The sequence below is a fragment of the Quercus lobata genome, chromosome 11 (assembly GCF_001633185.2).
Source record: "Quercus lobata isolate SW786 chromosome 11, ValleyOak3.0 Primary Assembly, whole genome shotgun sequence".
In the NCBI taxonomy this organism is placed as follows: domain Eukaryota; kingdom Viridiplantae; phylum Streptophyta; class Magnoliopsida; order Fagales; family Fagaceae; genus Quercus; species Quercus lobata.
In genome coordinates this window covers 48,785,348-48,929,526 of record NC_044914.1, presented here as the reverse complement: position 1 = coordinate 48,929,526, position 144,179 = coordinate 48,785,348, and the positions used below count along the sequence as shown (strand labels likewise).

The window sequence follows — 144,179 nt, the reverse complement described above, 5'->3', positions numbered from 1 at the left end:
GGTCATTTTTAAAACGGGTCAATCGGGTTGCGGGTCAAACGGGTCGCGGGTCAAACGGGTCGCGGGTTGAATCGGGTCGTGAGTCGGGTCGAGTTGACCCGTATTTTTCAAACAAATTTTTTTTTTTTTTTTTGGAAATAGATGCAATCTGTCAATTGTTTATGAGTTCCTTAATTGTGATTAGATTCTCACTAGTGATATTGTTACCAATTACCACTAAACACTTGAATTGATACCCAAATTTGGTGCAACTCTTGTTCCAGCTTTCTAGAAACTAATCTTGGTATAATCTTCAATCTATTTAAAGTAGGAAGATAAAATAAAGGTGGCAAGTAAAAAATGACAAACTATAATGAAGTACATAACATATTAAGTAAAAAAGAATAAGTAAATATTTTATAAAAATTACACCTCAATCTAAATCTACTCAACATTGGTAAACGTGGCAAAACGTGCGGGTCGGATTCGGGTTCGGGTCGGGTCAATCGGGTCGAGGGTCAAAACGGGTCACGGGTCAAAACGGGTCATTTTTAAACGGGTCAATCGGGTTACGGGTCAAACGGGTTGCAGGTCAAACGGGTCGGGTCAAAACGGGTCTGACCCGTTTTGCCATGTCTAGGGCTGTATTATAAATGCAAATGGTAAAGATTGTTGTTTTTTATTACTTACATGCCCTATCAAAGTTAGGGAATCGTGCCTTCGATAAGAACTATTATTCTTCTTGCCACTAACGATCTCCAACAATATGACACCAAAACTAAAGACATCTGATTTTGTTGAAAATTTCCCAAATATTGCATACTCTGGTGACATATAACCACTGTATGTGAACAATATTAAAAATAAAGTAAAAGTTTGCATAGACCTTCATTTTACGTAAGGGTGGCAACTATGCGAGGCTTTGTGCACGCAAGCGTGCATGTGTTTGGGTGATACTTACTATGTTCCGACAACTCTAGTTGTCGTGTCTTGAATTTGGTCCCCATTGAATATACGAGCTATCCCAAAATCCGAAATTTTAGGATTCATCTCACCATCTAAGAGAACATTACTAGTTTTAAGATCCCTATGTATGATTTTTAATCTTGAGTCTTGATGAAGATACAAAATCCCACGAGCAATCCCAATGATGATTTCAAAGCGTTTCCCCCAATTAAGCAATGAACTTCTTGTATGATCTACAATAAAATTTAACTCTAGTATACTCAAAATGTGATTAATTAGTGTAAAAATATTTGGCTGTATGTAGTCCAAATATATTCTTTGAACATAAATAGTAAAAGAAAATAAAACAGATGAATGCAATCGATTTATTGAAAGAAGACATACCAAAAATGAAGAAGTCCAGGCTTTTGTTGGGCATGTACTCATAAATCAACATCTTTTCTTCCCCCTGAATGCAACAGCCAAAAAGCTTGACAAGATTCCTATGCTGAAGTTTTGCAATCAACAAAACTTCATTTTTGAATTCCTCTATTCCTTGTGCTGAACTGTTGGATAGCCTTTTAATAGCTACTTGTTGTCCATTAGATAATTGACCCTGAATCCATTATCCAAAATTAAGCTCAGTCATAACAATTACTTCAAAGCAATTGAGTTCAATGCCACAATCTGATTCTTCAATAACTTATGTCTTAGCTTATGTAAATCATTTTCCTGCATTCACACTCACAGAATAATGGAATTTGAAAAAGAAAGGAAAATATGCAAGATATTTACGTTAAACGATGTCATTATGAGTTGTAACTTGTAACTGTACCTTAAAAACAGAACCAAAGCCACCTTGCCCTAGTTTGTTGATCGGAGAGAAATGGTCAGTGGCAGCAACTATGCAGCCTAGATCAAAGATCAATAAATCTGGATGTCTACTACTCTCCTCTAGCTCATTTCCCTCCAAATAGCCTTTAGTACCGGTAAAATATAATGATTGATTGGGCAATTTTCTTTTCACTGTCCAAAAACATATTGATAAATTGCTCACTATAATTTTGCAATTAAGCATTTATATAGCTCATGTAGGCTACTAAAATGACTCTTGATTTAGTATGTATATATATATTCCTCTGTGCTTGTGTGAACAATACAATGGAAGTGATTTTGTTACCTTTTGTTTTCCTCTTCTTCATTAGGCATATATAGGCTATCAAGCATACCAGAAACAATGTCACCATAACAAAAATTATTGTAATAGCCAGCTTCCTCTTGTGGCCAAGAAAACCGTTGGACTTCCTTGTGTAAGTAGCTGAAGGACAAAAAAATAAATTAAAAAAAAAAAAAACAAATAAGTCCACGATTTGTAAGGTGAAATAGGCAGAAATGCAAGCAAGTGGAGAAGGCCACCTAACTCAGTTGCATCTACACGTACATTTAGATCCCACCTTTCATATGAATTCTCCGAAACGTCAATCAATTCACCATACCATGCCAAACAACTGGTCCCCTTCCTATCAATATCATTCATGCTTACAAAAGCGGTGCAAGAGCAATTTCTCAAGCATGCCTGCTCGCACTCTGAGCTACTCATACTCATGTCCATCCTAACTGCATTAAATGAATCAGGACCCTTCAAAAGCTGCACCTTCACAAACCCTTCTCCATTCCCACACATCGACAACCCCGACTGCTTCCTCACACACCCCTCAGAACCATCTCTGTGATACCAATTCTTCGGAGACTTGGGTTCATACCCTGGCAAACACGTACACTCAAACTTATTAAAACTGTCAGCAGACTCGGGACCACATTTACCGTATGCGCCACAGTGTCTATAGTTGTCACAACGGTATTTAGGTGCTGACCAGAATTCCTTCCATTGAAGATCACCATCATTCCACATAAGGTTCTGGAGCAATCCTGAGTTGTAAACCACTAGTCTAGAAATGATGGAGGGGTCATCGAAAAAGTAGCCGTAAGATACCTCATCTTCGTTGTTTACAGAATAGTACTTATAACCCGATGAGGCTGTTGCTGCTGCTGATGATGTGTGCCACGGCCATGGACATGACCTCCAATATAAAGTCGAACCCTTATACAAGACGACTTGTGGAGAGCCAGTAGGATTCATCTTATAGAAGGAGTCCCCAGTTCCGGGGTCATCTTGTGACTTCCAAGATGTCAAGAACCTGTCTAACCCAGTCATCCGATTCAACCCAAGCCTCATGCCTGGAAGCAGCGTGTCTGTAGGATGATCAAAGCTTTGCCATATAGCCTTTTTGTTATTGCCTTGGACCAATACCAGATTTCCTGAATCTTGAAGCTGTGCAACAGAGGAGGTTGTCCCCTGGACAGACACATTTGTAGACCAAAGAAGACGGTTAGAACTGTCATGGAGGACAAGGTTTCCATACTGGTTGATGGAGAGAACACCTGAGGAATCAATAATAGGATCATTCCTGTTTGCCACCCACACTATAGTTTGTTTTGCCACTTTGACAAACCAAATACCAAGATACCGGAAGCTAGAATTGCCGGGACTGAAGAAGCCTAAGGCGAAATTATTTTTGTTGGAAATCAAAGACTGGCCATCCTTGATGGATTGGTCTGGTGTTAAGGTGTCAACGGAAGTGCAAAATGGGAAGAAAAGCATGATCAGAATCAATGGCATGACCATGGTTTCAGTATCCATGTTTGTGTGCAGTGGTCTTTCACTAAAAATAATATATATTTTTTTTGGAGGGGGTGGTGGGTGGGCATGAAGTATTACTGCAAGTTAGGATGCACGGACACTTTATTTAGGCTATCGTACCCGTGTCGTAACTGTGTTCTATTTGTTGTATCATGTTATAATTTTTTGTACCCATAGCCATGGCCGTGCATCCTAGACTGCAGGAAAGGGGAGAGAGAGAGAGAGAGAGAGAGAGAGAGAGAGAGAGAAAATTATGAAGTCTTCTCTTTCTGATCCCTATCGCTGACTATTTGTTTCTTTTAGGACTACACGCCTCTCTTTTTTCAAACAAAGAGACCGGAGGCATTCAAGCATCAATTTTATAAAACATGTGGATTTTGTAATGGCATTTGTTATTGTGTGCCCTAGCATTTGTTACCGTGTGCCGATTTTGTAATGGCATTTGTTACCGTGTGCCAAGGGCACACAGTTATGCCAACGATAGTGGTGGCTTTTTACATAAGAAATTGAAATAAGTCGTACAATGAGTACTTTTTTGGTCTAACTATCCGTTTGGATCCGCGTTTGCGGATCCATGTTTGCGTTTCTTTCCTTTTTTCTTTTTTTTTTCCCAACCGCATGTTTTGACTTTTCAGCAGTGAATAGTGCACCCGTGCACTGTTTACGGGTCCTACAAACTTCTTTTTTCAGCAACTTTTTCATTAAAAATGGGTCTCACGACACTATTCAGACATTTAAAAATTATTTTGCTACGGTGTTTTCAATTTTCAGTTTTCAATTTCAGCAAAATAAGTTCTATCCAAATGAACCCTAACAAAACAAAATGACAAATATGGCCTCCAATTTTTTTTAACAAGCCCGATCTGTCCAAACAAAATGACCAATGTTGTCCTCCAATTTTTTTAACAAGACAAAAATGCTCTTTTTGCATTTTCCCTCCATTTTCTATTTCATCTCCCATCAATAATTACTTTACCAATATTTACCTTTTCTTCTCCTCCACTTTACCAATATCATAGAAAAAACTAAAAGAAGAGTTCAATGTTCAACAAAAAGACAAGAAACAAAGAAGAGTTCAATGAATGATCGAAGAATGTCTACAAAAATATAGTGTTCAAGAAATTATAAATAAGGTACATATATTTCTTTTGTTCTTAATTTATTTTTCAAATATATTGAAATATGTTGTTAATATTTATTTAGGCGTAAATGCTCTTTTCGTCCCTACATTTTGGGGTCATTTCTATTTTGGTCCCTACATTTCTATTTTACCACTTTTAGTCCTAAATCTAATTAACGCTTGTTATTTAAGTCCTTTCTGTCAGCCAACAGATGGAAATGGCTGACGTGGCTAACAGACTGATTAAAATATTAATAAAAATCCACCGTGGCTCTCATCACCCATGCCACCTGGGTTTCCCGCCCCATTTTTTGCACGTGACCCTCACTACCCCCCAAATCAGTACCAGAAACCCAAAATTGGTCCACCTTCCCCCAAACCAAATCAGTCTACCTTCTCTTTCTGTGAACCCCCAAACCAAATCAGTCCACCTTCTCTCCCGATCAAACCACCACCATCGCAGACAAACAACCCTAGAAATATATATATACCCAAACCCATTTTTCTTCGAATAGCAGAGAAAAGAAGAGCAGTGAGATCTCTATCTCTGTGAGATAGAGACCAAACACACAGGTATTAGCTCTCTCTCTCTCTGTGTATGTCCTTATATATAGCTAGCTTTATATTATGCGTAAGGGCCACAATGTTGCTTTTGTATATTCATTGTTAGGGTTTTGGCTTTATTATGTTTGTTTAGTTACTTTTGATTGTTTGTTGGTCCTTGTCTAGGTATGTGTTTCTTTGTGGCTTCCAATGTGTTTCTGCTGTGGGACAAAATGCTTATGACATTGCTGTTTAATATGTGTTTGTTTGTGCTTTCCAGCGTGGTCCCCCTACTCCCCTGTTGAAGATAATGTGCATTATCATAACATATAATTCAAAACAGCTGAGGTGGATTGTGGAATGATGAGTGCTGAGTTGGAAAATAATTACTATGTGATATATTGTTAACTAATGAGTACTATTTTGGAATGTAGTCAGTATTATTTAACTAATAAGTAATGAGTGTTGTTTTTTAAACCAATGGTTTATATGTGTTTTGCATGCAACATGAGTGAGCTATTTAGTTTGTCTGTGCATCATGGTGGGTATTTTACTGATGACCCTCGAAAATATGTGGGAGGTATAGTGGATATAGTGGACAATTATGACCCTGATAGGTGGTCCAAGACAGAGATTGAGAGTATATGCAAGGATTTTGGGTACACCTCTGTGAGCAGGATTTGGTATAAAATGCCTGGTAGTGATCTAAAGAGAGCTAATTTCCATTTGATAGTTGATGATGATGATGCCATGTTTATGACAGATTTAGTGATTGGTCATGAAAAAATTCATGTGTTTTTAGAGCACCCTGTGGATAATCCTATACTAGTGGATGAAGGTGAGCTTGTTGGGGCAGATGTGCAGCCATTGGCAATGGAGCAAAACCCTTTAGGATGTGGTAGTAATGATGAGGATAATAACAATTATAATGAGGATAATAATGAGGATCACATTGAAGTAGATGCTGAACAAGCCTACTCTAGGAGAGAAAGTAACACACCAATGGTTGAGGAGGTTGATAATGATGATGATGTTGTTGAGGTTGAAGCTGCAGAGGTTTATTCTAGGAGAGCAGGTAAGGAACCTATGACTCAGCACCCATCTGAGGACAAGGATGTAGTTGATAGCAGTGACAGTGGAGGAAGTGATGGAGAAGGAAGTGGCCTAGAGGATGAAGATGTAGTGAATCATGAGGAGAGGGAGTTTGTCGAGGACAGTAGTGATAGTTGGGATGCTTCTGATGAGGATTAGACTGAACCAATACAAATGGGTGCTGGTGTATTAAACTCTGATTATGAGAGTGAAGAGCTACACAGTCTTGAGGAATCATCATCTGATAATGATGTTGGGGATGATACTGATAGCTCTGAGGATGAACTGAAAACACCTGTGAGAAAGGGAAGGGGACAAAAGAGGACCTTCCCAGTGTTCAAGCCAATTGCTAAGGCTGAACGTATCAGATTTGAGAAAGATATGTTGTTCACAACATCTAAGCAATTCAAAGAAGCTATAACTGATTATGCAATTAATGGTGGCTGGGGGATTAGGTTTGTAAAAAATGATTTGCTGATGGTAAGAGCAGTTTGCCAGGAAAGCTGCAAGTTTGTGGCATATCTAGCAAAGGTGCCAAGAGAGAAAAGCTACCAATTGAGAACACTGAACTTGGAACACACATGCACTAGGAGTTTTAAGAATCCAAGGTGCACTTCTTCATACATTGAGAGGAAATTGATGAAGAGGGTGAGAAGACAACCTAACATGAACCTAAAAGACATCCAAGATGCTGTACATGAGAAGTTTACACTAAACATAACTCCGGGAAAAGCTAACAAGGCTAGGGAGAAGGCAAGAGAATATGTTGATAGGGCTCACACACAGCAGTACAATCAACTTTGGGAGTATTGTGAAGAGTTAAGGAGGGCTAGTCCTGGCAGTACCGTACTTATGAAGGTACACACCTTCAATGAAGGTGATTTGGCATTTGGCTGCTGAGATGGACCTGATCTGTGGGGTTCCATATTTTGAGAGGTTGTATATATGCCTAGAGGGTTGTAAGAAAGGGTTTATGGCTGGCTACAGGCCAATAATTGGTTTGGATGCCTGCCACTTAAAGACTAAGTCAGGTGGGCAATTAATCACAGCAGTTGCTAGAGACCCTAATGAAGAGTACTTCCCACTTGTCTATGCTGTAGTGGAGGCTAAAACTAAAGACTCCTGGACATGGTTCATAAATTTGCTACTTGCAGACATAGGTCAGAACACAAGATGGACATTTATATCAGACCAGCAGAAGGTATGTATGTTTATTACCATATCTATTGCACTTGTTATACTTGTTGTGATAAGAGAGTTACTAACACCACAATTGCACTTGTTGTACTCACAGGGGTTGGTGCAGGCCTTCATTGATAATTGGCCACAATATGAGCATAGGATCTGCTGCAGACACCTCTACAATAATCTCAGGAAGAATCATCCTGGTGTTCTGATCAGAGAGTTCTTTTGGAAAGCAGCCAAAGCTACTTAAAAAGCTAAGTTTGATAGGCCGATGGATGAACTGAAGGGAATTGATGAGGATGCACACAGTTGGTTGCAAGATCATTCAACCACCATATGGGCCAGACATATGTTCATTGAGGATGGGTTGAGTGATACAATGCTGAACAACATGTGTGAGAGTTTTAACAGCAGGATTTTGAAGTTTAGATCTAAGCCTATAATTACTATGGTATGACTCTAAGCCTTTGAGTAACAGTTAGTCAAATACATTATTTGATACATTGTTTGATTAACATTTTGTGTGTTATTGCAGCTGGAGTCCATCAGGTTATATCTTATGACCAGGTTTCAAGATAATAGACAAAAGATCATGAGAGTGGAATCAGAGATATGCCCTAAAGTGTTTAAGAGGTTGCATAGGGAAAAGATTGCAAGCAGTAGGTGGTTTGCTTGTTGGACAGGTCATACACAGTTTGAGGTTAAAAGTGGACTGCAAAGCTTCACTGTGGACATGGAAAAAAGAGATTGTAGTTGCAGGAAATGGAATACGACTGGCATACCATGTGCCCATGCAATTTCTTGCATATTCTTCAATAGGTAAGAGGCTGAGCAGTATGTGCATAGGTGTTTTCATGTCTCCACATATAAGGTCTGTTATGAGCCAGTAATTGCACCTATCAATGGGCAGAATATGTGGAGGCCTAGTGGTGTCCAACCTGTTCAGCCTCCTATCAAAAGAAAACCACTTGGCAGGCCCAAGAAGAAGAGGACAAGGGAGCTTGGTGAAGCAGCAGGTAGGAAAGCTGGTATCTCCAAACAATGTAGGACCTTTGGTAAAATATGACACAATAAAAGAAGTTGCAAGAGTGAGGTTGGAGGAAACTCTTCCCTACCAGGCACCATAAACAGATTCAGTACAGCCAAAAAGGTAACATTCTACCATATCTGTCAAGTAAATGTGTGAGATTTTGTATATATTACATGTCAATAAATGTGGATTTCTTGTTTGTAGACCAGCAAATGTAGAAACTATTCCAACATCAATCAGCCAACAGGACAAGCTCAAGCTCAGCCACCCCATTTGCACCACCTCAGCCATCTGTATTATCCTAGTCCACCATGCACACCTTCACTTGTGGTGCACCACCTCAGCCATTGCCATCATTTCAGTCCAGCATGCATATCTTCACTCCTTGTGCACCATTCCAGACCAGCATGCACTTCTCATCCAGCCCAAGTGCACCATTCCAGACCAGCATGCACTTCTCATCCAGTCCAAGTGCACTATACCAGACCAGCATGCACTTCTCATCTAGTCCAAGTGCACCATTCCAGACCAGCATGCACAACACTGCCACACTTTTTCCACCACCCCAGTCCAGCATGTACAGCTCTAGTCTAAGTGCACACCATCCAACTTAGGCAGCAGTCCAATTCCAAGATTGAGGAGGAAAAGGATGGCCACATCAGAGACCCTGAATGCTTCCAAGAATGCATCTAGATACATGGGGGCTATCAAGTTTGCTGGGAGTCAGTCATCAATGCATGATCCAAGAAAAAAATGAATAGCTTGTCGTTTTATATCTTTTGATGAATGGCTTGTGTTTGTATAATTATAGCCAAGCCCTTGTTTTGTATTATTGGTATTACTTAAACAATGCCCTGTTGTTTGGGTTAAGATTGGCAGTTGAACAATGCCCTTTTGTTATTTAAACATACTTTTGCTTTTTTTTAATTATAACTATGTATGGGTTAAGTTTGGCAGTATGTCATTTAAAATGTTTGGATTTCAAGATTGAGTTTGTTGTTTCCTTCTGTCTTATTTTATGTGTGTAGTATAGTACTTTCTTGGAATATGTTATCTGTTACCAGTTTTATTTGTTGCATGCACTTGGAAATCTGCTACTTGGTTCAACAGGGACATTTCTAATCCACACATCCACACATTGAATTGAATGAGAAAGGTATTCATTTATTTCTCAACAGAAGGAGTACAAAATAAGCAGTAAGTGTGTGTCATTGCTAATAACTAATCCTACCAAAATAGAGCACACTGCCACTGCCAACCTCCATACATAAACATACATAAACACTGCAACCCTCCATACATAAACACTGCAACCCTACACGCACTAACAAGCACAGCAACCCACACAAGTTATTCCCACCTCCTACCTAAGCAAACATAGAACTGCAAATATCACCACTAACAATGCTACAACTACAACTAAAAACTTCTCTCTCTTCTTGCAGTTTGCAAGCTCAGCCTCAAGTTTGATGATCCTTTGCCTTTGCTGTGGGATAAGCACCTTACCACGTTCACATATCTCATCATCACGCCATTGGAAGAACTTACACTTCCGCCCCGCCTGAAACACAGATAATGCTCTGAAAAATGAAAAATGGAAATCTGAAACAACATACTAAAATTAACTAAAACCCACTCAAAAAATTTACTGAAATTGACATACCTAGTAGTTTGAACAACCATAGAACCTTTTGCCAGGGTTGCCTTTAGTCCACGCCACAACTAGGACAGGTTTTTTATTACAGTAGCACGTCATTGGTGCTCTCCTCCTCACACTAGAATTTGTTGAACAACTTGCTTCCATTGGGCTTCGAAGATTGTTTGTTTTGATTGTGGTTTTGGGAGATGAGGATTAGCTATGTAGGTAGAGGTCGAAGCTCGAATTTTGGGAGTTTAGGGTTTCTGGTATTGATTTGGGGGATTTTGGGTTTCAGGTACTGATTTGGGGGGTAACTGAGGGTCACATGAGGGTCACATGCAAAAAATGGGGCGGGAAACCCAGGTGGCATGGGAGATGAGAGCAACAGTGGATTTTTATTAATATTTTAATCAGTCTGTTAGCCACGTCAGCCATTTCCGTCTGTTGGCTGACGAAAAGGACTTAAATAACAAGCGTTAATTGGATTTAGGACTAAAAGTGGTAAAATAGAAATATAGGGACCAAAATAGAAATGACCCCAAAATGTAGGGACGAAAAGAGCATTTACGCCATTTATTTATCATTTTTGTTAAATTATTGTAGAATCAATGGATGAGAATTTTGTTGAGAAGAGTTCAATGAATGATCAAAGAATGTCTATAAGAATCTAGTGTTCAAGAAATTATAAATAAGGTACATATATTTCTTTTGTTCTTAATTTATTTTTCAAATATATTGAAATATGATGTTAATATTTATTTATCATTTTTGTTAAATTATTGTAGAATCAATGGATGAGAATTTTGTTGAGAAGAGTTCAATGAATGATCAAAGAATGTCTACAAGAATATAGTGTTCAAGAAATTATAAATAAGGTACATATATTTCTTTTGTTCTTAATTTATTTTTCAAATATATTGAAATATGATGTTAATATTTATTTACCATTTTTGTTAAATTATTGTAGAATCAATGGATGATAATTTTGTTGCAAGTGAGATTCACCAATTAGTTCTAATGAATTGTTTTAACTTAAAGAATTACCTCAAGAAGGCATACTATTTTATTCCATTTTATTTTATTTATAGTTTATATTTCATTTATAATTGAATATGTGTGAGAGACCACGCCCCCGGCCCGTTTTTATAGGATGTTAGGCCAAACCCACGTGAATAGGTGGAGTCGTGTTATTACCTCTCAAAATGGAGGTTCAACTAGTTATATTTTCCCCTTTAGATTAAGGATTTTACAATAGAGTCACCATTTATTTAATTATTGGAATAAATAAGAAAACCAAAATTGAAAAATTCCTCATTTTATTTATTTGAAATTGAATTTACATTGATTATAAGAAATTACATGGCTTTGGTCCTAGATACAATCTAAGATAAAGTACATGGCTTTGTTTCCTAGTTACAATCTAAAAATCGAAAATTACATGGATAAACATTTGATCTACTAACCCTTGATCTAAGTTCAGAGGCTATGTTACAAGGTGGGAAGGTGTTAGGCACCCACCTTACCCGATGGAACCGGTCTTCTAGACTATGGTGGCCAACATTCATATCACATCATCTAGTATGTTATCAATCAATTTTCATGTTGAATTTAAAGTGTGTGCATGTGATAAACCCTAATTCAATTTATTAAGCATGACATTTGAATTGAAAAATAAACTCTAGTGAATGTGTGTGGATGGTGATATTCTAGATTCAAGAATTTAAAAGAATTACTAAACAAACTTCTTTTTCATGTTTTTTTTATATGGATTTAAGATCAAAGCTAGTGTTATGGATGAACATGTGATAAACAACCAAAAACATATGAAGAACACATAAGAACATTTAAGAATATTCAAACATATTCAAGAGAATTTAAATAGTTACTATTATGCCTTAATCCTAAATTCTTATCATGACAACACAAAAAAGAAGTAAGGGAAAGGGATTATACTTTCATGCAAGATCCATATGGTGGAGGAGGAGACTCTTGGTAGAGGTCCTAAGGGTGGAGGAAAAGAAAAGTTAGGAGAGGAAGAGTGAGTTTCACTCAATACCTTGAGTCTCAGGAAGACCAAGATATGACAAGATTACTCAACTTCACTAGAACACAAGAGAAGGGAAGAGAAGGGGTTTTTTGTCTGCTTCGAAATGAAGGAGAGGATGAGTTGATATAGTAGTGGTGGAGGAAATATGAATGGAAGGTCATTTAATAAAGGTTAACAAAGAATCATGAACTTACACCTCATTTTAGCCTTTGGGGAAATTTAATGCATTAAATGTGGATATTGATGAGAGTGAGGAGCAAGCAAAGTTCGGTTTTCCCATAGCTGCTATAACAATCTATAGAGCAAACTTCAAAAAATCATATCTGACTCAATTCTTATCGGAATTGTCTCATTTTTATGCTCAAATTGAAGCTCCAGATGTATAGTTTCTGGAAAAATTAACCTCATTCATAGATTCAAAATATTCTGAGAGATATTGATGAAATAGTGAGCAGAGATCATTTGTTAGAAAATGGTTTCAGCACGATTAACATTAATAGGTCCCAAATTAGCTCTCAATTAACATTAAATGGCTCCAATCACTCCCATTTCAGACTTAATTGGTTCCAAATTTACTCTAATTAAAATATAATTGCACAAATTACTCATTGAATAATTAATGTTTAACTATCTAGTTAATTAGGTGTGTGCAACCTTACCATAAAATGTAATCCTAACCAATAAAATTATGACACATCATTGATCTCAAATTGATTATACTTATAACCAATTGAAATCAATTGTTCATAATCACATATAGTCGGACTCAATTTATGATAGTACATCTCAGCCATTAAAACTTGATTTGATGATAACTTTTAATCTGATGGTCCGATTAAGGCTCATAACCAATCGATTTGATCGTTATAACATCAAGATCATTTTGGTGAAATGAGATTAAGGATCTAATGACCAGAATCAAGATGCATATTTCCAAGGTGAAATTATCCTTTTACCTTCCATGTGAGGTTAAATGCAGGTTGCAAAATAGAGTGTCAACAATATGATGTTGATTTTTTTTATTTTTTATTTTTATCCTTGTTACAACATAGAACAAATGAATGATATTGTAATTGCAAGTGAGATTTATCAAAGTGTTTCAAGGAATTGTGTTGACTTAAATGAGCTTCCAAATGATGGAGAAAATAATGACATTTGTGGGGAGGAATTAGTGGTTTGGAATGAATATCCAATGGAAGAAATAGGAGTTATTGAAGAAAATGAAGATATTAATTCAATAAAAAATGAGTTTGAACCTTTTGTTAGTCAATGTTTTCTTAGTGAAGAAGAGACTTTCATTTTCTATAAAAATTATGCAAATCAATATGGTTTTACGATACAAAAAGGTCGTTTTGTCACAAAAAATGGAGAAAATGTAAGACGTGATTTCTTTTGTCACCGAGAAGGTAGACAACAATTAAAAAGAATGGATTCATCTAAGGAGCAACGAAATTGGATATCTACAAGATGTGGATGCAAAGCTCATCTAAGAATCACATTGCGAAAGTCATTTGACATTTTTCCACAAGAATGGCATGTCACTAAGTTTGTTATAGATCACAATCATGAATTGTTGTCCCCTTTGGAAGTAAGATTTCTTCCGGCCAATTGAGTTATCACTAAAGAAGATAAAGATCGCATTCTCTTGTTAAAAAAGGGTGGACTTTCAGTTAGGCAAATAATACGTGTTATGGAGCTTGAGAAAGGTGTGAGGCATAGAGATCTTCCATTTTTAAAAAGAGATATCCATAACCTTTATGTGAAAATGAGAAGAGTGCATGCAATGAATGATGCTATGGGTCTCTTACAATTGTGCAAAGTTGCTAAGAAAAAGAATTCTAAATTTCAATATGCATATACAACTGATGAAGAGAGTAGGTTGGAGCATATTTTTTGGGCGCCTACTCCTTGTTTTGATTGGTACCAAAAATATGGAGATGTGGTTGTTTTTTATACTACTTACAAAGTAAATGCATATGACATGCCTTTTGTTATTTTTGTTGGTATCAATAATCATGGCACATTACTACTAAATTTAGTGGTTGGTTTATGGCAATTCTTCGTAGTCAATATTCAAATTGGTGCATGGATTTTTACAAGCTATATAAGTTAGACTCATGTGAAGAATTTGAGCATCAATGGTCTCAAGTAATGGCAAAATATGACATGCTTACTAACAAGCATGTAAGTGGCTTATATCAAATCAAGCATTTTTGGGTATCATGTTACCTTGATGGCTATTTTTTTGGGGGAATAACAACAATTGGAAGATCCGAAAGTATAAATGCATTTATCAAACGGTTTGTTAGTTCCTACATAAACTTGACACAATTTATTGAACAAGTCATTATTTATCGTTGTTGTTGTTTTTATTTTTTTTATTTTTTTTTTTTATTGTAGAATTTGATTTATTTTTTTATTTGTTAATATTTGTAGTCTTTATGTGTCTTTAAATTATTTACAATTTGTAATTTTAGGTTGACCCTGCCATTGAAGATATTGAGCAAACACAATCACATGATACAATGTTGGAGAAATATAGAGGTTCTTCTTTAAGAACATTGTCACCGATAGAAGAAAAAGCACATAGTGTGTTGACACCCTATGCTTTCAAAATTTTTCAAGAGGAGTTTGGAAGAGCCACACAATATTCAGTGCTTCAAGAAAACGGTATTGAATTTGTGTTGCAATATTATAAAGAGAAAACTAGACAAAAGCACTTGATCTTATGGGATGGTGAGATGACTAGCTGTAGTTGCTAGAATTTTGAATTTTGGGGTATACTTTGTTGTCACACACTTAGTGTATTCATTCACAAAGATTGTTACCGAATTCCATCTTTGTATCTTCCACCACATTGGTGTCACGAAACATCATTAGGTGGAAAAGAATTGATAGTGTTGAGTGATGAAAATTTAGTGGACAAGGAAAATATGGTTGATGCTAATGCTAATGATGCTACTGATGGAGATTGTTTTGTTCGTTGTCCTCCGCTCTCAAAGATGAAAGATCACCCAAAGCAAAAACGAATGAAAGGTGGAAAAGAATTGGGAAAGCAAAAGAGAACTTATGGGTTTTGTAAGCATGTTGGCCATAACATCTCTACATGTCCGGAGAAGGAGAAGGAAAACTTGACTTCCTCAAATGGTGCAAAGAAAATGAAAAATTGTACTTCAATTGATATGCGATTGAACCCAATATTTTATTTGAAATGTTAGGTCTTTTGCTTAAAAAATCACCAATATGATGTTTGTCAACCTTTTTTTTTTTGTCGGTTTTATATTATCATTTTGACAATATTATGCCAATGAATATCATGCATTCTTGAAAAAATAGAAAATTTTACCATAGAAATAATAGTGTTTCACTAAAATTGAAATCTAATGTCCCATATCATATCATGTATCATGACACTTTTTCAATCCAAAACAAACCGGTATTCTTACGACATTTGAAACACAAAATAGCGAGGTACCATTTTTAAACTTAAAATAATATTAAAAATTACTATTTATGTTTTATTGTCTTAGGACACTAAATCTCTAACACCTATAACCCACTACTAATCAATAAAATATTTTTATTTCTCTCATTTTAGATTTTATTATTTTTACTATTTAAATAAAATAAATGTCAACTCCATGTAAGACCTTAAATCTATAGGGAAATATAACAGGGCACCAACACAACTCCACCAATTCACGCAGGTTTGTCCCAACAAAAATTTGGTGGACTGAGGGTGGGGCCTCTCACATACTTACTATGATAAGGCTAGTGGTACAAGACCAGGAAAAAAATACAATGACTCAAGCTCGTGCCATCACATATACAAATAGAAATTGCGGACTCAAAAGGAATTGGTCATTGTTGCAAGAAACAAGATTTTATTGTCTTGATACTTATTGATCTCATATCATCTTGAAATGTTACAAGCATAAAGGTTATAAGAAGAAAATGTAGTGTGAATGTGTATTTGTCAAAATTCACACTCAATGAAAACTTGAAATTTAAAGATTTTATTGATGTGATCTTTATTTTTCCTAGAGTTTTAAAATTTTGATTTTACCTCTTGAAAATGTATATTGTTTACATTAGTAGCCTCTTCATTTATACTTTTCCACTAAGAGTACATTTGGTATGCTGTAATAGCTCCTATAATGGAATAGTTTTTCATGTGTAATAGCAATTCGGTCATTTAGTTGCATCTTTATTACATGGATTAGTTATTACATTGGAATAACTATTCTTTAAATTGAAGAATAGCTATTCCTCTTTAAAATGGGTGTAATAGCTATTCTTTAGTATATATAACAGGTTTTAAAATTAATATATTTCCAAAAATATAAAGTTTCCTTATACATCATCTTTTACAAGCTTTCCATATGTAACAACCAAACTTATGAATAGTAATAGTTATTCCATTACAATGTCTTCTATTCTCAGTAATAAAGATTACTATTCCTAATGTAATCTACATTTAGTGTACCAAACGTACCCTAAGAGTCACAAAATAATGTTACACATGTTTAGTTTGTCCAATAAAATAATGTCACGTGACAGACTAAAAATGATGTGAATAATAGACACAATTGATACTTATAATAAATTTCACAATAAATTTAGTTTTTCACAAATACTTATAATAAGTTTCATTATAGTTACAATAATTAATTGTGATATAAATACTTAATAATTTCACAAATACTTATAAAAAGTTGCATTGGTAGCATTATTTAATCATTAAACTTAGATAATTGTTTGTAGCAAGTAGCCAAGGTCAAAAAGTTATTCACTGTGTACTGTGTAGGCCTTTACAAAAATAATAATAATTTGTTGTGTGGCTCTTTTTTTACCATGTATCCACATGAGGACAACATTTTTTTTTTTTTTCAGAAATTGTTGTGTAACAAGTAGAACTTGTTTCAGAAATTTTGTCCTCCTTTCAACTGCTACACCACTATAAGGGAGGAAAGTCTTGGTCTTCAATGGTAAATGTTTCTTCTCTTTCAGTTTCACTACATTTTTTTTTTCTTTCTTTCCTTCATTTTCTCTCAGATCCCATCTCTTTCTCTGTATTTTTTCTTTCTTTCTTTCTTTCATTCCCTCAACAAACAGAGACCACTGAAATCAAAGAGAACTCAAGCACGAAATGGGGATGGCTTCAAGGAACACCCGATCATGAACCACGCCTGGCTGATGCACCCATTTCAAGGCCCCTCCTGTCGTCGGCAACAAATAGTTGTTCAGCTCTGAATAGTTCCGGCATCGAGATTCACAAGTATTTAAAACCCATATCGATTTCTTTTTAAAAAATATTTAAGTCATAATTTTTTTTTTTTTTATTGATTATATGTTCTGGTTTTGTTCTAGTAACATCTGAAATTTGTATGAGGTGTAATTTTTGTAAGAGGATTTTTTTTTAATGAGAATTTTTGTAAGAGGTTGTTTGGTGGTAGAGTATTGTTTTCGGTTAACTTGTTTCAGGTGTGTAACTTGTGTTTCAACTTTCAAGGAGGAGGGGGAGGAGAAATGAGTGAAGGGTAGTTTAGTCTTTTTAGAAAAATATAATTTGTCAGATGCTTTTCTCTTGTTCCCATAATGTCATGTGAAAAACCAAAACAAAACTAATAAAGTATTCCCTTATATATATGGTTAATGTGTGCCCCTATGGCACACATTAACCGGACCCTTTTGTAATTTCGTTTATTGACTAGTCAAACTCAAAAGCGTTAACATAATTGACTACATGAGTTGAACTTAGAATCACACCTTCAGTACCTAAAATTCGACAAATTATAAGGTCATCATAAACAGCAGTCCACTATTCTAGTAAAAGACTCTAATCTATTTAAAATTGCTGAGTTAAAAAAAAAAAAAATTTAATAGAAACTAATTACTGACTCAACAATTTTAAATAAGTGGGAGTCTTTTAGTGAACTGATAGACAAATGACGTAGTCCACCAAAAAAGGGTATAATTTCTCCTAAAATTTTGACTTTCATGTGCAATTGTTACTTTTCAAATAATAACAAATCCCCTTTTCTCATTTCTTTTTTTGACCACGATGCTAGATGAGAAAAATATATATATATACACACACACAATTGTAGGAGAAAATGGGCTTTTGCCCTTATTTTTCAAAATATCTAACAATATGTCCCTGTTTGAAACTATATAGGAGCATATCCCTGTTTTGAAACTCGATTTTTTCAAAATCGAGTTTCAATGTAAAACTCGATTTGTAGAAAATCGAGTTATAGGCAATCAAACTTAAAAAAAAAAATTATGGAACATGAGTTCCACTTGAAAATTTTCAAGGAACTCAAGTTCCATGAACTCGAGTTCTACATTGATACTCGATTTTAAGAAAATCAAGTTTTAAAACAGGAACATATCGCTATATAGTTTCAAAACAGAGACATTATGCTAGATATTTTAAAAAATAAGGACAAAAGCCCATTTTCTCCCACAATTGTAAGCCTTTCTTTTTTTGTGGGTACAATACCCAACCAAATCTAAACCATTAATTGGTGTTATTTTAATTATGACCATTGATTTAAGTTTAGTGCGAAACCCGTTACCAGTAGACTTGGTGGGTCTCTCTCAACTTCATATCCTCTCTCTCTCGTGTGCTCCCTTTTTCTCCTTCTTAGATTGCTTCTTCTTCTCCCAAGTCCGTCAATTTCACTTCATCCCATCAGCGTCCTCATTTACTCACCGCTGAGGGTTTTTTAAGGGATCAACTTGTTTTGATTTTGTTTAAGGTAAGAATCAAACAAAACCTTAATTTCTTTGTCATTGTTTTGTGCCCCTTTTTCTTTTTTGATTTTTGAGAAAATTTTGGAATTTCGCTCTTAAATTTCATTTCACTGTAACATTGGCATAGAAAGTGCTTGTTGAAATACTTCTTAGGGATTCAGTTTTTCCAAAACTTGTTCTTGTGGCTTTGTGTTTTGCTCATCAGGGGGTCTGGGGCTTCTTGTTAGTCTAGTGTTGTAATTTTATTTTTTATTTTTTTTAATTTTTCAATTCTTTTTATTTTATTTTATTGGTTAGCAGAGGAAAAAGGCAACACCTATGTATTGTGACCAAACAGATAAGTTTCCACTATTCCAAATCAACTACAAGACACATAACTCACCAACACAAAAACCAATAACCAAATAAACTAGCATTACTATATCAGCAATTAACTATAAGCATCTGATCTGATTAATCAACGGTGGTGAGGGCAGCATGTGACCAAATAGTTGCCACCAGTGCAAGTAGAAATGCTAGTAGGATCATCATAAGCATAAGAGTAAGCCTTAGGACAAGCCGCCTAGAAAATCCTAGAGTATGCTATGGGTTTACAAGCCTGAGGACTTCCAAAGCTCCCAGTACAACAATAGCTCGTCAAGTTAAACACAAAGCAAGCACTCTCACAAGCCACAGCTCTTCTATTATCATGGGACGGAACTAGAAGCCCAACTGGGCACATCATGTTAAGGTCACTAACACACCCAGCGTAGCTGCGTTTGCTTGAGCCTTTGATGGGTGTGATTGAAATGGCCAAGTTGTAGCCATCAACAAGGCTTACATCATAGAAGTCTTGCTCGTTTCAAAGAGTTATTTCTGCTAGAGTGGCTGGTGGGGTGCCACCTAGACCGTTGCAGAGAAGTGAGCCGCCACAATAACCAGTGGCGCAGAGGCCCTGTCCGGACTAGAGAGCAGTGAGGTGGAGAGAGTAGGCCTTGCTTGGTTGGAGCTTGAAGCCACCACAGGCTAAGATGGGCTTACCTGTGTTGGGTTGAATGCTTGGCCAAACTGGATGGGTGCACTTGTTGTAAAGGTTTATAGTTCTTAATTGACCATATGAACTTTCCCAGAGAAACTACTATTAATTTATGTGCATGGATTAATAACAGAGAGATATTTATTAACTTAAAAGAAAACCGCAAAATCCCTGTAAGGTTCAATTTAATCAATCATGTGTTGGCTTTATTTCGTGCCAAATTTTCTTGTAATTCAGAATGTAGAAACCCTGTATTTAGGTGGGAATAATGTAAGGGTTGTGTGTGAGAGAGTGTGAAGAAACTCAAGTTGGGTGCATTTAAGAGGAGTCTCGCGATTGGATCTCACGACTGACTTGCGATTAGCAAGTCGCTAAAGTGCCACATGTGTGAAGCATGCAGGAAGCTGAAGGGTCATGACTGCTAGAGCACTACAAGACAAAAAGTATAGTCTGGCCTGACAGTTAACTCGTGACTCGTTCTAGTCACGAGGCCGAGTCACTAGAATGCCCTATTTTGCTAAAAACTGATTTTTCACATTCCTCTCATACCTTACTATAAATACCCTTATACCCACAAAATGTATTCTGCTGAAAAGGGAGCCTATGGAGAGAAAAACCCTAAGAAATGTTTCTATAATACATCCACCTTATTAGAGAGAGAACTACTCATTCTTAGAGAGAAATCTCTGTAGTCTATTCTCTTTCCCTCTCCCATTGTTATACCCATTGAGAGGGGATTTGTACCCAAACACTACCCACACCCATTCAAAGTGTTGAGAGTGTTTTTGGAGCTTGGGAAGCATTGGAAGATGCCAATGATGGCGGATACAATATCAAGCTTATTGCAGGATCCGGAAAGCTAGAGAAGACAAGGTTAGGCGTAACCCTGTTAGAGCAAGAAGTTTGGAAGGATTAAGCTTGCAGAGTCTATTGCTATTCATGTATTTATTCTTTAGTGGATCATTTCACCGCTTGGGAGGCAGCGGAGAGGTTTTTTGCCGTGTTCTTTGATTTTCTCTTCGATAACACGGCTAGTGTTATCCTCGTATTTGCATTTATCTTCCTTTACTCTTTAACCACTAATTGTTGCTGTGTTTGTGATTAATTATGTGTTAAAGTAGTTTGCCAAATTGGGTATTGCTTATATTTCATATTCCGCACATACATTGTTTGAATATGTTGGTTATTTTGTAATTGGGGGTCTAAACATTCATTAGCGTTTTACACACTAATTGAACATTTAATCCCAAAAGAGAAAAAAAAATGGAAAGATCTATACAAAGCAAAAAAAACCCCAAAAGAGAAAGGAATTACCTTTAGCCAAAGCAAAGACAGAGAGTGGTTTGTGATGGAGACCAGAGAGAACAGAGAACAAAGTAGAGAAAGAAGGGAGTTCAGTTGGTAGAGACTAGAGAAAGTGAGTGAAAACAGAGTTAATGTTAAGGCGTGAAAAGAAAATGACTAATTTGTTTTCCTGCCCAAGTTCTCCCTCTTTAGTCTTTTTCTTCTTAAAAAAAAAAATATATATATATATATATATATATATATAATATTTAAAACAAAAAATAAACAAAAATAAAAACAAAAACAAAAGAGTGAAGAAGAAGAAGAAATTTATTTTCAAACAATCAAAGATAATAACCTAATCATTTCAATCTTTCCTTTGGATTTTTTATTCAATCCTGTATTTATGAGATGTACAAAACTAAATTGAGCTACATTTGTGGAGCTATTAAATTTAATCACGAAGGATGAGACCCTACTCAATTAGACCCTACACAATTATAACTTACTTTTGGATCACTTGGTAAAAAAAGAGAATAATTTTTTATTTTATTTCATCAGATTTAAATGAAAGAAAAGACGTATTATTTTCACTTTACATACGGGAGCTAAACTAGGAGAAAACAAATAGAAAAGTAGTATGCGTCTCAATTACTTCTTTTTTTTTTTTTTTTTTTTTTTTTTTGATAGCCAAACTCAACGAAATTTCATTAATAGGGGCAACAGCCCATTGAAGCTACATCCAAGAGCACTTGGTTTACAATTGCAAGGAGGGTGTCTTCCACCCAAATAACTGCATCTGAAATAGAATTCGCTTTCCTAGCCAACTGATGGGCAGCAACATTGCTATTCCTGCCTACATACTTTGCTTCACAATCCTTAAATCTTCGGAGCATATGAACAGAGCTTTCTACCACTTTTTGGATAGAGCATGGGGGCTGATTTACACCTGATAGAGCAGACATTACTGTCATGGAGTCACCCTCCACAACCACTTCTCCAAGACCCAAATCCCTTGCTAGTATAATCCCTTCCTCGGTTGCCTTGGTTTCCACCTCCAATGCCCCCAAGGGGAGGTGCAATTTCTTTGTCATTGCTCCCATAATTTGCCCTCTATCGTTTCTGATAACTACTCCTATTCTGCAGCAGTGGGGGTATTCAAAAATTGCTCCATCCACATTGATTTTGTACCACCTCGATTTTTGAGGGCGCCAGAGAGGTCTAGCTTATGGAGGTTGATTTTAGGGCTTCGGGTTGGACATATTATTCTACCTAAATTCTTTTACATATCTGCCTGCTTCAACAACAATGCTCTTCGCTTGCTTGCTCCTCCCTTCATGTTTCATCTCATTTCTGTTCTTCCACACACACCAAGCAATAGTTGCAAAGAGCTCCCAGTCAAAATCATTGGGCGTCTCCAACAGATTCCACACCAGGTCAATGAAATCTCCTTGAGGCGATAAGCCATTTGGCAGATTGATACCAGACTCTTTCCAAACCTCTGCCACGGTTCTGCATTCCCATAGAGTATGGCCTGAGGTCTCCCTTTCCCCACACAAAACACAATCCTCCTTCACAACCATTTTCCTATTTTTCAAACAATTTTTCTCAGGGAGAATGTTTTTGCTTGACCTCCACATGAAATGTTTAATTTTGCTTGGGCAATTCAAACTCCAAATCTTCTTCCACAATTTCTTCATTTGCCTACTGTCTGAACACTCTCCACCATCACTCTTTCTTTTCTCCTTTAGGACTTTAATTGCCACTCCGTAAGCGCTCTTGACTGAGAATTCACCATTTTTTGTCCACGCCCTAATTGAGAGTCTTCTGTCATGCCCGGATTGAGTGAGATTCCTAGGATTGTTTTCGCTTTGTGGTGCAGAAACGTGGCTCTCACCTTATCAATATTCCAGCAGCCCTAGTCAAAATCAATCAGTTGCTCAACCTTCTCTAGCCGTACCTCCTGGTTTCTTGGGCTCACTCTCTTGAAAGAATCCGCTGTTGGCAGGCACCTATCATTCCATATGTTCACCTTTTTCCCATTACCCACATTCCACCTTAAGCCTTTATCAATAATGTCTCTAGCCGCGACAACACTCCTCCAAACATAAGAGGGATTCCTCCCCAATTAGGCGTCCATAAAGGATGCTTTGGCAAAATATTTCGCTTTAAAAACACTATGGAGCAATGAGTTTGGGGATTTTAGGATCCGCCACCCTTGTTTGGCTAACAAGGCCAAATTGAAAGCCTTTAGGTCCTTAAAACCCATTCCCCCCTCAGATTTTTTATTACAAAGCTTTTCCCACAACACCCAAGCCAACTTTCTCTCCTTCTCTTTTTGACCCCACCAAAAGTTTCTAACCAAAGAGTTCAACTCTGAGCATAAAGAATCGAGGAGGACGAAACAACTTATCGTGTAGGTGGGGGATGCTTGGGCCATCGCTTTTATGAGGATTTATCTTCCCGCGTTGGAGAGGAGGTTTCCTTTCCAACTTGCAATTCTTCTTCCCACTTGGTCCTTTATCCGACTAAGAGCTTTCTTCTTTCCCTTACCCACTATGGGTGGCAACCCAAGGTATCTTTCATGTTGTTGTATTATTTGTGCTCCAAAAAGATTCTTTACTTCCTTTTGAGTCTCCCTTGAGGTATTTTTGCTAAATAAAAGCGAGGTTTGTTCTTTGTTTAATTTCTGCCCTGAATTAACCTCGTAATCCTTTAGAATCTTCATAACCCGGTTGCCTTCCTCCCTTGTCGCTTTGCAAAAAATTATGCAATCATCTGCAAATAGGAGGTGCGATATTTGTGGTGCCCTTCTGCACACCGAGATCCCTTTAATTTTCCACAAACTGGCCTCCCTCCTCAGCATTGCTGACAAACCTTCCGCACAAAGTAAAAAGAGATATGGTGAAATAGGATCGCCTTGCCATAGGCCCCTTGTTGGTATGATTCTGCCCTTCGATTCCCCATTATTAAGGATTGAGAAGGACACTGATTTGACACACATCATAGATAAGGAGATCCATCTTTCCTAGAAGCCCATTTTCGTCATAACTTCCTCAAGGTATGCCCACTCGACTCTATCGTACGCCTTGCTCATGTCGAGTTTTACTGCCATCATCCCCTCCTTCCCTTTCCTTTTTTGATTTATGCGATGCATGGTCTCGTATGCAATAAACACATTGTCTGTGATCTGCCTCCTTGGCACAAAGGCACTCTAAAATACCTTGGAATTTTCTTTAACCTGTTGGCAAGTACCTTGGAAATAATCTTGTAAATTACATTATATAAGCTTGTGGGTCTAAATTCTGAAATTTTTTGTGGGCATTTAACCTCGGGGATTAAACATATATATGTTTCATTAAGAACCTGAGGCATCCTACTTGAGTTTAAAATATTCAGAACAAAATTGATGACAGTACTACCCACGACATCCTAGTACTTTTGATAAAAAAATTAGGGGCATACCGTCTGGTCCAAGTGCTTTTGTTGGGTGCATTTGGTTTAGGGCCTTTCTGACTTCATCTTCCCGAAACTTCTCCAGCATCTTGCTGTTCATCTCCACCGTGATTCTTGTAGTTACTCCCTCCACTTTGACTTCATGATTACAGGGTTGCTCCGAGCTGTACACCTCCGCAAAATAATCTAGAATCATTTGTTCAATCTCCTCTTGTTCCTCATGCCATCTACCATCCAACCCCCTCAATCCATCAATCCTGTTTTTCCTTTGCCTTTGGGTAGTCGTGGCATGGAAAAACTTAGTATTATGATCCCCATGCTTCAGCCATATAGCCCTTGATCGTTGGTTCCACATCACTTCTTCTTTGGTCAAGCACTCATTTATTTCCTTCCTCAGTTCCTGAATTTCTTTTGTTGTTTCATGGACCAAGTTGAGAGTTTCTAGCTGTTTAAGTCGTTCTTGCTTCTGCTTTAACATTTTATTAACATTGCCAAATACATCTCGGTTCCATCTCTGCAAGTGAGTTTGACAATTCATAATTCTATCCTGAATTTGTGTGTCTGGGCTTACCATGAGCAGATCCCATGCCCTTTCTTTAATTTCTTTGCACCTTTCATCGTGAGTCCACATTTCCTCAAAGATAAACCTCTTAGGCTTTGGCAGACCCCTTTTTTCAATCATCAAGGCAAGAAGACAATGATCCGATGTAGAGGTAGACACATGATGTACCACGGCCTTAGGGAACATAGCTCCACATCCTTCATTAGCTACCACATGATCAAGCCTTAACAGAGTTCTCTGGTTTCCTATTCTTTCATTACACCATGTGAAACTCTGTCCCACAAACCCCAAGTCCGAGACTCCACATTGCCAAAGACACTCCTTAAATGCTCTCATTTGATTCGCATCTCTGTCCAGCCACCCCTGCTTCTCCTCCGGATGGGTGATTTCGTTGAAATCCCCAAATATAACCCACGGCATATCACATTGCGCATTCAAAGTTTCTATTAACTTCCAAGACACATACCTTTTGTTTGTATTGGGTTACCCATAAAATCTCGTTGCTCTCCATGGCGGCTTACCGAATTCACCATGAACCACCACATCTATATGAGAATTAGAGCAACTTTTGAACCTGATATTCAGTCCCTCTTTCCAAATCATTGTGAGTCCTCTGCTACGGCCGTCGCTTGGTACCAAAATGCCTTGCGTGAGCTAAAGCTTTTGTTGAATACCTTTAACTTTGCTCCGGTTTGTTGAATACCTTTAACTTCGCTTAGTTTCTTCTCTGTCGTAGTCTTTGCATCACCAAATCTCAGCAAAGATCACAAATTTTCATCATTACGTAGCTATTGAATAGCTTGTACAGATAATCAAAACTCAACTTTCAAGTGGGACACTAAATCCTCCATATTATACAATGGGAATCCAATTTTGTGAATCAATAAATAATTTGGTATAATTAAAAATTTTGTTTGGCCAAGTGTGAGAGGCATAATACTCAGCTAAAATTAGACATACCCTTTGAAGAGTATGTGCATTAAGCCATTAAAAAGACATTGTCAAACACTTAAGGGCATTGTACAAACCCATGATTCTGTGTTTATCTCTTCGTTTTCTTTGATAGGTTTTGTGCTAGAATAATAAAATTTATTTTTGGGTTTGTACTAAATTAATACAAACAAACAAGCCACCTCAAAACCAATTTATGAATTCCTTCTCTCTCATTTCTCATGACCCCACCCCAGTTTCAGACCTTTTGGACTCTTCCCTATGAATCCGTACTCTCCCTTCTCTCACGATCTGCATCTGTGATCACAATTAGACCCTCTAAACGACTCCAAGGACCACCATAAAAATTTGTTCTGTACTGTAACGTATTGAGATAATAGACTTTGTGACTTTAGCTCTTGATCACCAAAATACCAACTCCATTGTTGAATAAAGACTTTTGAATCATAGGTTGATCAAAATGAAGTTTAGGCTCTCTCTCTCTAAACCTCTTGTTGAAGTCATGCTATAATAAGCCTTTTATATGATGTCATGTAGGGACTGAAAAACAAGGCAGCAATTGACTTAATTAACATAATTAGATTTTGGTTTCACAATTTTCAATGCATCGAGCCACTGTCAAATTCAACATCCCTCAAAAATCATCTTTCAATCGATTGAATGGATGTCTAAATTACGAATTGCTCATAAACAACAGTCTTCTTTTGAGCTTCATCTTAGGCCTATGAAACCTAGACTTGACATACATTACAAAATCAAAATATCCAAGGGTTTCAGGTGATTAGATTAAATAAGCTATTAATAAGTGAGAATAAACAGCAAACACAGTCCTGTCATTTGATTATGACGAGGATATTTACTTGAAAAATTAAAAGAACATTGTTCCTACAGTACTATCCACCACAGACTGCTTGTTTGCCTTTTAGCTTTCCTAAAAGTTCTTATGCTTGGAGCACAGGAAATTGTCTGTAGGTTACATCATTCTCTAATATGTTTCAATTATTACTTATTAGCATATGAGGCTTGCATTGCAATTATATATATATATATATATATATATTTATAGAGGTAAGGGGAAAGTACAGTCCACTGAAGTAGGCTATATTCTCTAACACTTATATTTTACTTTTGGATCACCTGGTACAAAAGGAAAGAAAGAAGAAAAAAAGAATAAGAATTATATTTGTTCTTATAAATGGAGTAAAATGTTAATTGTTCCCATAAATCCTTATAGAAGCAATTTAGATGCAGCAATCTTTACCTTTTAGCGAGCTTCAAACGTAGTTATTGTCACGTCATTTATAGAATAAAACCCCTTTCTTGTGACTGATCCCAAATCCTTGGTAGGTCTTCTGAAAACAAAAGCAGGTTGATTCGGAGAAGGAAGAGTCGTTTCACAACTTAGCATGAGAAGAATTGCCAACATTTGGTCGATCTGTTGCATCTTCTTGCACACATAAGAGCCCAATTTGAATGCATCTCAAGACTTCATGAGAAACAAATGACTCAATAAACGACGAATCTACTATATCCAAGGCTCTATCTTCTGTCCATAGTTCCCAGACCTATATGGTTTATAGCATTATCCAAAGGGGGTTGTATTATAAATGCAAATGGAAAAGACAGTTGTTTTTTTGTTACTTACATGCCCTATCAAAGTTAGGGAAGGGTGTGTTTGATAAGAACTGTTATTCTTCTTGCCACTAATGATCTCCAACAATATGACACCAAAACTAAAGACATCTGATTTTGTTGAAAATTTCCCAAATATTACATACTCTAATGACATATAACCACTGCATGTGAATAGTATTAAAAATAGAGTTAAAGTTTGCATAGGCCTTCATTTTCTATATGTGTGGAAAGTGTGCAAGGCTTTGTGTGCACATGTGTACTTACTATGTTCCGATAACTCTAGTTGTCTTGTCTTGAATTTAGTCCCCTTTGAATATACGAGCTATCCCGAAATCTGAAATTTTTGGATTCATCTCACCATCTAGGAGAACATTGCTAGTTTTAAGATCCCTATGTATAATTCTTAATCTTGAGTCTCGATGAAGATACAAAATCCCACAAGTGATCCCAATAATGATTTCAAAGCGTTTCCCCCAATTAAGCAATGAACTTCTTGTATGGTCTACAATAAAATTTAACTCTAGAATACTCAAAATGTGATTAAATAGTGTAAAAATATTTGGTTGTATGTAGTCCAAAAATATTCTCTAAATATATATAATAAAAGAAAATAAAACAGATGAATGCAATAGATTTATAGAAAGAAGATGTACCAAAAATGAAGAAATCCAGGCTTTTGTTGGGCATGTACTCATAAATCAACATCTTTTCTTCCCCCTGAATGCAACAACCAAAAAGCTTGACGAGATTCCTATGTTGAAGTTTTGCAATTAACATAACTTCATTTTTGAATTCATCTATTCCTTGTCTTGAACTGTTGGATAGCCTTTTTACAGCTATTTGTTCTCCATTAGATAATTGACCCTGAATCCATGATCCAAAATTAAGCTTAGTCCTAACAATTAGTTCAAAGCAATTGAGTTCAATGCCACAATCTAATTCTTCAATAACTTATGTCTATGTAAATCATTTTCCTGAATTCACACACACAATAATGGAAATTGAAAAAGAAAGGAAAATATGCAAGATATCAACATTCAACGATGCCATTACGAATTGTAACTTTACCTTAAAAACAGAACCAAAGCCACCTTGTCCTAGTTTGTTGATTGGAGAGAAATTGTCAGTGGCAGCAACTATGCAGCTTAGATCAAAGATCAATAAATCTGGATGTCTTCTATTCTCCTCCAGCTCATTTCCCTCGAAATAGCCCATGGTACGAGTAAAAAGTAATGATTGATTGTGCAATTTTCTCTTCACTTTCCTAAAACATATTGACAGACATTGCTGACTATAAATTTGCAATTGAGCATTTATATAGCATTTATATAATTGAGCAATTGAGCATATATATATATATATATATATATTCCTCTGCGTTTGTGTGAACAAAACAATGGAAGTGATTTTGTTACCTTTTGTTTTCCTCTTCTTTGTTTGTTTTTTTTTTTTTTTGAGGGGGATGTTTTCCTCTTCTTCATTAGGCATATATAGGCTATCAAGCATACCAGAAACAATGTCACCATAACAAAAATTATTGTAATAGCCAGCTTCCTCTTGTGGCCAAGAAAACCATTGGACTTCCTTGTGTAAGAAGCTGAAGGAAAAAAAAAAAAAAAAATGAGTCCACAATTTGTAATGTGAAATAGGCAGAAATCAAAATTTTCAAAAAATGCAAGCAAGTGGAGAAGGCCACCTAACTCAGTTGCATCTACACGTACATTTAGATCCCACCTTACATATGAATTCTCCGAAACGTCAACCAATTCACCATACCATGCCAAGCAACGGGTCCCCTTCCCATCAATATTCATGCTGATAAAAGCTGTGCAAGAGCAATTTCTCAAGCATGCCTGCTCGCACTCTAAGCTACTCATACTCATGTCCATTCAAACAGCATTAAATGAATCAGGGCCCTTCAAACGTTCCACCTTCACAAACCCTTCTCCATTCCCACACATCGACAACCCCAACTGCTTCCTCACACACCCCCCAGAACCATCTCTGTGATACCAATTCTTCCGAGACTTGGGTTCATACCCTGGCAAACACGTACACTCAAACTTATTAACATTGTCATCAGACTCAGAACCACATTTACCGTAGGCACCAGTGTCTATAGTTGTCACACCGGTATTTAGGTGATGACCAGAATTCCTTCCATTGAAGGTCACCATCATTCCACATAAGTTTCTGGATTAATCCAGAGTTGCCAACCACTACTTTAGAAATGACAGAGTGGTCATCAAAAAAGTAGTTGTAAGATACCTCATCTTTGTTGTTAACAGAATAATACTTAAAACCCGATGAGGCTGTTGCTGCTAATGATGATGTGTGCCATGGCCATGGTCCTGACCGCCAATATAAAGTCGAACCCTTATACAAGATGACTTGTGGAGAGCCAGTAGGATTCATCTTTTAGAAGTAGTCCCCAGTTCCAGGGTCATCTTGTGACTTCCAAGATGTCAAGAACCTGTCTAACCCAGTTATCCAATTCAACCCAAGCCTCATGCCTGGAAGCAGTGTGTCTGTAGGATGATCAAAGCTTTGCCATATAACCTTTTTGTTATTGCCTTGGACCAATACCAGATTTCCTGAATCTTGAAGCTGTGCAACAGAGGAGGTTGTCCCCTGGACAGACACATTTGTAGACCAACGAAGACGGTTAGAACTGTCTTGGAGGACAAGGTTTCCATACTGGTTGATGGAGAGAACACCAGAGGAATCAATAATGGGATCATTCCTGTTTGCCACCCACACTATAGTTTGATTTGCCACTTTGACAAACCAAATACCAAGATACTGGTAGCTAGAATTTCCGGGACTGCAGAAGCCTAAGGCGAAATTATTTTTGTTGGAAATCAAAGACTGGCCATCCTTGATGGATTGGTCTGGTGTTAAGGTGTCAACGGAAGTGCAAAATGGGAAGAAAAGCACGATCAGAATCAATGGCATGACCATGGTTTGAGCATACATTTTTTTTGGAGGGCTGGTGGGTGGGCATGAAGTCTTCCTACCAAGAGAGAGAGAGAGAGAATTATGAAGTCTTCTCTTTCTGATCCCTATCTCTGACGAACTGTTTCTTTTAGTACCACACGCCTCTCTTTTTTTCAAAAAAAGAAGCAGCCTATCAAAAAGGATTTTGCTTCAAGTCAATAAGCCAACCATCACAAGTCAGCCAGAATTGCATCAAGCATCAATTTTTCAGTGAAGGCTTTTTTTTTCCTACCTAAAAATGCAAATTAATTATCCCAGTACCTAATCTTAAATATCTTACTGTTTAGTTTTAGTGCAATTTCATGGATGGCTTGAACATCGTGTTAAAATATCATTTAACTTTTAGCACATACTTGAGTAACTGATAGTTTGATGAGGATGGTAATGGCATTTATGTTGTCCAGAAAATTGGCTGAGATTGGTGTATTGGGATCTAAAGTGTTATCAAGGCAGAGCTAACTATCCTGATGCCTGAGCTGGTAATTGGTAATTTATCATCATGACTGATCTTTGGCCAAGCTTGATTCCCGGAGCATTCTGCTGTTCTTTGGCTAACCTCATTTCGAAAAATCTTAATGGCTTTCATGAATCAACCTACTACCAGTTGATTATAGCCTTTACAATCTAGTACACACTATGCAATGTACCAAATGCTTTGATTGTATCCAAAAAGAAAAGTAAGAAAATCATGTCTTAAAAGGAAATAAAAATGGGACAAATAGGGAAAAAATAATACAGCTAATTAGAAGCACAATTTTTAAATTTTAAAGACTATATGGATTCCCAACCAAGTATATGAGATCAAAGTATGTTCTATCGCATGTAAGCCTTAAGTACAAGGTAGTGGACAAGGTAAACTGTATTGCATAACTAAAACACATGGATTATCCTACTATATCACCCATCCATTGCAAAATTTGTTATATGAAGAAAGCAGATGTAGAGAACTTCAAACAACAGGCATCTTTACTTTTTTAAAAAAAAAAGGAAAAAAAAATCAAAACATTCTTTCCCTTGTTTTTTTGGTGGATAAGAAGCATGATTTCCATACATTGTAAAAGGACTTGTAAAGTCAGAATAATTCTAAAAATTCTTTCAATCGCACAAACACATAAAGACTAAAAGTAAAATCACAAATATCTTCAGCACTCAAGCAATAAGCAATTTGGCATGTATCTATTATATAACAAATGATTCATCTTTGGGCCCAAAGTGAGTAGAAACACCAATGCTAATCAAACTTAATTTTAAGATATGAATTACATAGATAGCAATAGTCAGAAAAATGAATTAAAAAATGGCGTGATTACTGATTAGGTAGCCATAGAATTCCTTGGCCCTTAAGACCCATGGTGACTTTGACAGCATCACCAAGCTCCTTCACACCCTTTAGCATAAGTGATAAGACTAAAAAGACCGGGCCTAAACCCCGAATTTTAATATCTTCGGCCGCATAGTTTCTTTCTTTCTCCAGCTCAATCTACTACCAATCCAAATCACACACACATACAAAAACACAAACACATAACAAAAACAAATAAATAAATAAATCACATGCACACAAATAAAACACAACACACACAGAAAAGTGTCGGACAACAATAGAGGGAGTACTCTAATAGACTCCCTACTGTGTGCCTGAAGTGAAAGTAATCTTAAAAACATGAGTTGAACTTAGAATCCCACATTGAGTACCTAAAATCCTGACTTTCATGTGAAATCTGTTACTTTTTAAATAAAGGCGAAAACCCTTTTCCCATTTCTTTTTTTGACCACGATACCAGAAGAGAATAGGAAAAAAATCCTACCCTCTTCTTCTTCTTCTTTTTTTTTTTTTTTCTTCTACTTGTCTTCTTCTTCTTCTTCTTCCGGTGGGTTTCGGCCCTGCCAATCTGCCTTCCCTTTTATATTTGTGTGCTGTACAGGTAATGTACATGTCAACCTCCTTGTCCTTAAATGCCATGTCCTCTGTTTTAAATTTTTTGTTTGTTGTGTTTTAAAATTTGAATTATTTCTTTGTTTTGTTTTTGAGAGCCCCACGTTAACTAACAATAAAAATAAAATGTTCTAGCTTTTTAAGTTTTAACCCTCTTAGGTGGATTTTAATTAGTTCAATTGGTAAAAAAATTTATGGTTAAATAGGAGATTTGAAATTCAATCTATGCCTACATTAAAAACAAATTAGTATTTTAGTTTGATGAAAAAAAACTATCTCAAGAATAGACACCATAAATTGAAATTCTCTTTTTATATATATATATATATATATATATATATATATATATATTTATATATATATATTAACCCTCTTCCACTGTTCCACCTACTAACATTAACATCTAGGTTTTTTTTTCTTCATATTATTACTCTTATTATATTTTATAAATGATTGAACTGATACTTATTATTATTATTTGGGCTTAAAGATTACATGTTAGTTGAAATATGTACTTATACCTTTTTTAAAACCCTTAATAATTTATATGGTTTTTTTAATTAATAATATATTTTATTTTATTATAAAATAGTGGTAACTTCGAGAAACCCCGAAATGGTATGACAAAATAGGCTGGTACCAAAACATTTCGTTCCAATGAGTAAAACGAAATGGGTCCAAAATGGTATTCATAACATTGGACCCCATAGATTTTTTTTTTTTTTTTGAATTCTTCTATCTTTTAAATTAAAGAGTTTATCTTTATCACCAAAAAAAAAATTAAAAAAAAAAAAAATCTCACACTTCTAATTTGAAACTTATCATTATCAAAAAAAAAAAAAATCTATAAATTCTACACGTTATTTTTTTAAAAAAAAGTTTTTAAAGAAAAAAAGTAGAAATGGTCTCCCAAATATTTATTTTTTAGTATTTTGAAAATTGTTCTTAAAAATGGGAGCCAAACACAGATAATGTAACAATTATTATCTAAAAACTAGTTTCAATTTCAATTTTTTTGAAAATTGTTTTCATATTGTTTTGAAAATAAAAACAAAGATCCTCTTACCAGACAAGCCTTAAGATTTCATAGACTTTGTTCTATTTTCTTCTTTGCTTAGTTCCGTTTGGATTAAGGAGGAGAGAGGAAGAGTAGAGTAGAGTATGACCAAAATTAGCTTATTTTTAATTAATTCTACTTTACTCCCCTTTTTCCCCCCTCAATCCAAACGGACCCTTAGTTTATTCTCTGTTATAATCTTTGCATCACCAAATCTCAGCAAAGATCACAAAATTTCATCATTAGATTACTATGGAATAGCTTATACAGATAATCAAAACTGAACTTTCAAGTGGGACACTAAGGGGGTGTTTGGATCATCAATTTCCATAATTTATAACTCTGTTTCCATAACTCATAACTCAAAAATGGTGGGACCCATAGCTAGAATTCCGTTTGGCACCACCATAACTCTATTTCCATCACTCAATTCTCTGATTTTTTAGTGATAAGTTATGGAAACTAAAAACACATTTTAGCTGTTTTCATTTTCTATAACTCATAATTCAATGACATTTTTGTAATTAAACACACATGGAGGACCCACTAATCATAACTCAACTGCACCCCTTTTAACCAATCTACCTTATTTATTTATTTTCCTGGGTTCGGTCTCAAGTGTCTTCCTTTTTTTTTTCTTTTTTCTTTTTTTTTTTTTTCCCTTTCTTCTACTAGGTTTAGTCTCGGGTGTCTTTTATTTATTTTTTTTTTTTCACTGGGTTCGGGTGATCTGGGTTTTTTTTTTTTTTTTTTTCCTAGTTGGGGTTTCTGGGTATTGGAAAAAAAAATGCACCGAGTGACAGTTATGGGGCCCACAAACAATGTGAAAAATATTGAGTGATAGCAAGTGAGTGATGGTGCCAAACGGGTATGATATTTTAAAATGATGAGTGATGAATGATGGAAATTGAGTGACGGAAATTGAGTGATGAAAAAAAGTCATCCACACAGCTCCTAAAGTCCTTCATATTATACTAGGGGAATCCAATTTTTTGAATCAATAAATAATTTGGTAAAATTAAAAAATTCTGTTTGGCCAAATGTGAGAAGCATAATACTTCTCTAAAATTAGACATACCTTTTAAAGAGTATGTGCACTAAAGATGACTAGCAAATATCAATTCAACCGCTATACTGTTATATATTTAAAAAGACATTGTCAAACACTTGAGGTTAATTATTTGATCACAAGTGTCCAGATTTCATAATTGATATATAAACCCAAATGACCCTTGGTGACTTTGACAGCATCAGCAAGCTCTTTCACACCCTTTATCACAAGTTATAAGACTAAAAGGACGGGGCCTAAACCCCGAATTTTATATCTTAGGCCGCATAGTTTCTTCTCCAACTGCGAATCCCCTTTTCCCATTTAGGAATGGTGCCGTAGTAAGGTGTTAGACAAGAAGAAGACCAAGACGTTTTGTCAGGTTTCTCAAAAAAATAAATAAATAACAAGAAGACCAAGACAACATCGTTTTAGGCCCAATAGAAGAAACATAATAAATGTACGTAAAAATATAAATATATATATATATATATATATATAAAATAAAAAGGCTAAAATGCTAATTGAACCCAAATTTGGTATTACAATTCTTTAAATTTAGTTTCATTCAATTGAGTCCATTAATTTTTAAATTTATTCAATTCAAGTATTTTGTCCAATTTTATTTTTAAAAAATTGTTATTAAAAAAATATTATTCTCACATGAAAAAAAAAATCTATAAAGTTATTTCTTAATTTTATAAATTTTTTATGTGATTTTTTTTTTAATTTTTTTTCCATTAGTTAAATTTTTTTTTAATGATTTTTTTAATTTTTTTAATTTTTTTATTTTTTACAAAATTGGGCAAAATGTCTACATTGAATAAATTTCAAATTTATAGAATTCGATTAAATGAAAATAAAGTTAGATAACTGAATTTCAGTCATACTTAAAAGACATAATTTGCATTTCAGATTAATAATAGGGTCCTGATTTAAAAATTTTCAATTAACTACCATAGTCCTTAGATTCAACTCAACAATTTTTTTTATCGATTTTTTTGAACTGTCAAATCAAGTAATTTCATTAAAATAATAATTTCATCCATTTGTCTTTCAAATTATTTTGAAAACATTTGACTCCATGTTTTATCTTTCTTTCATTGCACAACTTTTTTTGCCAACTAAAATGGTGAGCTTGCACACAAATACACCATTTATAGTTATATTAATAAGTTAGTGAGATAAGTATAGTAAATACGAAATAGAATTTTAAATCAAAGATAAAAATACGATCAAAATAATTTAAAAATTACTATTCAAATATCATTTGTAAGGACACGATTCGTGACGGACCGTAACAATGTTGGGTTCGCACGTAAAAAGGCCCAAACAACATCATTTGTAGAGCGTGGGTTTGAAAGGCTAGGCCTTGGTCGCCAAACGGTGGGTTTTACGTGACATCCATACATGGTTAAGTCGTCTTCGCCTTAGGAGTCTTTCTCCTGGAGGCGAGCTGGGAGGCTCTGGTTTTTTGGCCATTTTTCCCAGCCCCCTCTATGAATTACTTACCTTTCCTTTTATACTAGCCTGTATTTTTTTATCCTTCGTCCACGTGTAGGATCGACATTCCAAGACTGATACTTGTCCCATCAGCCCATACCCGGAATGGTTGGGGGTGGTTGAAAAAGCTGAAGTGTACGGCTCTATCAGGTGCAAAGTATTGAATGGCAATAAGAGCAGCTTTCCCGGGTCGTTATACTTCCCCGGGTACCCTTTTCTAAATGTCATAGATATTTTAGATTTTTTCCAAAGTTATTTCTATACCACCTTTGCCCTTTCCTCTTGTGAGATCTCGGTTATGCCGAGGACTGAGTCGTCCTCGGCTGTGTCCTAAGACTACTTCGTTTTTGTATTGCCGAGTCTGGGACATCACCTTCCTCGGCTTAGGCCTTTGGACCCTAACAAGTAAATGGGCTTGGCCCACGGATTATTGGGCCCCACAATAGCCCCTCAAAACCCTGCTGTCCAATCTCTTGGTTGGAGAGGAGGGTTTTAATAGTACCAAGCCTTTTATTATAGCTCGTTCAACTCAGTCCTTCATTAATGTTGACGTTTCTTCGTCTGCCCAAGAAATGTACCGGTCTACGAGACGTTCTTTAGAATTTAGTTACGACGCACTCATGCCGTTTGGTTATCCCAAACGTGCTTTTAATAGTTTCCCTTTTACGAGATCATTCAAATTTAACGGTTATTGATGGTGTGGGGAAGTGGAGCGGGCATATTCTTGTTTACAGATTTCTTTGGAGATCTGAACACATTAATTACCTCCCGCTTCGCCCTTCATATAAAAAGAAAAATCAAGAGATTATCTTCTCTCATACACGAACCCTTTTAACCCTCCCAAAATCTGAAACCCTTAGACTCCCTCCAGAGTTTACTTTTACCCGCTGGTTACACCCTAAATCGTGACACGCTCGAGATAGGAATAAGTAATGGAGAATTGTACATCTCCCAAAATCACCATATTCTTATGAGACTCAAAATGGCTCGGTCAGGGCAGGGATGGTGGAGACTCAAGATCCTCCTTTCCTTCTTTTCAGCCAAAATTCGAAGCAGGGGCTCGTCACGTCAAACTTTCGGCGTGACTGAGCTGGGGTCACCTATCATCAGTACCAGCTGCTCTCTCATGAGCATAACTAACATAGCACCAGTGTGTTAGGAGTCAGGACCGAGGCAGGGACTAAGTGCCCCTGCTTCTTCCTCTCTTCGTTCACTGGTGTCTCCTTTTACCTTTCTTTCTTCTTCTTTCCACCACCAGATCCATCCTGGTGCTTTTCCTTCTCCCTCTTTTGCTCCTCTTTCTTTCTTTTCATCTCCTCCCTCCTCTTCTCCTCCTTCTTTTCATTCATCTCCTCTATCTTCTCATTCATCTCCTCCATCTTCTTCTGAAGAAGGTCCTTCTCTCAATATGGGTGCTACTGAGGCAGAGTTTGGAAGGACCTCAGAGACGAATTTAAAAAGGCATTTAACTATTTATTTGTCGGCATTGTTGTCGTTTTTTTTTTTTTTTTTTTTTCTTGTTTTGGTGATCCACCTTTTGTATAGGCTTGTTTAAGCCCCTCTTTGTACGTTGTAATACATCTTTATATTAATAAAAATTGTTACTACTTTACTTCGCATGTTCTATCTCTATATTTTCGAAATGATAACGCGATGAATAGACGTATGATATTGTGAATTCTCTTTATTTTTAAACTTTGACCGACGTCTAGGACCAAAGTTCTAGTTAATAAAAAGATCTTGCTCTGTGTTTATAGAAAAAATCCGGCTTAATGATACTGAATCGAACAAGTGGTACTTAGAGCTGAAACTCCTATTAGGCAGAAAAAGAAAGGACATTATGATGAGCTTACTAAGTCGGCCTGGCATAATACCGCCGACCTTAGAGTACAATACTTGGGGCCGTAATCCCTTATCAAAGAGAAAAGCGCTATTATGGACTTGTAAGTGCTGTTCGGCACAATAATATAGCATTGGATTAATGACACCTGGGGTCAAGATATTTGCTAAGAACAAGATATTATCATGATTTTAATAGAGTTGTTTGGCGCAACAACGCCAACCTGCGAAAACAACACTTACCCCAAAAATAGTCGAGACGACAACCGAATGCTCGATATGGTGTAGGAAGTAACCATCCGAAGACATACCACCCGCAAAATGAACAGCCCCTGTAGGTTGCTGAACCGTGGGGCGTTTTACCATCTTCTTAACACTTTTAATAGCTTTAACCTTTTATAGTATTTGAGCCGAGGACTGAGTAACTTAGAATTTTTACTAAGTAGCCGACTTTACGAAACTCAGATTTTTTTTTTTTTTTTTTTTTTTTTGGAGTGGGATCTTGGCTTTAGGGGAATTATCTCCTCGGCCAAGCCCTAGAACCATCCATGCGATTGACGCTACTAAGCGTAGCCCCTAATTAAGACCCATAGCCCCTAGCGGAACTTTACACTAGAACTCTATAACCAACTGTTAGAAATGACAAAAGAACTCTCTCAACCTACCACCTATGCCAACACACAAGCCTTTCCCACAGACGGCGCCAATTGTAAGGACACGATTCGTGACGGACCGTAACAGTGTTGGGTTCGCACGTAAAAAGGCCCAAACAACATCATTTGTAGAGCGTGGGTTTGAAAGGCTAGGCCTTGGTCGCCAAACGGTGGGTTTTACGTGACATCCATACATGGTTAAGTCGTCTTCGCCTTAGGAGTCTTTCTCCTGGAGGCGGGCTGGGAGGCTCTGGTTTTTTGGCCATTTTTCCCAGCCCCCTCTATGAATTACTTACCTTTCCTTTTATACTAGCCTGTGTTTTTTTATCCTTCGTCCACGTGTAGAATCGACATTCTAAGACTGATACTTGTCCCATCAGCCCATACCCGGAGTGGTTGGGGGTGGTTGAAAAAGCTGGAGTGTACGGCTCTATCAGGTGCAAAGTATTGAATGGCAGTAAGAGCAGCTTTCCCGGGTCGTTATACTTCCCAGGGTACCCTTTTCTAAATGTCATAGATATTTTAGATTTTTTCCAAAGTTATTTCTATACTATCTTTGCCCTTTCCTCTTGTGAGATCTCGGTTATGCCGATGACTGAGTCGTCCTCGGCTGTGTCCTAAGACTACTTCGTATTTGTATTGCCGAGCCTGGGACATCACCTTCTTCGGCTTGGGCCTTTGGACCCCAACAAGTAAATGGGCCTGGCCCACGGATTATTGGGCCCCACATCATTAAATTTTTATTCATAAATTTTTGTATATAAATATTTAAAATTTAGTTATTAAAATACATACAAACTCATATTGTTGTTTTTCTCTAATAAATTATTAAATTACGGTATTTAGTATGTGAGTTTGTGTTTATGCTTATGTTAATGTTTATGTTAATGTTTGCTTGTGAGAAATATATATACACTTTTGCCATATTTTGTTAGAGAGTAAGAGGTTGTGGCCCCCCGGCTCATTAACTTTAAAGTTTAGTAGACTATCTAAATTCTCAACCAAGCATTTAAGGCTTAAGTACAAGGTAGCGGACAAGGTAAAATGTATTGCACAGCCAATAATATTATTAATAAATCAAACGGTGACATTTCTTATTAGGCCTTACGTGCCATCATTAAACGATGACGTTTAAACAAAGCCTTTTAAATGTAAAGCATCAAACGAAACGACGTCATCTTATGTAGCTGTTATAGCAATTCGTTAAAAAAGCTATTACAAGTCAGTTCAGTTTGCTAGAGTTGGTTTCAAGTTAGTTAAGATTTCATAGTCTCTGTTCTATTTTTTTTCTTCGCTTAGTTTCTTCTCTGTCATAATCTTTGCATCACAAAATCTCGGCAAAGATCACAAAATTTCATCACTAGGTAGCTGTGAAATGGCTTATACAGATAATCAAAATTGAACTTTCAAGTGAGACACTAAAATAGTAATATCCTTCATATAATTCTAAGGGGATCCAATTTTGTGAATCAATAAATAATTTGGTACAGTTAAAAATTCTGTTTGACCAAATGTGAGAAACATAATACTAAGCTAAAATTAGACATACCCTTTGATGAGTAGGTGCATTAAGCCATTAAGAAGACATTGTCAAACACTTGAGGGCATTGTACAAACCCATGATTCTGTGTTAATCTCTTCGTTTTCTCTGATAGTTTTTGTGCTAGATTAATACAATTTATTTTTGGGTTTGTGCTAAATTAATACAAACAAACAAGCCACCTCAAAACCCAATTTATGAATTCATTATCGATCATTTCTCATGAACCCACCTCAGTTTCATACCTTTTGGACTCCTAGCTATGAATCCCTTCTCTCATTGTCTACATCTGGGATCATAATTAGACCCTCTAAATGAATCCAAGGACCACCTTAAAAATTTGTTCTCTGCAGCAACGTATTGAGATAATAGACTCTGTGACTACAGCTCTAGATCACCAAAATACCAACTCCATTGTTGAATAAAGATTTTCAAATCATAGGTTGATCAAAATGAAGTTTAAGCTTTCTCTCTTTGGCACATGAAAATATTCTCTAAACCTCTTGTTCAAGTCATGCTATAATAAGCCTTTTATATGATGTCATGTAAGGCCTGAAAAACAAGGTAGCAATCGACCTAATTAACATAATTAGATTTTGATTTCACAATTCTTAATCTAGTAAAACATTGCTAGTTTTAAGATTCCTGTGAATAATTCTTAATCTTGAGTCTTGATGAAGATATAAAATCCCACAAGCAATCCCAATGATAATTTCAAAGCCTTTGCTCCAATTTAGCAATGAACTTCTTGTAGGATTTACAACAAAATTTGTCTCTAGTGTACTAAATATTTGATTTCAATAGTGTTGAAAAAAGTGGTTTTATGTACTTCAAATATATTCCTTGGACATATATAATAAAAGAAAATAGAACAGATGAGGGGAATATTTTTTAAAAAAGAAGAGATACCAAAAATGAAGGTGTCCAAGCTTTTGTTGGGCATGTAGTCATAAGTCAGCATCTTTTCTTCCTCCTCAATGCAACATCAATGCAACAACCAAAATTTTGACAAGATTCCTGTGTTGAAGTTTTGCAATCAAGACAACTTCATTTTTGAATTCCTCTATTCCTTGTCTTGAACTCTTTGATAGCCTTTTTACAACTGTTTGTTGTCCATCAGATAATTGACCCTGAATTCATGATCCAAAATTAAGCATACTCATAACTATTAATTTTAAGAAATTGATTTTAATGCCTCTATCAGCTACTTCAGTAACACGTCTTAGCTTATGAAACTCATTTTCCACCATTCACACCCGCACAATAATGGAATATGAAATAGAAAGAAAAACGTGCAAGATATCAACAATGTCATTATATATGAATTGTAGCTGTACCTTAAAAACAGGGCCAAAACCACCTTGTCCAAGTTTGTTGGTTGGAGAGAAATTGTCAGTTGAAGCAACTATGCTACTTAGATTGAAAATCGATAAATGAGGATTTCTGCTACTGCCCTCAAGCTCGTACACCTCCAAAGAGCCTTTGGTACTGGTAAAGTTTAATGATTGATTGTGCAATTTCCTCTTCACTGTCCTACAGCATATTTGATAGACATTGCTCTATAATTTAACTGAGGATTTATATAGCATGGAGGAGTAATCTAATGACTGTGCATGTGAGCGAGTCAACAATACAAAGCAAGCGTTTATGTTACCATTTGTTTTTTTTTTCTTCTTCATTAGCCACATATAGGCCATCAAGGATACCAGAATTAATGGCACAGCGAAAGACAATATTTTAGTAACCAGCTGCTTCTTTTTGCCAGGAAAACCTTTGGACTTCCTTGTGTAAGTAGCTGGTGGAAAAAACCAAAAACAAAACAAAAATATAAACAAACAAACCAACTGATGTAGGACACAATTTACTATTTAATTATTGTAATTTATTATTTTTGGTATGTAAAAAACGTTATTTTAGGTTTAGGTAATTTATTTCCTTGTTTTTAGGTGCATTTAATACTTTTTAGGTCAAACTTTATTCTTGATATGGTTAGGTATTAATTAGGAGTTATTTTAGAATATATTTTCTTATTTGTCAAGTTTTATGGAGCCCTTAAATAGTCATCTAAGTCTGTAAACGTTTTTTCATATATTATTGAATAAAAATCAGAAAAGGTGAGGCTTTGCTCTTCTTTTGGTTCTTCAAGAACTGTGAACTTATCAGGGATTCTTCCTTGTGGCGTTCAAACTTTATACCTTTGGTTCGTGATTCAATTATAATCATTGGGTCAAGGTGTTACTTATACATTTGGTTCGCGTTTCACTTATAAACGTTGGGTTAGGGTTTTCTATCAAAATCTAAATTTTAGCTTTCTTGGGCAAGTATTCCAATATTTTTGTTGGGTCTCAAAGCGTGTCGATTGAGGTTTGCAACATATTCCAATATTTTTGTTGGGTTTCTAAGCGTGTCTATTGAGGTTCGCATCACCAACTGTGAGTATACATGAAAGAAAAGAAATCCTTATTGGCATAAAGCACCGATGGGACAATTACCCTGAACATTAGTGAAGAGAACCCTTAGCAAGAGGGACAAATACTTTGATTAACAAGGACTCTATTACCTTTTCCTTCTAATTTGAGAGGATAAGTTTTGGTAGGCCCATACCCACCATTTTCCATCCACCCAAATTTAACCTAACCAAATTATAGTAAAGTCCCACAAACCTGCCATTTTCCTTTCATAGTTTTCCATCCAACCAAATAGACCAAAAAAGTGAAATAGGAAGAAATGAAAATTTACAAAAAAATGCAAGCAGGCAGAGAAGGCTACCTAACTCACAGTTGCATCCACACGTATATTTAGATCCTTCCATTCAATTGAATTCTCAAAAATGCCCATCAATTCACCCCACCATGCCAAGCAACGGGTCCTCTTCCCTTCAATATCCATGCTGATAAAAGCTGTGCAAGAACAATTACTCAAGCATGCCTGCTGGCACTCTGAGCTACTCATACTCATCTCCATCCAAGCTGCATTAGATGAATCAGGACTCTTCACACTTTCTAACTTCACATACCCTTCGCAATTCCCACACATCGACAACCCCAAGTTCTTCTTCACACATCCCTCAAAACCATCTCTGTGATACCAACCCTTCGGAGACTGGGGTTCATACCCTGTCAAACACGTACACTCAAACCCATTATATTTGTCAAGATACTCCTGACCACATTTACTATATGCACCAGAGTGTCCATAGTTGTCACACCTGTATTTAGGTGCTGACCAGAGTTCCTTCCATTGAAAATCACGATCATTCCACATAAAGTTCTAAAGCAATCCAGAGTTCTCAACCACTACTCTAAAAATGATGGATAAATCCTCAACAAAGTAGGCAAAAGACACCTCATCTTCCTTGTTGACAAAATCATACTTATAACCTGATGAGACTCTTGCTGATGCTGATAATGTTTGCCATGGCCATGCAGCTGACCGGTGCAGGATCGAACCCTTATACAAGAAGGCTTGTGGAGAGCCATTTGGATTCATCTTATAGATGCAATCCCCAGTTCCGGGGTCATCTTGTGACTTCCAAGATGTCAAGAACCTGTCTAGCCCAGTTATCTGATTCAACCCAAGCCTCATGCTTGGAAGCAAAGTGTTTGTAGGATAGTCAAAGCTTTGCCATAACACCTTTTTGTTATTGCCCTGGATCAATACCAGGTTTCCTGAATCTTGAAGCTGAGCAACAAAGGAGGTTGTCCCTTGTAACGAAACATTTGTAGACCAAAGAAGACGGTTAAAACAGTCATGGAGGACAAGGTTTCCAAACTGGTTGATGGAGAGAACTCCAGAGGAATCATTAATAGGATCATTCCTGTTTGCAACCCACACAACAATTTGTTTTGTCACTTTGACAAACCAAATACCAAGATATTGATAGCTGGAGTTGCCAGGGCTGAAGAAGCCTAAGGCAAAATTATTTCCTTTGGTAACCAAAGATTGGTCATCCTTGATGAATTGGTCTGGTGTTAAGGTGTCAAGTGAAGTACAAAATGGGAAGAAAAGAATGCTCAAAATCAAAGACATGACCCTTTTTTTTTGGGAAAAATATTTTGATATATGGTTTGATTGAGGATTATGAAGTCTCCCTACCAATTGGAAATTATGAAGTCTACCTGAAAATGATGCATTCAATTGGAAATTGCATCATGTTTGTAAGGTTGAATTTAATCAACCATTTTGTTAGCTTTATTCCGTACCAATTTGCTTGTAATTCAGCATTTAGAAACCCTGTATTTAGGTGGGAATCATGTAAAAGTAGTGTGTGAGAGAGTGTGAAGAAAAGCTCTAGAGTGTGCACTTAAGCAGGGCCTCGCAACTGGCTCGCGACTGGCTCGCGACTGGCGAGTTGCCAAAAGAGGCACACGTGTGAAGCATGCAAGGGAGCTGAAGAGTCATGTCAGCTAGAGCACTACAGGACAAAACTTCCAGTTTGGCCAGGCAGCTAGCTCGCAACCCAAACTTCGACTCATTCCAGTCGAGAGCCCGAGTTGCTAGACAGCTCTGTTTGTTACAAACTTGACCTTTCGAATTTCAAACACACACCAGTATAAATACCCTTATACCCATGTATTGTAGAGAGCTTTTAGAGAGAATTTTGAGAGAGAAACCCTAGAGAAAAACAAGATTGACTCATCCACAATCTTTATACTTTGATTCTCCAAATTCCTCTATTCTCACCTCGTCCTTGAGAGGTACATTAGCCAAATCCTTATCTCACCATACCCATATCTGTGAGAAGGTTATTTGGTGCTTGGGAAGCAGTTAGGAAGGGATCAATTGATATTGGTTGATGCAATGGGCTAATTGCGGGATCTGATAAGCTAGAGAAGACAAAGATTCAGCGTAACCTCATTGGAGCAAGAAGCTTGGAGGGCTTAGGTACACTGGGTAGATTAGGCTTGGAGGATCTTCTGTTGTTCACATATCCCAACTTTATTATCAAGTGGATTATTGACCACTTGGAGGGCGGCGGAGAGGTTTTACGCTAAGGACTCCGGTTTCCTCTTCGATAACACATCGCTGTGTTGTCTTTGTGTTTGCATCTCTCTTCCCTTAATCTTTTCCATTTAATTACTGCTATGGTTGTGATTATTTTCGGTTTAGATTGTTTTATCAATTCTGTTTTAGCTTATTTTCATATTCCACACATACATTGTTTGATAATAAGCTTGAATTAGTAATTTGTAATTTGAGGGTCTAAATGTTTATAGGTGTTTTACACACTATTTGAACATTCAATGTCAATAAGTCAGCTTACACAGTCATTAAGCATCACAATTCTACCTGAAAATGAAGGCATTTTTCAGAGAAGGTATTTTCCAGGGAAGCCATTTTTCTACCTGAAAATGACTATCATATTAAATGTCACAATACCTAATCTTAAATATCTTTCTCTTTATTTTAGTGCAAATAAGTAATGGCTAGAGCAACATGTTAAATATCATTGACTTTTAACACATATTCCTTACTTAATTTGAGATATAAAGAGTTATCAAGGCATATGGCCAAATATGTGATAACCTTGAAGTCTTGAATTCCCGAGCTTTGTGCTGTCCTACTGCTAACCTCAGTCTAGAAAAAACTCAGTGGCTTTCATAAATCAACCTATTACAAATTAGTACAGAATACGGCATTTACAAGTCAACTAAAAGCTTTGCTTTTATCCAAACTAGTCGCAAACCCGCGCATTGCGCGAGATAATTTTTTTTAAGGTGATCTTATTAAATATATTTGGGGTAATAAGTAATAACAGTCTCTCATTCTGTTTATATTAATAACAGAATATTTTAAATTTATCTAAGAATCTATTTATAAATGTTTAACCATGGTTAGTAAAGACACTTCTCATAACTTTAGAATTAAAATACAAACTTATAAAATACCAAAACATTTGAAATGACAAATCTCTCCATAACTCATTGGGAAAAGAAAAGGGGGAAAAAAAAAAGCAAAAGACATTACTTAATATTTTGAAATACGCTTTAATTTAAAATTTTAAAATAAAAGAATTTAATTTTAAAATTAAGGATAATTTTGGAACCTACCTTAAGTACAAGTAGGTTAGTGCACAATATTTTAATATTAATTTCACAAAGTTTGGTCAAACAAATGTAAATGATGAAAATATTTTTTTCCTTTCAAGTTTGAGGTAGAGTGTCATTTCCTCAAATCTCAAGGAAGGGGAATATAATTACCCCCATATTATTATTATTATTATTATTCTTGTTGTTGTTGTTGTTGTTAATAATTGATTTTTCATTTTCTTTTAAGTTAATAAAAACCTTACATATACCTTTTATTTATTTATAGAATATACATTTTTTTAACCTTTACATATGTTTCTTTTAATGTGAATCTTTACATATACCTTAAGTAAACTTCATATATATTCCACTTCTTTAGATGTGTAAAATCATAGATTACTACTTCATAATGATAGTAGCTAATTAGTTTTATCACTTTTTTTTTTTTTTCATAATTTCATTTATTAACATTTTTTACTATTAGCATATATTTATTGGCTAATGATTTTTATAACAGAGGTGTTAAATAAGATGTAGCATCGTTTATTAGATTTTTAAATGTAATTGTGTATGAAGATTATATATATATACATATATACATACACACACATATATAAAGTTAAATGAAATGTCAAAAAAGGGATTTTAAAATTTTTTAACATTATTTCTTATGTAATTTCTATTATTACATGAGAACATCCCCTTTTAGTTATGAATTAGAATTTGATTAGTTTTAAGTTTAAATATATTGCTATGATTGTGTTTAGTTATTAATTATTGATTCAATTTTTTAAGTAAATGTAACAATTGATTTTATTGCACTGTAAAGTTTTAATGTTCTTAATATTGGTCATATTTATTTTTTATTTTTAATTCTCCTTACAACCTCTTTGTTTTCCAATTAATAGTTACTAGTTGACATTTGTTTTTTTTTTCTTTACCATCTCTCTCTCTCTCTCTCTCTCTCTCTCTCTCTCTCTCTCTCAGCAACCTACTGTTTTCCAAAATTTGATGATGATTTTATTGCATTAAATATGCATGGTAGTTTTTTTTTTTTTTTTCATTTAATTTTGCTACCCTTAAGTTAATATATCCATAACTATTCTTTATATTATATTTGGTTTGATATCCTTATTATTATTTTTTTTTTAATTTAGTGTTTCCCAATTGGCATTTGTTTTGTATTATATTTTTCCTCTGACGTATTGAGTTTGAGAATGAGTGTGTCCCTAGTATTACTCCACTTTATGAGGACACTTATTTATTGAATTTAACTAAAAATTTAAAATTTTAATTTTTTTAAATAAAAAGGAGAGAAAAATATAAATAATTTAATGATATGGAAGATGTGGGGAGATGAATAGTGATATTAAGGTAGAAGGTAGTGGGGAGATGAAAAGATAAAGGTAAGGAAAAAACTTGGACAAAGTGTAAATGTAAAAAAAAAAAAAAAAAAAAAAAAAGTACAATTTTTTAAGGATAATTTTATTGATTTGAATTTAAATAAAATATTCCATGTTTAATTATTAAAAATAAAAAAAGAGAGAAAATATAAATAATTTAATGATGTGGAAGATGTGATTGAATTTAAATGTTGAATAACATAAGATGAGAAAAAAAAGTAAAAAAAAAAAAAGAAATATATATATATATATATATATAAATATTTATATATATAACAATAAATACCAATAAAGAGAACAATTGCACATAAAAGATTTTTGTTTTTTCTCATAACTCTAATTAAGATTGATGGTTTTTTAATATGTGTTTTTTTAATTTCCCATCAGAAAGCCTTTTCTTTCCCTTTTATAGTTTTGATTGAATTTTGGTTTGGATTAACACTTTGTTGTTTTTGGAAATAGGAATTTGAATATGCCTACCAGTTTTTTTGACTAATAAATTATTATAAAATCTAATTTTTATTTCTTTAGTTTTATTTTAATTTTGGTTAAGTTAACATTGTAATTTTGTGATGATTTTTTATTATTATGATAATTTCCTTATTCCTTAAGAGATGAGTTGTATATTAAGCAAATGTAACACACTAAAACAAAGTTAGAAGAATAAGGTTCACCTTAAAAAATATTAATGAAATACACCAAAAAAAAAAAAAAAATTAAATGATATATTCGTAGAGATAAAAAGATTTTAAAAAATAAGTGTAAAAATCTTTTTTTTTTTGGGTTGAAAACAAGACAATGCTTGGAGTAATTGTTACTTTTTATATATTACACTTCATTGCATAATATTTATATTCCCACACATTGCGCAAGTCTGTCGCTAGTTTCTTATAAAAACTAAATGATTCTACAAGTCTTCTATTGGGAATAAATTCTAATCTTAGGTTGCTAAATGCAAATGCAGTAGAAACATGGTGAGAAAGAATAATGGGTTGTGCTCATGGTTAGTGTAATAAGCATGTGATATGATTGTGGGCTTCCTTTATAATAGGATCTTTTGTTACTCTTAGAGCAAACAAAATGACGCCCTTATCCCCACCCAAAATGTTTTCCTATAATGACGAGCTTTATCTTTTAACCTCTAAGAAATGCAATGCAATGGCCAAATGATATGCCCCTTTAATATATTGTCTCTAATCAAATAAACAAAGGCTTCTATCCCCTTTAGGTACAGGTTTATATGGAATTCAACTGTTTTCAATTTTTTCTTTTCTCTGTAAGAAAGAACCATCAACTTTAACTAACCAAAAAAAAAAACAGAACCATCAACATTAATTAGAGTTATAAGAAAGAACAAAAATAGGATAACATTTAACAATAAAGAGAAAAAAAAACAATTTAAAAAACAAATCTAAATGGCATTAACCAATGTGGAGTTTTAAAGAACTCTTGGTTTACCTAGAATATAATAGAGAAAATAAAAGTGAGACTAATACTAATTCTAGGAAACATATATAGAGAAATAGAAATAAGGATGCTAATTAAAGAACATTGGCAATACCATCAATCCCGTTTGAAGCTTAATCATGGCTCCACTAATTTGCTAACTTTCAACTTTTGGCTGGTATATATTTAGGCGTTCTCCAATGTTGTAAAATTCCTTATTGTCTGGTTTTACTTGAATTCCAGCAAACTACCCGATTAAATAAAGTGTGAAAATGAGCATAATGATTCTAGTGTAGAAAAAAAAAAAAGAATTAGCAAAGATTTGTAATTTGGCATAAATAGAAGAATGTATAAAAAAATTCATATAAAAAATTCATCGAAACATTGAGAGAGAAAGAGAGAGAGAGAACTTTTTTTTGAATTCTAGCAAACTACCCAATTAGATTAAGTGAGAAAATGAGCATAATGATTCTAGTTTAGAAAAGAAAAAAAAAAAGAAAAAAAAAGAAGAAAGGATTCCCAAGGATTAGTAATTTGGCATAAATAGAAGAATGTATAAAAAATTCATCAAAAAAATTGAGAGAGAGAGAGAACCTTTTTTTTTTTTTTTTGTGAGAGAAAACCATGAATAGAATGGAATAGATAGTTACAAATTTATAATAAGAGAATGTGAATAAGAAGAGACAAAATAAAGGAAGATGAAAAGAAAGAAGAATAATAATATTTATGTAGAGGGTAGTGGGGAGATAAAAAGAAGAAGAATAGTATTTATGTAGAGGATAATGGGGAGATAAAAAGGTAAGGGTGGAGAAAGGTTAAGTGTAAATATTAAAATAAAATAAAAAGTAAATGTTAAAAATAATTATAGGAAAATTGGAAAGAAAATGATAATAAGGTGGACGTTGATGTGGCTCAACTGGAGCTGTAAAATTCCTTATCATCTGGTTTTACTTGAATTCCGGCAAACTATCTGATTAAATTAAGTGAGAAAATGAGCATAATGATTCTAGTGTAGAAAAAAAAAAAAAAAAAGAATTCCCAAAGATTTGTAATTTGGTATAAATAGAAGAATGTATAAAAAAATTCATCGAAACATTGAGAGAGAAAGAGAGAGAATTTTTTTTTTTGAATTCTGGCAAACTACCCAATTAAATTAAGTGAGAAAATGAGCATAATGATTCTAGTATAGAAAAGAAAAAATAAAAAATAAAAAAAGAAGAAGAAAGGATTCCCAAGGATTAGTAATTTGGCATAAATAGAAGAATGTATAAAAAATTCATCAAAAAATTTGAGAGAGAGAGAACCTTTTTTTTGTGAGAGAAAACCATGAACAGAATGGAATAGATAGTTACAAATTTATAATAAGAGAGTGTGAATAAGAAGAGACAAAATAAAGGAAGATGAAAAAAAAGAAGAAGAATAATATTTAAGTAGAGGGTAGTGGAGAGATGAGAAGAAGAAGAATAGTATTTATGTAGAGGGTAGTGGGGAGATGAAAAGGTAAAGATAGAGAAAGGTTGGAAAAAGTGTAAATATTAAAATAAAATAAAAAGTAAATGTTAAAAATAATTATAGGAAAATTGGAAAGAAAATGATAATGAGGTGGACGCTGATGTGGCTCAACTAGAGCGTAGCAATAATAAATGCTACACTTCAACTTTTAGGTATATATAGATTAGTACATAATATGTAATCCACTAAATGCTTTGCTTTTATCCAAAAAGAAAAGATTGAAACCCATGTCTTGAATGAATTTAAAATATGACAAATAGGGAAAAGCCACACGGGTCATAAATTTTAAAATTTAGTCAGAAATATGAATTAAAGAATAGTGTGATTAAGTAGCCATAGAATTCCTTAGCCCGTAGGACCCTAAGGAATTCTTTGACAATATCAGCAAGCTCTTTCACACCCTTTAGCACAAGTGATAAGACTAAAAGGACTGGGCCTAAACCCCGAATTTTATATCTTCGGCCGCATATTTTCTTCTCCAACTGTGAATCGCCTTTTCCCATTTAGGAATGGTGTGGCAGTAAGGTGTTAAACAAGAAGACCAAAACGTTTTGTCTGGTTTCTCAAAAAAAAAAAGACAACGTCGTTTTAGGCCCAACAGAAGCAACATAATAAATGTGCATAAAAAATATATATATATATATATATATATATAGTAAAAAGGCTAAAATGCTAATTCAACCCAAAGTTGGTATTGCTATTCTTTAAGTTTACTTTCGTTCAATTGAGTCTATTTTTTAAATTTATTCAATTCAAGTATTTTGTCAAATTTTATTAAAAATTTTGTTATTAAAAAAATATTATTTTCACATGGAAAAAAAATCTATAAAATTATTTATTAATTTTATAAATTTTCTATGTGATATTTTTTTTTCAATTTTTTTCCATTAGTTAATTGTATATTTAATGACATTTTTTCTTACAAAATTGGACAAAATGTCTACATTGAATAAATTTCAAATTTAGAGAACTCAATTAAATGAAAGTAAAGTCAGATGACTAAATTTCAGTCATACTTAAAAAATACAATTTGAATTTTAGTATAATAATAATAATAATAAATCAAATGGTAATACTTTTTATTAGGCCTCACGTGCCGTCAATAAAACAGAAAGACCTGTCTACATGATATTACTACTAGTACAAACAATGACGTTTTAACAAAGCTTTTTGTTTTTTGATGAACACAAAGCTTTTTAAATATAAAGCACCAAACGGTGTCATCTAATGTAGCCGTTATAGTGAGTTCGTTAAAAAAGCTGTTATGAGTCAGTTCAATTTGCTAGAGTTGGTCTCAAAGTTAGTTAAGATTTCATAGTTTCTGTTCAATTTTCTTCTTCGCTTAGTTTCTCCTCTGTCGTAATCTTTGCATCAACAAATCTTAAGCAAAGATCACAAATTTTCATCATTAGGTAGCTATTGAATAGCTTGTGAAGATAATCAAAACTAAACTTTTAAGTAGGACACTAAAATCCTTCATATTATAATGAGGGAATCAAATTTTGTGAATAAATAAATAATTTGGTAAAATTAAAAATTCTGTTTGACCAAATGTGAGAAGCATAATACTTATCTAAAATTAGACATACCCTTTGAAAAGTATGTGCATTAAGCCATTAAAGATGAATAGCAATTGAACCATATACTGTCATATAGTATTTAAAAGTACATTGTCGAACACTTGAGGTTCATTAATTGATCACAAGTGACCAGATTTCATAATTGCATATAAACCCACAGGACCACTAGCAACTTCCCATGGTAGACCTGCCGCCGCCATTGCCTCCTCCACTTCCGAGACTGCAAACATAATTTTGCACCAGACAAACCCATGATTCTGTGTTTCTCTCTTCATCCATTTCATCTTCGTTTTCTTTGACAGTTTTTGTGCTAGATAGCCTAGATTAATACAATTTATTTTTGGGTTTGTGCTAAATAAATTCACAATTTTTGTTGCAATTCTCTTATGTAGTAGACTATGATTAATTGTTTATCACTCTTATATAAATCTGTCACTTTTTATCCATCAATCATTGTTACTTATAAGAAAAGTTGTGATAAAAATTGTTTTGTTTTGTTTTGTTTTTTTTTTTTTTTGGTTACTGAACTTTTTGTTTTAGTAAAGATGACCTGATTGGTTTTCGTACTCAAAAGCATTTTTATTTAAAGGGAAGAACGTGCAATTACTGATGACATAAACTTTTTGACGAGATCTCAATTGACTTTTACTTCTATATGAAAACTTTGATCAATGAAGTACAGTTTGAGTAATGAGTAAGGAAAGGAATAGTTTTCAAGATTTTTTTTTTCCCCTTTTTTCGATGGGTGTTTTCAAACTTTTAAGCCAAGACAAATGGTGAGTTTGGTTTAGTTTTTTGATATTATATTTTTTTAAAAAAATAGAAATTTTAAAAAATATGTTATAAAATTGAGGTTTTTGAAAAAGTTAAGAGTTCAGTAAAAACTGTCAAAAAGTGTTTTTTGAAAAAGTTAAATGTTTGACTAGCACATATAAAAATGGCGGTTTGAGTGGTAAATTACCAAAAAGGACAATGTATATATAAAAGAGTTTATTTCATACTTAAATCAACTACTTCATAATACTTAAATCAATTTTTTTTTTCATTCATTTCTAAAAACTACACTCATAATATTTTTACTACACTTTCACAAAAAAATCATTTATGATAAATTGATATTGATTTTAATTTGAACTATTATTAAAAAATTTTTCTCTTTCTAAAATTTTTTTTTTTTCTCACCAATATTAGTTTTAGACCTTTTGGACTCTTCCCTATTAATCCCTTCTCTCCCTTCCCTCACGATCTACATCTATAATCACAATTAGACCCCCTAAATGACTCCAAGGACCACCATAAAAATTTGTTCTCTGCTGCAATGTATTTAGATAATAGACTCTGTGACTTTAGCTTTTAATCACCAAAATACCAACTCCATTGTTGAATAAAGACTTTTGAATCATAGGTTGATCAAAATGACGTTTAGGATTTCTCTCTCTCTAAACCTCTTGTTGAAGTCATGCTATAATAAGCCTTTTATATGATGTCATGTAGGGACTGAAAAACAAGGCAACAATCGACTTAATTAACATAATTAGATTTTGGTTTCACAATTTTCTATGCATCGAGCCACTATCAAAGTCAACATCCCTCAAACATCATCTTTCAATCGATTGAATGGATGTCAAAATTACGAATTACTCATAAACAACTGCCTTCTTTTGAGATGCATCTTAGGCCTATGAAACCTGGACTTGACATACATTACAAAATCAAAATATCCAAGGGTTTCAGGTGATTAGATTAAATGAGTTATTAATAAGTGAGAATAAACAGCAAACATAGTCCTGTCATTTGATTATGACGAGGATATTTACTTGAAAAATTAAAAGAACATTGTTCCTACAGTACTATCCATCACAGAGTGCATGTTTGCCTTTTAGCTTTCCTAAAAGTTCTTATGCTTGGAGCACAGGAAATTGTCTGTAGGTTACATCATTCTCTAATATGTTTCAATTATTACTTATTAGCATATGAGGCTTGCGCTGCAGTTATATATCTTCAAAGGTTAGGGGAAAGTACAGTCCTATGAAGTAGGTTGTATTCACTAACATTTATATTTTACTTTTGGACCTGCTACAAAAGGAAAGAAAGAAGAAAAAAAAGAAAAGAATTATATTTGTACTTATAAACAGAGTAAAATGTTAACTGTTCCCATAAATCATTATAGAAGCAATTTAGATGCAGCAATCTTTACCTTTTAGCGAGCTTCAAACATAGTTATTGTCACATCATTTATAGAATAAAACCCCTTTCTTGTGACTGATCCCAAATCATTGGTAGGTCTTCTAAAAACGAAAGCAGGTTGTCTAGGAGAAGGAAGAGTTGTTTCACAACTTAGCATGAGAAGAATTGCAAACATTGTTGGTCGATCCGTTGCATCTTCTTGTACACATAAGAGCCCAATTTGAATGCATCTCAATACTTCATGAGAAACAAATGACCTAGTAATCGATAAATCAACTATATCCAAGGCTCTACCTTCTCTCCATAGTTCCCAAACCTGTATGGTTTATAGCATTATCCAAAAGGGGTTGTATTATAAATAAAAATGGAAAAGACTGTTAATTTTTTGTTACTTACATGCCCTATCAAAGTTAGGGAAGGGTGTGTTTGATAAGAACTGTTATTCTTCTTGCCACTAATGATCTCCAACAATATGACACCAAAACTAAAGACATCTGATTTTGTTGAAAATTTTCCAAATATTATATACTCTGGTGACATATAACCACTGCATGTGAATAGTATTAAAAATAAAGTTAAAGTTCACATAAGCCTTCATTTTCTGTATGTGTGGAAAGTGTGCAAGGCTTTGTGTGCACATGTGTACTTACTATGTTCCGATAACTCTAGTTGTCTTGTCTTGAATTTGGTCCCCTTTGAATATACGAGCTATCCCAAAATCTGAAATTTTTGGATTCATCTCACCATCTAGGAGAACATTGCTAGTTTTAAGATCCCTATGTATAATTCTTAATCTTGAGTCTTGATGAAGATACAAAATCCCACGAGCGATCCCAATAATGATTTCAAAGCGTTTCCCCCAATTAAGCAATGAACTTCTTGTATGGTCTACAATAAAATTTAACTCCAAAATACTCAAAATGTGATTAAATAGTGTAAAAATATTTGGTTGTATGTAGTCCAAATAAAACAGATGAATGCAATAGATTTATAGAAAGAAGTTGTACCAAAAATGAAGAAGTCTAGGCTTTTGTTGGACATGTACTCATAAATCAACATCTTTTCTTCCCCCTGAATGCAACAACCAAAAAGCTTGACAAGATTCCTATGTTGAAGTTTTGCAATTAACATAACTTCATTTTTGAATTCCTCTATTCCTTGTCCTGAACTGTTGGATAGCCTTTTTACAGCTACTTGTTGTCCATTAGATAATTGACCCTGAATCCATGATCCAAAATTAAGCTTAGTCATAACTCATAACAATTACTTCAAAGCAATTGAGTTGAATGCCACAATCTGATTCTTCAATAACTTATGTCTTAGCTTATGTAAATCATTTTCCTGCATTCACACTCACACAATAATGGAAATTGAAAAAGAAAGGAAATTATGCAAGATATCAACTTTCAACGATGCCATTATGAATTGTAACTTTACCTTAAAAACAGAACCAAAGCCACCTTGTCCTAGTTTGTTGACTGGAGAGAAATTGTCAGTTGCAGCAACTATGCAGCTTAGATTAAAGATCAATAAATCTGGATGTTTACTATTCTCCTCTAGCTCATTTCCCTCCAAATAGTCCATGGTACCGGTAAAATATAATGATTGATTGTGCAATTTTCTCTTCACTGTCCTAGAACATAGTGATAGACATTGCTGACTATAATTTTGCAATTGAGCATTTATATAGCTCAAGTGGTCTACTAAAATGACTCTTGATTTTATATATATATATACAATGGAAGTGATTTTGTTACCTTTTGTTTTCCTCTTCTTCATTAGGCATATATGGGCTACCAAGCATACCAGAAACAATGTCACCATAACAGAAATTACTGTAATAACCAGCTTCCTCTTGTGGCCAAGAAAACCATTGGACTTCCTTGTGTAAGTAGCTGAAGGACAAAAAAAAAATCAGTCCACGATTTGTAAGGTGAAATAGGCAGAAATGAAAATTTACGAAAATGCAAGTGGAGAAGGCCACCTAACTCAGTTGCATCTACACGTACATTTAGATCCCACCTTTCATATGAATTCTCCCAAACGTCAATCAATTCACCATACCATGCCAAACAACTCATCCCCTTCCCATCAATATTCATGCTTACAAAAGCTGTGCAAGAGCAATTTCTCAAGCATGCCTGCTCGCACTCTGAGCTACTCATACTCTTGTCCATCCAAACTGCATTAAATGAATCAGGAGCCTTCAAAAGCTCCACCTTCACAAACCCTTCTCCATTCCCACACATCGACAACCCCAACTGCTTCCTCACACACCCCCCAGAACCATCTCTGTGGTACCAATTCTTCCAAGACTTGGGTTCATACCCTGGCAAACACGTACACTCAAACTTATTAAAACTGTCAGCAGACTCGGGACCACATTTACCGTATGCACCGCAGTGTCTATAGTCCTCACAACGGTATTTAGGTGCTGACCAGAATTCCTTCCATTGAAGATCACCATCATTCCACATAAGTTTCTGGAGTGATCCAGAGTTGCCAACCACTACTCTAGAAATGATAGAGGGGTCATCAAAAAAGTAGTTGTAAGATACCTCATCTTCGTTGTTAACAGAATAATACTTAAAACCCGATGAGGCTATTGCTGCTGATGATGATGTGTGCCACGGCCATGGACCTGACCGCCAATATAAAGTCGAACCCTTATACAAGACGACCTGTGGAGAGCCAGTAGGATTCATCTTATAGAAGTAGTCCCCAGTTCCGGGGTCATCTTGTGACTTCCAAGATGTCAAGAACCTGTCTAACCCAGTTATCCGATTCAACCCAAGCCTCATGCCTGGAAGCAGTGTGTCTGTAGGATGATCAAAGCTTTGCCATATAACCTTTTTGTTATTGCCTTGGACCAATACCAGATTTCCTGAATCTTGAACTTGAAGCTGTGCAACAGAGGAGGTTGTCCCCTGGACAGACACATTGGTAGACCAAAGAAGACGGTTAGAACTGTCATGGAGGACAAGGTTTCCATAGTGGTTGACGGAGAGAACACCGGAGGAATCAATAATAGGATCATTCCTGTTTGCAACCCACACTACAGTTTGATTTGGCACTTTGACAAACCAAATACCAAGATACCGGTAGCTAGAATTGCCGGGACTAAAGAAGCCTAAGGCGAAATTATTTTTGTTGGAAATCAAAGACTGGCCATCCTTGATGGATTGGTCTGGTGTTAAGGTGTCAACGGAAGTGCAAAATGGGAAGAAAAGCACGATCAGAATCAATGGCATGACCATGGTTTCAGGGACCATGTTTGTGTGCAGTGGTCTTTCACTTGAAATAACCTTTTTTTTTTGGGAGGGGGTGGTTGGTTTGGGGGTTTGGGGCATGAAGTCTTCTTACAAGAAAAGAGAGAGAGAATATTCTGAGGTTCTCTCTTTCTGATACCTATCGCTGACTAATTGTTTCTTTTAGGACTACACGCCTCTCTTTTTTCAAACATAGAAGCAGCCTATCAAAAAGGATTTTGCTCCAACTCAATAAGCCAAGCATCACAAGTCAACCAGAATTGCGTATAGGGACCGGAGGCATTGAAGCATGAATTTTATGTTAGACATGGATTTTGTAATTTCTTATATTGATCAGTCAAACTCAACAGGATAACATAATTGACTACATGAGTTGAACTTAGAATTAGGAGTGTGCACAAACCGACCAGCACCGACCCAACCGATCGGCGCTGACAATACCGCATCGCCGCTGGAGCCGACCGATGGAGCTGAGGCCGGTGAACGGAGGGGAACCCCAGTTCCGACGCCGGTGCGGTACAGAAGTCGGAATGCAAGTCTAAAACCGATTCAAAAAACCGAACCGACTGATAAATCTAATCTATATATATATATCGGAACTGCGTCATTTCACTTAGTTAAAAAAAGAAAAAAAAAAGAAAACGACAACATTTTGTCCACAACCCTAGCCCTAACTCCCAGGTATAAATTCATTATTTTCTCAGTCTTCGTCCTTAACCCTCTTAGTCTCTCTTTCGCCTCTGGGCTTTGCTGGGTGATGACTCTTCTCGAGTCATTGTCTGCCATGTCTCTGTCTCATCGCCTCACCAGTCATCGGTTGACCGCCTCGCTGCCAGCAGCCACTCCACCGATAACTCCATGTCTCCACTCTCCATCTCTCACCATGCCGTTTTAAAGATTCTCTCTCTCACTTCGAGTCCAACTGTCCAAGTCCATCTGTGAACTATGATCTATCTAACGTTTTTTGTTCTTGGCATTTTTTAGCAATTTGATTTTTGGCATTTGTGATATTTCTGGCATTTTTGGCATTTTTCACCGGGTGATATTTCTTTTTCAATTTGACCCTTTCAGGATTTCAGCATTTTTTGTTTTTCTCTCTTACTTTGGCCTTTTACTCATGTTTTCGTTTATTTATTTATTTTATTTAGTTATTAAATTAAATTTGGGGTTTTCTTATTGTATTGGCTTTTTCATTGTTGGTCCTGATTGCCTAATTGAGTAATGTTGAGTAATGAGTAATTGAGTATAATTTGTATAAGTATGAGTTGGAATATGTTTTTTTGTATGGCAGGTTGTTGTGAAAAATTATTTGTGATGTTTTTAGTTTTTACTTTTGTGTTTGTATTTTCTGAAAAAAAAAAAAAAAAAAAAAAAGTTTCAAACCGACCAAACCGATTAAACCTACTGCAAAAAACCGCACCGCAATATGTCGGAAAACCGACTTTAAGCAGTATGCATCGATTCTAATTATAAGAAAACCGACGTCTATCAGTTCGATAATAAATTTGGCAAAACACCGAGCCTACCGAACCGCGCACACCCCTACTTAGAATCACACATTGAGTACCTAAAATCCTGACTTTCATGTGAAATCGTTTACTTTTTAAATAACGGTGAATCCCCTTTTCCCATTTCTTTTTTTGACCACGATAGCAAAAGAGAAAAAAAAATATTTATATATATATATATATATATATATATATATTGGGAATGGTGCGGTAGTAAGGTGTTAAACAAGGAGATAAAAAATCCTACCTCCTCCTCCTTCTTCTTCCTCTTCTTCTTGTGGTTTTCGGACCCTTCTTGTTTTTTTTTTTTTAATCTTCTTCTTCTTTTTCTTCTTTTCTTCTGGTGGGTTTTTGGTCCTGCCAATCTGCCTTTACTTTTTTATTTGTGTGCTGTACAAGTAATGTACTTTTCAGCCTCCCTAATGCTATGTCCTCTATTTAAAATTTTTTTGTTTGTTCTGTTTTAAAATTTGAATTTTTTTTCTTTGTTTTGTTTTTTGAGCCCCAGGTGACTAACAATAAAAATAGAATGTTCCAGCCTTTTAAGTTTTAACCCTCTTCCACTGTTCCACCTATTAAGAACATTTTCATCAAGAGTCTAAAAAAATTTAGTAGATACCACTTATTTTGCTGAAAACTGAAAAAAATAAAAAAAAATATATATTTCGGTTACAGTTCATTAATGAAATAACTGTTCATTTGCCTATTTGCACTGTTCATGGGATGCGCTGGTTAAAAAAAAAAAAAAAGTGCAAAACGCTGAAACGCAAAACATGGCCGCTGAATCCAAACAAACACTTAGGCTGGGTTTGGATCCAGCTTTTTGCGTTTGCGTTGCGTTTCTGTTTTTTTTTTTTTTTTTTTTTTTTTTTCACGCGTTTTCATTTGGAGTATTGCGGTTACTGTTCAATGAACAGTAACCGCAATTGTTGACTTTCTGCAGTGAACAGTGCACATATGCACTGTTCACGGACCCACAAATTACACTTTTTATCAACTTTTTCATTAAAAATGGGTCCCACAGCACTATTCACACATTTAAAAATTATTTTGCTACAGTGTTTTCAGTTTTCAGTTTTAAGTTTCAGCAAAATAAGTTCTATCCAAACAGACCCTTAGTATCTAAAAAATCATCTTTATAGTATTTAATACATCACTTTACCACTTTATTGAAATATTATTTATTTATCATTTTTTATTCTTTTTGAGAGAGAGCAAAGAGTGAGATCGAGGGGAGAGAGAGAAGGGGAATAAAGAATAATAAAAAATGAGTAGCAACTTGCTACAGTAAGGTGTTAGTAATAACATCTTACTATAGCAAGGTGCTAAAAAATTTAAAATTTAGCACTGTGCGTGCCGAAGGTGAGACTGTTGGGCCTGACCTCACTTGGGCTCACAACTTACTTGTAGGGTGGGCTTAGGATTTCCTACTTTGGGTCGTTTTCAGCACAGAGACTCAACGTAGATACTCCTCTCTCTTTTAGAATCATTGTTTCTCTCTACTCTCTATTTTTTGTGAACCTTTCAAAAATCTTTTTTCCTTTCCATCTTCTTATATTTATAGCTCTGGATTAGTGGAGAGACCATGATTACAACCATAGTTAGTGCAATTGAGGGTCCAATATCATTAGTTGTAAATGGGTGGTTAGGTGGGGGTGGAAATTGGATGACAATTTTTCCCCGCCCCGCTTAATCCGCCCCTCCCCGCTTCGCCCCGCGTGGGTTTTCCCCGCCCCACAAAGGCTGTGGGGAGGGGATGGGGCAAGATTTTAGCCCCGCACCACAGGGCGGGGTGGGGATGGGTTTAGGCTTTTTAGACCCACCCTGCCCCTCCCCGTCCCCGCCCCGCCCCGCCCCGCCCCGCATTACTAAAGGTTATAATTGTAAAATTTTCATACCATAAAACCTTACTATTTAAACAAACATATTAATATTAGCATATTTTATTCTACCCAATGTGATACTCTGCCTTTATTTTGTTGTGTTATACTATGAGATTTTTATTTATTTATTTATTTTTTAATGATTGTCTTGTTAAACACTTGGATATATTATTCAATTTTTTTCTAAAAATTGATTTGATTTGATGGAATAAGTTTAGTTGTAATTTCAAGTATATTTTTATTAATGAAATAGGTTTCATTAAAAAAATTGTACTAGTTGTAGGGAAAATTAACAAAAAGTAGAGTTTTACAGGGTGGGACGGGGCTTCGTGGGGCCCCAAGGGGCGGGGATGGGGTGAGAAAGTATTCCCCATCATGCGGGGCGGGGATGGGGCAAGACAAAACCATGTGGGGCGGGGACGAAGACCCCATCCTTGGGCCCCGCCCCGCCCCATTGCCATCCCTAGGTGGAATGTGGCGAATGTGACCTTGGAACTTAGTTCCAACTCAAGTAGGAATGCTCGGTAGTGATGTTTCTTGGGAACTGCCAAGCATGCTATGGTGTGTACGGACGTTAGTCTTTCTTTATTACTCGGGAGCGTTTTGCAGAGCAATGGTCAGGTGATGAAACTTGGGCTTGTAGTTTGTGAGGGTTGAGTAGAAAGAGTTTGGAGATGTGGGCTATGTTGCTGGTTCTAAATCCAAGGCCCAATTGAATCTGGGTACCTCGGTGCCATACATTAGCTCCGCCTTGATTCATGCCCGTCTACCGGGAAGAATCAAGGAACTTAAAAGGCATTCTCGTTTGAGGAGATTTAACAGGTAGAGACTTGGGCGGTTACAACAACCCATTAATGCTCTCAAAAGACGTGCTGTTTCGGGGCGCCAGGTTCAGTTGTCATTATTACCTGACGGCTCGTGAATCGAGGCGACGCGCGTGTTGATTGTCATTGGCATTCGTTGAGTTTTTCGTTAATCATGCCTCTTTATTGCTGATTAAACATCTCTCTCTCCTCTTTTGGCCTCTATAAATAGTTCATTACAAAACGTTCTTTCACTTTTTCACTCCCTATTTCCTGAGCTTACTCTCTGCTGAGCATTCATTTGTGCGCTTACTCACTAGTCTAGAGACCCTTTCTTCCCTAGAGTCCAAAGTAAGTTTTCTACGCCCTCCTCTTACTTCAGCTTCTTTCTTCGAGTTTCTTCCTTCAGTATTAAACTTTAAAATGGGTTTTGCCTTTCTTCTGGATACTGCGGCATCTTTAGCCATATTTAGGCAAAAGTTTGATATCCCCGATGATGTGGAAGTGGTGTACTATCACGAGAGCGAAATTGCTCTCCACAGAGGGCATGGTACTGCTTTTTTCCCCTTAATGGTGATTCTAGAAGGCGGGGTTAGGTTTCCCGTGGATCCTCTCTTAGTTAGCACACTTAGGTATTATGGGCTGTGCCCTGACTAACTCCCCCCCCAATTTTTACCGGGTAGTTAGTTGTGTTAGTAGGTTGAACCATACATTTGATTTACAATTGGACCATCATGATATAAACCACATGTACAGTCTTTGTGTAAATAAGAATACCAATTATTACTTAAAAGTTAGAGATACACGGGTATGGCTGATATAATGCCTACCTGATTCAAATAGGAATTCAGCTGGGGATTTCATCCGAGTGCGCGGCAATTGGTTTGCCGGAGAAATCCCCCCCCCCCCCGCTCTCACAGCGTGAAGTGGGTTCGTACCGATCTCTAACTTAACTGTCTTTCTACTTGTGGTAGTTTTATCTATTTGGACACTAACATTGTATCTCATTTTCTTGTATGAATGTGTATATATATATATATATATATATATTCTTTTTGCAGAGGGTAAAGTGTTTGTCCCGGATATCAAGACAGTCCACATCAGGGACCTGAATTTTGTATATCGGTCCAAGATTTACGTTCATTGGGACAGACAGCTCCGAGCATCACATCTAATTCTCGGAGTTGAACCTGTCTATTCCACCTGGCAGTCCTTCAAACAAGCGCTCTTGGTTGATAGCCCCCTTTTGTCATACATTGACGTTTGGCACACGAACTTCCTTTCGTCGAAATTTACAGTTGGAGAAGCTCGGGAACTGGGTAGGCGATACACTTGCTCAGACGAACTTGCACCGTTGCGGGACGAGTCGGCGAAGCATGTGTCCCGACGTCTCCGAGAGCTTGCCCACGCACCTGTTCAAGAAGAAGCTCCTGTCCAAGAAGATCTTGCACAGCTAGAGGAACTTGCTGAACCCGAGGTTCCCGTAGAGGAAGCCGACCAATTTTTTTTAACATAACCGACCTTTCAGATATTGAACCCTACCTTAGTGAAGATATGGTGACCCAGAGGACTATGACAATAGACCGTTTCGTGCCCAGCGCGAGACAAGCCGTGCAGCAGCCACCCCCTCAAAGCCAAAGTCAAGCGCCTCCCTCCCCACCTCCTCCTCAAACTGGACGGGTCTGGAAGAGGTAAAGAGTTGCCGAGCAAATGTCTACCGGCTCGGGGGATACTGCAGACCAGGCCGAGCGTAGCATCCTCCTCCTAAGTCGCACAGGCATGGAAGCCCAAGTTAAGCTTTTTCTTATCGCAATCTCGACAAATCCTTGACAGCTAGGTGAATCGATCGAGAAAGTTCCTGGATCCTTGATAGCCTTTTGACAGCTGGTGGATTGATCAAGCTTCTGTTCTTGTGTCTTTGCTTTGTTCCTCGACACCTTCTCGACAGCTGCATTTGTCAACGTTGTTTTTCTCGACACCTTCCTTGACAGATGTCTCGACACCTCTCGACACCTCTAGCGGTCGAGATTTACTGAACCTCTATATATAGGTTCTGTGAGATCTGGTTTTCATTTCACTCGATCTCTCTCTCGATAGATTCAAGTTTTCTCTTCCCAAACCTCTCTCACTCACTCCAAACTTCTTCCTCAAGGTTTCTTCAAGCATTTTTTTTTTTCCCACTTGGTAAGCTTCGAATCTCTCGTTTTCATGCATTTTCATGTTTTGAAACCTAGGTTTTGGGGTTTTTGAAAAATTTTGGGATTTTTCAAAATTGATGAAGTTTTGGTGAAATTTTTGGGTTGGGATTTGCTTATGTGATCTTAAAACTTCATGCATTGCATCTTATGTGCATTATAACAGTATTATCGTGCATTTAGTTGTGTGCAAATTGATTGTGTGTTGGTAGGATTGGATTGGGTGAGCCTATGATACAATTTCTTTTGTATGTCACATGTTCATGCATTCCCCATGCATACATGCTCTATTTTCAATATACTTGTTATATTTGAAATGTGTTGGGACTTTTTTGATTGTCTTTCTCTCTCTCTCTCTCTCTCTCTCCCTCTCTTTTTTGTTTACGTTAGTCAGGTTTATAGCACCAAAACGTAAATCCGCTCCGTCCCGGAACCCTCTTCATTCTGGGGCATCATCTTTCTCTAATCTTACTCCTTTTCATATCCGGTTTCATGATAAGGATGCCCGAAAGGACTTCTCGGAGAACTTTTTTTGACGAGGTGTTCATTCGGAACGCCGAGTCATTTTGGCGGATTTCGCTGACACTAACCTTCCCGATGTCATTCACAGTCGGGGTTGGGAGTCACTGTGTGACATCCCGGTCACATGTCCATCCATGCTGATCCAGGAGTTTTACTCTAACATGCATGGACTTGATTCTTTAGTACCTCTCTTTCATACTCGCATTCGAGGTATGTGCATTGTTGTCATACCGTAGCTTGTTGCGGATGTGCTCCATGTTCTGAGGGTAGAGCATCTTGACTACCCCGGATGTGAGCATCTGAGGATTGTGTCCAAAGACGAGATGATCTCTTTTTTCTGCGAGCGCCCTTCAAATTGGGGTAATCGTCAGTTTACACCATGTAAGGCCTTTGCTAAAGGTCCTAGATTCATAAACATGGTGATGACTTTTTTTTTTTGCACCCACTCTCTTACTATAACCCTATCACAGAGCCTCGTGCTCGATTTTTGCTTTCTTTGTTAGAGCACCTCACTATAGATTTTCCTTCACATTTTATTCTTTCTATTATAGATGTGTTTATGGATATGGCTACCCGTGATAAGCTCATTTTCCCTTCGGCTATCATGCGGATTTTATGCCATTTTTTTGTTCCTTTTCCCTCTTCCGCCCACTTTTCTGTCATGTGTGCCATAGACGCTGTTACCATTAAACATAGCAAGGTGCAGTTTAGGTCACGGCAGTCAGATTTAGCAGCTCCTCCCTCCTGTTCGGCTCCATCTCTTCTGCTCCATCCACATCTGCTCCCTCCTCTTTTACGAGTGATGTGTCACTTGGGGACATCATAGCGCAACTGCAGCGCATGGATGCTCGCCTTGATACACTCTCTATAGAGCTGTATCAGGTGAACGTTCGTGTCGGTCGTATTACACGGCGGCAGGCGATCATGGGTGGCTTTGCTCCTAAGGCTTCTCCTCTACCTCCTCCCGTGGATTTTGATTCTGAGGATGAGGATGATGATGATGGTGATGACGATGATGCTTTTGATGATGATGATAGAGATACTAGCTCTACTGATGAGATGTCTACTTGACACTCTTACCCTTTGTCACTTGTGACAAAAAGGGGGAGTAGTTTTGGATATGAGAGTAGTCATTCTTAGGGAGAGAGTTAGTGGAGGACCATTTTGTTAGGGGGAGTGCTGTTATCTGAGGGATGTAATGAGGATTACATGTATCTTTTTCTTTTCTCTATTTTAGATACATTTATTCTTGTACATGGGTCTTGTGACCATTATTGACATACATTGTACTTATTTTCTTTATATGTTGATGTATGTTTCTTTCACCTACTTTTACACGTGTTTTTTTTTCTCTCTCTTTATACACATGGTTCTTATTACTTGTATGCAATCTATTATTTTTGTTTCACACAAAGATGCCTTGATGAGTTTTATTCAAAGTGTTTTAGAAATACAGCTTGTCAAAGTCTACTTGCCATAAACTCTCTTCTTGTAAAATTTTTCAAGAGTTTGTGTTAGGATAGATTTTATTGTATTCAACAAGTGAATATGAGTTGAGTGATTTATGACTTCTCTTATATGTTCATTTGTTTGTTGTGGTTTTGTCACAGATTGCCAAAGGGGGAGATTGTTAGAACATATGTGATTCACTTGTTAGGAACATATGTCATTATTTTATGTAATTGGCTAATCCTTTGACAAAACGCACTTTACTTGTATTTGGGTAGATCTAGAATGTGTTTAATACTTCAAGAAATTTTGTTTCAAGATCAAGTGTTGAAGCCATGTAAGTCTGTCCAAGATTCAAGCTAAAAAGTGTCTGTCATTAAAGCTCGACAGCTAGCCATCTAGCAAGCTTAAAGAGCTGTTCAGCCCCATGGCTCGACAGCAACTCGACAGATAGGGTATCTGTCGAGGTTTATGAAAAACAGATTTTCAGTTCTGTTTTGACTCCAATCTGTGATTATGTGTTTGAGCTTTCTTTTCTCATAACCCTAGACATATAAAAGGATTATTTTAAGGGCCGTCAAAATGTTCACAAGTTGCACAAGTGTTGAGCAAAGTTTGTTCAAGCAAATTGTGATTAGAGACAGAATTTGCCCTAGTTCATCGTTCTTGTGAAGAAGTTGTTGTGTTTGTGCACCGTAGGGTTTTGTGACCAAGCATCTTCTGGATCTTCATCGTTGGGATGAACTGAAGAACTTTGCAGCCAACAACCTTCTCTAGTTGGTGATTGAAGTCGCGTATCGGGATCCGTGCAATTGGTTAGTCATGTACTGGGAGCCGTGCATCAAAAGGAGAAATTATCACTACAGAACAAGTTCAATTGGGTATTGGGGTAAGGGTTCAATTGTAGGTTAGTATAAGGTACTGAGATTCCTTTACTTGTAATCGCTTGTTGTGATAATAGTGGAATTTCGAAAGTGGTGACCTTAAAATCACCCGATAGGGTTTTTGCCGTATTGATTTTTCCCATTCGTAAACAAATCACCGTATCAATTTATTTTTCCGCTGCACACTTAGTTTAATTGGTGATTTGTTTGTGCTACCACACGTTTGTATGTTAATTTGATTAATTAATATACTTGGCTAATTAATCAATTAATTTATCACAAGGGGTCAATTCGTTTTTGGCTTATCACAAGGTTTCCAGATTGGTTGATGGAGAGAACTCCAGTGGAATCACTAATAGGATCATTTCTGTTTGCAACCCATACCACAGTTTGTTTTTTCACTTTGGTATACCAAATACCAAGATATCGTTAGCTAGAGTTGCCAGGGGTGAAGAAGCCTAAGATAAAATTGTTTTTATTGGAAATCAAAGATTGGCCATTCTTGATGGATTGGTCTGATGTTAAGGTGTCAAGGGAAATGTAAGGTGGGAAGAAAAGAATGATCAGAATCAAATACATGATCAGTTTTTCAACATCCATGATTGTGTGATTGGTCTTTCACTTAAAAAAACATTTTTTTGGGGTTTGGGGCAAAAAATATTGACATTTGGTTTGATTGAGAATTATGAAGTCTTCCTACCGTGAGAAAAAGAGAATTATGAAGTCTTCTCTCTCTGGTCCCTGTCTTTCACTATTCTATCCTTTTAGGACTAAGCGCATCTTTTTTGAAACAAAAAACTAGCGTATCAAAATGGATATTGCATCAAGTCAATAATCTTAAATATCAAATTAAAGCGTCAAATTTCGGTGAAGGCTTTCTTTTCTACCTGAAAATGACTATCAAATTAAATGTCCCAATACCTAATCTTAAATATCTTTCTGTTTAGTTTTAGTGCAATTTAATGGATGGATTGAATAACATGTTAAAATTTCATTGACTTTTAGCACATACCTGAGTGAGTAATTGATAGTTTGATGAGGATGGCATTTATGTTGTCCAGAAAATTTGCTGAGATTGGCATATTGGGATCTAAAGAGTTATCAAGGCAGAGCTAACTATCCTGATGCCTGAGCTGGTAATTGGAAATTTAGCATCATGCCAGAGCTTTCTGCTGTTCTTTTGGCTAACCTCATTTCGGAAAATCTCAATGGCTTCCATGAATCAACCTACTTCCAGTTGATTATAGTCTTTACAATCTAGTACACACTATGCAATCTACTAAAAAATGCTTTGATTGTATACAAAAAGAAAAGTAAGAAAATCATGTCCTAAAAGGAAAAAAAAAAGGGACAAATAGGGAAAAATAATACAGCTAATTGGAAGCACAATTTTAAAATTTAAAAGACTATCTGGATTCCCAACCATGCATATGAGATCAAAGTATACTCTATCTGGCATGTAAGCCTTAAGTTCAAGGTAGTGGACAAGGTAAACTGTATTGCATAACTAAAACGCATGGATTTTATAATTTCTTTTATCCTACTATATCTATCATCCATTGCAAAATTTGTTATATGAAGAAAGCAGATGTAGAGAACTTCAAACAACAGGCATCTTTACTTTAAAAAAAAAATATTTCTTTCCCTTGTTTTTTAGTGGATAAGAAGTAAATATTTACAGTAATTTCCATACACTGTAAAAGGACTTGTAAAGTAATAATTCTAAAATTCTTTCAATCACACTAACTCAAACAGACAAAAAGTAAAATCACAAATATCTTCAGCACTCAAGCAATAAGCAATTTGACATATATCTATTATATAACAAATGATTCATTTTTGGGCCCAAAGTGAGTAGAAACACCAATGCTAATCAAACTTATTTTTAAGATATGAATTGCATAGATAGCAATAGTCAGAAATATGAATTAAAGAATGATGTGATTAGGTAGCCATAGAATTCCTTAGCCCTTAGGACCCATGGTGACTTTGACAGCATAAGCAAGTTCCTTCACACCCTTCAGCATAAGTGACAAGACTAAAAGGATTGGGCCTAAACCCCCGAATTTTATATCTTCGGCCGCATAGTTTCTTCTCCAACTCAATCTACTACCAATCTAAAACACACACACACACACAAACACTGAACAAAAACAATTAAATAAATAAATCACATACACACAAATAAAACACAACACACAGAGAAAAATGTCGGACAGCAATAGAGAGAGTACTCTCATAAACTCCCTACAGTGTGCCTGAAGTGAAAGTAATCTTAAAAACATGAGTAAAACTAATCACACATTGAGTACCTGACTTTCATGTGAAATCTGATACTTTTTAAATAACGACGAATCCCCTTTTCCTTTTTCTTTTTTGACCAGAAGAGTAAAAAAAAAAAAAAAAATGGTGTCATCCCCTTAAGTCAGGCCCCCCTCACTTTCACATTCACGTCTCTCTCTCTCTCTCTCTCTCTCGAGCTGCCATCCCTCTCCCTTTCTCTCACTTGAATCCCTCCCTTTCTCTCTCTCTCTCTCTCTCTCTCTCCATGGTCTTCCACTAAAAATACTTCAGCCATGAGTTTCTTTTCAAGCCACCACAACCGGTTGTGAAGAAAAGATTTTGGGAAGAGAGGGACTCATTTGGCCAAGCAAGGAATTTGAGGTAAAATTCCTATTTTCCTAACAAAATTAAGTAAAATCTAGCTATGGGCTTTGTGCTAGAGCAAGCTTATTGGGTTTATGTAAGAAATTCTTACTTGGAATGAAAAGTTTGGTTTGGTCTTGAGCGTTCACCCAATCACGATTTTGTCTTGGGTAATGGGGTTTGGAAGTCTTGGAGTTGTGGAGGGGTGGGCATGTGAAATTTTGATGGTAAGGTGCTATGAACTTGTTTTAAAACAAATGGGTAATGAAAGTGTGAACCATAAAAGTTTAAGTGCCTTGAGGTTGTGCTTTTTGCACATCAAGTATTTGATATTTTTTTTTTTGAGAAACATATTTGATATTTTATCTCATTGAGTTATGAGGTTGGGTTTAATTTTTTATAGTTGTTTATTCAATTTAAAGCTGGACTTTGTGAGATATGTAATGAGTTTTATAACTTTGAAAGTGATTAGATGATGTTATAATTGATTCCTATGTGATGTAATATGTATTGACATTATTAATACATGAGTTAGTGTAATACTTAAACATGGTTGTTTTGTTGTGAATGCTTGGGAATTTATAAGAATTGTTATAATGGCTTGGTTTTATTAGTTGGTACCCAAAAGAAATTCTTGAGATTAGCTACCTCGTTTTTAAAGTGATGTGTTATGTTATCTAATGAATGCATATTGTTTGTAGTAGTGTATTATAATGCTTTGGTTGTGTTATGGTCCTTTGGATCGTTTGTATGCTTGTTTGGTATCCTTTGAGAATAGGTGCCTTTCGATAGTCAAGTTAAGCTCTAGGCCCTCAATTTTGATTTTATGGGACATTTTTTATCTATGGAGACAAGTTTGATTGTACTTTGTGATGGACATTGTTATTTATAGGCTTGATCATTTTGTTTCTAGGTTCCGAGATTTTTGCTGATGGACCTAGTGATGGGATTGGTTGATTTCATGGTGCACAGTTGAGGTAAAATTGATTGGCCTTCCAAGGTAAGTAACTTCTTAATGAGATTTTTGAAAAATAATTATTATTGCACTCAAGTATTTCATGGTTAAACCCATTTTGGAACATTATTCATGGCTCTCCTAAAACGTACTATGTGTACTATTATTATTATTCATTTATAGAAAATGCATGAAGTATTGAAAGTGTATCATTTTTCTTATTGCATGTGGGGAAATGCATGAGTTGTTAGCATGGGAAAGACTAGCATCTTTGATTAAATTCTAGAGAATGGATTTTATGGATTTATTGCATTATTTGCAAAATTTAAAGATTTTATTATCTTGACTTGTGATATTTGGGAAAATTGATACAACATCTTCTTGACAAGAAATGAGTTTGAAGGTTTTGAGAACCTTGTGAATATATTGGGTATGGTATTTCAAAGGTTTTTGTAAAACTACTTGAAATTGAACTATATTTTGATTTCATGTAAATTGTGAGCTCTTTATGTTTTTACCCTTGGGATGTGACATGTGATTACCCAGTAATTACTTGGGTAGATACTATAGTCTGTTTGGCATTAGTATCTTAGCACCCGTCTTTGTGATGGTTATTAAGTTTCGGCTTTTTGTTAGCGAATTAGTTTCGGCTTTGTGTCGGTAATGAGTTCTGGCTTTGTGTCGGTAGATTAGTTTCAGCTTTGTGTCGGCAATGATTTTCGGCTTTGTGTCAGCGATTGAGTTCCGGCTTTGGGTTGGATTTTCTAGTTTTGGAACAGTGTTATTATTGCTCACAGTATATAGTATGTAGTTTCACATGGAGATATTTTGAAAAGCTTTGTTCTATACTGTTTCAATCATTCTTGTCATTTTATCCATGAAGATTGATTTTGCAAAAATTAAGCGGAAACTCCCAAAGTGTAATGTGTTTTGTGTTTTGTCAAAATGCTAATTATCATGAGACTTTCATTTCTCATATCCCTTTTAATTATGCTACTTACTGGGCTTTGGTTCATTCCACTCTCCAATAGTTTTACAAATAAATTAGCTATACATCGGGCGTGGAGCTTAGTTTGTTAGTGGTGATTAGAGTACTATGCTAAGCGGGAGATTTGTGCTATAAATTGTTGGTGACTCAACTTAAAAAATTTTTGAGACCATAGCTAATTCTATTGGAGGTTGGGCTCTTGAGGTTTGTTAGCCTTGGGCTTGATAGGCCTAGATTTTCTGTTAAGGTTACATATCTTAGAGAGGATTGTGAGTTTGTGTTTATTTATTTGGAGTTTTGGATTTTCATGTATATTTGGAGACGCATTACTTGTAGTTTGTATTATTTGTAAGTGTGTCATAGAGCTCTGACTTATATTGTGGAGAGATCAGTATATTTATTTATTTTATCAAATGGAAAGAAGAAAAAAAGTCCCCTACAATATCTCTTGAAGGCTCGATTTTTCATGCTTTGGACCCTTTTAGGTTTAGGGTGTGACGAATGTTGTGGTAGTAACATCATTTTAGGACCAACAAAAGCAACATTTTTTTGTATATTTTATAGAGAGTTTGAACTTATGGCTTTTACTCAAAATGATAGCTCTTTATAATCATACTAAGATACTAATTGGTTTTTGGTGTAAGCGAAGATTGAACCCAGATCCTTGTTCAACCATATTAGACTTTATTAATTAAACTAACTGGAACTTGTAAAACAACATAAACGTACATAAAAAATAATATTAAAGAATTAAAGAAAAGGCTAAAATGCTAATTGATCTCAAATTTGGTATTTTAGTTATTTAACTTTACTTTCGTTCAATTGAGTCAGAGATTTTCAAATTTATTCAATTTAAGTCTTTTATCCAATTTTCTTTTTAAAAAAATGTCATTAAAAATATTGTTTTCAGATAAAAAAATAAAATTATTTATTAATTTTATAGATTTTTTATGTTATAATTATTTTTCCATTAGTTAATTGTATATTTAATGAAATTTTTTTTAACGGAATTGGACAAAATATCTAAATTAAATAAATTTTAAATTTAGAAAACTCAATTAAATGAAAGTAAAGTTAGATGACTAAAAATTTGAAAGATGTAATTTGCATTTTAACCTTGATAATAATAATAATAATAATAATAATCAAACGATGGGTTTTCTTATTAGGCCTCACGTGCCGTCATTAAAACAGAGTGGCCTATCCACGTGATATTACTACTGGTACAAATGATGACGTTTTAACAAAGCCTTTTTCGGTGTAAAGCACCAAACGGTGTCATCTTATGTAGCCGTTATAGTGAGTTCGTTAAAAAATCTGTTATGAGTCGGTTTAGTTTGCTAGAGTTGATCTCAAGTTAGTTAAGATTTCTTAGTCTCTGTTCAATTTTCTTCTTCGTTTAGTTTCTTCCCTATCGTAATCTTTGCATCACCAAATCTCAGCAAAGATCACAAATTTTCATCATTAGGTAGCTATTGAATAGCTTGTACAGATAATCAAAACTGAACTTTCAAGTGGGACACTAAAATCCTTCATATTATACTATGGGAATCCAATTTTGTGAATCAATAAATAATTTGGTAAAATTAAAAATTCTGTTTGACCAAGTGTGAGAGGCATTATACTTGGCTAAAATTAGACATCGCCTTTGAAGAGTATTTGCATTAAGCCATTAAAAAGACATTGTCAAACACTTAAGGGCATTGTACAAACCCATGATTCTGTGTTTATCTCTTCGTTTTCTTTGATAGTTTTTGTGCTAGAATAATACAATTTATTTTTGGGTTTGAACTAAATTAATACAAACAAACAAGCCACCTCAAAACCAATTTATGAATTCCTTCTCTCTCATTTCTCATGACCCCACCCCAGTTTCAGACCTTTTGGACTCTTCCCTATGAATCCCTTCTCTCCCTTCTCTCACGATCTGCATCTGTGATCACAATTAGACCCTCTAAACTACTCCAAGGACCACTTACCACCATAAAAATTTGTTCTCTGCTGTAGCGTATTGAGATAATAGACTCTCTGGCTTTAGCTCTTGATCACCAAAATACCAACTCCATTGTTGAATAAAGACTTTTGAATCATAGGTTGATCAAAATGAAGTTTAGGCTTTCTCTCTCTCTCTAAACCTCTTGTTGAAGTCATGCTATAATAGGCCTTTTATTAGATTTTGGTTTCACAATTTTCAATGCATCGAGCCACTATCAAATTCAACATCCCTCAAAATTCATCTTTCAATCGATTGAATGGATGTCTAAATTACGAATTACTCATAAACAACAGTCTTCTTTTGAGCTGCATCTTAGGCCTATGAAACCTGGACTTGACATAAATTACAAAATCAAAATATCCAAGGGTTTCAGGTGATTAGACTAAATAAGCTATTAATAAGTGAAAATAAACAGAAAACATAGTCCTGTCATTTGATTATGGCGAGGATATTTACTTGAAAAATTAAAAGAACATTGTTCCTACAGTACTATCCACCACAGACTGCATGTTTGCCTTTTAGCTTTCCTAAAAGTTCTTATGCCTGGAGCACAGGAAATTGTCTGTAGGTTACATCATTCTCTAATATGTTTCAATTATTACTTATTAGCATATGAGGCTTGCATTGCAGTAATATATATATTCAGATGTTAGGGGAAAGTACAATCCACTGAAGTAGGCTATATTCTCTAACACTTACATTTTACTTTTAGATCACCTGGTACAAAAGGAAAGAAAGAAGAAAAAAAAGAATAAGAATTATATTTGTTTTTATAAACAGAGTAAAATGTTAATTGTTCCCATAAATCCTTATAGAAGCAATTTAGATGCATCAATCATTACCTTTTAGCGAGCTTCAAACGTAGTTATTGTCACGTCATTTATAGAATAAAACTCCTTTCTTGTGACTGATCCCATATCCTTGGTAGGTCTTCTGAAAACAAAAGCAGGTTGATTCGGAGAAGGAAGAGTTGTTTCACAACTTAGCATGAGAAGAATTGCCAACATTGTTGGTCGATCCGTTGCATCTTCTTGCACACATAAGAGCCCAATTTGAATGCATCTCAAGACTTCATGAGAAACAATTGACTCAATAATCGATGAATCAACTATATCCAAGGCTCTATCTTCTGTCCATAGTTCCCAGACCTGTATGGTTTATAGCATTATCCAAATGGGGTTGTATTATAAATGCAAATGGAAAAAGATTGTTGTTTTTTTGCTACTTACATGCCCTATCAAAGTTAGGGAAGGGTGTGTTTGATAAGAAATGTTATTCTTCTTGCCACTAATGATCTCCAACAATATGACACCAAAACTAAAGACATCTGATTTTGTTGAAAATTTTCCAAATATTGCATACTCTGGTGACATATAACCACTGCATGTGAATAGTATAAAAAATAGAGTTAAAGTTTGCATTGGCCTTCATTTTCTATATGTGTGGAAAGTGTGCAAGGTTTTGTGTGCGCATGCATACTTACTATGTTCCGATAACTCTAGTTGTCTTGTCTTGAATTTGGTCCCCTTTGAATATACGAGCTATCCCGAAATCTGAAATTCTAGGATTCATCTCACCATCTAGGAGAACATTGCTAGTTTTAAGATCTCTATGTATAATTCTTAATCTTGAGTCTTGATGAAGATACAAAATCCCACGAGTGATCCCAATAATGATTTCAAGGCGTTTCCCCCAATTAAGCAATGAACTTCTTGTATGGTCTACAATAAAATTTAACTCCAGAATACTCAAAATGTGATTAACTAGTGTAAAAATATTTGGTTGTATGTAGTCCAAAAATATTCTCTGAATATATATAATAAAAGAAAAAAAAACAGATGAATGCAATAGATTTATAGAAAGAAGACGTACCAAAAATGAAGAAATCTAAGCTTTTGTTGGGCATGTACTCATAAATCAACATCTTTTCTTCCCCTTGAATGCAACAACCAAAAAGCTTGACAAGATTCCTATGTTGAAGTTTTGCAATTAACATAACTTCATTTTTGAATTCCTCTATTCCTTGTCCAGAACTGTTGGATAGCCTTTTTACGGCTACTTGTTGTCCATTAGATAATTGACCCTGAATCCATGATCAAAAATTAAGCTTAGTCAAAAAAATTACTTCAAAGCAGTTGAGTTCAATGCCACAATCTGATCCTTCAATAACTTATGTCTTAGCTTATGTAAATCATTTTCCTACATTCACACTCATACAATAATGGAAATTGAAAAAGAAAGGAAAATATGCAAGATGTCAATATTCAGCAATGCCATTATGAATTGTAAGTTTACCTTAAAAACAGAACCGAAGCCACCTTGTCCCAGTTTGTTGATTGGAGAGAAATTGTCAGTGGCAGCAACCATGCAGCTTAGATCAAAGATGAATAAATCTGGATGTCTACTATTCTCCTCCAGCTCATTTCCCTCCACATAGCCCATGGTACCGTTAAAATATAATGACTGATGGTGCAATTTTCTCTTCACTGTCCTAAAACATATTGATAGACATTGCTGACTATAATTTTGCAATTAAGCATTTATATAGCTTAAGTGGTCTACTAAAATGACTCTTGATATATATCTATATATAAATATATATATTCCTCTGTGTTTGTGTGAACAATACAATGGAAGTGATGTTGTTACCTTTTGTTTTCCTCATCCTTTTTTTTTTTGGAGGGGGATGTTTTTCTCTTCTTCATTAGGCATATATAGCCTATCAAGCATACCAGAAACAATGTCACCATAACAGACATTATTGTAATAGCCAGCTTCCTCTTGTGGCCAAGAAAACCATTGGACTTCCTTTTGTAAGCAGCTGAAAAAAAAAAAAAAAAAAAAAAAAAAAAAAAAAATCAGTCCACGATTTGTAAGGTGAAATAGGCAGAAATGAAAATTTACGAAAAATGCAAGCAAGTGGAGAAGGCCACCTAACTCAGTTGCATCTACACGTACGTTTAGATCCCACCTTTCATATGAATTCTCCGAAACGTCAATCAATTCACCATACCATGCCAAGCAACTGGTCCCCTTCCCATCAATATTTATGCTGACAAAAGCTGTGCAAGAGCAATTTCGCAGGCATGCCTGCTCGCACTCTGAGCTACTCATACTCATGTTCATCCAAACTGCATTATATGAATCAGGACCCCTCAAAAGCTCCACCTTCACAAACCCTTCTCCATTCCCACACATTGACAACCCCAACTGCTTCCTCACACACCCCTCAGAACCATCTCTGTGATACCAATTCTTCGGAGACTTGGGTTCATACCCAGGCAAACAAGTACACTCAAACCTATTAAAACTGGCAGACTCGGGACCACACTTACCATATGCACCACAGTGTCTATAGTTGTCACACCGGTATTTAGGTGCTGACCAGTATTCCTTCCATTGAAGATCACCGTCATTCCACATAAGGTGCTGGACCAATCCAGAGTTGTGAAGCACTAGTCTAGAAATGATGTAGGCGTCATCGAAAAAGTAGGCGTAAGATACCTCATCTTCGTTGTTAACAAAATAAGACTTAAAACTCGATGATAATGATGTGGGCCACGGCCATGGAGCTGACCGCCAATATAAAGTCGAACCCTTATACAAGACGAATTGTGGAGAGCCAGTAGGATTTATCTTACAGAAGTAGTCCCCAGTTCCGGGGTCATCTTGTGACTTCCAAGATGTCAAGAACCTGTCTAACCCAGTTATCCGATTCAACCCAAGCCTCATGCCTGGAAGCAGTGTTTCTGTAGGATGATCAAAGCTTTGCCATATAACCTTTTCGTCATTGCCTTGGACCAATACCAAATTTCCTGAATCTTGAAGCTGTGCAACATAGGTTGTCCCCTGGAAAGACACATTTGTAGACCAAAGAAGACGCTTAGAACTGTCATGGAGGACAAGGTTTCCATAGGGGTTGATGGAGAGAACACCAGAGGAATCAATAATAGGATCATTCCTGTTTGCCACCCACACTATAGTTTGTTTTGGCACTTTGACAAACCAAATACCAAGATACCGGTAGCTAGAATTGCCGGGACTGAAGAAGCCTAAGGCGAAATTATTTTTGTTGGAAATCAAAGACTGGCCATCCTTGATGGATTGATCTGGTGTTAAGGTGTCAACGGAAGTGCAAAATGGGAAGAAAAGCACGATCAGAATAAATGGCATGACCATGGTTTCAGGATCCATGTTTGTGTGCAGTGGTCTTTCACTTAAAATAACATTTTTTTTGGAGGGGGTGGTTGGTGGCTTCTTACAAGAAAAGAGAGAATATTCTGAAGTCCTCTCTTTCTGATACCTATCGCTGACTAATTGTTTCTTTTAGGACTACACGCCTCTCTTTTTTTCAAACATAGAAGCAGCCTATGAAAAAGGATTTTGCTCCAACTCAATAAGCCAAGCATCACAAGTCAACCAGAATTGCATCTAGGGATCGGAGGCAATCAAGCATCAATTTTATAAAACACATGGATTTTGTAAATTCCTTTATTGACCAGTCAAACTCAACCGGGTAACATAATTGACTACATGAGTTGAACTTAGAATCACACATTGAGTACCTAAAATCCTGATTTTCATGTGAAATCGTTTACTTATTAAATAACTGCGAATCCCCTTTTACCAATTCTATTTTTGACCACGATATCAGATGAGAAAAACAAATATATATACGAAAAATGATATGTTTACAACATTTTTACAATATTAGGAATGGTGTGGTAGTAAAGTGTTAAACAAGAAGACCATGACAACATCGTTTTAGGCCCAACATGAAAGTAAGGTGTTAAGCAAGAAGAAGATAAAAAATCCTACCTCCTTCTTCTTTTGCTGGTGGGTTTGGGACCCCTTTTTTTTTTTTTTTTTTTTTTGGGGGGTTTTCGGTCCTACCAATCTGCCTTAAGTTTTTTATTTGTGTGCCGTACAGGTAATGTACTTGTCATCCTCCTTAATGCTATGTCCTCTGTTTTAAATTTTTTGTTCGTTCTGTTTTAAAATTTGAATTTTTTTTCTTTGTTTTGTTTTTTCTTTTTTTTGAGCCCCACGTGACTAACAATAAAAATATGATGTTCTAGCTTTTAAGGGTTTATTTGGATACCATTTATTGCTGAAAATTAAAAATTTATTGATGAAAATACTGTAACAAAATAATTTTTAAAGGTGTAAATAGTGTTGTGAGAGCCAGTTTTAAAGTTAGATTTACGTTTTTCGTTACTTGCGGGTCCTGTAAATAATGCACGGGACTCAGCCAAAAAAACATAGACACACAAAACATCACTCTTGCCGCTATCAAAACTCACACTTAGTTTTAATCCTCTTCCACTGTTCCACCTATTAAGAGCATTTTTATCAAGAGTTTTAAAAATTTTAGCATTTAGTATCTAAAAAATCATCTTTATAGCATTTAATATATCACTTTACAATATACCTAATATCAAAACTTCTATTTTTTTTACCACTTCATTAAAATATTATTTATTTATCATTTTTTATTCTTTTTGAGAGAGAGCAGAGAGTGAGATTTGAGGGGAGAGAGAGAGGGGGAATAAAAAATGAGTGGCAATTTGCTACAGTAGGGTGTTAGTAATAACATCTTAATATAGCAAGGTGCTAAAAAATTTAAAATTTAGCACCATTGATGTAAGGGCTTTTTTAGTGGTTTTGTTGCTAAAAATAGCTTTTATCATTTATCCCACCTTTGATGAGATTAATATCTAGGTGTTTTTTTTTTTTTTTTTTGTTTTCATATTATCACTTTTATTATATTTTATAAATGATTGAATTGATTATTATTATTATTATTATACCTTCTTTAAAACCCTCACTACTTTATATGGGTTTTTTTATTGATAATATTTATTTTTATTATTATAAAATAGAGGTAACTCCGAGACACCCCGAAACGGTATGCCAAAATAAGCCAATATCGAAATATTCCATTCCAATGGGTAAAACGAAATGGGTTACGAAACGGTATTCATAACATTGGACCCTACAGATTTTTCTAAACTCTTCTATCTCTTAAATTAAGGAGCTTATCTTTATCACCAAAAATATATATATATATATATATATATCTTACACTTCAAATTTGAAACTTATCATTATAATATAATTTTAAAAATGTACATGAGCTTTATTACCTTATCATTATCCCAAAAAAAAGAAAAAAAAAAGTGATCTACAGATTTTACACATTACTTTTTTAAAAAAGTTTTTGAAGAAATCTCAAAAATAGAAATGGTCTCCCAAACTTTTTTTCGCAATATTTTGAAATCAATATATATATATATATATATATATATATATATATATATAAGTGGAGACCTCATGTGATGGTGCATGAGGTCCTACCATGAGGCCGATTTTGCATTTAACATTATTTTACCTTTTTCATTAAGTATTTTTTACTGTTACCCAAAAGTTTACATTAACGCATATTTTATTGTTATCTCATTAATTTCTCATTGATTGTCTAAGCTTATACCATACATCTCCCTCTTCTTCAGGTCTTTTAGCATACCCACCATTTTAGTATTAAAAACAAAAGAAAAAATAATAATAATAATTAAGGACCAATAGTAATAACTAACTAGACAAGGCCTCTTTAACCCTAAAATCCTTCTAGTTTCTCTGTGGATAGAAGTTGTGTTTTCTCTCTAAATCATCTTTCGTAGTAAAACTCGTGTGTCCCTTCGACGAAGGTGCTGAGCATCCTAGGCGTAACACTGTTGCTTCTAGGCTTGTTAGGTTCTTTTTTGGGGTGTGGGAAACAGTTTGAGTGAGTGTAAGGATGGACAAGTTGGCTCAGTCATCAAATCGGTTTAAGCTGTCAGATAAAGAGGGACCAGGGTGTTGTTTGCTTGATGATGATAGTAAGGAGAAGTTTTCCATTGCTGCAAAGTTTTTGACAAAGTGAGCCATTAACATGGAGGTCATAGCGAAGACGTTTAACCTACTATGGAGAGCCAAGAATGGGTTCAAGATCCAGAGTTTTGGAGATCACGAAATTCTTTTCACCTTTGATAAGAAGGAGGCCGTGGATAGAATTTTAGAGGGAGAACCATGGACTTTCGATAACACCTGGTGGTAGTGAGCTGATATGAGGACAAGTCTTCACTTCAAGATATAAGGTTTGGGAAGACGAAACTATGGGTCCAATTGAGTGGAATTCCGATGAAATTTATGACATTAGAGGCTGTGAAGAAAATTGGTAGTGTTTTGGGGGAGGTTTTCGCGCCGACGGATCCAAAAATATTTGATCGTGGTCATTTTATCCGAATTCAGGTCTCCAATGATCTATCATTGCCATTGTGCAATGGTAGACTAATTTCGGTAGGTGAAGGAGGTAAGTAGGTGCGGATATCGTTCAAGTATGAGAGGTTGCCGAATATGTGCTACTAGTGTGGATGACTAACTCACAATTACAGAGACTGTGAGTTGTGGATTAATAGTGAAGGAACTCTCACACCAGAGCAACGTGAATTTGGCCCATATGTGAGAGCTCCACCGTTTGTTGCTACAAGACGAAGTGCAATTCTAGTCCCTGGGTTCTATGCCGAGAAGAAGAAGAGGAGTTTAGGTACACCGGGAGAAATTGATTCAGGCTGGACCTCTGATTCTAGTAGAGGAAGATCACCAGAGCAGCCACATGGAGTAACGGCTAGCAATAATATCAGTATTGTAGATGAGGAAATAAATGCATCATTAAGGTGTAATGAAGGGGATGGGATTACTAGAGAAGATTTGATCAGTCAAAATAGAGTTAAGTAGATAATTATTGAGGACTTGAAGACTCCTAATGAAACCAAAATTGCTGGTGATGTAAGTAATGAGGAGTTAAGTCTAGCTCAGGAGTTTGGGGTGGCTAATCTATTGGGATTGGGAAGCAGTTTGATAAGAAGCCCTAGTACACATGATAACTTAAATGCATGTGACAACTTAAGTGAGAATCCAACACTTAAAAAGTCACGTGCTACTAAGGAGAGTAGGGTTCACAAATCACCCAATTCACGTGCATCACCTACCCGGACATGCAAAGAAAGAAAAAAGCCTAAGGGTAACACGACAGCAAGTTTTCAAGTTCAAGGAAGGAAGAGAATGGCTAGGACAGAGGCAGATCACACTGAAGCTTCAGCAAAGCGATTCCAAGTAGCCCTCAGTGGAGAAAACAAAACTTTTTTAGTGGTGGGAGCTGATGTTTAGCCCCCCTACAGCAATGAGTTGTTTAGCTTGGAACTATCATGGGCTTAGGAACCTGCGTACAGGGAGGGAGCTCATGGAAATCATACAGGCAAAAGATCCCACTATAGTGTTTTTAGCCGAGACGCTTACATATGATGCAAGGCTAGAGTTTGTTCAAAGAAGTATTGGTTTTGATCATAGATGGGTTGTACCAAGAGTGGGAAGAGGTGGAAAGCATTGACCAATCTAAAGGTGGAAGATTCAGATAGGTACTGTATTGATGTGGTGATTGATAAAAATATAGAGAATGAGTGGAGATTAATGGGGTTTTATGGTGATCTTGATACAGCGAGACCTCATGAAGCTTAGGCCAAGCTTAGGGCTTTAAACTCACGACCTAAAAAGCCATGGCTTTGTTACAGGGATTTTAATGAAATTATCAGACAAGAGAAGAAGCTTGGAGGTGCAAGAAGGCCTTATAATCAGATGCAGCAATTTAGGGAGGTGATTGATGAATGTGAGTTCATGGACTTGGGATTTGAGGGCTCTAAATTCACTTGGAGCAAGCACTTCGAAAATGGGGTTTCAATTTGGGAGAGGCTTAATAGGTGTTTGGTAAATAATAGTTGGTTCATGAAGTTTGGAGGTCCAAGGGTGTACCATTTGTCATGTAATTCATCGGATCATATTCCAATTCTTATATCACTATTAGGCTTGAACCCACCTACCCGAAAAAAAGAAAAAAAAAAAATTGGTTGGAACAAATGTGGCTCTCAAATTCCAATTATGAGGAGGTGGTAGTTTCGGCTTGGTGCAGTAGGTGTGAAGTTGGTTTTGAGGGTGATATACTAAGAAAAGTGGAGAAGTGTGGAAAGGAATTGGGGCAATGGGAGAGAAAATGTTTTTGGGAATGTGAGATTGGAATTGAACTGTTTGAAAAAGGACCTAGCTAGAGAAGAGAGGGCAGCCATGGTTAGTGGGAATAATTTTAAGGTGAGACAAATTAAAAAAAATAAATAAAAGAAAAAGAAAAAAATATTGAGGTGTTGCAAGATAGAGAAGCTATGATGTGGGCTCAACGATCATGAATTCTATGGGCAAATCAAGGGGATAAAAATACAAAGTATTTCCATAGTTGTGACTCAAAAAGATATAGAAGGAACTCAATGGAAGGTATTAGAGATGAGGGAGGTGTATGGAGAACTAGACAGAAGGATCTTGGGGAAGTGATGGTGAATTATTACAAGTCTTTATTTACCTCAACAGATGGGAGGGTCTCCACAGGCATCTTAGATTGTGTGCTTGCAATGATAGATGAGGAGATGAATGAAAGTCTATGTAGAGAGTTTGAAGCAAGTGAAGTAGCTACTGCCCTCCAACAAATGGCGCCCCTCAAAGCACCTGGACCGGATGGCATGCCTCCACTCTTTTATCAACATTTTTGGAGCACAGTAAATCATGATGTCACCTCATCCATCTTATCATGGTTGAACTCAGGTACTATACCTACTCCCCTGAACCACACTTTTATCACACTTGTTCCAAAAATAAACTCCCCTATATATGCACACCAATTTCGCCCTATTAGCCTATGTAATGTCCTTTACCAAATTTACTCCAAAGTTCTTGCAAATTGCCTCAAAAAATGATTCCCATCCATTATCATAGAACACCAATCAGCCTTCACTAAGGGTAGATTAATTTCTGATAATATTTTGGTGGCCTTTGAGATGTTGCATAGTCTACAAAATTATAAGGGGGGTAATTATGGTTATATGGCACTAAAACTGGATATGAGTAAAGCGTATGATCGGATAGAGTGGTATTACTTAGAGGGGATAATGAGGAAGATGGGTTTTAGGGAGAGTTGGATAAATCTTGTAATGGGTTGTGTGAAAACAGTATCATATTTTGTTTTGGTAAATGGAGAGTCCTGTGGGATGATTTTTCCTACAAGGGGGATTAGGTAGGGAGACCCACTTTCCCCCTTCCTATTCCTTCTTTGTATGGAGGGGCTGAATGGTTTAATTAAAAAGACGGAATTATAAGGTGATATCCATGGCTACTCCCTTTATAGGAGGGGCCTAAAACTAACGCATCTGCTTTTTGTAAATGATAGTCTTATTTTTTGCAGGGCAACAATGGAGGAGTGTGACAATGTCTTGGAGATACTAAAAGAGTATGAAGTAGCCTCGGGTCAAAAAATGAATAGGAGTAAAACCTCTTTGTTCTTTAGCAAGTCTATTCCGGAGGAGGTGAAGCATGGAATTAAGGCGGCTTTAGGTGTGCCAGAAATCTTGCACTAAGAAAAATACCTTAGGCTGCCCTCCTTAGTTGGGAAAGAAAAAAAAGAAAGTTTTAACTACATTAACGAGAAGGTTTGGCAGAAACTTCAAGAGTAGGAAGCAAAATTACTTTCACAAGCCGAAAGGGAAGTGCTCTAAAAGGCGTCATACAAGGTATCCCCACTTACACTATGGGATGTTTCAAATTGCCGGTGAGTTTGTGCAATGAAATCAAGGCTCTAATCAAAAGATTTTGGTGGGGTCAAAGGGGCGACTGTAGAAAAATCCATTGGATTAAATGGGAAGAGATGACAAAATCTAAAACTATTGGAGGTATGGGTTTTCGAGATCTTGCTATGTTCAATGATTCCCTCTTAGCAAAGCAAGTATGGAGGCTTTTGCATAATAAAACCTCACTCTACTACAAAGTATTTAAAGCTCGTTTCTTCCCAAATTCATCGCTTATGGAGGCTGTCGATTCAAGGATGGGGTCTTATGCTTGGAAGAGTATTCTTAGAGGACGAGACATCATTCAAAGGGGGGCATTATGGAGGGTAGGAAGCGGAGAAAAAATAAACATTTGGTAGCAATGTTGGCTGCCAAGAAAACATCAAACGTATCTACCTACTTGCCCATTGGAGAGTTTTGAAAATCATACCGTAGACTTACTTATTGACCCAAGCACAAGAAGATGGAATGAAGAGATGGTGGGTGGATTATTTGTGGAAGAGGATGCTAAGTTGATCAAGAAAATTCTCCTAAGTCGACATGTGACAAAAGACACTTTGTATTGGCCTTACTCTACCTCAGGAACTTACTCTTGCAAGTCCGGATATAGGTTCCTTAAAGAAGAAGAGGAGCTGCAATTAAATTCCAAACTCCTCCAATTTGTCATAAGCGGGTTTGGAAGGAAGTGTGGTAGATGCAAGCTCCACCAAAGATAACAAATTTTCTTTGGAGAGCATGCCGTAATGTACTTCCAACCAAACAAGCATTGATGAGTAGGAAAATTTTAGAGGATCGGATCTGTGAGAGGTGTAAACTGGCAATAGAAGACTCGGTGCACACTGTGTGGTCATGTCCGGAGTTGGATGTAGTGTGGGCTGATCAGGAAAAATGGGGGTTTAGGTGTGAAATTGAGTTCACATGTGTAAGGGAGCTGCTGTCATGGATGATAGAGGAAGGAAAGTCACTGGAGCTGCTAGCATACACGGCCTGGACTGTTTGGAATCAAAGGAACAAGGTGAGGCTCAATTTGCAAGCCTGTCCGCTGCACCAAGTTACTGAACAGACAGCTGAATTGTTGGCGCAATATAGAGCCAACACAGAAGCATCAAGTACGCAAGTGAGGAGCCACGGAAATGGAGGAAACAGGTGGAGAGCATCACAAGCTGGTTTTGTGAAAGTTAACTTTGATGAAGCGGTAAAACAAATTATTTCTCTATCTTGTTAAACTGTTAAATCAAGTAATTTCATTAAAATAATACTTTCACCCATTTATCTTTCAAATTCTTTTGAAAAAAAAAAAAAAAAATTGACTCCATGTTTTATCTTTCTTTCATTTCACACCTTTTTTGCCAATTAAAATAGTGAGCTTTCACACAAATACACCATTAATAGTTATATTAATAAGTTAGTGACAAAAATATAGTAAATAAGAAATATAATTTTAAATCAAAGATAAAAATACAATTAAAATAATTTAAAAATTACTATTCAAATATCATTAAATTTTTCTTCATAAATTTTTGTATATAAATATTTAAACTTTATTTATTAAAATACATTCGAACTCATATATATATATTTTTTTTCAAATAAATGATTGAATTGCGGTATTTAGCATGTGAGTTTGTGTGTAGTCTTATGTTAATGTTTCCTTGTGAGAAATATATATACACTTTTGGCATTAACCTTTATTTTTAAATAGAAGCAGACTTGTCACTAACATGACAATCACATTGAGAGTGTTGGGCAACAAAAGTACTTCACAAGTGTATTTAAGAGAGGCATAGCCAAGTAAATGTTCCAAAATAGTCCCTAAAGGGAAAAGTTTAGCAACTATAGTCAACCATATTAGTGAATACTTAAACCCCTTAAGAAACCAATTAAATTTTAATATTTTCCAGTATGAATTTAAAAAAAAAATATCCTAAATAACTTTCTAAGTGATATTAACCAAGGAATTAATTCCAAAATAAAAATAAAAATACTAAGGGCATGTTTGGTATACTATAATGGTTATTACAATGTAATAAGAACTACGATAACAAGGAATGAAAGAAGCTGTAATGGAATAAGTATTCATATTCACCGGTTTGGTTATAATAAATTAGTAAGATGATGGAATGATATCATTTTTAGTCAAATTTTCTAAGGTACCCTTTTAAAAAAATTATATATTTACCCTTTTTTTTTTTTTAATTGTATAGCATTTGTCATTATAATTTGATCGACTGACTAATATTTTCATAAATAGTTAAAATGTATGTAAAAAATTGATAACATATTATACAGGTTAAAAAATTAATATCAATACTAGTTTATAGTATATGAATATAGATATAATGAACAATTTTTCTTTTAAAAGAAAATCTAAATCAAATTGTAAAAATGAAATACATGACATCTAGCATGCAAGTGACGTCTTTTCAATAATGTTCACTGTCATTTTGTTAGACAGGAAGCTTGTGAGAGGACAAAGCCATATTTTGTTAGAGGAAGAGGTTGAGGTTGTTGCTGTGGAATTCTCAACCAAGCATATGAGATCAATGTATTATGTATATTCTATATGACATTTAAGGCTTAAGTACAGGGTACAGGACAAGGTAAAATGTATTGCACGCACAATCAATACACATGAATTTATAATGTCTTTTGTTGACCCTTTAATAGTGTAATAATCGCCAAGCTTTGTAATTCAATGGCATAACCGATCAAAACCCCCCTTGTTGTTGTAGCTAGTGAATTATCAAAAAAAATATTTACATATAGTCACCTCATTTGTTGTACCATATTAGCATCCAATCAAAAATCTGCTATATGAAGAAAGCAGATATAGGGTCTGTTTAGATAGAACTTATTTTGCTGAAACTGAAAACTGAAAACTGAAAACACTGTAGCAAAATAATTTTTAAATGTGTGAATAGTACTGTGGGACCCATTTTTAATGAAAAATTTGATAAAAAGTGGAGTTTGTGAGACCAGTGCACTGTTCACAGAAGAACGTGTCAACCATTGCAGCTGAAAAGAAAAAAAAAAAACTGAGGAAACGCAAACGCAGCACTAATAAGTGCTATCCAAACGAGCACATAGAGAACTTTATACAACTGGCGTTTTTAGTATTTTGGTGGACAAAAAGCATAATATTTGCAGTAATTTCCAAGTGGCCCCTGAGTTCCCTTGTAACCTGTTGCTTGGGGGTTCTATCCCTTGCACTTTCCCAACCACCAAAAAAAAAAAAAAAAAAGTCAGAATAATTCAAAAAATCTCTTTCAATTACACAAACACAAACAGACAAAAAGTAAAATCACAAATATTTCTAGAAGTACTCAAGCAATAAACAATAGTAAGAAATGTAAATTAAAGAATGGCATGATTAAGTAGCTATAGAACATAGACGTGTCCACGTGATATTACTAATACAAACAATGACGTTTAATAAAAGCCTTTTATGTATTGCACCAAACGGTATTGTCTCCTAATGTAGCCGTTAGATTCCAAAGTTAGTTACAGTAGCCCGTGAACCAGAACCTCCATGTAATACTCGTCTGTAGTGAAATAAAATTGAGGATAAATATTTCCTATCAAAAAAAAAAAAAAAAAATTGAGGATAAATATTAATTCAAAAGTTTTCATTTAAACACCTTTTGTTAATTATGCGGATTAATTAACAATGATTTGGTTAGACCAATTTGGTGATCACACTATTAGTAAAATTTACCACAGCTACAATATAAACTAAATCTAGAGATTGAAGCAGTCAACACAAGAACACATAATTGATAATGAAATGAGAAACCAACTTCAAAGGAAAAAACACTCTAATATTACCTCCACCTCAATAAAGTAATCCACCATATGAAGAGAAGTTGTAAAAGTTAGCTCAAACCCAGGACCCTAGACTGTACTTGTTAGATAAACTTATTGACGTGACATAATCACCTCACACTAGCTTTAAACCATTCGAACTCTTTGATAGGCCACAAATTGAATGACCCCTTGTGATAGAAATTAATTAAATTAATTAGCCAAGTTATTGATTAATCAATTTATCATGCAAACGTGTGGTAGCACAAACAAATCACCAATAAACTAATTATGTAGCGGAAAATAAATAACACGGTGATTTGTTTACGAATGGAGAAAACCTAACGGCAAAAATTCCACCGGGTGATTTTCAGGTCACCACTCCCGAAACTCCACTATTATCACAACAAGCGATTACAAGTAAAGGAATCCCAAGTACCTTACCAACCTACAGTTGAACCCTTACCCCAATACCCAATTAGACTTGTTCTGTAGTGACAGTTTCCCTTTTCAATGCACGGCTCCCAAATACATGACTAACCAATTGCATGGATCCCGGTACGTGACTTCAATCACTAACTAAGAAGGTTGTTGGCTGCAAAGTTCTTCAGTTCATCCACACGATGAAGATCAAGAAGATGCTTGGTTACAAAACCCTACGGTGCATATACATAGCAACTTCTTCAAGAGAAAGAGATGAACTAGGGCAAGAACTTCGTCTCCGGTTACAAATTGCTTGAACAGAGTTTACTCAATACTTGTGCAACTTGTGAATTATTTGACGGCCCTTAAAACAATCATTTTATATGTCTAGGGTTAGGAGAAAAGAAAGCCCAAAGACATATTCACGGATCCTAAGAAAATTATATCAGAATTTTGAAATCCCTAAATCTCGACAAATAGGAGGTGTCGAGCAGGTGTCGAGCACACGGGGCTTGAACAACTTTCTTAAGCTCGATAGATGCAGCTGTCGAGACAGCTGTTGAGCTTTAAAGAATTTGCACTATCAGCTTGTTTTCTTGGATAGACTTGAAGGTTTCAACACTTGATCTTGAAACATGGTTTCTTGAAGTATTTAAACACATCCTAAATTTACCCAAATACAAGTAGAGTGCGTTTTGTCAAAGGATAAGCTAATTGAAAGTTCAAAAACGTGTATAAACACCTTTGAACGTTTAGACCCCCAAATTACAACTTAACCAATTCAAGCAATATGTCAAACAACTAGTGTGCGGAAACTTAACATACGCTAAAATATGAAATTGGTAAAAACTATCTAAGCCAAAACAAAACACAATCCATAGCAGATAATAAAAAGGTAAAGATAGAGAGGAAGGAAGATGCAAACACAAAGACAACACGCGATGTGTTATTGAAGAGGAAACCGAAGCCCTCGGCGTAAAACCTCTCCGCCGCCCTCCAAGCGGTAAACAATCAACTAGAAAATACAGTTGGGATACATGGACAGCAATAGACCCTCCAAGCCTAATCTACCCAGTGCACCTAAGCCCTCCAAGCTTCTTGTTCCAACGAGGTTGCGCCGAACCTTTTTCTTTTCTAGCTTCTCGGATTCCGCTACTAGACCGTAGCATCAACCAATGAAGATTGGTTCCTTTCTAACTGCTTCCCAGAAATCCAAACAGCTCTCTCACAGTAATGATAATTGTGAGAATCAGGTTTGGTATAATGCCTTTCAAGGATTTGACAATGGAGAGGAAGAGAGTTGAGGAATTTGATGAGACTCTAATGTATAGATTGTGGGAGAATCAATCTTGTTTTTCTTTAGGGTTTCTCTCTCAAAATTCTCTCTGGAAGCTCTCTTACAATCGTAGGTAAAAGGGGTATTTATACTAGAGTGGGAGAGGAATGTGAAACGTCAGGTTTTACAAAACAGGGGTGGCTCGCGGCTTGACCTTGCAGCTTAACTAAGTCAGGAGATCCAGTCGCGAGATAACCGTATGGCCAGTTGTCTTGTTTTGTCCTGTAGTGCTCCAGCTTGCATGACTGTTCACCTTCCAGCATGCTTGGCACGTGTGCTGCGTTTGGCGGCTTGAAGCCGCGAGTCACCCGCGAGGCCCAGCCGCGAGTCTCTGTTTTCTTGCACACTCTTGAGCAATCTTCACTCTATCTCACTCGCTACCCTTATATCAAACCCACTTAAATACAGGGTTACTAAATGCTGAATTACAAGCAAATTTAGTACGGAATAAAGCCAATTAGATGGTTGAATAAATTCAACCTTACACTAATTACATAAAATCATGACATATGTTCTTAACATGTGAAACGCATATGTCCTAACACTCTTATGTATGAAATTATGAATACCTTGTCTCGCGAACTGCATCTATGATCACAATTAGACCTTCTAGCCAATTCCAAGGACCACCTTAAAGATTTGTGCTTTGCATCAACATACTGGGATTATAGACTCTGTGCCTTCAGCTCTTGTTCACCAAAAGACCAACTTCGTTCTTGAATAAAGATTTATGATACATAATTTGATCAAAACTAGGTATAGGTTTTCTCTCATTGGCACATGAAAATAGTCTCTAAACCTCTTGTTGAAGTCGTGCTATAATAACCTTTCATACATTTGCATGTAGGGCACAAAAAACATGGCAATAGCATACTCAATTAAAATACTTCAGATTTTGTTTTAATAATTTTTGATCGATCTAGTCACAATCGAACATCTATCAAAAATCATCTTTAATTGATAGAGCATTGATCGAATGGCTACTGAAATTACAAACTGTCTTCTTTTGATTTGCATCTTAGGCCTTTTGAACCTAGACTTTGACACATATTACAAAATCAATAGATGATATTACAAAATCATGGAATTTACCAACTTAAATCCTAACAATTTCCTCATTTGGCAATTTTGTGACAAAACTGAAAAACCACAAATTGAACCAAGACTGACTGACTTATAAGACTTAAAACTAAATAGAAAACCTATCTTTCATGAAAACACGAACAAACACATTAAACGCATTGTACCATGTAGAAAGCATAACAGGTTATATCATTAATTGCTAAAAATGACAAGCTTACATAAAACCTTTATCAGATAGCAAGATAATATAGGCAATAAGCATAACATTTATGAAACAAACCCATCTATATCTATATATTACTAAAAGCTGAAGCATAGCATTTAATGTTGCTACGCTCACATTAAGCCACGTTAGTAGCCATGTCATTCTCATCCTATTTTCTGAATTTTTAATTCAATTTTAAAATAATTTTACCAATATTAAAATACTAATAAAATTAAAATTATTTTCAGCCCTATCTCTACTTTAAAGTCTACTTCTTATACATTTAAATCCACTATAAAGCTCAAGCCAACACCCAAAGCCTTTTCAACTTACTCCCTTTGTCAAACCTTACTGCTTTTCACGGTTACAACTTATGCTATTCCCTTCTATTACACGGATTCTTCCTATCTCCCACGTTTTGTTTCATCGTTTCAGGTTTAGTTCCTTCCCCTTCCCCACCTTTTGATTATCACGGTTTTAGCTTCTATTCTACTATTTCACTCACGGTTTCATCTTCCTGTTCTATGGTTTCAGCTTTTGTTTTGGCTTCTAATGGCAGCCTCTTTGTCTTCCTTCTTCTCCTCACATCTATATAAATACTGATGTAAGCTGGGTGGTTCAATTGAGGTATCCCTACATCCCAATTTCTTTTGTACTCTATTCTTTTGCTTGATGGTTTTTTTTTCCCTTTCTACATTTGTTTCTGCCTATTTCTTGCTGTGGTGTCGATGGTTGTTAGGGTGTTGAATTTGTTACTGCTGGGTTATTTAATTGGAGCATTGATTTTTTGGGTATGTTCGTTCGGAGTTCTTTTGGGGATTTTTTAGGTTGGGAAAACCCAAAAATAGTGTGACAACCATGTAGCAAAGCAAAGTTGACAAAAAGCTCAAGGTGTGACAATTTGTGGCAATCACGTTGCTTTTGTTTTTTTCACAGATTTAAATTTGTCACCTTTTAGTTAATGAGACAAAAGCTCATCAAATGGCTGTCCTATGTATTTGTCAAATGGGGAAGTTTTTGTGCAGTGGCTCTGTTGATAAGAGTATTGGTATATGGAAAAGAGAAGCTTATGGTAAGCCTAGTAAAGTTGGAGTCATAAGTGGCCATGAAGGTCTAGTCAAATGCTTGCAAGCATCACCGGGTAATTTTGGTAGTGGGTTCTTGCTCTATAGTGGAAGCCTTGATAGTTTTTTGTCCACTAATTTTTTTCTAATTATTGTGCATTGGGTTATTCTTATTGCTGATTTTCCAGGTTTAAGAAGTCCACAGTAGGTTAGTACTAGAGAAATCTAAAAATTATTCATACGGTTTTGTTAGTTAGCATATAACATTCACAAGTAGCATAAATACACCATCACTTGGCACCAAAAGTTAATCAGCAATATGGATGGTAGAGAAACCCAATTATCGAGCTTCGGTACCAAACGTGGTGGTTGGATCACCTTCCCATTCATCATTGGTCAACCTCTCTCTCTGTCTGTCTGTCTAACACACATAATTTGTTTGGATCAATATATTTTTTATTTCTATTTATATCAAGCAGGGGCGGCGGCAGGCTTCACACTTGGAGGTGGGGGATGGATATCGAACCTGATCGTATATCTAATTCAGGTGTTAAATTTGGAAAACATAAATGCTGCTCAGATTTCAAACATAGTAGTGAGTGGTAGCACCAACTTGCTTCCGGTCATTGGAGCAATTGTTGCTGACTCTTTCTTTGGTACTTTCTCTGTTGTTGCAGTTTCTGCCTGTATCTCTTTGTTGGTAATACTCTTTACAGTGTTGCAACTTGCAAGATGCACAGTCTGTTGTGTGTGTAGTTTGCTTGCTAGACTCCCTGTTGTGCGTTTATCTCGAGTTATATTTAATTTTTCAATATAATTGATTGATCGATATTTTTCTCTCGAGTGTGATTAGTTTATGTTCGTTGTGTGTTTGTAAAGTATGTTATTTGGTAAATGTAAAAATTGATCGTCTTCTATATATCTTTTCCAAGTAATGAAGTAGTGATTTAACTTCAATATTCTTTTACTTTCCAAGAACAATATTGAATAACACAAACTTATCGATGTGTTTCTATTGGCAGAAGATTTACTTTTTTTTAAGGAATGATGAATTTGGCTGCAACTCTGAAAATAATTTATATTGTTTGACTCAAATAAAAAATATTAATATTTTACATAGACATAGTAGTGATGGTTGTAGTAGTGAGGGAAATACTGATGGTATTGGTGATTGTGGTGTCCTTAGAGGCGGTGATGACGGAGGTGTTGTAGATGGTATGGTGGTTCTGGCTATAGTCTCACTTGAGACAATGATGGTGGGGTTATAATAATTAATAGGATTGGAGTGGTTGATGTAAAAGCCTTTATTTTCATTTCCATTTACGATTAACTACTCAATTTATAAATTTGAGTAGTTAATCAATTTTATCTATATATAAATAAATTATTTTTAATCAATTTTCAAAAATAAAAAAAAAAAAAAAAAAAAAAAAAAAAAAAAAAAAACTACGTCCAAAGGAACCTGTATCTTACACTTCTATGTAACAGATACAAGTGTTTTGCAGATAGAATTTCAGTGTTCAGGAGGGTGTGATATGGAAATTTTTGGTTATAAGATATATTCTATTCTCATTCTGCTTTGTATTTTCTAATGACATTACCTCCATTTTCATTTTGTAATTGGTTGTTGCCATTGGTGTAAGTTGTGACTTGAGATTGGTTAGCCTAAAAGTGAAACCAACTGGATTATCTTTGGATGGTTTGTTTGGTTCTCGGCTGAACACATGAACCAATAAAGGATAGTTTATTTTTGGGTTGTAGAAGCTGGATTAGGTGACCCAAACAATGAACCAAACATGTATAAACCAAGGTATGGCAATGAAGTGGGTTACATGGGTCTCCTCTTTGTTCAATCTTTCTTTAATTGTTTTTGGTCCCAAGACCTCTTTCTCTCTTTCATGTACCTTCATTATTCATCTGTAAGAGATTATCATACCTTCTCTTTCCCCACATTATACTTAATTAAATTTCGAAAGTGACGGGCTTGTGCATCATGTCCTTGTGTAGGGGATTAGCATTTTGTGTTGATCTTTTAGATCCTTTCATCTAATTGTATGTTTTCTTTTCATGTAAAACAAGGTTTATTACTTTTTCTTAGTTTTAATTTTATCACATTATTGGACTACGTTGGTAGTATGACACAAAATTATAGCAGTTTGGAGCAATAGGTTGTCATGATATACTTGCCCTATCATCTGCTCTTCTTCCACATATAGATTAGTACCTCCATCACTCCATGTCTTGAGTTATCAGTCATTCACTTATTTGTCCCGTATTACATTTAAGATACAATTCTTGCTGCAAAATATGTATTTGCATTTACCTTTAGTGTTAATTTTTATTAGTTGTCTTGTAATTTTTATTAATTTTTACAAGACAATGGTTGTATGGAAGATAAACTACAGTCCAGTCCAACGAAATTCTGGCTTCACATACTAATAAATAAATTAAAATTTTGTATTAATTTTTATTACAACTAATATATATTTAGTTTTTCATTTTGTTGTTTTATTGTAATTACCTTTCTTTGGAAGGAAAATGTATAACCTTTTGGTGAAAAAATAAGACTAAAATCGTATGTATTTATTGTGACTTTATATACTTATTACTATTATTTGAAAAAACTATAGCAAAATTTTTCTGGTAAGACTAACTATATGATACATCAATAATGAGAAGAGATGCAATATAGGATGTGGGGGGGGGGGGGGGGGGGGGGTACTCCTCTACAGTCTACCCAATATCCTTTGTATGACTTGGGGGTATTTACAAATCTAAAAAACATTTAGAACACAAAATATCCTCACAAGGCATCCCAATACATATGGGAATCTTCAGGTTTCTTTTTTCCCTATTGGATTTTTTTTTATTATTTGCATTGAACACCTTGCTAAATACAGGTTTTGTTACGAAGCACGGTCTAATACATCAAGTTTTTTTTTTTTTTTTTTATCATATTTGCATTTTGGAGAACTGTATGAGTGTGGTTTCTATGATAGGTTACTTTCCCTATATCAGTATATAGTCTTTGAGGGAAATTGAGTACTTACCTTAAACTTGAAGACAATATACTGATATAGCAGAAAATAAATAACATGGTGATTTGTTTACGAATGGGGAAAACCTAATGGTAAAAACCCCACCAGGTGATTTTCAGGTCACCACTCCCGAAACTCCACTATTATCACAACAAGCGGTTACAAGTAAAGGAATCCCAAGTACCTTACCAACCTACAGTTAAACCCTTACCCCAATACTCAATTAAACTTGTTCTGTAGTGACAGTTCCCCTTTCTAATGCATGGCTCCCAAGTACATGACTAACCAATTGCATGGATCCCAGTATGCGACTTCAATCACCAACTAAGAAGATTGTTGGTTGTAAAGTTTTTCAGTTCATCCACACAATGAAGATCAAGAATATGCTTGGTCACAAAACCCTACGATGCACGTACATAGCAATTTCTTCAAGAGAAAGAGATGAAATAAGGCAAGAACTTCGTCTTCGGTCACAATTTGCTTGAACAGAGTTTGCTCGATGCTTGTGTAACTTGTGAACTGTTTGATGGCCCTTAAAACAATCCTTTTATATGTTTAGGGTTAGGAGAAAAGAAAGCCCAAAGACATATTCACAGATCCCAAGAAAATCAAATCAGAATTCTGAAATTCTTAAACCTCGATAGATAGGAGGTTTCGAGTAGCCGTTGAGCAGGTGTCGAGCACACGGGGCTTTGAACAGTTTTCTTAAGCTCGGTAGATGCAGTTGTCGAGCCAACTGTCGAGCTTTAATGAATTTGCACTATCAGCTTGTTTTCTTGGACAGACTTGAAAGCTTCAACACTTGATCTTGAAACATGGTTCCTTGAAATATTTAAACACATCCTAAATCTACCCAAATACAAGTAAAGTGCATTTTGTCAAAGGATAAGCCAATTATATAAAATAGTGACATATGTTCCTAACAAGTGAAACACATATGTCCTAACAATCTCCCCCTTTGGCAATCCGTGACAAAACCACAACAAACAAATGAACATATGAGAGAAGTCATAAATCACTCAACTCATAATCACTTATTGAATACAATAAAATCTATCCTAACACAAACTCTTGAAAAACTTTGTAAGAAGAGAGTTTATGGCAAGTAGACTTTGACAACTTGTATTTTTGAAACACTTTAAACAAAACTCATCATGGCATCTTTGTGTGAAACAGAAATAATAGATTGCATACAAGTAATAAGAAGCATGTGCATAAAGGGAGAAAAGAAACAACACATGAAGGGTAGGTGAAAGAAATACATACATCAATATAAATAGGAGTAAGGTGCAATGTATGTCTATAAATGGTCATAAGACCTCATGTACAAGAATAATGTATCTAAAAAGAAAGAAAAGAAAAGATTCATACTATCCTCACTACATCCCTTAAAACATATCAAAACTCCTCCTAACAAAATGGTCCTATACTAACTCTCCCCCTAAGAATGACTACTCTTATATCCAAAACTACTCCCATTTTTTGTCACGAGTGACAAAAGGTAAGACTGTCAAGTAGACATCTTATCGGTAGAGCTAGCATCTCCATCAGCATCATCAGAAGCATTATCGTCATCACCATCATCATCATCATCATCCTCACCCTCAGAATTAGAAGCCACGGGAGAAGGTGGTGGAGGAGAAGCCTTAGAAGTAAAACCACCCATGGACGCTTGTCACCATGCAATACGACCGACACAAACATTCACCTGATACAACTCCATAGAGAATGTATCTAAGTGAGCATCCATGCGTTGTAGTTGCGCCATGATGTCTCCTAACGTCACATCACCTGAAGAAGAGGAAGGAGCGGATGTAAATGGAGCAGAATGGGATGGAGCTGAACGGGAGAGAGGAGCTACTGAATCCGACTGCCTCAACCGAAATTGGGCCTCGTTACGTTTAACGGTAGCGTAATCTATGGTACACATGACAGTGAAATGATTGGAAGAGGGAAAAGGAACAGAAAAGTGGCATAAGATCCTCATGATAACGGAAGGAAAGATGAGCTTATCACAGGACACCGAATTTAGATGAACATCTATAATAGACAGAATGAAATGAGAAGGGAAGTCTATAGTAAGATGCTCAAGAAGAGATAACAAAAATCGAGCACGAGGCTCTTTAATGGAGTTGTAGTGAGAGAGTGGATGCAAAACAAAGGTCATCACCATGTTCATGAATCTAGAACCTTTAGCAAAAGGTCTACATGGTGTAAACTGATGCTTACCCCAAATAGACAGGCCCTCACAGAAAGCAAACATGAGCTCATCCTTGGACACAGTCCTCAAACGCTCACAACTAGGATAGTCAGGAAACTCTATCCTAAGGACCCGAAGCACATCCACAACAAGTTGCGGTGTGATAGGAATGCGCGTACCTCAAACGCGAGTGAAGAAAAGAGGTACTGAATGATCAATCTGATGCATGTTGGATAAGCACGAGAGGACAGGTGACTGGGACTTCACACAGTGACTCCCATCCCCAACTGTGAATGACAATGGGAAGGTCGGTGTCGGCAAAGTCTGACAGAATGACTTGGCGTTCCGAATGAATGCCTCGTCTAGAAAAGTTCTCCGAGAATACCTTGAAGGCATCATCATCACGGAACCGAAAGGCCCAGCCCAGGCTTGTGCGCTTAAGGTTGTTGTACACGATGAGACAGAGTAGGATTAGAGGATAAAGAAGCTCCAGAACGAAGAGGGTTCCGAGCTGGAGTGGATTTACGCTTAGGTGCCATAAACACGACTAACGTAAACAGAAAGAGAGAGAGAAAAAGAAAGACAATCAGAAAAATCCCAAGCAATTTCAAATATAACAAGTATATTGAAAAGAGAGTACGTATGCATGGAAAATGCATGAACATGTGACATGCAAAAGAAATTTCATCATGGGCTCAGCCCAATTCAAACCTATCAGCACACAAACAGATAGAACACATCTAAATGCATGAAAATACTATTATAATGCTAATGTGATGCAATGTATGAGGTTTGAAACTCATTTAAGTAAAAACTCATCCCAAAATTTCAATAATAACTCATCAATTTTGAAAAGCCCCAAAATTTTTCAAAAACCCCAAAACCTAGGTTTCAAAACATGAAATGCATGAATATGAAAGGATTAGAAGCTTACCAAGTGAAGAAAATCTTGAAAAAGCTTGAAGAAACCTTGAGGAACAAAGATTGGAGTGAGATGAGATAGTTTGGGAGAGAAAACAGAGAAGTATCCAGAAAGAGATTGAACAAAATGAGTTTCAAATCACATAGGGAGCTTAAATAATGCATCAGTAAATCTCGATAGATGAAGGTGTTGAGAGGTGTCGAGACATCTGTCGAGGAAGGTATCGAAAAAAATGGTCTTCGACAGATATAGGTATTGAGGAGTTGTCGAGGAACAAATCATTAGATACCAGAATAGAAGCTCAATCGATCCACCAGGTGTCGAGAAGCTATCGAGGAGGCAGAAACATTCTCGATCGATCCACCAGGTGTCGAGATGTTATCGAGGATGCAGAAACATTCTCGATCGATCCACCAGGTGTCGAGAAGCTGTCGGGATTGTGATAAGAAAACCCTGAAAAAGCTTGACAGACAGCAAGGTATCGAGGAGGTGTCGAGCTAGCTTTTTAAAAGCATTTTTTCAAGATGTGAAAAACACAGACATGAATGCAATCCAACATGCAACTCAACCAATGATCCAATCAACATATTAAGCTCTCAAAATCATCTCTTAATAAAAATTTTAAGCACATGGATCTTCAAAAACACACACACACACACACACACACTAAACAAGTCTAACCAATTTTATATTTCAAAAACAAATCAAGACAGTTTAGTGAGCATACATTAACACATGTAAAACCTTGTGATGGCCAAATCACATTGTATCTGCACATGTATCAAGAATAGTAAAGAATATTGCATGTTGTGTGTGTGAAAAATATCGCAAGATTGCATAAGTGTATACATGTTATGACGATTTGAGATATGAGAAAAACACTTTAACTCACACGCAATCATAACTACTTGATGGGGACTATCACCTTCGAGGAATATCCTATAACTCCCACATCTCCTAGAAAACACACTTGCAATCATTTTTTTTAAAGCACTTTTGATCTTTTTGCTTTTGAGTTTTCTTTTGCATATATTTTTTTTCTTTTAAGCATATCATGCATAGGCATATTAGAGAGAAAAGAAATACCCAATGATATTTAACATTCCAATTTTGCTATGCCTAAGCACACAAATGTTATTGACACTGCACTTTTGCTATACCGAAGCATACAGGTGTCATATTATGATTGGCGAGCAACAATGGTAAGATGATTATTAATGTCTTTCTCTTAGGATTTTTTAGTCATTCCCGTCAAAAAGAGTGATACGAGTGTTAAGTACAAGAGATAACTTAATCTTACTCATCACTAACAAGAGCCACAAAGCTCACTTGCTTCGTTGTGCATAGAGATGCTCATCTAAACTACAAATGATATAAATTTTAGAAGACTTTGTTTCAATAGCCATCCAAGGTACACAAGTACCAATGTACACAAAACACACACTGTTTTTGTATTTTTTTTTTCAATTTTTTTTATTTTTTTATTTTTTTTATATGAAAAACAAAAACAAAGCAAAACTGAAACATAACCAAACAAAAACATGATAAACAATCAAAGCATAAAAACTAGATTGACTCAAAACTTGAAAGCAAAACACATAAGTAATGCACACACAAAAACAAAAAAAGAGAGAGTAAAAGAGAAAAGTGATAGAATCAATTGGAGTCTTTTTCCTTCCACACCCTAAAAGAACTTTTCCTTTGAGTATACCCTTGAATCAACGGTGAGGGGGAAGAATTAAAACCGTTCAAGTTCGAAAGGAATATGAGGGCTTTGAAAAGATCTCCACAGGGAGCAAGAGAGGATTGAAGCTGATTCTGATTTTCAGATGCTGTCATGTCGTTGCTCTGTTGAGTGGCAAGCCATTTGTAGCAATTTGGTCGAGTATGACCGGTAGCTCCACAATGATGACAGAGATACTACTTCTTTTGTTTAGGCTTTTGAGAGTCAGCCTTCTTAGCCCTAGGGTTTTTAACATCTTTCTTCTCAAGCTTAGGGGGTGCTCCTAAGATAGATTTACCCTCGTCTATGTTCTCACTAGCTAATTCGATTTTAATCTCACTGTTCTCAATTTTAGCATTATTAGCAGGAAGAACAAAAACAATAGTACTAGAAAAAGCAATATTAGAAGAAGAGAGACCATACCCTAAGCCTGTTCAATCTAAAGCAGATTTCTGAATGCTGAGCATCTCATCAAGTTTTGTGCTTGAAGTCCTTTCCAATTAAGCTCAGACTTGAAATAGCTCTGCTTCAAGCTTCTTGATCTTCTTAGCCAAGAAATTGTTCTCAAACCTCAGTACTCCAATAGTCTGATTAGCCTCATCAACCTTTGTGGAAAGCTCCTCATGGTCAAGTTCCACATCACTGAGCTTCTTGGTGGTTAGCCTATACAGTTTCTCATGCTTCTTAGAGAGCTAGTACAGTTTTGCATAGGCTGTATGAAAGTCATCTTGATCATCCATCTTTTCAAAGTTAGATTCCACTAATTCCTCTTCTCTAACCACATCTTTGATAATTCCATCAGTAGGATTAATAGTGGCAGTGAAGGCATTTAAGATTCCGTCATCCTCATTGTTGAAATCATTCTTAGGCTCGGTGTCACTCAAGGTAACAGCAAGTGCCTTGCTCTTCCCAATGCTCTTAAGATATGTAGGACATTCATGTTTCATGTGACCGAAGCCTTGACACCCAAAGCAAATAGGTCCTGCGAGAACAATGTACTGACCACCTTCCTTAGCATCCTTCTTCCCTTTGTCTTGGCCTTTAAACTGAGAAGAGCTGGATTGCCTGCGGTCCTTATCGAAACCCTTTCCATTTGCATTCTTCATAAACTTCTTGAACTGCCTGGTGATGTAGGACTTCATCTTGGAATCTTCATCATCAGAAGACTCATCTGTCTCACTGCTCTTGGCCTTTAGTGCCATGCTCTTGCCTTTACCCCTCTTGCCAATCCTTGTTAATCCTAGTTCGTAGGTCTGCAAGTTTCCAACCAGCTCAGTTAAAGGAATCTTATCAATATCCTTTGATTCCTCTATTGCCGTGATCTTGGCATGGAATCTCTCGGGTAGAGATCTAAGCACCTTTCTTACAATCTTGGGTTCAGGAATGGTTTCCCCAAGATTGAAGGCTGAGTTCACTATGTCCTTTAGCTTGGCATAGAACTCATCGAATGACTCATCCTATGACTCATCCTCCTCCATTTTTATCTCTTCAAATCTTGTAGTGAGCCTCTAAAGTTTTGAATCTTTGACTGCCTTTGAACCCTCATAGGTTGTCTGGAGTATGGTCCAAACCTCCTTGGAAATTTCAGTTGAGGATATCTTCTTGAACTCATTGGTGACTACACTGAACAACGCATTCAATGCTTTACTGTTGAAGTTTGCCGCCTTAATCTTGGCATCATCCCAATCAGCTAGCGCTTCCTCCTCCATTTTTATCTCTTCAAATCTTGTAGTGAGCCTCTAAATTTTTGAATCTTTGACTGCCTTTGAACCCTCATAGGTTGTCTGGAGTATGGTCCAAGTCTCCTTGGCAATTTCAATTGAGGATATCTTCTTGAACTCATTGGTGACTACACTGAACAACGCATTCAATGCTTTACTGTTGAAGTTTGCCGCCTTAATCTTGGCATCATCCCAATCGGCTGGCGCTTCTGTAGGCTTAGTCTAGCCTATCTCCATAGCTTGCCACACTTTCTCATCTAAAGACTGCAAGAAAGCTCTCATGCGTACTTTCCAGTATGCATAGTTATTGCCATCAAATAAAGAAGGTATGATTAATGACTGTCCTCTATCCATACAAACAGGGGTCAATGGATCAACACAGCAAAGATTAAACCCTAATCAGAGTGTGCCTACTCTGATACCACTTGATAGGCCACAGACTGAATGACCCATTGTGATAGAAATTAATTAATTAATTAGTCAAGTTATTAATTAATGAATTTATCATGCAAACGCGTGGCAGCACAAACAAATCACCAATAAACTAATTATGCAGCGGAAAATAAATAACATGGTGATTTGTTTACAAATTAGGAAAACCTAATGGCAAAAACCCCACTCCGTGATTTTCAGGTCACCACTCCCGAAACTCTACTATTATCACAACAAGCAGTTATAAGTAAAGGAATCTCAAGTACCTTACCAACCTACAGTTGAACCTTTACCCCAATACCTAATTGGACTTGTTTTGTAATAATAGTTCCCCTTTCTAATGCACGACTCCCAAGTACGTGACTAACAGATTGTGCGAATCCCAGTACGCGACTTCAATCACCAACTAAGAAGATTGTTGGTTACAAAATTCTTCAGTTCATCCACACGATGAAGATCAGGAAGATGCTTGGTCACAAAACCCTACGGTGCACATATACAACAACTTTTTCAAGAGAAAGAGATGAACTAGGGTAAGAACTTCGTCTCTAGTCACAATTTGCTTAAACATAGTTTGCTCAATGCTTTTGCAACTTGTGAACTGTTTGACGGCCCTTAAAACAATCCTTTTATATATCTAGAGTTAGGAGAAAAGAAAGCCCAAAGACATATTCACGGATCCCAAGAAAATCATATCAGAATTCTGAAATTCTTAAACCTCGACAGATAGGAGGTGTCAAGCAGGTATCGAGCACACGGGGCTTTGAACAGCTTTCTTAAGCTCGATAGATGCAGCTGTCGAGCTTTGATGAATTTGCACTATCAGCTTGTTTTCTTGGACAGACTTGAAGGTTTTAACACTTGATCTTGAAACATGGTTTCTTGAAGTATTTAAACACATCTTAAATCTAGCCAAATACAAGTAAAGTGCGTTTTGTCAAAGGATAAGCCAATTACATAAAATAGTGACATATGTTCCTAACAAGTGAAACACATATGTCCTAACATGCTGCAATAACAATACCTCTCTACCTCCTTTCTTTTCTCAGTTTAGCGTCTCTCACACTCTCTCAATTAGGGGTTTTTTTTGGGGTGGGGGGGGGGGGGGAATTTGATGGAAGGATCGAAAATTTAAATTTAGATTAGTTTTGTTTCAAATTTTTTTAAGGGCTAGGCTTTTTTTATTTTGTTAAAATTGATGGATTGGGCTAATTTTTGTAACTTTTCTATTGGTGATTTTGTTATTGGGCTTATTATTTTGGAGTTTGCCATTTTTAAGGGGGTTTAACTATAATTTTATTGAACTAAATTGCTAAATTAGTACCTATACATGGAATACAAATCTCTTGTACTATTTTATGTATTCCATTTTATGTTCCACTAATTACAACTTGTCATACATTTATTTGCCTTTCCTTATAAAATAGCCAAAGTTTAAAATAGAAAAAAAAATTAAATAAATAAGCAAATGACAAGTTGTAATTGGTGGAATATAAAGTGGAACTCAAAAGGTGGTATAAAAGATTTGTATTCCCTATATGCGTATACTAATAATTATTTTTTAAAAACAATTTTGGGGGGGGGGGGTCATTGCCTCCAAAAACTAAAGAATGGCTTGGTCACTATGCACAATGTGCCATAAGGATAGTCCAAGAAGATAGGAATGTGGAGCCCTGAAGGATTTGGAGTCCAACTTAATTGATTTGGGAAAGAGAGAAAAAGGAGTCAAGCCACACGAGAGAGAGAGAGAGAGAAAGAGATCTAACCATGAAAGCCAAGGGGATTCAAAATATGAATCTGGAGTTTCAATCGATTTTGGGACAACGCTATTATTGTGACAAGTTTCGATCGATTGAAGGTCAATCAAGAGTCGGTCTAAAAATAGAAATTACCTATGAATTTTTTGATCAATTGAGAGTTGATCAAAGTGATCCGAAAAAGAAAAAAAAAAATTGGTTGATCAAAAAGTGATCAAGAATGTGCAAATTAGAAAAAATGTACAACATATTATTCACCAAAAAAAAAAAAAAAAGGCAACAACAACATGCTTGAAATAGAGTTCAATATGTTGAGTGTGCATGTATGAGTGAAATCTTACATTAAATAAGAATGTCATATAGTGGTTAATAGAACATAGTTGAGCCTACATAGGCTTAACTCTTTTTGGTCAAATGGTGTCTCTATATGTTATATTAACTACTCAATTGGAGGCTCTTTTTGTAATGAAGATTGCCCCCCCCCCCCCCTTATTTTTCTCCTTTAGCTTAATGAATTGTAGTTAATATATATATATATATATATTCAATTGGCAGCTCCCCAAGGTGTTATTTACTCAACAAGTGAAATAAGTGCTATTGGTGTAATGCCCCAAAATCATAAATAATAAAAGTCTAGACAATCTAAATAATCTATAAAAAAAATATTAAATAAAAGAAACCAGCAACCTAAAATCTTATCACAAATGTTAGAGTTCTAATCCACCAAATGTAAAACATCCTCAAAATAGTTTTCCAGTACCATGTTTAATGCCATAAAAATAATAATAAAATCCTCAGTTCCACAAAATAATTCGTAACTGTTGTCTTCCAAGAATCTCTACTCCAAAAATCCCTCAAATGTATCTGTAAGGGGAAATAAAAGGGGGGGAGGGGGGTGAGATAACTCAATAAATGGAAATCACTAACATTGGGGTGTGGGAACAAACCTTTCAAATAAATAATTCTTATAACAAATTCATAACTTGTAACTTATCGATATTTTATCATCAAATATTTCATATAAAAGAAAATATCTTTATATTGTGAGCCATCATAATATATATATCAATACCATCATACACGCAATTTCCTAAGCTTTTCTCGTGGTCAACATTTACGCCCCGTTGACAAGGTTGTGTTGTCCCCTTTTTGGGACTGGAACCTCATTTTCATACCCTTTCTTAAGGATGGCTCCTTTGGAACCTAAAGGTGCACTCCCTTGCTAAGGAGCTTCCTTTTTGGATCCTCAATAATATACTCTCTTGCTAAAAAGCTATCAAATGTGCATTGTCCCCTTTTCTGGGATCGTCCCTTACTAAGGACTAAATATAATACTAAGCTTTTAAATCACGACTTGCCATAGGTTTTCAAAACATATTCAATATACTCACAAAAATAATCCATTCATAATTCTCAAAAATATAAAGAAATATTCACACATACAAGTTTAAATAAATTTAGGTTGTCCCACAAGTTTTTCATAAAACGAATAGTCAATGTACACATCAAACATTTGTAAAATATTCATTTATATATAGAATATCAACATATTTCTTTGATATAAAATAGTTTAATAATCAACACTATTTTGGGAAAACCCCAAAAATTAGTAAACACCACTTACCTCTTAGTTGCAAAAATAAAGGAAATCAACCAATCTCGTCACTAGGTCCATCACCAAGAATCTCAAAACCTAGAAACATAAGGAACAAGCCTATTAATAACAAGACCTATCGCAAAGTTTATCATCACATTTGTCTCCAAAATCCAATAGGATCCCCTAAAAGAAATCAAATGCACTAAAGCCTAGCTTGCCCAACCTTAGACAAGTACCCATTCCCAACGGGAACCAAACAAGCATACAAACTCATAGTGCCACAGCACAAAACCAAAGCATTTTAATTCTCCACTGCAAGCAATGTGCACATATAAACATAACATAAAGCACATCAATTCATAATAGGAGTAGCATATCTCATGAGTTTCCCTTTAGAGCACTAAATGATTAAACCAAACCATTATTAGACTTAACTAAGTAAAACACATGTCAAAGAAAGCACATGAATTTACAAACCAATCCATTCAACAAAGATTTGAAGTAAATTCCACAAAATCCCAACATTTTCATCGCACTTTCATATTCGATACACAGCAGGTCAGCCATTTTGTAAAAATTGTTTGGTTCACGAAAAGCTATCCGATTAACTTGAAATTAATTAGGGATAAGCTCTTATATGTGTAGTATGTACCATCCAAAATTCAGCCCAAAAATATTTTTCTGTAATTTATTAAAAATCATGTAACGCAGCTGACTCAAATCTGTCAGGGCCAGATTTACAATTCCGAAATAAAATTACTATAATCTTAATACTATGCCAAAAATTGTTAAACTTGATTAACCTCAAAGCTACATGTTTTAGCACACATTAACAACTAGGAATGCAACCCATAACCTCATATAGGCAATTCATCAAACACTTGGCATGCAACAAGCAAATGCCCACACTCACATATGTCAAAGTCACCCAAATGCAGAGAAAACACACTTTAAAATCAACTCACATCAACATATGCAACAACAAGACCCATATAGTTGATCTAGCAAACCAACCCTCAAATACCCTTTAGAAAACTAATCAACAAAAACCTTTTATCAAAGCAAAAACTCTCAAATGATATGAAATTTTCGGATTTTAACAAAACCATTGCTGCCCAAATCATCTTAACCCTCTAATATTCCATTATTCACCAAAACCCATTAAGTATTTACCATAATAATCATTAAATAGCAAAACCCAAAGGATTTCATTGAAGAAATTGAGATAAAAGCTTAGATTTTTACCTTGGGTTTAATCCACTCCAAAATCTCATGGAGTTTTAGCTACTAGGAAAACCAATGGAGACATAATCCTCCCTAACAAGGAGGTCTCAACTAGAGAGAGAGAAAGAAATAAGGAAAGAGAAAGAGATATGGGAGCTTGGAGGTTCAGTCATCATTGGGGAAGAACTAAGAAGAAGGCTGAATATGAGAAGAGAGGGGAAGGGAGAGAGGGAGAAGCGGCTGAAGAAAAATAGGGGGGCGGGGTGTGTGGCTTACCATATGGTGATGTATGGGTTATTATAGACCACTCATCACAAAAATATCATGGGAAGAAATTTACCATTTCACCCTTAAATTTCTTCTCTTCCTTAATCCTCACTCAGCCCATCATCACAAATCACTTAAATGCCACCTCAAGCTTTTAAAATTTAAAAGACCTCTACAAAAATAATTAACAACCTTATTGAAAAACATAAAATTCACTTGAGATATTATTCGCATTGTAAAATTGCTTTAAAAAGTTTGAGGTGTTACAATTGGTGTTATGAATTGAAGGTGGTGAGGTGTTCATGGTCCCCCCCTCCCCCCCAATGGGACAAGTCAATGTCTAGATGGCTCATACAAATGATCCTAGAAAAAGGCCCGACGAAGGAATACTGTCAATACTCAATAATGCCAAATAATGCTAGATCACAATGATACAAATACATGAAAATGCACTATTATGAATCAACTCAACAACGGCTTTCTCTTGACCTTATTGCACAAGTTAATGATTCCACTTTATCTAAATCTAAAACCATTACTATTATAATTTTATCCATTCCCCTTTCATTTTTTTTTTTAATCCAATGAATTTTCAAAAAAAGCATTCAAATGGCTTCTTAATCACCTTCCTAGCTAGTCTTAGGAATTGGCTATCCCAAAAAAGGCATTCAAAACATGCTTGAATTTGGTCCCCATTGAATATATGAACTATCCCAAAATCCAAAATTTTAGGATTCATCTAACCATCTAAGAGAACATTGCTAGTTTTAAGATCCCTATGTATTATTTTTAATCTTGAGTCTTGATGAAAATACAAAATCCCACGAGCGATCCCAATGATGATTTCAAAGAGTTTCCCCCAATTAAGCAATGAACATCTTGTATGATCTACAATATAATTTAACTCCAATATACTCAAAATGTGATAAGAGGGAGAGAATTATGAAGTTTCACCTCTCTTATCTCTATCTATGAATATTTTTATTTCAGGACTAAGTATCCCTTCTTTCAATCCAAAGAGTAGCGTATCAAAATGGATGTTGGGTTAAGTCAATAAGTCAGCTTACACAGTCACTAAGCATTGCAAGTCCAGAATTGCGTCAAGGGACTGAAGGCATTCTAGGCATCAATTTTCACCGACTAGCAGATTAAATATCACAATACTTATCTTAAATATATTTTTCTTAAGTTTTAGAGAAACTTAATGATGGCTAGAGTGACATGATAACTTTTGGCATGTATTCCCTACTTTATTGAGTAGTTGATAGTTTGAATAGGTTGGCAAATAAGAGCTGTAGAAAATGGGCTGAGATTGGCTTAATGGGTTTGAGTTGTGAGGTTAACAGTATGTTGTAAGTTGTAACTATCTCAAGACCAAAATACATGGACTTAATAAAGTCTTTTTATTGACTCTTAATAGTGTAACATAATAATCATCTCACTTATTGTACCATATCTCCCATCCATTACAAAATGTGCCATATGAAGAAAGCAAATATGGAAAACTTCAATAAATGATTGATCCTTTGGTTTAAAGTAAGTAGAAAGACCAATGGTGATCAAACTGATAATTGAGACATTATTAAAGAATGGTAAAAAATATGAATTAAGTGAAAGCTCGAATTTGTGCTAAAACCCAAGAGCTTATTTAGACCCCTAAATAAAAAAATATAGCTAGATTGCTTTTACTCTAACTTAAACTAAATGTGCGAAAAGAGTAAATAAGCGCAATGAATCGATAAAGCTACCCTAAGCCATATCCATCCATCATCAATAATAAAATGAAAAATTAAAGAGTAGAAAAGAAAGATGCAAACACAAGATAATACCAAGACGAGTTATCAAAGAGGAAACTGAAGAATTCGATGAAAAACCCCCCTGCAACCCTCCAAGTCAAAATTGATCAACTAGAAAGTAAAGTTGGAGTATACGAATAACAAAAAACCCTCAAGCATAGTCTACCCCATGTACTTAAGCCCAGCAAGCTCTTGCAACCAACGGACTTCTCGGAGTCTTATCTTCTCTAGCTTTCCAAATCCTACAATTTAGCCCGATTTCATTTGCCAATGATTGGCTCCTTCCACTGCTTCCCAACAACATCAAAATCTCAATTGACACTCAGAATGGGTGTGGTAAGTGTTTGGGCTAACAACCTCTCAAGGATTTAGAGATGGAGAGGTAGGAGTTGAAGAAAACCACAAGAAAATATGTAGATGATTGTGAGTATAATAATCTCTAACTCTCAAGTGTATTTGCTAGGGTTTTCTCTCTGAAAAACACTCCTTACAATTTGTGGGTAATGAGGCTATTTATAGTGTGGATAAAGAAATTGGTAAAGCATCACAACTTGTTGCCAAACAGAAACGTGCGTGAGTACTTCGTGAGATGGCCTTTCTTGCAAAACACTCGTGAAATTGATAGCCTGGCACGACTCTTCATCTTCCAGTCATGTGCTCCACACGTGGCATTTTCACGAGTTGCTTATTGCGAGCTACTTGCAAGCTAGTCATGAATTTCACTAATTCATCATTTGAAGCTTGATTCTTCATCGATCTCTCACACTCATCCCTTACAAATAAACCCACATACATTCAAAGAAAATGATTGAAGAAATTACAATCAAATTTGGCATGGAATTAAAACCAACACAAGATAGTTGGAAATCACAACTTTATATTAAGGAATGGTGTGATTAGGTAGCTAAAGAATACCTTAGGACCCATGGTGACTTTGACAGCAACAAAAATTTCCTCCACACACTTTAGCATAAGACAAAGAGCTGAAGTCAAAACCCCAAATTTTATATCTTTGGTTGCATAGTTTCTTCTCCAACTCAATCTATTACCCTTCTAAATCACACATACACATAAACAAAACACAAGACATAGAGAGAGGGATCATTACAAACATTAACTAACATAAATAATCCTACAACCACTGATTGATTCTCTCACCTACTGTTGGGTGCTATTCTTAGTGAGCCATCCATCTTTCTCAATAATACCACAATGCAATCACAAACAGAACACTCTCAAGTCTCAACAAGCTTGCATTTTTCTTCAACAATGGAGTTGGGTAGTACCATACAGACATTTACAAATTTTACTATATTGAGCTTATAAAAATATGTCCCACTAATCATAAATAGACAATTCAAATATTTATTTATGAGGAGGTATAAGTCTAATCAATTTGATTGGAATATCGGTTTGTAAGTTTTATCACTTTATGTAGTAAAATTTGTAATACCTTTAGCATTTTTCTTAATGTAATAGGACCTATGTTAAATGATCGTTCCTCTATTTACCCAAAAAACCAAAAGGCAGGTATCTCTCTCTCTTGAAAAAAAAAATAAAAAAAAAGGTAGGTAATGTCACGCCTCAAACCCAAAAGGGTCCAAAGTTTAAGAAAAGAACCATCAAGAGAGAGACTGTAGGAGATTTTTCTTTTCTTTTCCATAGGATAAGAATATATAACCATACTAAAATCTCCACATTACATGTCAGAGCTCTATAACACATTTACGAACAATAACAAAAAAGTCATGTGCCTCCACATAATACATGAATATATTACAAAACTCCAATTGGATTACACAAACTCACAATCTTACCAAGAATAAGGAACCTTAACACCAAATCTAGACATACCACACCTAAGACTAACAAACCTCAAGCGACCAACCTCCAATAGAATCAATTAAGGTTTCATTGGACATAGCAAAATCGAGTCACCAACCATTTACAGCAAAAGTCTCCAAATTTAACATAGCACTTCAATCGTCACCAATGAAGTAAGCTCCAGACCCAAGGTATAGCTAATTAATCTGAAAAATTATGAGAGGGTGGGATGAGATAAAGCCCATTAAGTAGCATAATTAATGGGGGCGAGGAAAATGCAAATTTCATGATGATAAACAGTTTACAAATCATGTTTTAATTTGGGAAATTCTAATTGAATACTGGAAGATCATTTCAATAATAGTATGACAAGAATGATTAAATAATGGAGCACAAAGTTTCTCAAAGTAAATACCTTGAAACTATATACTGTAATTTGTGAGCACTAGCAATATAATTCCAAAGCCGTAAACTCAAACATAAGGTAATTTATCACAAATATACCACACTACCACATAGACCGGTCAGAAGATCCACCCATTCACAACTGGAATGATATTGTCCTCTCTGATATACAGTCTTTTGGCTCCATGGGCAGCAATCTCACCCATACCCTCAAGGTTTTTCTCTACCTCCATGGACAGCAGGTAAAACGTGTTAAATAGGACCTCTTTTGCATGTGGTCTTTTGGCAGCAACCTCACCCACACACAATTAAGGAACCTCTTCCCCCCATGGGCAGTAGGGAAGAACGCGTCATCCAAAGTGAAAGAGCACTGACCTAGATCTGATTCCATTGCCACGAAAACTATGGAAATCAATTGGGTGATCATTGGGAAATCACACATGACATAAGGTTAAAACAACATAAAGCTCACAAGTATACATGTACTTTCAAATACAGAGTTTATATCCACATAATTTCAGAAAAACCTTAAATAATCTAACTTTCACAAAATTTGTAAGATTTTCAACTTCATTCTTGTCAAAAAGATTTTTTATCAATTTCCCAAATAACAAGACAAAATAAGCATCTTTAAATTTTCTAATATACCATAAAATCCATGATTTCCTTATCAAAGATTAAATAAAAGATGCTCATTTTTCCATGTCAACAATTCATGCATTTCCCCAAATGCAATACCAAATATGATGCATTTTTCATAAATAGTCATATACATTTAAGGTTATGACACAGTAGTTTCTAGGAAAATATAGTTCCCATAAGTAGTTTCCAAAAATTTGTCTAACCCAAAAACAATGTTTATGCAACATGATTATTTTCCAAAAATCCCATTAAAAAACTACTTACCTCACAACCCGCAAAATGCCAATTTCTCCAAGCTTTAAAGGAGATTAACTAGAATCTAAACAATATCAAGCAAACCTATCACAATAAGCATATAACTTGAAATTGCATATAGCTTAAAATTGCATCTAGCTACAAATTAGAAATTGTGAAATAAGCACTTAATTAGGCAAGCCTAGTATTTAACCTCACAAATAATATATTCCACTTCCAAAGTTTCTCAAAAATTTAATTCACAAGGCATGGACTCCAATTTATAAAGCTAACCCATTCAATATCATCTCCAACATTATGACTAGCTTCCATAATATTTACACAATATCATCAAGAGACCCATGAAAGTAAAATCACAATATCCTCCAAGACAAGAAATTTAGAACTTCAACGAACGCTAAATAAACCCAATAGTAATGGAAAAATTAGATTTACCAACCATCACATGTTATAACTCAAAACTCCTAAATTTTCATCATAAATAAACCTTAGATAGCCACCATTAGTACAAACCATAAACTCACTCATCAAATAAATCCACCAAGACAAAACCCATACAGATTAACACATGAATATTACTTCCAAAGCTCATAAATCATATGAATATCATTATCAATGCTTAGACTTGTTAAGAATATAAAGTTTGGGAAAGACTGAATAGTCTGTATATTGATGTGTGTAAAATAATGTACAATGGAGAGCCTTATATAGGCTAGATATGTGTGCAGTACAAGTAAAAGGAGTAAACTACAAGTACAGTATACTGGGCTAAGCCCAATGGGCTAAACTAGTCTAAACTATACACTAACATCCCCCCTCAAACTCGAGGTGGCAAGGAGGAAGCCAACTGGAGTTTGGATACAAGATCTCGAAGACAACCAGGCGGGTGAGTCTTGGTAAAGATATCAGCAGGCTTGTCAGCAGAGGAGATGGAGAATAACTGGAGATTTCCTTTCTTAAGATGCTGGCGAGTGATGTGGTAGTCGATCTCAATATGCTTAGTGCGTTCATGGAAGACATCATTATGAGCAATGTAGATAGCACTACGATTGTCACAATAAAGAGGAGTGTCAGTGGGCTGTGGAGCATCCATGTCAGCCAAGAGCCAGCGAAGCCAAACAAGCTCACAAGTGGTGTCGGCAAGGGCACGATACTCAGCCTCAGTACTAGAACGAGAAACCACATCCTGCTTCTTGCTGCGCCACGAGACTAGAGAAGTACCTAACAGGAAACAGAAACCTGTGATAGAGCATCAATCAGTCGGATCACCTGCCCAGTCAGCATCTGAATAAGCATGAAGCTCGAGAGAAGATCGAGAGGAGTAATGCAGACCATGATAAAGTGTGCCTTTGACATATCGGAGAATCCGAAGAACAGCAGCATAGTGGACAGAACGAGGTGCATCCATGAACTTACTAACCATACCCACGGCATGTGAAATATCTGGACGAGTAACAGTGAGATAGATCAAACTGCCAACCAACTGACGATAGCGAGTAGCATCGGATATAGGTTCACCGTCCAAGGGTGTGAGTTTTGCATTGTATTCCAAAGGAGTGGAAACAGTCTTGTTATCAGTGACACCGGCTTTGGAGAGAAGATCAGAAGCATATTTAGCTTGGGAAAGATAGTATCCATCAGAGGATGAGGTAACCTCAAGCCCAAGAAAATAGCTGAGAGTGCCCAGATCTTTCATCTCAAAATGCTGACTAAGAAAGTTCTGAAGAGAGCGGATACCTGCAGAATCATCTCCAGTAATAATCATATCATCAACATAAAGAAGAATAAGAGTGATACCAGCAGAGGATCTTCGAACAAAGAGAGCAGTGTCATGAGGACTCGAAGTGAAACCCTGCTGAGCAACAACTGAGCTAAACTTTTCAAACCAAGCTCGAGGAGCCTGCTTGAGGCCATAAAGAGCACGGCGAAGGCGGCAAACTTGATTGCTTGAGTGTGGATAGCCAGGGGGTGGTTGCATGTACACTTCTTCATGGAGGTCTCCATTGAGGAAAGCATTCTTCACATCCATTTGATAAAGAGGCCAACGGCGAACAGCAGCCACAGCAATGAGACATCTAACAGATGTAAGACGAGCAACAGGAGCAAATGTTTCCTCATAGTCAATACCATACTCCTGAGTAAAGCCCTTGGCAACTAGGCGAGTCTTGTATCGTTCAACAGATCCATCAGCCTTGGTCTTGATCTTGTAAACCCACCTACAACCTACTACAGACTGACCAGGAGGCAAATCAACCATATCCCACGTGTGATTCTTATGAAGGGCATCTAGTTCTTCATTCATAGCTTGCTGCCAAAGAGGGTCAGTATGAGCCTCATGATAGGTGTGAGGTTCATAGAGAGTGGCAAGAGCAAAAGAGCAATGATAATCAGTGAGATAAGGGGGAGGAATGCTTACTCGAGTGGAACGACGAAGTTTAGGACCAATAGGAGACTCAGGAGAGGGTGGTACCACAGGATCCAAGACAGGCGGGTCATATGCCGGAGACAGAACCGGAGATAAGTCGTCTGGAGAGGCAGTCGATGCTGAAGAATCCTCCACAAGTTCAGGATAGAGAGGGAGGAAAAGATCAGTAAAAATGGGAGACTCTGAGGAAGAAGATGTAGGAAACTGCTGAAGACTCGTGAAAGGACGATGTTCCCAAAACTCAACATGACGAGAGACACGAAGGCGATGAGAAATGGGATCATAGCAGAGAAACCCTTTTTGAGACACACCATAACCAAGGAAACAACAGAGACGAGTACGAGGTTGGAGCTTTGTTTGTTCATGAGGAGGAAGAGAGACAAAGCAAGCACAACCAAAAACCCGAAGAGAGGAGTAGTCAGGAGTTTGACCATAGAGAAGCTCAAATGGTGATTTGTTGTGTGTAGTTGGTGAAGGAATACGATTAATAGTGTGCACAGCAGTGAGTGCGGCCTCACCCCAAAATCGCTCAGGAAGAGAGGCAGAAATGAGAAGGGTGCGGACAACATCAAGAATGTGACGATGTTTTCGTTCTGCACGACCATTTTGTTGAGAGGTGTAAGGACAAGACCGCTGAGGAAGAGTACCATGTCTGTCTAAGAAGGATAGAAAAGATTTATCATTATATTCTTGAGCATTATCTGATCGAAAGACTTTAACAGTGCGATTGAACTGTGTTTCAATCATTTTATGAAATGTTTGGTAAATAGACACAAGTTCAGACCTATGGTGAAGCAGATAAATCCAAGTATACCGAGAAAAATCATCCACAAATATGACAAAATATTTAGATCCCCCCTCAGTGGGAACAGGTGCAGGACCCCAAATATCAGAATGTATAAGATCAAAAGGGGCAGAAGAAAAGGAGTCACTTTTATTAAATGGCAATTTTGTTTGTTTGCCAAAATGACAGGAAGTACAATCAAATTTTGAAAACTGAACTGAACCTAAATGACCTTGAGAAGCTAACAATTGAAGACGAGATAAGGATGGATGACCAAGACGAGCATGCCATAGATCAGGTGAGGAGGTGGCAGTGGTAGCAGCTGTAGAAACAACTTGTGAAGGAATCTTCAAGTCATGCACCTCAAACATGCGACCAACCTTACGGCCTGTCCCAAGCACTTGACCCGTCCGGGGATCCTGCACATCCACACCATGATTAGTAAATAGAAGATCTACGCCTAATTCGCAAAGTTGACCAACAGAAAGCAAATTGAGGGATAACTTTGGAATATGAAAAGTGTCACTAAGGGATAAACAAGGAGAAGAGATTGTTCCTTTATGACTAATAGGCATAGGAGTTCCATCAGCAGTGTAAATGGTGATTGGATGTTCTAAGGGTGCCTTATCAGAAAATTGGGATTCATCAGGAGTCATATGGTTACAACATGCAGTATCAAAAAACCAAGGTTGTTTACCTGAGGTGACAGAAAGGGCAGTGGAAGTGCGGGATAAAACCTATTGAACAACTGCCTCAATATCAGCCGTAGTAAGTGAGGAAGCCAAAGATGGACCTGTAGGAACCGATGGATCTGAAGGACATACAGCAGCTGCCTGAGGAAGAGAAGCTTTATTCTGCTCTTGCACAAATTTCTGTAGCTTACGACAAACAGAGATGTCATGGCCTTTGGCACGGCAAAACTTGCAGTGAGCACCTTTGGAAGACTGAGAGGTGGGACGCCCGGAGTTTATTCGTGGAGGAGCAGTGAATGCAACAATGGGAGGCTGTGGTGAGGGTGTAGCCAAGACATGATCAGATGATGTCATGTGATAAGTGGACCGACGATTCTCCTCAGAAATGAGCTCCTTTACTGCAGCATCAAGAGAAGGAGTAGGAGACCGGCTAAATAGAAAAGCCCTAGTAGGCTCAAAATCCTCACGTAAACCCATCATGAAGTGCATAAATCTACGGCGATCCCGATATTTGACAAAGAGCTCAATGTCCTTAGAACACACCAGTGGAGGATCTGCAGCAGAGAGTTGTTCCCACATAGTAGAAGTCTGAGAATAAAAATCAGAAATAGACTGACCTGTCTCTTGGCGCATTTGATAAAGCTTTGATTCAATGTGAAACTCCAAGCTTAAATCATTGGTGCAGTTATAACGATCGGCCAAAAATTTCCAAGCAGCCTCAGCAGTTTCAAGACGAGGAAGAAAATTATGAATGGAGGGAAAAGAGGTATTGATAAACCAAGATAAGATTTTACTCTGAATACTCTCCCATTCTTCTAGACGTTCTTCATAATCATCTGTTGTAACAGCAGTCTTGGAAGACTCTTCAACAGCTGTGGCTTTGGACTTAGGGTTTGGTACTGGCTTAGGAATTGAACCAGTCACATATCTCCACAGTTTACGACCCTTGAGAAAGACGGTCATATTCTGAGACCATGCATGATAGCTAGTAGGACCATCCAACATGACGGTGATAGGACGTATGATATCTCGTTCACTTTGTTGAGTCATAATGAAGAAAATGACCAAAAAGTGAGATTTAGATACCTCAAATGCAGAAACGGAGCCCAAAATCAGAATCTATGCGAAAAACTGAGCAAGACAGGTAATGTTGAAAATTTTTGACTTGGTCAACGGTCAACGGTCAACTGTCAAAGTCAACGGTCAACGGTCAAGGTCCAGTCAACGGCTGACGTGTGCTGACGTGGCAGGGTGACGTCACACTAGGGCTAACGTGGCAGTTCGCGGAACGAAGTTGGCGCGTGGAGCACGTGTATGCGCGTGGGGCGCGTGGAGGAAGTCTGGTCTGGCGCGTGTAGCGCGTGAGTGAGAGTGGCGACGCGTGGCGGCGCGTGGAGCGCATGCTCGTGAGTCAGAAACTTCAGGCGGCGCGTGGAGGCGCGTGTGAAGTGTTTTCTGGCTGTTCTTGGTTGGGTTTTGCTCGGGGTTGTCTGTTCTGTCTCTCAATGCCTTTGCTTTGACAATTGGATGAGCAGAACAACGAGATCCGAGAGTTGCTGGGACTGTGGGCGTGACGGCGGTGACTCGCTTCTGACAGTGGCTACTGGATGAAGGCGAGGGCAGCGGAAGAATGCCGGAGATGTCCACAGGAACCAGAAAGTCAGAGGATTGGCTCTGATACCATGTTAAGAATATAAAGTTTGGGAAAGACTGACTAGTCTGTATATTGATGTGTGTAAAATAATATACAATAGAGAGCCTTATATAGGCTAGATATGTGTGCAGTACAAGTAAAAGAAGTAAACTACAAGTACAGTATACTGGGCTAAGCCCAATGGGCTAAACTAGTCTAAACTATACACTAACAAGACTAAAGAACCTCAAGCAAAAGCATATAAAACCCACCAAAAAGATTAGAAATTTTTAACTTAAATAAAATATGTGAAGGTGCTTAGAAGTTTCTAAGGATTTTCTAGTGATTTTGCCGGAAAAATGATGGTCAAGACAGTGGTTTGGAGTGGAACCCGGTGGGAGAGTGTGGGAAATGAGGGTGTAAAGTGAAGAGAAAAGAAAGAAAATGAAAGGAAGAAAAGGGATGGCCGGCCAAAAGAGAGAAAAGAGATGGTGTGAAAATGAGCGGTGGGGAATGGGGGGTAGGTGGGGGGCACATGTGAATGTAAATAAAAATCTGACCATGCCCTTTTTTTTTCATTTTCTAAACTTTAAAAGTTGAGACGTTACAGGTAAAACCTATATGAATAATTTACCAGGTCACAAATGAGCTTAAATAACTTCTTGTTTCTATGTGAAATGTATTTATTTCATACTTTGAATTAAATATTATGTATTTAAAGCTGTATTGAGAGAATCATTTTCACTTTTTCACGCCAAAACCACGCAAGAAGCTAGCAACCCAAGCCAGACATCACAGTCTTAAGCCTCACCAGCAATATCGAAAAGAGACAAAGAATAAGAATAATAAATAATGTTTGTTCTTAAATACAAAAAGAGTATATGTTAATTTTTCCTACAAATCCCTATAGAAGCAATCTAGATGCAGCCAACTAGAATCCTTATAGGAGCAAATTTGATGCAGCTTAACTAGAATCTTTGCCTTTAGCGAGCTTCAAACTTAGTTATTGTCACGTCATTTATAGAATAAAACCCCTTTCCTGTGACTGATCCCAAATCCTTGGTAGGTCTTTTGAAAACAAAAGCAGGTTGATTCGGAGAAGGAAGAGTTGTTTCACAACTTAGCATGAGAAGAATTGCCAACATTGTTGGTCGATCTGTTGCATCTTCTTGCACACATAAGAGCCCAATTTGAATGCATCTCAAGACTTCATGAGAAACAAATGACTCAGTAATCGATGAATCAACTATATCCAAGGCTCTATCTTCTGTCCATAGTTCCCAGACCTGTATGGTTTATAGCATTATCCAAAAGGGGTTGTATTATAAATGCAAATGGAAAAAGATTGTTGTTTTTTTGTTACTTACATGCCCTATCAAAGTTAGGGAAGGGTGCGTTTGATAAGAAATGTTATTCTTCTTGCCACTAATGATCTCCAACAACATGACACCAAAACTAAAGACATCTGATTTTGTTGAAAATTTCCCAAATATCACATACTCTGGTGACATATAACCACTGCATGTGAATAGTATTAAAAATAGAGTTAAAGCTTGCATAGGCCTTCATTTTCTATATATGTGGAAAGTGTGCAAGGCTTTGTGTGCACATGCGTACTTACTATGTTCCGATAACTCTAGTTGTCTTGTCTTGAATTTGGTCCCCTTTGAATATACGAGCTATCCCAAAATCTGAAATTCTAGGATTCATCTCACCATCTAGGAGAACATTGCTAGTTTTAAGATCCCTATGTATAATTCTTAATCTTGAGTCTTGATGAAGATACAAAATCCCACGAGTGATCCCAATAATGATTTCGAGGCGTTTCCCCCAATTAAGCAATGAACTTCTTGTATGGTCTACAATAAAATTTAACTCCAGAATACTCAAAATGTGATTAAATAGTGTAAAAATATTTGGTTGTATGTAGTCCAAAAATATTCTCTGAATATATATAATAAAAGAAAAAAAAAAAGATGAATGCAATAGATTTATAGAAAGAAGACGTACCAAAAATGAAGAAATCCAAGCTTTTGTTGGGCATGTACTCATAAATCAACATCTTTTCTTCCCCCTGAATGCAACAACCAAAAAGCTTGACAAGATTCCTATGTTGAAGTTTTGCTATTAACATAACTTCATTTTTGAATTCCTCTATTCCTTGTCCTGAACTATTGGATAGCCTTTTTACAGCTACTTGCTGTCCATTAGATAATTGACCCTGAATCCATGATCCAAAATTAAGCTTAGTCGTAACAATTAGTTCAAAGCAATTGAGTTCAATGCCACAATCTGATTCTTAAATAACTTATGTCTTGCCAAAGGCCTTGTAGCTGAATTGGCACCTCCCCATGCACAAAGTGCTTAGGGGTCTAAGGGGGAAAGGATTCGAGCTGCAGGGTTAGCAGCATGTTGTAATTATTTCTCAAAAAAATAACTTATGTCTTAGATTATGTAAATCATTTTCCTGTATTCACACTCTCACAATAATGGAAATTGAAAAAGAGAGGAAAAATATGCAAGATGTCAACATTCAACGATGCCATTATGAATTGTAACTTTACCTTAAAAACAGAACCAAAGCCACCTTGTCCTAGTTTGTTGATTGGAGAGAAATTGTCAGTGGCAGCAACTATGCAGCTTAGATCAAAGATCAATAAATCTGGATGTCTACTATTCTCCTCTAGCTCATTTCCCTCCAAATAGCCCACGGCACCGGTAAAATATAATGATTGATTGTGCAATTTTCTCTTCACTGTCCTAAAACATATTGATAGATTTATAGACATTGCTGACTATAATTTTGCAATTGAGCATTTATATAGCTCAAGTGGTCTACTAAAATGACTCTTGATATATATATATATATTCCTCTGTGTTTGTGCGAACAATACAATGGAAGTGATTTTGTTACCTTTTGTTTTCCTCTTCTTCTTTTTTTTTTGAGGGGGATGTTTTCCTCCTCTTCTTCTTCATTAGGCATATATAGCCTATCAAGCATACCAGAAACAATGTCACCATAAGAGAAATTATTGTAATAGCCCGCTGCCTCTTGTGGCCAAGAAAACCATTGGACTTCCTTGTGTAAGTAGCTGAAGGACAAAAAAAAAAAAAAATTGAGTCCACGATTTGTAAGGTGAAATAGGCAGAAATGAAAATTTACGAAAAATACAAGCAAGGTGAGAAGGCCACCTAACTCAGTTGCATCTACACGCACATTTAGATCCCACCTTACATATGAATTCTCCGAAACGTCAACCAATTCACCATACCATGCCAAGCAACGGGTCCCCTTCCCATCAATATTCATGCTGATAAAAGCCGTGCAAGAGCAATTTCTCAAGCATGCCTGCTCGCACTCTGAGCTACTCATACTCATGTCCATCCAAACTGCATTAAATGAATCAGGGCCCTTCAAACGCTCCACCTTCACAAACCCTTCTCCATTCCCACACATCGACAACCCCAACTGCTTCCTCACACACCCCCCAGAACCATCTCTGTGATACCAATTCTTCCAAGACTTGGGTTCATACCCTGGCAAACACGTACACTCAAACTTATTAACATTGTCATCAGACTCACATTTGCCGTAGGCACCACAGTGTCTATAGTTGTCACACCGGTATTTAGGTGCTGACCAGAATTCCTTCCATTGAAGGTCACCATCATTCCACATAAGTTTCTGGATTAATCCAGAGTTGCCAACCACTTCTTTAGAAATGATAGAGGGGTCATCAAAAAAGTAGTAAGATACCTCATCTTCGTTGTTAACAAAATAATACTTAAAACTCGATGAGGATGTTGCTGCTGATAATGATGTGGGCCACGGCCATGGAGCTGACCGCCAATATAAAGTCGAACCCTTATACAAGACGACCTGTGGAGAGCCAGTAGGATTTATCTTACAGAAGTAGTCCCCAGTTCCGGGGTCATCTTGTGACTTCCAAGATGTCAAGAACCTGTCTAACCCAGTCATCCGATTCAACCCAAGCCTCATGCCTGGAAGCAGTGTGTCTGTAGGATGATCAAAGCTTTGCCATATAACCTTTTTGTTATTGCCTTGGACCAATACCAGATTTCCTGAATCTTGAAGCTGTGCAACAGAGGTTGTCCCCTGGACAGACACATTTGTAGACCAAAGAAGACGGTTAGAACTGTCATGGAGGACAAGGTTTCCATACTGGTTGATGGAGAGAACACCGGAGGAATCAATAATAGGATCATTCCTGTTTGCCACCCACACTATAGTTTGATATGCCACTTTGACAAACCAAATACCAAGATACTGGTAGCTAGAATTTCCGGGACTGAAGAAGCCTAAGGCGAAATTATTTTTGTTGGAAATCAAAGACTGGCCATCCTTGATGGATTGGTTTGGTGTTAAGGTGTCAACGGAAGTGCAAAATGGGAAGAAAAGCACGATCAGAATCAATGGCATGACCATGGTTTCAGGATCCATGTTTGTGCGCAGTGGTCTTTCACTTAAAATAACTTTTTTTTTTTGTTTTTTTGGACGGGGTGGTTGGTGGGTGGGCATGAAGTCTTCTTACAAGAAAAGAGAGAGAATATTCTGAAGTCTTCTCTTTCTGATAACTATTGCTGACTAATTGTTTCTTTTAGGACTACACGCCTCTCTTCTTTCAGACAAAGAAGCAGCCTATCCAGAAGGATTTTGCTCCAACTCAGTACCCGTTTGTTTCGGCCTTTAGAAGCCAAAACGCACTTTCTGAGAGCAAAAATGAAAGTCGGGTGTTTGGTATTGTTTCAAAATGAGCTTTTTCTGCATTATGAAATGTAAAGAATTAAGCCAAAACGTGTGGGCAAGTTTGAGAAGCTTTTACAAACGCAAAAGCACTTTGATCAATATATATTACCATTGAAAATGCAAGAAATGACCCAAATTACCCTCATCTCACTAACCACAAAATACACTAAAAATTGAAGACAAACACAGAAAATTAGAGAAATTACCTGTGAAGATCTAGGTGAAGAAGTGCGTGGGTGTGGGCTAAGAGAGGTATTGAAGATTTTTGGTGAAATTAAGAGAAATTACTTGTGAAGATCAAGATGAAGAAGTGTGTGTGTGTGTGTGTGTGTGTGAGATGTGTGTGGTTGAATTTAGAGAAAAAGAAAAGAATAAAGAAGATCAAGGTGAAGAAGTGCATGGGTGTGGGCTGTGTGGCTAAATGTGTGGAGGAAAGTAGAGAAAGAGAAAAAAGAAATTATGTTCTAGAATGAGAGTGGACGAAATGGTGGTAGTCTGGTGAAGAAGAAAAGTATAAAGAAAAGTCAAAAGTGAAGATAGGGAGAAGGTAAAGAATATGTGTGTGGAGGAGAAAAAAAGAGGAAAAAAAATATAAATAACGTGTGGATGAAAGAAAAATAGATAAAGAGAAAAATTAAATTAAAAATTAAAACTAAGAAATGTTACTATAATATTTTTATAATATTTTCACAATAAATCTTAAGTGGTGGGTTGTTACTAGTTAATATGAGTGAAAAAAAAAGTGGTGTATTCAAATTAAAATCAGTAATAATTTGCCACGTATGATTTGTTGTGAAAATATTGTAAAAATATTTTTACAACAAATTTTAGTTAACAATAAATTATTATTATTATTATTATTATTATTATTATTAAGTAGTTTTTTTGAATAAGTATTATTAAGTAGTTAATTTAAGTATGAAATAAACCCTCTTATATATTCATTGTCTTTTTTGGTAATTTATAACTCAAACTGCCACTTTTATAAATGCTAGCCAAACACTCAGTTTTTTTAAAAATCACTTTTTAACAGTTTTTATCAATCACTCAGCTTTTTAAAAATACCTAATTTTATACTGCACTTTTTGAAAACCCACACTTTTTCAAAAAACCCAAGTACAAAAAGCTGAACCAAACTCACCATCAATAAGCCAAGCATCACAAGTCAACTGGAATTGCGTCTAGGGATTGGAGGCATTCAAACATCAATTTTATAAAGGGAAATGTTAACAAGCACCGTGCAATGCTTGTTAACTTTTCCTTTTTTTTGTGTTTCACTTAAAAAAAGGAAAAAAGTTGTCAAAAAAGATTAAAAAAAAAATGTCAAAAACTGAAAAACTGTCGAAAGCTGAAAAAGTTACCCAAAAAATTACCTAAAAGTGTATTGTTAACGAGCATCTTAAAGTGTCCATTAACACAACCCATTTATAAAACACATGGATTTTCTAATATCCTTTATTGACCAGTCAAACTCAACAGTGTAACATAATTGACAACATGAGTTGAACTTAGAATCACATATTGAGTACCTTCTCCAAAAAAAAAAATCCTGACTTTCATGTGAAATCGTTTACTTTTTCAATAACGGCGAATCCCTTTTTGCTATTTCTTTTTTTGACCACGATACCAGAAGAGAATATATATATATATATATATATATATATTAGAAATGGTGTGGTAGTAAGGTGTTAAACAAGAAGACGAAGACAAATCGTTTTAGGCCCAACATGAAAGTAAGGTGTTAAACAAGAAGATAAAAAATCCTACCTCCTCCTCCTCCTCCTCCTTCTTCTTCTTCTTCTTCTTCTGGTGGGTTTCGGACCTTTTTTTTTTGGGGGGGGGGGTGTTTTCGGTCCTGCCAATCTGCCTTAACTTTTTTATTTGTGTGCTTTACAGGTAAGGTACTTGTTAGCCTCCTTTTAATGCTATGTCCTCTATTTTAAAATTTTTTTCTTTGTTTTGTTTTAAAATTTGAATTTTTTTTCTTTGTTTTGTTTTTTTGAGCCCCATGTGACTAATAATAAAAATAGAATGTTATAGCTTTTTAAGGGTTTATTTGGATACTACTTATTGTTGAAAATTAAAAATTTATTGATAAAAAATTAAAAACACTATAGCAAAATAATTTTTAAAGGTATGAAATAGTGCCATGAAACCCAATTTTAAAATTAGATTTGTGTTTTTTTTGTACTTACAGGTCCTATGAATAGTGCATAGGGCCTAGCCAAAAAAACACAGACACGCAAAACGCCACTCTTGCCACTATGGAAACTCACACTAAGTTTTAACCCTCTTCCACTATTCCACCTATTAAGAGCATTTTCATTAAGAGTTTTAAAAATTTTAGCATTTAGTGTCACGACCCAAACCTAACTTCAGAGTTTAGAGCATGACCGACATGTTAATATCAAGTTTACCTCAATACTAACACAAACCAACCTAAACTGAAGGTACTTATCAAGAATTGTTTCTTGAATTTTTGCTTATTTTCTTGCACAAAAGCCAAAATATACAAAAATGATGGCAACCTTGAAATTTCATTTCCTTCGAACTTGGAAAATTACTACCTGGTTGAAACTTAAGGTATACATGCAAATATTACATAGTTAAATGTTTAGCAAAACTCTTATTACAAACCTAACCCCAAAGACATACAACTGGGGTTCAAAACAAACTAAGGTACCGAATTATATCTGTGCTCAAAGGATCAAGTACATCTTGATTCCTCCTATACAACAAAAGAGCTAACTGCTATACAACAAAACTCTACTACATTCGAACAAACGAGAAAACACAGAATCCTTGCCACCTCTAATACTCTCGCTGCTTCCAGGAAGAACTTGTGTACTAAAATATAATAGGGTGAGTTGCGAAGCCTAGTAAGGTTTTAAAGCTCCATGGGCCTTTAATAAGAATGCATGTAAATCAAATATTTTATTGATATGCCAGATTTGATAAAATAGCCTTCATATTGTTCATATTGTTCTTAAAATAACTTAAGAGCTTTTAGATGAGAATACTTCATTTTCCTTTCATATAATAAATAAAAGGACATAATAAGGATCTTAAATATAATTCAGTAATCTTATCTTTGAACAGACTATCAAATACTTTATCATAACTTCTCATCAGACTTATAACACATTCAATATACCTTTCTTATCATCATACTTTTCTTATAATTTTCAAATAGCTTAATAGCTCATTTATAATACATATTAGTTAATCCAATTGTAAGTTTGTCACAACTTTGGGAGACTTTCAGCACAGAGTGTCAAGCATCCAACATTCCTCACAATGCCAAGTAATTCCAGAATCATATCATAATACATGTTTTCAACCATGGGGGTAGGTTGACATCCTCCACAAGTTGGTTGTTACCAACAAGGGCAGGTACAGCAAAGCCAGTCCCACTTTTAATGGCCAATCAAAATCTCCATGGAAATACTAGTACTATAATCCCTACTGGCTAAGTTCAAATCATAACAATGGAATAACCAAAAACTATATTTTCTGATAACTTTGCTTTTACATAAATGTTTCACAATAGTAGCATATCCACTTCGTTCTTAAATATTATGTTCGTGATATAAATAATAGCATCAATATACTAAAATTATTATGTATATAAGATTGAACAACTCACGAACACATATTTTACTTAAATCATGCATATATGTAATATCTCTAATCAAAAGCTTTAATGCATAATACTTTTCTAAACAATTTTTATACTTATCAAAAGCACATGTCACAAATCCCTTACCTGAAAATAAAAGGCGCAAGAGATTGTACAAGAGGAGCTCAAGTGTCTGTGTTCTCGATCTCGCCACCTAAAGGAAAAACCAAAACTTATTACGGAAAAACTCTTCCTAATATATAAACTTATACCTCAATCACAACCTAACTCTCAAACTTAAAAAAATCTTAATTCTCATCACATAAAGTTCCCCAAAGCATATGATACAATCATCAAACACATTACGCATCCAAACCATAGAGAAACCAATTCATAAAATTTATATATGCTCTAAACATACCAAAAGATGAGGGTATTAAATTATAGCTCAAAACATACACCCTAACTTGAGAATTAAATCCACAAAGTTAGGCGTAGCATATGTTGTTCACTGTTCATTTCAGCAGCATATGCTCCATTTGTAAAATACAAATGAGCTGTTCACACACATCCAATTGTCATGAAATTTTACATAACTACTCCCCTGTATGTACAGTATATACCATAAAAATTTCAGAGTCAAAGAATAAACCCATGATTTACTAAAAATCACGCAAGACAGCATATTCAAATCTATCCTGACATAATTTATTGCAAATTAAGAATTAAACCATTATTTTTATGTTCATCCAAATTCTGTGAGATCACTTCCATAATAACCATGTGTGTCTTAGAATTCATAAAAACTACTCCTAGCATTCTAATTCACAAAATATGATTTAATAAATATTTTTTTTTTGTAAACATCAAATCTGTCACAGAGACAGCTTCAGTACATATACTTACAAAATCATCAACAAATAGCAATAGGCCCTAATTTCATTTGGGTATTTTTATACCCATACTATACATATTAAAATATGTTAATAAGCATTCAATTGATCAAAATATCATCAAACTTTCAAATCACTAAAACAGAATCACAAGTTTAGCTTCTAAAATCAGGATAGAGGATAAAGAAGTAGAAATCACTACAAGAAAAACGGGCTATTGCGGCGGGTACGAAAACCGCCGCTATATGTCGCCTATTGCGGAGCATTTTTGGCCTGCCGCTGTACAATAGATCTATTGCGGCGTTTCTTGTGACCGTCGCTATAGATAGGGGTTTTTGCAGCGTCCTATAGCGGCGGGACATAAAACCGCCGCAATAGACCTGTTTTAGCAGCGGCAACTGAGATATAGTGGCACTCCGAAACCTCGCCGCAATAGACCATTAAATTTCCTAATGTTTTTTTCGCCTTCCCACTTAAAGATCAAATGGTAAATTACACCCGATTGACATTAAAATTGACATGCATGTTAAGAAGATATAAAACATATAATCCAACGGTTAGATTTTCAAAATATGAATTCAATAATAAGTTATTGGTTGGTGTAACATTTTTTAGAGTTACATCAAGTGTAACTTGAACCCAACCATATATTTCTTAATTCAATGTGAATTTTGACAAATTTACCGTTAGATTACATTATCTTCATATATTGTTTTTGCTTACAAAATTTCAAGGTGATTAAAGATTAATAGTCACGTCATCAATTAATTGTTTAAATTTAAGTTTTTGTAGTTTAAAATAATGCATAAAAGACGAGTTTAAAGATCAAATTATAAATTACACCTGATTGGCATGAAAATTAGCATACATGTTAAGAAGATATAGAACATGTTATCCAACGATTGGATTTTCAAAATATAAATTCAAAAATAAGTTATTGGTTGGTGTAATATTTTTTAAAGTTACATCAGATGTAACTTGAACCCAATCCAATATTTCTTAATTCAATGTGAATTTTGACAAATCTAACATTAGATTACATTATCTTCATATATTTTTCATGCTTACAAAATTTTAAGGTGATGAAAGATTAATAGTCATGTCATCAATTAATTATTTAAATTCAAGTTTTTGTAGTTTAAAATTACGCATAAAAGATGAGTTTAAAGATCAAATGGTAAATTACAACCAATTGGCATGAAAATTGGCACACATGTTAAGATCATATAGAAAATGTGATCCAATGATTGAATTTTTAAAATATGAATTCAAAAATAAGTTATTGGTTAGTGTAACATTTTTTAGATTTACATCAAGTGTAGCTTGAACCCAACTTTATATTTCTTAATTCAATGTGAATTTTGAAAAACATACCGTTAGACTACATTATTTTCATATATTTCTCATGCTTACAAAATTTCAAAGTGATCAAAGATTAATAGTCATGTCATCAATCAATTGTTTATATTCAAGTTTTTGTAGTTTAAAATAAAAGATAAAAATGAGTTTAAATTACATCCGATTGGCATGAAAATTGGCATGCATGTTAAAAACATATAGAAAATGCAATCCAACGGTTGGATTTTCAAAATATGAATTCAATAATAAGTTATTGGTTGGTATAACATTTTTTAGAGTTACATCAAGTGTAACTTGAACCCAACCCTATATTTTTTAATTCGATGTGAATTTTGACAAATCTACCGTTGGATTACATTATCTTCATATATTTTTTATGCTTACAAAATATCAAGGTGATCCAAGATTAATAGTCATGTCATCAATCAATTGTTTAAATTTTATTTTTTGTAGTTTAAAATAACACATAAAAGATGAGTTTAAATATCAAATGGTGAATTACATCCGATTGGTATGAAAATTAGCATGCATGGTAAGAACATATAGAAAATGTGATCCAACGGTTGGATTTTTAAAATATGAATTCAACAATAAGTTATTGAGTGGTGTAATATTTTTTAGAGTTACATCAAGTGTAACTTGAACCCAACCCTATATTTCTTAATTCGATGTGAATTTTGACAAATCTACCGTTAGATTACATTATCTTCATATATTTTTAATGCTTACAAAATTTTAAAGTGATTAAAGATTAATAGCCATGTCATCAATCAATTGTTTAAATTCAAGTTTTTGTAGTTTAAACATAAAAGATGAGTTTAAAAATGAAATGGTAAATTACATCCAATTGGCATGAAAATTGGCATGCATGTTAAGAACATATAGAAAATGTGATTCAACGATTGGATTTTCAAAATATGAATTCAACACTAAGTTATTAGTTGGTGTAACCTTTTTAAGAGTTACATCAAGTGTAACTTGTACCCAACCCTATATTTCCTAATTCGATGTGAATTTTGGATTACACTATCTTTATATATTTTCATGCTTACAAAATTTCAAGGTGATCAAAAATTAATAACCAAGTCATCAATCAATTGTTTAAATTCAAATTTTTGTAATTTCAAATAATGCATAAAAGATGAGTTTAAAGATCAAATAGTAAATTACACCTGATTAGCATGAAAATTGGCATGCATATTAAGAACATATAGAAAATTGATCCAACGGTTGGATTTTCAAAATATGAATTCAGTAATAAGTTATTGGTTGGTGTAACCTTTTTTAGAGTTACATCAAGTGTAACTTGTACCTAACCCTATATTTCTTAATTCGATGTGAATTTTGACAAATCTATCGTTAAATTACACTATCATCATATATTTTCATGCTTACAAAATTTCATTGTGATAAAAAATTAATAGCCACGTCATCAATCAATTGTTTAAATTCAAGTTTTTGTAGTTTAAAATAATGCATAAAATATGAGTTTAAAGATCAAATGGTAAATTACATCCGATTGGCATGAAAATTGGCATGCATGTTAAGAACATATAGAAAATATGATCCAACGGTTGGATTTTCAAAATATGAATTCAACAATAAGTTATTGGTTAGTGTAACCTTTTTTAGAGTTACATCAAGTGTAACTTGTACCCAACCCTATATTTCTTAATTCGATGTGAATTTTGACAAATCTATCGTTAGATTACGCTATCTTCATATATTTTCATGCTTACAAAATTTCAACGTGATCAAAGATTAATAACCACGTTATCAATCAATTGTTTAAATTCAAGTTTTTGTAGTTTAAAATAATGCATAAAAGATGAGTTTAAATATTAAATAGTAAATTACATCCGATTGGCATGAAAATTGGCATGCATGTTAAGAACATATAGAAAATGTGATGCAACAGTTGGATTTTCAAAATATGAATTCAACAATAAGTTATTAGTTGGTGTAACATTTTTTAGAGTTACATCAAGTGTAACTTGAACCTAACTCTATATTTCTTAATTTGATGTAAATTTTGACAAATCTACCGTTATATTACATTATCTTCATATATTTTTCATGCTTTAAAAATTTCAAGGTGATCAACGATTAATAGTCATGTCATCAATTAATTGTTTGAATTCAAGTTTTTTAATTTAAAATAACGCATAAAAGATGAGTTTAAAGATCAAATAATAAATTACATCCGATTGGCATGAAAAATGGCATGCATGTTAATAACATATAAAAAATGTAATCCAACGGTTGGATTTTCAACACCCAAATTCAATAATAAGTTATTGGCTGGTGTAACATTTTTTTTGAGTTACATCAGGTGTAATATGAACCTAGCCTAATATTTCTTAATTCGATGTGAATTTTGTTAAATTTACCATTAGATTACATTATCTTCATATATTTTTTATGCTTACAAAATTTTTAGGTGATTAAAGATTAATAGTCATGTCATCAATTAATTGTTTAAATTCAAGTTTTTGTAATTTAAAATAATGTATAAAAGATGAGTTTAAAGATCAAATGGTAAATTATGCCCGATTTGCATGAAAGTTGGCATGCATGTTAAGAACATATAGCAAATGTGATCCAACGGTTGGATTTTCAAAATATGAATTCAACAATAAGTTATTGGTTAGTGTAACCTTTTTTAGAGTTACATCAAGTGTAACTTGTACCCAACCCTATATTTCTTAATTCGATGTGAATTTTGACAAATCTACCATTAGATTATACTATCTTCATATATTTTTATGCTTACAAAATATCAAGGTGATCAAAGATTAATAGTCATGTCATCAATCAATTGTTGAAATTTAAGTTTTTGTAGTTTAAAATAATGCATAAAAGATAAGTTTAAAGAGCAAATGGTAAATTACATCCGATTGACATGAAAATTGGCATGCATATTGGCATAAAAGATGTTTTTTTTTTCCTTATTTTATTTTTGTTGTTGTTTCAGGTGCTGTGTGCGTTTTCTATTTATATATTTATATGTTCCGTTTGGTTGACTAGAAAATGTAGGAAACCGAAAAACAAAACTTTTTTGGATTTGCTTGCGTTCTTTGTGGTTTTGATGTTTCGGCTTCAGCCACAATACCTGTAATATCTCTCTAATTCTTTTTTATATTTTGATTCATTCCTTTCGGGGTTTCGGCTAATCTCTCTCTCTCAACTTCCTTTCTTAAAAAAAAAAAAAAAAAAAAAACTCTTTCTCTTTATTTCATTCTTGTAAGAATCAGCCTTGTTGTATGATTGATAATGTTCTTACTTTTCAAATGTGAGTTACTGAGTTTTTGTTTCAGATTATGGAGATTTGATTAGCTTTCAAGTGCCCCACTTCGATCTATATTTTATTGTTCCGTATCTGATCTTTGACTAGTAATGAGCTTTTGTTTTTGTGGTCAAATTCTATTCGAGCAAAAATTCTCTCTGACTCTGTAGTTGATCACATTACATCTGTTTTGCATTTGCTTTTGTTGAGCATTATTTTTTCTTCTTTACCCAAAACTCACCGTATTACACTTTCTGGTATAATGTTTTTTTGTAGAGCCAAAACTACGGTTCAGTACTGAGGAGCAAGTGTGGTCTTTGAAGACTGAGCTGACATAGGCAATATAGAGAGATGTCAAGGGAGTTGGTGGTAGGTCTTTGAATGATGGTGCACTTTCTTTATTTGTGTGTGTGTGTTTTTTCTTTTATTTTATGAATTTTAGATGGCTTTAACATAGGCAATAGATTAAATTCATTGTCTAAAAATTACCACTAGAATTATTGGCTTTACATAGGCAATTAACAAATATTGGGCTCTTTCTGAAAGGGCATCTTGAGAAACTAATAAAATGTCTTGATGACAAAAGGCCAAGCAATGAGTCTTCTAAATTATGCTACCTTTATATTACCTTGTAATTTTTTGTTTTTTAAATCTTTTGAAGGCATTACTTCTCTACAACAATTATTTATTCACTATTTTCATTGTTTTATTGTTTCAACTCCATAAGGCCCTATTTGACTAGGCTAGATAAGTTCTTTTTAAGCATTTAGCTGTTTTGATGACCTTATATTGGTATTAATTAGATTACTGATTTAAAGTGGAGTTTTTAAAACCTGTTGGTCTAGATATTTATTTGAGATCTCTTTCAATACAATCCCTATTAAGACAGCTTTTTTTTATTTTTTTTTATTTTTTTATTTTTTTAATATATATATTTTTTAAATATATTTTATTTTATTTTATGGGTCCTATTAAGACAACATTGATCCTGCATTGTCTCACATTTTAGCATTATAAGGTCTTGGAATCTCCCTTAGGGGCAGGGACAGAGTTATTCTTGGACATGGGGGGGCAGTAGCCCCCCTCAGATTAAAAAAAAAAAAAAAAATTTGTATGTATATAATATACCATTTTTAGCAATTTATTCCTTGAATTGCTAATATAGTTTATCATTCAGAAATCTTTGTCTTTTCATGGTTTGGTTTTTTGGGTGTAAAAGAAATTATGGGTATGGAGGTTTGTGATTCTTTGAGCAAAGTTTGTTCATTTATTTGTTAATTTTTGCTGGTTTTCCATGAATTATTATGGGATAGATTTTATTTGGGTTGGGTTGTTGTTATTTTTCAATGGATTGGTATTATGAAAGAAGAAGTAACTTAAATTGCCATTGAAGTTGAAGATTTTATCTGGGTTTTGTTGTTTTTTTCAAGATTATGGGTTTTGTTGTCTGTGTAATTAACTAATTATTAATAATAATTAAAAAAAAATTAGTTTGCTTAATCGCATATGGGAATTTGTATAATTTCAATTATTGGATTACTTGGAGCGAGTGTATTCTATTTGTTTGTTGAAGCATTCTGTGAAGTTGAAACCTGTGGCATTTTGTGAAGCTTGAGAACTTGATTAAGTGGCTTCCTTGTGATTCCACCTCTACCCATGTCATTTGTTATGGCATCATTGCATTAATCAACTTGCTGTTGCTGCCACTATATATAGGTCCACTACTATTCTATCTTTAAATCCATTCTATCTTGTGGAAAAAAAAAATCTAATTACCAATTCTCATTCTCCTTCTCCTAAGAAAAATAGGCAAAATATCATGGAAGAAGTGCAAGACATTGTGATTGTGGGAGCTGGAATTGCTGGCCTTGCAACATCTTTAGGACTTCAAAGGTACCCTTCGTCTCTCTATTTTTACATCCATGTCCATGTTTGTACATTTGGTTAATTGGTTTAGTCTTTTTTTTTTTTTTTTAATATATAGTTTAGTCTTTTTTATTTATTTATTTAATATATAGTTTATATAGTTCAAACAGCAGTGTCATTTGAAGCCAAAGGAAAACAGTAAGTTAAAGCACTTGCAGATGGCAATGATTAAAGTGCCCCTATATCATACAAGTTATAATCCTCTCTCTCTCTCTCTCTCTCTCATATCAGGGCACATTGACAGGAGAAAATATCTTGTACATGATCTATATGCATCCTCATTCCTCGCTCTAATAATATGTGGATCCCATAGGACCCACACAGTGAGAAATATGATGTATATATGTGTAATGTATGACCGTATGAGATTGAGATAATTATTACATTGACAAAGATAACTAAATTTTCTATCCCAACCAATCCCATCCTGTCCTACAATGTTTTTACTGCCATAACAGGGGAAGGAGTTTGTTTTTTCACACAGTGTGTTGATTTTATAACTGAAATCGTGGGTTTAACTGACGTTTTCAATCTATAATAACACACTGTGAGCACTATATGGAAGAGTATTTTTCCAAAAGGGAATGGGGGTGGGGTTAGATTTTACTTGTCTTATCCTCTAAATCTCTCTCTCTCTCCATATATATAAAAATATTTTTTATGCTTTTTACTTACATCTTATTACTAACCTCCAAAACATTCTCTTTTAATACTCTTTATGCCATCATTCTTGTCTCTCATCAATGTCGAGTTCTTCATTAGGTATAACAAAACAAAATGCTTTCATCCTGTCTCACCTAAACTTGCCCCACTTTCGTCTAAAAAAAGAGACAAGTGGTGAGTTACAACTCGACACGCAAAAAATGCATAATTTTGTGCCAACCATGACCTGAGATGTACCTGCCCCGTTTGCCATCCCTAGTAACTATCGAGTAATGTAATGGACACATAAAAATGCATAATTTTGTACCACAAATCGACACGCAACGAGTTGTGATTGATGGATGTGTGATGATGGACTATGTAGAGATACATTTTCACCACTCACAATTCATCACGTGGTGAGTTACATATGGCACAAAATTATGTTTTATGTGTCCCTAGCATTTCTCTTAACTATCTGTGCAATAGTAAAAGTTTTTGGGTTGTCAAGTTCAATCCCTCCCAAAACCTCACTTATTCTTAAGTGGGATTAATATTGGGTAATGGCTCTCACTACCCCTTTTTAGACTCCTGGTTGTATTGATACAACTTACTAAACTTAGACTCCCAAAACAATATTATTAATATTTTTAAAAGATAAAAAAAATTAGCCCAGTAGCAAAAATTAAGCCCAAACAACACCCAAAACAAACACAAACTAAAAAATAATAATAATAACAATCAAAGCCGATTAAAACACCCAATGGCAAGTCACACGTAATAAAAGGGAAAAAAAGGGAATTTCTAAGCCACTCAAAAAAAAAAAAAAAAAAAAAAAAAAAAAAAAAAAAGGCAGAAGGGGTTGGGCAGCGGCAAGCAACAGAAGGCAGACAAGCACAGTAGCACACCACGCCTGACACCACCAGCCACCACCAGTCCACCCCAGACCTGCCCTGCCCGTCAGAACAAGCCTGGTAATTTATATCCAATCTCTTTTATTTTTTTGGATGAGAATGTTGCATCCTCCCTCAGTCCCTCTCATATCTGAATCTCTAATTGTTTGATTAAATTGTGAAGAGAATTTGAAGAGAGGCAGAGACTAAAGGTTATTGATTTTACTGATTACAATCATAGGTTGGTACAATCGGTTTGTTCAGTAGTAGATGAGTTCTCAATTGATGAACAAAGTTTCAATCTACTAAAGCTTGAACTTGAACACATTAGACACTATGATTTCATTAGGGTTGATAAGCTTCTCTTAAATTTTTTTGGTAATACAATTAACATCAATTAGGAAAGATTAATGGAAATCGTTATTGATCCCTTCTGGGAGGATTTCATTGAACAAGAATTGATAGAGGTCAACAAGAGGTGTGAACAAGTGATTTTAAGTAATCTTTGTGGAGGAGGCAATATGAAGTTTATGGATGTGAGCATGGATTCTTTTTTAGTACTTGCTTCATATATCCCACCGTGGCAAAAGAGGTTAAGAATAAAAATTCTTACATCAAGATTTATTATGAGTTGCATATTGATTCGTCTTGTCTTGCACAAAAGAATAGGATGGAGAGGATTATTTAGGGTTCCAATTGATCGTGGAAGATTGCCTTAAAACTCGAGGACGAGTTTTCCCCAACCCCGAGAGAATGATGCAGATTGGTTAAGGAAGAATAAAATATTTTAATATTTTATGTTGTTTTTTCTTTCCTAGTGGAATTAGGATTTAAAATCCTTTTCCTAGTTGAATTAGGATTTTAATTGTTTTTTTTTTTCCTAGTTATATTGTTTTTCCTTTCTCAACTAGAAGTAAGTTTTATAATATCTTTTCCTAAAAGGAATAGGAGAAATTTTATTCCTATAAATACTCTTTATAGAGGGGTTGATTGTTATTGTTATGTGTTGATTAATAAAAGCTTGTTAGAGAGGTTTTCTCAATTATTTTGCCTACTAGCCTAGTGTTCTTGTAGAACTTAGGTTTCATGGAAGAGTTGTAGTAATTGTGTGTTACAGATTCTGCTTCTACACGCTCATGCTGCATCAGACAGCCAAGGAAGCTTGGTCGATTCTTGAGACTACCTATGAGGGTACCAAGAAAGTTAAGGACACGAATCTCCAAATGCTTACCACCAGATTTGAAGAGCTCAAGATGGGTGACGATGAGTCTTTTGATTCATTCTATGGGAAGCTCAATGAAATCGTAATTGCTAAGCTCAACCTCGGAGAGAAGATTAAGGATGCTAAGGTGGTGAGAAAGATTTTGAGGTCCTTACTGGAGAGCTTCCGAGCAAAAGTCACAACTATAGAAGAAAGTAAAGATTTGGATGAGATCAAAATCTAAGAGCTCATTGGATCTCTCCAAACATATGAGCTGGGACTGCCTTCTCATAAGTCGAGCAAATCTCTTACTCTCAAAACCATCACCGAGAGAATGGATGACTCCACTGAAAAAGATGATGTGGAGAAGGAGGTGGCATTCCTTGCAAAGAACATTCTGAAAATTTCTAAAGATGAAAAATAGTGGGAAGCCATTCAGCAAAGGAAAGTTTTCATTCTTCAAGGTTGATAGGAAGGAGTTTAAGAAGAAAGGTGGGAAGAAGTTTCAATCCCCTCAAGGAATTGTGTGTTACGAATGCAATGGCCATGGACATCTCAAGAAGGAGTGTCCCAACTATTTGAGAGGGAAGGACAAGGTGTTTGCCACTACCCTTAGTGATTCTGACAACTCAAATTCAGACACAGAAAGAGAATGTGACAGTGAAGGAAACTACAGAGCATTCATGACAATTGCCTCCATTGATTCTAAGAATGATTTGAGCAATTTGGTTGATGAACTTGGTGATCTTTCCGAAGATGAGGAAATTGATGAATCAGAAGATGAAGACGTGTGCCAAAATGAAGGGAAAATCAACCTACAAGAAGCATATGATTCTCTACTGGAAGATTGTGGCAAATACACTAAAGTTGCGAATCTTGCTATGAAAAAGATAAAAAAGGTTGAAGAAGAGCATATGTGTATACTTGTGCAACATAAGAAAGCAAAGTGTGAAGTGGAAAGACTCAAGGGAGAGTTGGTGGAATCTTACTCTAAGATCAAGTTTCTTGAACTTGAAATTATCCAAGCTAATGTCAAGGTCAAGGGCATCTCCACCAAGAAACTTGATAATGTGTTGTCCTCTTAAAAATCTTCACATGATAAGACCGATTTAGGCTATAACGAAGAAGGAAGTTCTCAAAGCCCTCATGTTCCTTTCGAACTTGAATGGTTTTAATTCTTTCCCCTCATCGCCAATTCAAGGATTTAATCAAAGGAAAGGTTCTTCCAAGGTGTGGAAGGAAAATGGCTTCAAGTGATTCTGTCACTTTTCTATCTCTCTTCTTGTTTTTTTGTGTGCATTACTTATGTGTTTTGCTTTCAAGTTTTGAGTCAGTCTAGTTTTTATGCATTGTGTTTTTTTTGTTTAACATTTTTTTTTTCGGTTTTGTTTTGTTTTGTTTTTCATATAAAAATATAAAAAAAAATTGAAAAATCAGAAAATACAAAAACAGTGTGTTATGTGTACATTGGTACTTGTGTACCTTGGATGACCATTGAAACAAAGTTTTCTAAACTTTGTATCTTTTGTAGCTTAGATGAGCATCTCTATGCAAACTAAGTAAGTGAACTTTGTAACTCTTATTTGTGATGAGTAAGATTAAGTTATCTCTTGTACTTAACACTCGTATCACTCCTTTTTTACGGGAAGGACTAAAAAATCCTAAGAGAAAGGCATTAATATGACACTTGTATGCTTCGGCATAGCAAAAGTGCAGTGTCAATAACATTTGAGTGCTTAGGCATAGAAAAATTGGAATGTCAAATATCATTGGGTATTTCTTCTCTCTCTAATATGCCCATGCATGATATGCTTAAAAAGAAAAATATACAAAGAAAATAAAAAGCAAAAAGATCAAAAATGCTTTAAAAATGATTGCAAGCGTGTATTCTAGGAGATGTGGGAGTTATAGGATGTACCTTAAAGGTGATAGTCCCTATCAAACAGTTATGATTGTATGTGAGTTAAAGTGATTTTCTCATATTTCAAATCGTCATAACATGTATACACTTATGCAATCTTGCGATGTTTTTCACACACAACATGCAATATTTTTTGCTACTCTTGATACATGTGCAGATACAATGTGATTTGGCCATCACAAGGTTTTACATGTGTTAATGTATGCTCACTGATCTGTCTTGACTTGTTTTTGAAATATAAAATTGGTTAGACTTGTTGTGTGTATGTGTGTGTGTGTGTGTGTTTTTTTTATGAGATCCATGTGCTTAAAATTATTGTTGAGAGATGTTTTTGAGAGCTTAATATGTTGATTGGATCATTGGTTGAGTTGCATGTTGGATTGCATTCATGTCTGTGTTTTTCACATCTCGGAAAACTGCTTTTAAAAGCTAGCTCGACACCTCCTCGATACCTTGCTGTCTGTCGAGCTTCTTCAGCCTTTTCTTATCGCAATCCCGACAGCTTCTCGACACCTGGTGGATCGATCGACAAAGTTCCTGGATCCTCGATAGCTTCTCGACACCTAGTGGATCAATCGAGCTTCTGTTCTTGTATCTGTTGGTTTGCTCCTCGACACCTCATCGATACCTTCAACTGTTAACGACCATTTTCTCGACACCTTCCTCGATAGATGTCTCGACACCTCTTGACACCTTCATCTGTCAAGATTTACTGAGGGTCTATTTAAGCTTCCTCATGCGATTCGACCTTCATTTCTCTCGATCTCTCTCTTAATATATCTCTGTTTTCTCTCCCAAACTATCTCATCTCACTCCAATCTTTGTTCCTCAAGGTTTCTTCAAGCTTCTTCAAGTTTTTCATATTCATGCATTTTATGTTTTGAAACCTAGGTTTTGGAGTTTTTGAAAAATTTTGGGGTTTTTCAAAATTGATGAGTTTTTATTGAAATTTTGGGATGAGTTTTCACTTAAATGAGCTTAAAACCTCATATATTGCATCACATTAGCATTATAATAGTATTGTCATGCATTTAGATGTGTGCTATCTGTTTGTATGCTGATAGGTTTGGATTGGGCTAAGCCCATGATGTAATTTCTTTTGCATGTCACATGTTTATGCATTTCCCATGCATACGTACTCTCTTTTCAATATAATTGTTATATTTGAAATTGTTTAGGACTTTTCTAATTGTCTTTTCTTTCTCTCCCTTTCTTTCTATTTATGTTAGTCGTGTCTATGGCACCTAGGTGTAAATCTACTCCTGCTTGGAACCCTCTTCATTCCGAAACTTCTTCATCTTCTGATTCTGCTCCTCTCTCTCTTTGGTTCCATGATGATGATGTCCACAAGGCATTCTCATAGAACTTTTCTAGACGAGGTGTTCATTCGGAACACCAAGTCATTTTGGCGGACTTCGCCGACACTGACCTTCCCACTGTCATTCACAGTCGGGAATGGGAGTCACTGTGTGATGTCCCAGTCACCTATCATCTCGTGCTTATCCAGGAGTTTTACTCCAACATGCATAGGATTGATCGTTCAATACCTCTTTTCTTCACTTGTGTTCAAGGTACGCACATTCCTATCACACCGCAACTTGTTACGGATGTGTTTCAGGTCCCTAGGATAGAGTTTCCTGACTATCCTAGTTGTGAGCGTCTGCGGACTGTGTCCAAGGATGAGCTCATGACTACTTTCTGTGAGCGCTCTTCTAATTGGGGTGAGCGTCAGTTTACACCATGTAGGCCTTTTGCTAAAGGTCCTAGATTCATGAACATGGTGATGACGTTTGTTTTGCATCCACTCTCTCACTACAACTCCATCACAGAGCCTTGTGCTCAATTTTTGTTGTCTCTTCTTAAGCATCTTACTATAGACTTCCATTCTCATTTCATTCTCTCTATTATAAATGTTTATCTAGATTCGACGTCCTGTGATAAGCTCATCTTTCCTTCCACTATCATGAGGATCTTACGCCACTTTTCTGTTCCTTTTCCCTCTTTTGACCATTTTATCTTCATGTGTGCCATAGATTACGCTACCATTAAACGTAGTGAGGCCCAGTTTCGGTCGAGGTAGTCGGATTCAACAATTCCTCCCTCCTGTTCAGTTCCATCTCGTTCTACTCCATCCACATCTGCTCCTTCCTTCGGGTGATGTGACTTCAGGAGACATCATGGCGCAACTGTAGCGCATGGATGCTCGCCTAGATACACTCTCTATGGAGTTGTATCAGCTAAACGTTCATGTCGGTCGTATTGCACACTGACAAGCGTCCATGGGTGGTTTTGCTTCTAAGACTCCTCCTCCACCATCTCCTCTCGTGGCTTCTGATTCTGAGGATGAGGATGATGGTGATAGTGATGACGATGATGTTTCGGATGATGCTGATGGAGATGCTAGCTCTACCGATGAGATGTCTACTTGACACTCTTACCCTTTGTCACTCATGACAAAAAGGGGGAGTAGTTTTAGTTATGAGAGTAGTCATTCTTAGGGGGAGAGTTAGTACAAGACCATTTTGTTAGGGGGAGTGTTGATATGTTTTGAGGGATGTAGTGAGGATATGATGTATCTTTTCTTTTCTTTCTTTTATAGATACATTGTTCTTGTACATTAGGTCTTGTGACCATTTATAAACATACATTGTACTTATCTCTTTCTTTATATTGATGTATGTTTTTCTTTCACCTGCCCTTTCATATGTTGTTTCTTTTCTCCCTTTATACACATGTTTCTTATTACTTGTATACAATCTATTATTTCTGTTTCACACAAAGATGCCTTGATGAGTTTTGTTTAAAGTGTTTTAGAAATACAAGTTGTCAAAGTCTACTTGCAATAAACTCTCTTCTTGTAAAGTTTTTCAAGAGTTTGTGTTAGGATAGATTTTATTGTATTCAACAAGTGAATATGAGTTGAGTAATTTATGACTTTTCTCATATGTTCATTTGTTTGTTGTGGTTTTGTTACGGATTGTCGAAGAGGGAGATTGTTAGGACATATGTGTTTCACATGTTAAGAACATATGTCATGATTTTATGTAATTGGCTTATCATTTGACAAAATGCACTCTACTTATATTTGGGTAGATTTAGGATGTGTTTAAATACTTCAAGAAACCATATTTCAAGATCAAGTATTGAAACCTTCAAATCTGTCCAAGAAAACAAGCTGATAGTGTAAATTCATTAAAACTCGACAGCTACATCTATCGAGCTTAAGAAAGCTATTCAAGCCCCATGTGCTCGACACCTACTCAACATCTCCTATCTGTTGAGGTTTAGGAATTTCAGAATTCTAATATGATTTTCTTGGGATCCATGAATATGTCTTTGGGCTTTTTTTCTCCTAACCCTAGACATATAAAATGATTGTTTTAAGGGCTGTCAAATAGTTCACAAGTTGCACAAGCATTGATCAAACTTTATTCAAGCAATTTGTAATCGGAGACGAAGTTCTTGCCTTAGTTCATCTCTTTCTCTTGAAGAAGTTGCTGTGTATGTACATCATAAGGTTTTGTAACCAAGCATCTTTTTGATCTTCATCGTATGGATGAACTAAAGAACTTTGCAGCTAACAACCTTTTTAGTTGGTGATTGAAGTCGCATACTGGGATTTACGCAATTGGTTAGTCACGCACTTAGGAGCCGTGCATTGAAAATGAGAACTATCACTATAGAACAAGTCCAATTGGGTATTGGGGTAAGGGTTCAACTGTAGGTTGGTAAGGTACTTGGGATTCCTTTACTTGTAACCGCTTGTTAAGATAATAGTGAAGTTTCGAGAGTGGTGACCTGAAAATCATCTGGTGGGGTTTTTGCCGTTAGGTTTTCCCCATTCGTTAACAAATCACCATGTTATTTATTTTCTGCTGTATAATTAGTTTATTGGTGATTTTTTTGTGCTACTACGCGTTTACATGATAAATTGATTAATTAATAACTTGACTAATTAATTAATTAATTTCTATCATAAGGGGTCATTCAGTTTGTGACTTGATTGAATTGATCATTGAAACTTCACTCTGGTCTAAGGACTATTCCACATTTGATACTCACCCACAACACACACGACTTTGTTCAAATAATGCTTATCTCATTTGTGTGATTGTACATGTTCAAATGTGATGTGTATGCTCAATTACTTGTTGATCAAACCCAAAAAGATTTTTGAGTTTTTTATATGTTTTTTAAAGTGATTTTATACTTTCGTGTTTTTAAGTTTTTGTTTAAAATACTTGTTTGTGTTTTTCTTCAAAAACTAGTTCAAAGGCAGTTTCGCGAGAAGCTCGTGACTTAGAGCTTCCCACAAAAAGTGTTTAAGGGAATTCTAAAAATTTCAATTTAAGACAGAGAGTATCGCGACTACCTCGCAACTATTTTGCGACTAAACCCTTCTCGCGAAATGATTTTTAGGAAAAAACTGAAAAACACAAGTTTCATATAGAGGCTATTACGACTGTTTTGCGACTAAAAGCTTCTCGCGAAAGCTTCTGTGCTTTAATGGTGTTTTTCACGACTAATTTTGCGACTGCCTAACCTGCATAAAATGCGTGTTTTCAATTTTATAAGGCTGATGTGACTATTTTTTAAACACTCTCTATTTCCCTCGCCTTGCCTCTCTCAAACACCTCTTAACCCAAAACTGTTTTTTCCTTAAAACCCCATCACTTTCAAGCAAATCTTTGCAAAATCAATCTCAAAGGTATGTTCTTAACATTCTTTTCATCTTTTCCACTTAGATTTTGTAGAAATTAACTTAGGTTTTTAAAAATTGGGGATTTTTCGAAAAATGTTTGGGTTCTTGATTTTAACCAAATTTTTTTTGAAATTTTGATTGGGCTATGTCCCATTTCACTTGTGCGTATATGTGTTGGCCCCTTATGGCATTTTGATAATGTATTAAGGCATTTTTCTATATGTTCATGCATTGTTCATTCGTGTAGTGCAGTGTTGCATGCCAAGTGCTTGTCAAAATGTTCAAGTAACTTTTTGTGTTGAATTGGACTCAAATGAGTCTCATTGCTTGGGTTTACTCTTAATTGAACATGTTTGACATGTTTTAGTCAATGGCTGTGTTTTTTACACACTTTGCCCATTTTTTGCCTCAATGCCATGCCATACACCACCTAGGCACTCACTAAGCACACACTATGCATCACCTCCTGCACACACATGCACAATTGTTTTTTTTCTTGCAGTTTGCTCATGTGTACACAGTTTAGCACTAATAGCATGTTGTTTTAACTGTGTTTTGTTCTGTTTTAAGTTTTCATTCTTATGTTTTGAACTAACTTGAATCTAATCAAGTTTGTGTTTTGTTTTGAGTTATTGCACATGTTTGTCTCTTGCTTGGTAATTATGTGTGCAGATGTCTCCATTCAAAACGTCAGCTGTGAAAGGAGACAGCATCAAAGGAAAAGAGCATGTGATTGATGTTGATAACCTTTCCCCAAGGCCAAAGAGGACTCGTTCTTCAACGGGAGTGTATGAGCTTAACAAGTTCAGATCTTATGCTGCGTTTCAGACCTTTGAGAACTACTTTCGAGAGAGGCTGCACTATTGGCAGAAAGAGCCATTGACCAGCCATCTCTCCTTGACACCAATATTCCCAAATGGTTTGCCACCAAGGATTGGAACTTTCTTCTCTGCACTATTGATGATGCATATGAGAACTTGGTGAAAGAGTTTTATGCCAATGCCATTGTTGAAGGAGAGGAGCTCAAGTGCTGGGTTAGAGGAAAGAGGTTCTCAGTTACACCCATCTACTTGGCAGAAATCCTACACATCAACAGGCCAATATTACCTATACCTCGGTATATGATAAACTGAATCCGGATGAAGAGGTTCTTCGGGAAGTTTTAGGAGATAATTTGGAGTTCTCATCCAATGGGAAGTCAGTAAGTGTGGCCTCTCTATCTCCCGAACTAAGGCTACTCACGATGATC

The 144,179-nt window shown here is 35.6% G+C and overlaps 4 protein-coding genes, 3 long non-coding RNA genes and 3 pseudogenes across 11 annotated transcripts in view; 2 read left to right on the top strand and 8 right to left on the bottom strand.

Moving 5' to 3' along the window:
• The window catches only part of LOC115967510 (G-type lectin S-receptor-like serine/threonine-protein kinase RKS1), a 4,137-nt gene extending 511 nt beyond the window's left edge, over positions 1–3,626 (bottom strand). Inside the window, exons 1-6 of the mRNA XM_031086621.1 lie at positions 2,341–3,626; positions 2,105–2,242; positions 1,760–1,902; positions 1,330–1,540; positions 941–1,178; positions 670–820 (exon numbers count right to left, since the gene is read on the bottom strand). Coding sequence (XP_030942481.1) covers positions 670–820; positions 941–1,178; positions 1,330–1,540; positions 1,760–1,902; positions 2,105–2,242; positions 2,341–3,625 — 2,166 coding nt within the window. The 5' untranslated portion in view covers position 3,626. The remainder of the gene's footprint in view (positions 1–669; positions 821–940; positions 1,179–1,329; positions 1,541–1,759; positions 1,903–2,104; positions 2,243–2,340) is intronic.
• A 9,712-nt stretch (positions 3,627–13,338) lies between these two features.
• On the top strand, positions 13,339–15,499 carry LOC115967044 (annotated as a pseudogene).
• Positions 15,500–19,460: 3,961 nt separating this feature from the next.
• On the bottom strand, positions 19,461–22,433 carry LOC115967043 (annotated as a pseudogene).
• Positions 22,434–27,477: 5,044 nt separating this feature from the next.
• Positions 27,478–44,545, bottom strand: LOC115967042 (annotated as a pseudogene).
• A 10,073-nt stretch (positions 44,546–54,618) lies between these two features.
• Positions 54,619–57,933, bottom strand: LOC115969454 (G-type lectin S-receptor-like serine/threonine-protein kinase RKS1). The gene is made up of 7 exons (XM_031089117.1): positions 56,658–57,933; positions 56,432–56,568; positions 56,111–56,263; positions 55,681–55,891; positions 55,324–55,561; positions 55,070–55,220; positions 54,619–54,989 (listed from the first exon to the last, which is right to left on the bottom strand). Exons 1-7 carry the CDS (start codon positions 57,928–57,930, stop codon positions 54,687–54,689), a joined length of 2,466 nt encoding a protein of 821 aa, XP_030944977.1. The 5' UTR covers positions 57,931–57,933; the 3' UTR covers positions 54,619–54,686.
• An 11,699-nt stretch (positions 57,934–69,632) lies between these two features.
• On the top strand, positions 69,633–118,839 carry LOC115969455. Of its 2 annotated transcripts, none has more exons than XR_004086971.1 (3): positions 69,633–69,850; positions 70,746–70,809; positions 118,787–118,839. It is a non-coding gene; the product is annotated as an uncharacterized LOC115969455 (long non-coding RNA). The 2 variants fall into 2 exon arrangements; XR_004086972.1 differs by lacking the exon at positions 118,787–118,839 and adding an exon at positions 74,700–74,787.
• Positions 74,143–78,095, bottom strand: LOC115969453 (G-type lectin S-receptor-like serine/threonine-protein kinase RKS1). 2 transcript variants are annotated; one of them, XM_031089115.1, is made up of 8 exons: positions 76,705–78,010; positions 76,421–76,592; positions 76,067–76,262; positions 75,644–75,854; positions 75,255–75,492; positions 75,001–75,151; positions 74,614–74,919; positions 74,143–74,488 (listed from the first exon to the last, which is right to left on the bottom strand). In XM_031089115.1, the coding sequence occupies exons 1-7, from the start codon at positions 77,963–77,965 to the stop codon at positions 74,617–74,619; spliced, it is 2,532 nt and encodes an 843-aa protein (XP_030944975.1). In that variant the 5' UTR covers positions 77,966–78,010; the 3' UTR covers positions 74,143–74,488; positions 74,614–74,616. The 2 variants fall into 2 exon arrangements, with proteins under 2 accessions (XP_030944975.1, XP_030944976.1); XM_031089116.1 differs by having other exon boundaries at positions 74,143–74,919; positions 76,705–78,095.
• On the bottom strand, positions 104,863–107,205 carry LOC115969456. The gene is made up of 3 exons (XR_004086973.1): positions 107,019–107,205; positions 105,801–105,869; positions 104,863–105,040 (listed from the first exon to the last, which is right to left on the bottom strand). It is a non-coding gene; the product is annotated as an uncharacterized LOC115969456 (long non-coding RNA).
• Positions 110,794–111,859, bottom strand: LOC115969457. Its single transcript, XR_004086974.1, has 2 exons — positions 111,300–111,859; positions 110,794–111,090 (listed from the first exon to the last, which is right to left on the bottom strand). It is a non-coding gene; the product is annotated as an uncharacterized LOC115969457 (long non-coding RNA).
• Positions 118,536–122,991, bottom strand: LOC115969452 (G-type lectin S-receptor-like serine/threonine-protein kinase RKS1). Of its 3 annotated transcripts, none has more exons than XM_031089113.1 (8): positions 122,695–122,991; positions 120,913–122,503; positions 120,635–120,812; positions 120,285–120,480; positions 119,731–119,794; positions 119,342–119,579; positions 119,088–119,238; positions 118,536–119,006 (listed from the first exon to the last, which is right to left on the bottom strand). In XM_031089113.1, the coding sequence occupies exons 2-8, from the start codon at positions 122,258–122,260 to the stop codon at positions 118,704–118,706; spliced, it is 2,478 nt and encodes an 825-aa protein (XP_030944973.1). In that variant the 5' UTR covers positions 122,261–122,503; positions 122,695–122,991; the 3' UTR covers positions 118,536–118,703. The 3 variants fall into 3 exon arrangements, with proteins under 3 accessions (XP_030944973.1, XP_030944972.1, XP_030944974.1); XM_031089112.1 differs by having other exon boundaries at positions 119,731–119,941; positions 122,695–122,990; XM_031089114.1 differs by lacking the exon at positions 119,088–119,238 and having other exon boundaries at positions 118,915–119,006; positions 119,731–119,941.
• Positions 122,992–144,179: the final 21,188 nt, after the last annotated feature.

Coding starts and splice junctions, on each gene's coding strand:
- LOC115969454 (XM_031089117.1), bottom strand. CDS start 57,930: ATGGTCATGCCATTGATTCTGATCGTGCTTTTCTTCCCATTTTGCACT. Junction 56,264..56,431: donor TGAAGAAGAGGAAAACAAAA/GGTAACAAAATC, acceptor TTATATTTTACC/GGTACCATGGACTATTTGGA. Junction 55,562..55,680: donor CCTAGACTTCTTCATTTTTG/GTACAACTTCTT, acceptor ATTTTATTGTAG/ACCATACAAGAAGTTCATTG.
- LOC115969453 (XM_031089116.1), bottom strand. CDS start 77,965: ATGGATCCTGAAACCATGGTCATGCCATTTATTCTGATCGTGCTTTTC. Junction 75,152..75,254: donor ACTAGAGTTATCGGAACATA/GTAAGTATGCAT, acceptor ATTCACATGCAG/TGGTTATATGTCACCAGAGT. Junction 74,920..75,000: donor CCCTAACTTTGATAGGGCAT/GTAAGTAGCAAA, acceptor TAAACCATACAG/GTCTGGGAACTATGGACAGA.
- LOC115969452 (XM_031089112.1), bottom strand. CDS start 122,260: ATGCCCACCCACCAACCACCCCGTCCAAAAAAACAAAAAAAAAAAGTT. Junction 119,942..120,284: donor GCTTTGGTTCTGTTTTTAAG/GTAAAGTTACAA, acceptor TCATGGATTCAG/GGTCAATTATCTAATGGACA. Junction 119,580..119,730: donor CTTGGATTTCTTCATTTTTG/GTACGTCTTCTT, acceptor ATTTTATTGTAG/ACCATACAAGAAGTTCATTG.